Below are 138,627 nucleotides of genomic sequence, written 5' to 3'. Positions count from 1 at the left end.
GTTGGTTAGTGTAGTGGTTAACACCTCTGCCTTCTACGCTGTAGACTGGGGGTTCAATCCCCCACCAATCCCCCTACACTATACCAATAAGAGTCCCTGGGCAAGACTCCTAACACCACCTTCTCCCACCTGTGTAAAATGATCAAATTGTAAGTCGCTCTGGATAAGAGCGTCTGCCAAAATGCAATAAATGTAAATGATGTGTTCACAGCAGCTGGGCCACCGGACTGAAGGCTCTGGCATTTCTGTAAGAATTTGTGTGCTGTTCAGTTGGTTTACAACTTTTTAGAATGACTTCATTAATTTGAACTGTTTTAGTTCAAAGTGTATATATATATATATATATATATATATATATATATATATATATATATATATATAGTTTATATGTATGATTGACTGATCATTCTACTTTATTTAGGCTATTCATTCATTTGTGGGATTTATCTTCATGCATGCTTCAGCCCGCTCCAAGTTTGGCAGTTACGAATATAAACAGCGGCAGCTCTATGCCAGGGCTCTTTACTAAAAGATTTCCTGTAAAAAACAGCTTGAGCCTGAGAGTTTACACGTTCTCTCTTGGTTGGTGTGCACTCATAACTATATTTTATATTGACTGTGCCATTCTTCAAGATTTGTTTCAGTAAGATAAGGCCCAGCCTTGCCTCAGGAATGGAGCTTGTGCATTGGCCTGTGTTCTATTAGATTCATTGCTCTTTGATGCCCCCTCTGGTGCAGTACTGACCACCCACGGTTCTCCTCAGTAACTCCTACCTGTCAAGGATCACCACAGTGTTGGAAATCCCACCAATAAAACATTGATAACCTCTTTAAGGAATCAAAAGGGGTGTAACTTTGAAAAACTAGTTTTTTATTATTGTGAAAAAGAAGCAATGATTAATGCAAGACTTTGTGGACCTAGAATTTTAGACAAATACTATGTAGTGACCTGATAGTACAGGGTGTCCTGTACTATCATTTCAACATCATTTTGTAGTCTAATATCAGAACTAATTCTCCCTCAAATGATCTCAAATTTGAACAAAATGTATAAAAGCTAGCCAAGTATAATTTTTAATGTCTTTTTTCAGGTTGAGGAATGGCATTCACTAGAAATGAAAAGGCATTTTGTGTGTTATGCTCAAACACAGTCAAACAAGAGTGTGCAGCGTGTATTTTTAGGGAAAATTCAATAAAACGCACCAACTGGAAAGCAGATTTGGACATGGCACAAACACAGCGTGTTTGGCAGGAGCTGGACTACCGATGTGTGTCGTGTCACAGGCGGTGCGCATATTGAACATTTGTGAAGCTGTGAAATTGGTTATAAAATTTCTTGTTTGAATTTTGATAAATAAATCTTGTGTTGTTCAACATGAAGGATATTTAATTTCATTTGCTGGACATGTAGCTACTCAGATATTCACATCTCAATTGGTGACACCCTGTATAATGTGTAACACCATGTTGGAAGCAGGGGTTCAAATATCTGCATAGACAGCATTTTTTGTGCTTTTGGCTGCCTTTGCAAAAAAATTCAACAATATGTTTGGTTTTATCTGAAATATGGTTTCACTATCTTTCTGAATAAGATTAACTACAAACCAGAGTAAAAATAATGTTTATTCAATTTAGTGTTGTCCTTTTTTTCCTGAATCCACCCACCCCCCAATATATCTGTGTACTGCAGTCCTAAAATACACCAGGTAAAATACACTTATTATAACCACCTCCTTGTTTCTACACTCACTCTCCATTTTATCAGCTCCATTTACCATGTAGATGCACTTTTTGTATGCACTGTAGTCCATCTGTTTCTCTGATACTTTGTTAGCCCCCTGTTCTTCAATAGTCAGAATCCTCACAGGACCACCAGAGCAGGCATTATTTGGGTTGTGGGTCATTCTGAGTACTGCAGTGGCACTGACATGGTGGAGGTATGTTAGTTTGTGCTGCACTGGTACGAGTGGATCAGAAACAGCTGTGTCCACTCACTCACCAATCTATTAGACACTCCTTCCTTGTTGGTCCTACTTTCTAGATGTCAGAAAGTAGCTCATCTATTCCTGCACATTTTGTGTTGGTCATCCTCTAGTCCTTCACCAGTGGACATAGGACGCTGCCCACAGGACGCTGCTGGCTGGATATTTTTGCTTGGTGGACTGTTCTCAGTCCAGCCGTGACACTGAAGTGTTTAAAAACTCCAGCAGCACCGCTATGCCTGATCCACTCGTACCAGCACAACACACACCAACACACAACCACCACCACATCAGTGTCACTGCAGTGCTCAGAATGATCCACCAACCAAATAATACCAGCTCCGTGGTGGTCCTGTGAGGGTCCTGACCTCTGAACAACAGGCCGAAAGGGGGCCAACAAAATATGCAGAAAACTATAAAGTGCACCTATATGGTAAGTGGAGCTGACGAACTGGACAATGAGCGTAGATTCAGGGAGGTGTCCTCAATAAAGTGCTTGGCGAGTGTATATGTATCATTAATAACTCTAGTTGCTAACATATGATTAGAATCCCATAGGGGTGCTAGTAGAAATTAGCTTTACCATCAAGCTTTGTCCACATTTTCGACTGACTTTTCACATTTTTGACCCAAACTGAAGCCCTAGCTCTAACAATCATGGCTCACCACTGCATTTCTAAATTTATTAAGGAGAAAGGCTTTTACTACTGACAATTATTCTTTATATCATGTCATATGTCAGCATTCATTTTTCATTTCATCACACTGTCTTCTATTTCTTGATCCTCCTTCCAACATACATTATATCCCATCTACCTTTGCCTCAGCATGAGTTAGATGGTGCTTAGAGATACTAGGCAACAGTAGCATTCACTCTTTCTGCACTAACTTTGACCTGCTGTACTGTAATTTCCATTAAAATAAATAACTAATTAATTCTCTTACTGGAAGAGAAAATGGTACATGCTGTACAGCCCATTATTAAACGAGTTTTGCAGGCAGGTCTGCGATGCATACAACTCTGATAAGGTTGCTCTGTAATTTTCCTCACAAAGCAGACAAGGCAATCAAGGAGGTAAATGACAACTTAAATTCCGTTGCATTCACACCTGACATTTACAAATAGATATAATGCAAACGTCCCACTATAGTGTGAAAAGCACAGCAGGTGTTTCTACCTCTTCAGATAACATACTCCCACCTATTTCTCTCTTCTTGCCCGGAAAGAAGAAAAAAAGAGTCACAGAGAATACCAATTTAGGTGCCAACACATCATCAAGAACCCAAAATGGTTTCTAAATGTGCGCCATTAACTCCAAAGAGCCTACTTGCATCACCCTCACTCCTCTTGCAGCCACAGGCTGCTAATTTCAGCTAGCTGCCCTGCAGTGCCAAAATGACGATGGTGCAAAATTATATGCATCAATCCTGCCCGGGTGCTATGTAGCCCATCCATCCACAGGAGGATTCACGCACGTAAACTGAAATGTGGCTTTATGCTGATGTTTGCCATCTGTGACAGAGAAAAAGTAATTAAAATGTGATTAAAGCGGTGAAACGATGACAAACAAGGACACAAAGGTCTAGGCAGAATGCACAGCTGGAAAATAGCAGCATGGCCAAATCAAACATCAGCAGAGAGAGAAGCCCATCAGTGGTATGATATCAGTGGAGTGTATACAGCAGCTCTGTCTTGGCTGGGCCTGCAGCAAAGCAGCTCTGGCCATATGCAACACCAGGATGCTTAGTTCAAATTGAGTGATCCGGTTTGGCAGGAGATGAGATTCAAATGGAGGGAGATTTGTGAGCAGAGTTGAGTGAGAATAGCACAGTGGATCTGCATGAACACATTTAATGAGAGCTGCAAAGCCCTCTCTCTGTATGTGGAGCTAGACTGTCTGCTGTTGTCTGGAGAAAATAGAACAACCAGAAGGTGTTCTCAAACGCAAATCTCGTCATACAGAGCAGGAATGTAGACATTTCACAGTCTTTTGTAAAACTACACTCAGTAGCTGCTATATTATGACCCTGGTTAGAGCCCATCTGTCGTGTTAGCCATCATTAGTGGTCAGTGTATGTCCACAGAAGTGCTCTTGGCTGGATATTTTTAGATGGTGGACCAATGGCGTGTGTAATAAAACCCAGTCACGCTCTCACACTGATACCACCATGTCAGTGTTGAGATCCACCCACATACAATATCTAGTCAACAGCGGTCCTGTGGCCAGAAACTGACCAACGATGAAGGTAGGAGATGTTGGCTGATCACTGGACAACACAATTACAGACTGTAGCCTACAAATAGACTACAGTCTGAAATTGTGCACCTACAGTACTGCGCAGAAGTCAGAGACCCACAGTTCATTTTTTGTTTCTCAGCAAAATTAACATTTTTCAGCATCATGACAAAAAATAAATAAATATTAAATTAAACCTTAAATGTTTCTTTGCACCAAAAAGGGTTCTTCTATTTTTACAAGTTTGACATCGTAACAATAGCAGAGCCCTTTTTTGTGCTGTATAGACCCATACACAACACATTTGTCATCAATCTGCAGAACCATTTCACCCTGCAAAGAGCCATTTAAGTATTCAAATGGTTCTTTGAGTGGTCATGGTTCCGTGTAGAACCATTGTCCTTACTAAAGAATCCTTGAAGAGCCATGTTTTTAAAGAATGTATCAACCTGATGTAAACTCCAAAGTGCTAGATATTTATTTTGGTGAGTTTCAAAACAGTTGAAATACTAAACAGGTTCTAGATATCAGCTGAGGAAGTGACGGGCACAATCTCCAAAGTGCTGTGTAATAATTTGGGGTAAAATGATGACAAATGCCAAGATAGTCTAACTAATGTACACTGTAATGACTCACATGTTCTAGCCATTAACCTCTTAAAATCCCAGGATTATTACATACAAAGGGTTTTTCTTAGCTTAGAGAAGTGTGTAAGAAAACTTTTGGCCTGTCAGCAAGAAGGGTCTGGGTTCGATTCCCCGCCTAGGCAGCCAGGGTCCTTCCTGTATAGAGTTTGCAGCTTCTTCCTGTGTCTGTGTGGGTTTTCGCCCACAGTCCAATGACATTCAGTTAGGCTAATTGTACATGCTTAATTGCCCGTAAGTGTGAGTGTGTGAATATATGTGTTTCCTGCCTTCGGCCTGATGATTGCTGGGAGAGGCTCCAGCACTTTCCGCAACCCAGAAGGAAGGTGGATGGGTGACTTTGACTTTCCCCTCTCATATCTAATCTCCTGTAACATGAATCATTTATACTTAGTGGCTTTCCTTGACAGGAAGTGAAACAAGTGTACAGTGGTCCCTGACTTCTGCACAGTACTGTATATAGCAGACCTACTGGGTAGACAGACCTCATAAAGGGTCTGGTGCATGGAAGCACAAGGTTGGTTTTTCTAATAAAGTGCAGGATGAGGAAATAAGGGAAAGAGGTAGAGAGTGACAGAAAGAGTTAGTTAGGATGAGCTAAGTGATTTCCCACACAGCATAAGCTTTCCCATGGTTTCAGTACTGATTCTACCACGTGCATCCCTGAGGACACCAACAAATTAGCAAGCATATCGAGGGCAACCCTGGCAGGTTATTCAGCTCGGAAGGTCTAAGTGATATTGCGTAAGTGGGTCTAGCTCTATTAGCGCTAATACTGGAGCATTCCAGCTTCCTCATGCTGACACACTAGGCTCCAAATAGCCCAGAGGCTAAATATATGCTATTTGCTCTTAGCGAGGCGAGGTCTGGGGTGACTTTCCCAAAAGCCAAACAGCCTTAAGATCATCCCAATGTTTAGAGACGGCGCTCCAAGTGGTGCTTTCCACCATCTTACGCTGGTCTCTGTGATATGACGCTTAGCATGCATAATACAGCTTGATATCGCTCTTCATTGCCATGAATAGCGGCAGCGTGGGTGAGTGCTTGAGTTCGTATCAAAACTGGTAAAGCTTGAAAGGGAGGAAATCTCCACATAAACATTTGGATGAGGATTATTTTTTAGTGGGTATTCTTGAGGATGTTATAGCATCAAAACCCCCGAACAAAATGCTTTCATCTTATTTTTTTCAGATGGCTGTGCGAGGAATGCTAATTGCTTTGAACGCCCCCTTGGAGTAATGGGACTTGTAATTACAGTTTAGCAGCAGACACACTCCTCATGCTAGCTGTTAATTACTCTTTGCCAAAGATGAAGAGACTTGAGATAAGCATTACAATCACAGGCCGCTGTTTGAAAAAGGGATGTTACGACTTCAGAGTGCATGGAACATCAGTTACCCAAGATGGCTGCCCCCTGGGTTGAAGAGCAATCTCTGTGGATGTTTCAGGGTGACCCCTGCCTTCCAACCACAAACAGCCCAAGCAGACGAGCTCAGCAAGGGACCTGCACAAATTATCCATATCAAATTGCTGTCGCAAATTGCCAGTCACTTACTCAAAGGCATGATAAGCAGGTCTTTGATTTGGCACAACACTGAAAGCAGCTTCATCTTCTTCTTCATTGCTTGTCTTGGAGCTAAAACCGAGAGATTTTTTCTCAATAAATAACAAAATATGTAGACCGACGTGAAAATGTATGCATTTGAAATGTTGGAAGCGACTTCCAACATCATGTGTTTGCAGAGATAAGGTAGGTACAGCAATTATTAGCTTGGGATTTTTATTTATTAACTTTTTTTTAATTTAACAATCACAGCAGGCCTGACAGATGTATGCAAATGATCAGAGTCAGAGCAAAAAGGATGTATGAATATTTATCGTGACTTTGAGATGCATGTTAATTTTGCATTGATAACCCACAGTGCAGAAAGAAGCTCCTCCTCCATAAGTGACCCCGCCTGTCTTAAGAGAAGAGGAGGAGAAGAGGGAGGAGGAGGAGAAGAAGGAGGAGGCAAAGATGAATTGATGTGACACCCAAAAGCTTCAGCAGGGAGTGGAATGCGTGGATGTTCTGGCAGAGTGAGCTAGCTGTATTTCATCTTCTCCTTCTGCCAAAAGCATGAGGCAGAACAGATGATAACTGTCCATAGCTAAATCAGAGCAATTCAGGAAAACGACCACATGTAACAAACAAAACGAGCAAATCCGCTCGCTGTAGCTGCTGCTGTTGCTATTTTTCAAATCATGTGCTGTCCTAATTGATCTCTATCATCATTCAGTCATCTGACAGCAGATAGTGCTACCTGTAAATGTGGTGGGCGATGGTGACAGCTTGTGCGAATCACTGAGTAGGTTCATTATTACTGGCGAGCGCTAGAATAGGCAGACAATCTGATGGTGCGAGCCTGCAATGCTTTCTCTCCCACTCTCTCCCACTCTAGATCTCTCTGCCTGGTGTGGCTAATGGCATTGTCCAGGCAAAATTAATTAACTGATGTACTTCCGTCTGTCAGGGCCTCCACACAATTAATCACCCGGGGAATGAGACAATGCAGGGCGTCTATAAATTCTATTCACAAGTGTCTGCTTCCACAGAGACTCCAGCTTAAGCCCTATGGATTAGATGTCAAGCAGCTCATAACTCAACAGAAGGTGCTGTAAAATCAAGTCCATCTTGGACTAAGATGTGCCTGTTCGTGTCTAGAGGTCACCCGTCTCTGGCTCGACATCAGTGCAATGGGGTGTCCAAAATGAACGATGGGGCCAAGCGTTTGCACTGTGCACATTTTTTCCCCATCCAGGTGATGGCTTGTTTTTGTCATGGAAAGAGGAGTAGACTCTTAGAGTTGATGGGCTGGTTACGAATACAAATGGGCCACATACATACAGTGAAGCCTGTATGTTCCCCACATGTATTCTCACTAGTATATCCATCCATCCATCCATCCATCCATCCATCCATCCATCCATCCATCCATCCATCCATCCATCCATCATCTTCCGCTTCTCCGGGGTTTGGGTCATGGGGGCAGCATCTTAAGCAATGAGGCCCAGACCTCCCTTTCCCCAGCCACTTCCACTAGCTCTCCGGGGGGGATTGCGAGGCGCTCCCAGGCCAGCTGGGCAATATAGTCATGCCAGCGTGTCCTGGGTCTTCCCCGGGGTCTCCTCCCTGGAGGACTTGCCTGTGACACCTCACGAGGGAGGCGTCCAGGAGGCATCCTAACCAGATGCCCGAACCACCTCAACTGGCTCCTCTCAACGTGGAGAAGCAGCGGCTCTACTCCGAGTCCCTCCCAGATGACCGAACTTCTCACCCTATCTCTAAGGGAGAGTCCAGACACCCTGCAGAGGAAACTCGTTTCGGCCGCTTGTATTCGCGATCTCATTCTTTCGGTCATTACCCAAAGCTCATGACCATAGGTGAGGGTGAGATCATAGTAACATACCTGCAAATCTGAAACGTTAAGGAAACTATTTTGTTGTACAGTGCTTTGTACCTCATGCACCTTTTTACCATGAATAGATTTGAACACATCTTACACCAAAATCTCAAAACTGATCTCAGTGAACACAATCATAAGCATTTTTCAGGTAGTAACTTTTTGAATGGGAGCTTTTAGAGTCATTGAACCCTTCTGACATCTGGCTCCAATCTCCACCACGGTGAACTATTCTGATTTAGAAGGTCTCTCTAGAAAGGAGCATTCAAATCAAACCACTCTGAATGGCTGAATACATTTGCTGAAATTTTGAAAGCTGTGGAATTTCGCTTTCATTCAATGACAGTTTTTTCAAGCAAAATAGTGTAAAACGGATGAAGAATGAATTTGTCATGATAGCAATACACTCACTGGCCACTTTATTAGATACACCTACTCAATTGCTTGTTAACACAAATAGCTAATCAGCCAATCACATGGCCGCAACTCAATGCATTTAGGCGTGTAGAGGTGGTCAAGACAGCTTGCTGAAGTGCAGACCGAGCATCAGAATGGGGAAGAAAGGGGATTTAAGTGACTTTGAACGTGGCGTGGTTGTTGGTGCCAGACGGGCTGGTCTGAGTATTTCAGAAACTGCTGATCTACTGGGATTTTCACACACAACCATCTCTAGGGTTTACAGAGAATGGGCCGAAAAAGAGGAAATATCCAGTGAGCGGTCAGTTGAGTGGACGAAAATGCCTTGTTGATGTGAGAGGTCAGAGGAGAATGGGCAGACTGGTTCCAGATGATAGAAAGACAACAGGACAGGAACTCAAATAACCAACCAAAATCTCTGAGGAACGTTTCCAACACCTTGTTGAAAGTACGCCATGAAGAATTAAGGCAGTTCTGAAGGAAAAAGGGGGTCCAACCTTTTACTAGCAAGGTGTACCTAAAAAGTGGCTGGTGAGTGTACATGCACCAATCAGTCATGGCATAAGAAACACATCTGTGCTTCTACACTTATTGTCCATTTTATCAGCTTCACTTACTATATAGGTGCACTTTGAAGTTCTACAACTACAGACTGTAGTCCATCTGTTTCTCTGATACTTTGTTGGCCCCCTTTCACCTTGTTCTTCAGTGGCCAGGACCCCCACAGGACCACCACCGAGCAGGTATTATTTGGGTGGTGGCTCATTCTCAGCACTGCAGTGACACTGACGTGGTGGAGTGTTAGTGTGTGTCGCACTAGTCTGAGTGGATCAGACACAGCAGTGCTGCAGGAGTTTTTAAACACATCAGTGTCACTGCTGGACTGAGAATAGTTCACCAACCAAAAATATCCAGGCAACAGCGTCCTATGGGCAGCGTCCTGGGACCAATAATGAAGGACTAGAGGACCAACACAAACTGTGCAGCAGCAGATGAGCTATCGTCTCTGACTTTACATCTGCAAAGTGGACCAACAAGGTAAATGTGTCTAATAGAGTGGACAATCAGTTGACACAGTGTTTAAAAATAGCTTCTGAAGTCCTAACCAATGGAAGAGCTTACTTGGCTGTACGTACTGGGATACCACTAGGGAAAAAATCCTGATTGGACAGTTTTCCTTCAAATTTAAACTCTTTGTTGCCAACCAAAACTTAACAATGAAAAAAGAATGTTACTACAGTACATGCAAAAAATAAAATAAAATAAAAATAAACCAAACGTTTAACATTCTTGAGGATTCCCCTCTGATAAACATGAAGCTGAGTGTTGAAGCTTGCAAAGATTGGAACATAGCTCTTGCGTGGAAGCTGCTAATTTTTAACGTAACACTATTTTTCTTATTTAATTTTAAAAAACTAACATTTGAAATGAAAGATTTCTTGGAAATCTTTTAAATAGGGCAGGGCGTTTCCAGTCTTTTGATGGGCAGTGTACCTGTGTTACTTTTCACACAGCAGAGTTATTAGCTGTGCATAATAAAAGCTATGGACATATGTCAGGTTTGCAAGAAATTGATGCACTATGACGCCCTTCCCAAAACCATTTACGGTCTTGTCAAGGTCTTCTGGGGGTGTTAATTCACTCTAGCCGCCATTCCTGGAGACATGCGGGCTAAAACGAGCGCATGCAAACAATCAGGGAACAGATGCTGAATGGCTCATACCCCTGGGGTTAATTGCTCCTCAGAATTACCTTGGATTCGCATAAAGAATCATGAGTCATGTTACTATTTGCTTCATAAAGCAGATTATGCGTGCCTCTGCTTAAACTGTCTCATATTCTGATTACACCACCAGTTAATTGGTTCAATTGAATCACAGTGATGAATCACAAATTATGCATCAGATCTTCTTTTTTCCCTTTTTTTTGTAGAACAGTTTTAGAGTGAGTGTGTGCAGGATAACGTATGCTCTCAGATTCTGTCTGAAATATCAGAAGTGCATGAATGACACAATGACTACTATGAGTTTGCACATCTAGGTCATACTTTCTTCTCAGAGCAGTGAGCAACCCCTGGGGGATCCCCTTGAGAGGAAGTCTGAAATATTCACTTTACATAAAATATTACCCTGGCTCTGGAGGAGCTTATTACACACAATGTAAAACACAGTTCAAGGTGGGGTGAGGTTAGCATCTTGCACTCCAGAGATATAAGATATACTACAGAGCACTTTTAGTAGCTGTAGCCCTTTGTTTGCTTGCCAGAATTGTCTGAGATCTGCATTGTGTGGGTGTACATTCAGTATATAAAGTGCATGAAAGCGAGACAAATTTACATTAAGCAGTGAAAAAGGCAGTTACAGTTTAATGAATATTTTCTTTAGACATTGACGCAAACAGGAGAGACTGGGGAGGATTTTACCATGGAGTGATCTGGAACACCCCCAATTTCACCAATCAGAAATACACTGCAGGAGTGATATCACTACTGTCCATCCCCTTCCTGAGGGAAACAGTGGTGTGTTTATGTAACACAATCTGGTAAGACTTTATTTGGATGGTCCACTGTAGATGTTTTGTAGATGTTAAGTTTATCTTTGGCTAACATTCAATGAGATATCGATTAAAAGCAGCTGAACTTGAAGTTGCACGTGAAAGATTCGATTAAATTTGCCCCAAAACCTAAACCTAACCCTAACCTTAACCTCAAAGCAATACCTACACCTATTCCTAAACCTAATCCTAACCATAATGTTGTTGATAAGCTACTTAGTATCACCAGAAAGTTTATTAATAATATAAGTATCTGTAGATCATCTGTAACAGACCGTCCAAATATAGTGTGACCCAAAATCCAAATTTTAGGTCAGAAATTCAAATTTTACATCTGGACTATAGCTTGGTGGGCTGTGTTAATAAAGGTTAAATGTTCTAACTGTACAGTCTAAATGAGCAGGTTCTCCAATTTAATTTGATGTATGACATGGACGGTGGTTTCAAACACACATGCCTAACAGTAGGCGTCCAGCTGCAACTTCGCTGCTGCACAAAAAGGTTCAAAACTCGATACATTTGTGCTACATATAGTTTTAAATGTTGTTGGACCTTCTGAATTACAAGGTCTTTAAGGAGCCAAAATTGAACCTTTCCACATCCAAGCTACTCCTATTGCAATCTATCACTGCCAAAGCAACCTCACTATCACACTGGACAAAGCTTAGTGGTTTGTTTGGGATATTTTGGACAGCTTGCCAGTCTTATGATGTCAATTCTGTGTGCAGCAGTGTACGTGTATCACAGTGAATATTTCAGCTCATGACTGACCTGGACAGGCTGGGTTGTAGGACAACATAATGCAAACTGGCCCAAGAGTGACAGGCCCACTCACAATTCTTGCATAAATGCCAAGTAAGGTGAAATTAAATGGTCAATGAAACTCGACCTAACTTTGTCCTACATCTGCTCAGTGATGCATGTCATGTTTTGGTATAGACCAGTAGGTTCAATATAAGTGTATTTTCTTGTTTGTTTCCTGTTCGGAATTTAAGACAAAATGAAAATAGAACAAATGTGTCCCCATTTCATCTGATGTTTGAGTTCACATCATTTTTTCTCAGGTAAACTCAGATAGCCAGTCAAATCACACACTCTTGCTTTCTCTACCATTCTAAATAACAGTTTCCTGAATGTTGATAATAATAATAATAATAATAATAATAATAATGAAAGTGCTGAGAAAAGAAGTACGTTTTAAGCTGAGCTTTAAAGGAGAAAAGTGAGGGACGGTCACAGATAAACTGTGGCAATGTGTTCCAAAGTTTGGGGGCCAAGATGGTGAAAGATCTGCCTCTAAAAGTCACCAGTCTAAATTTTGGGACAGCTAGATGACCTGTGTCAGAGGACCTAAGTGTTCTAGTATTTGTGCAGGAGATCAGCTAAATAGGTTGGTGCAGGTACAGGTTCGTAAGTTAGCCGAAGACTTTAAACTGGATACAAAGCATAAAAGGTAACCTGTGTAATGGACACATATGAGCTGATATTTTCGAGAGAGAGGATTCTAGCAGCTGAGTCTTGTAGATACTAAAGAGGGCGGACAGTTTTGTAAGTAACACAGATGAGAAGGGAGTTGCAGTAGTCTAAGCAGGATGAAGTGAAAGCATGAACCAGAGATTTAGTGTCTTTCATGGAGAGCAGGGGCCAATACTCCTGCATGATCCACTCGTATTGGAGCCGAGTTGAATGCAGTGTGGATTGGATGCCCGGCGGCACTCAGATAAGATCACAGCACGTACGTATTTGAGAAGATTCATCAGACCTGCCGTGCCTCCACGTTATACCAGTCTCTTATTGCAACATTGCACACAGCAGCATTTTTCTTGTTTGAAAATCTGAAGTGCTCAGACATGTGATTTCTTTCTCGGGAATCTTTGACCTTTTAATTTCAATGGCCCTGTGGGAAGCGCTGGAGTTGGTTGTGCTCTCTGGCGAGGTGACATGATGCCTGGAATGAATTCAAATATGATTTTTTCCCCCACATAATAACAACATCTGTCCTATACAAACGTCCGACAGGTGAAAAATGATGGTAACCACTGTAGTGAACAAATACTTCAGGATTTAAATTATTCATGCAAGCCCTAAAATAAGGCCTTCACAAACATCTCAGTAAATGAATTTGCGCTCCGTCTCCTGTTAGTGGGGCAGGTTGTAAAGACAGATCTCTTGACATTTGTCATAAACTTGGTCATTTTGTGAAGTATCAGTAGAATTTTACACAATTTTCTGTGTAACAGATTAATCTGGGTATCTTATATTAAAATTCGAAAGGTGTAGCACAAACAGACACTGCGTTATGAAGGCCGATATGAAAGGTGATACAACCCTCCCCTCCACATAAGACTTAAATCTTAAGATTATAAATCAATCACCCAAAGCTTTAGAAAAAACAACATTTTATTTACATTTACAGCATGTACTGTATGAACTACAATCTCTGGTATTAATAAATGTTTTTTTTTTCATTTAATGGTTAACCCCCAAATAAGCATATCCCAATAATACCATGAACTGATAAGCATCTGTAGTGTTGGACTCAGAGATGTTATTGTTAATGCTTAACAGTTCGTGTAGAAATCTTCCTCTAGAGAAGCACGTTCTCTCTTTTGAAACAAAAAGAAAAAGGAAAAAAATACCAGGATTCATCACTTCAGTTCGTCATAGAAATCTAAAATGAGTTACCAAGAACAAACAAACCACAACAAGAAAACTAAATAAAAAAAGAAGGTTTTTGCTCGATGCCATAGATACATGGTGAGAGTCATGTATGTATTGGTGGTTCAGCCACAGTAGTTGAGACTGCTGAAGGTCACGTGAGCATTTGGAGCAGATATGAGAGTGAACTAGTCGTTCTCGGCAGCACCTAAGAGCACATAGTCACTCTTTCAAATGGCCCAGCACCGTCTGGCTATAGTTCTGGTTTAGCCCCGCCCACCATTCTGTACAATATCAAGTGTAAGGCCGGCCTATTTAGCCTTAAAAAAGAAGGAAAAGATTGACTGGCAGGTTTACCTCAACATTCAACAGTTAGTGAATCATTGCGAATCCTCTATTTATACTCCAGTGGGACTGAGAGAAATCTCAACAGGGAGCAGATCGTACTTGTTAGCATAGCTCTAAAAATACACTTGAAAAATTCAAGAAATTTGTCAGCACATTGTACATTATTAGGCTTTTGCTGAAGTGAATGCAGTAGTGGTTGCAGACAGAGGCCAAATACTTCATTTTTTAAACCGATGAAAATGACAAAAGGAAAACAAATCTGATTATCCTCATCCCTTTCTGGCCTGCTTAGATGTTGGACCTGCAGTAGATGGCAAATCTTTACAGGAACTAATCAGATGCGTGGTCGGGCTGGGCAATATGATTGATGCAATATTTATTGTTAGTATGATAAATTATATTACAATTTGCTTTCCTAAATACAGTGTGGGCATCATTAATATTTTTAAAAAACTTCCCACCTGTATGTTTGATTAAAAAGACAGAATAATTTGTCCTGCTTATCGGATTTGGTGTAACGAGGAATGTGTGATGTTGAACACAAATCACTGGATTCAGTTTTTGATAGTACTTGTTTAAATGCATCACTTACATTGTCTGTCTAAACTCATCAGGTATCAGAAAAAACCTGATGACGTATCATGTATAGTCAAAACATCTTACATTTCTGCCGTATTGCCCAGCTCCAATGCCTGATCATTATTTTTCATACACTTCATCTGTTTTCTTTATGCTAGGATGCATTGATGGGTTGAGGAGATTGACATTGATCAGTTTTCACAGAGTAGCCATGTAGCTTTCATAAAACCTTCTGTTTATTCACTGTAAAGGTTGAGTATAACAATTCAGTACTTTTATGGTAACAATCAAATGAATGATATTCAATACCAGACTTCAATACCTTGGTGTCCGTGAGACAATAAGCATGCTTGTTCCGAAATCTCGACTGGTGATTGGCTGTCTGTGTTAGTAGTGAGCAGTGAACTAGTTGAAATTCTTTCTCAGGTAAGAGTTTTGTTGTTATATTGTTATGCCACAAGTAAGCCCAGATAATGTGATGTACAAACAGTGCGAACCATGCTAACGTTATGCCATTTAGCTGAGTGGTTGAGTCAGGGATGTTTCAGTCAAGTTTGAAAGGAAAATGGAAATGAAAATGCAGCAGAGCCTCCTGCTGTCTAGTCCGCTACCTCTGAATTGCACAAAAAGGAATGGGCAGTCTTTTGGTATTAGTGAACATAAAGGAATGGGCAGTCTTTTTGTATTAGTGAACATAAAGGAATGGGCAGTCTTTTGGTATTAGTGAACATAAAGGAATGGGCAGTCTTTTTGTATTAGTGAACATAAAGGAATGGGCAGTCTTGTGGTATTAGTGAACATAAAGGAATGGGCAGTCTTTTGGTATTAGTGAACATAAAGGAATGGGCAGTCTTTTGATATTAGTGAACATAAAGGAATGGGCAGTCTTTTGGTATTAGTGAACATAAAGGAATGGGCAGTCTTTTTGTATTAGTGAACATAAAGGAATGGGCAGTCTTGTGGTATTAGTGAACATAAAGGAATGGGCAGTCTTTTGGTATTAGTGAACATAAAGGAATGGGCAGTCTTTTGATATTAGTGAACATAAAGGAATGGGTAGTCTTTTGGTATTAGTGAACATAAAGGAATGGGCAGTCTTTTGATATTAGTGAACATAAAGGAATGGGCAGTCTTTTGATATTAGTGAACATAAAGGAATGGGCAGTCTTTTGGTATTAGTGAACATAAAGGAATGGGCAGTCTTTTTGTATTAGTGAACATAAATGAGTGGGCAGTCTTTTGGTATTAGTGAACATAAATGAGTGGGCAGTCTTTTGGTATTAGTGAACATAAAGGAATGGGTAGTCTTTTGGTCAGTGGTGGACAGTAACTAAGTAAATGTAATTCGTTACTGTACTTAAGTAGTTTTTTCATGTATCTGTACTTTACTTAAGTATTTCCATTTTGGACGACTTTTTACTTTCACTCCACTACATCTCAAAGTCAAATATCTCACTTTTTACTCCACTACATGAGAAATCTGTAGTTTCTTTTGGTTTATGTGTGACCTGTTGGTCATACCGACCCAGTGCAGCACACGGTTCAACATCAGCGCAGCAGCGTAAAACTTTGGGAGCACATACATCACCTAAATGATGAACTAACCTAACTTTGTATAAATAGACCACAATATAGAAATACGTACACATATGCAGTCGTGACTGTCATGTGTCTTTTTTCTGAATTTATTCAAACACTTTCACTCTATACTAAATTAGTTTCAGCTAGTTTATGTTTATGAACAGAGACCTACAGATCAATATAATAAAGCAAAACTAATTTGTGAACCCGTGTTGAAAGCAAGTTTTTATTAAACTTGTAACTAAGTTACAAATAAATCTTAAACTGAAACAACTTTGCTTGCTTGTAAAAAGGCTTTTAGAGCCACTTGGTTCTACCTGATGAAAACTGTTTGCCTTCTGTGTTTTGCAATCACATAATTTTAATAGCGCCAGACTAATTAATGACATTCTATTAAAAGACTGGTTTACCAAGAGAGACACTGGAGGATTTTCACCTAAAATGAGTTCATGAAGTGAGTCTGGTTACAACAACGATAACAGGACATTAGTCATAATTAATCTTTTAGTACTTTTACTTTTGATACTTAAGTACATTTGAAGGCAAATACTTTTGTACTTTGACTCAAGTTGAGGTCTAGAGTAAGGACTTCTACTTTTACAGGAGTGATATTTTACCTTGGGTATCTCTAATTTAGTTAAAGTACATGATTTGTGAACTTCGTCCACCTCTGTTTTTGGTATTAGTGAACATAAAGAAATGTCTTTTGGCCTTACTCTAACATGGACACCTGACCGCATGAAACCTCCTGACTCGGTCTGCTGCATCACCCGACATTGTTAATGGCATCCTTGTTCATAAAACAAGCTGTGGACCAGCTGGTACTGAAGCGTGAATGACTGTAATATTTTCCAAATTCCGAGGGTACTCTTGTAAGACAAATGACTCAAGAAATTCGACAAAACTAAAGTTAGCTTCTTATTTGAATTTCCTGTTCCACCTTACACACTGCAGTTCCATTCAGGTGCCTGTCCAGGTGCCAGAATGTAATTGCTGCTCCATTTAAGGTTAACCAGAAAATTCGTACCACTAGCTGGCAAACAAGAAGCTAACTTCCACCTTATAGAAATTCAGGTGTGAAATTGCATGAAGCACCTGCAAGACTAGTTTGAAAAAGCAATAGTCAGATAGGTTTATCAATATATTCTTCAGTTCTGCATGGTGCACAGTAAAAATATTTCAGATTTAAGGCTGTTGAACATGATTCTTATTAAAAGTGGAGGGATTTCCCAGAATAATAAGTCGCTTATAGGAAAAAAACGTTGAAAAATATTAATATAGATATACCACGATATTTGTCAGAAATTTTAATTACATTTTCAACCATACTGCCCACCACTAGTCTATCTTACATTTCGTAAGCAAGTTATTAAACTTCTTAAATTTTGCACATTGCTCTTCTTAAATTTTGTATACATATACAAATGCATACAAATTAAAGAATCTATACATCTTCATCCAAGACTACTGGGATGCTATACTAATAAATCAGCTAAATATAATCGAAATAAAGTCAAATAAGATGCTTTTGTGCAAAGATAAGTACAAACTGAAACCCATGTAATTTATTTTGTAAATCTTTAATTCCTGTAAAAAAATCTGTAATTTATTTGGATTTTTAAGTTTCAAAAATCCATATTCTTTGAATATATTATATATATTTTTTGCTTACATTTAAATAGAACATTTATTGTAAATCAGTATATGACCTTTACTGTACTTGCATTTGTATTTCAAAGGAGGAACTGATAAAAGGCCGTTCAGGAATTGGTATTGAAGTCAAGGTATTGATATGCGTATCAAACATTTTGAACGATGCCCATTCTGGATCACTTAAGCACTCTCAACCCAGCAAATACCAATGTTCATAACAGCACTGCTTAAATCATCATCTTCAGTTTCAATCTGAATGAAATCGTCACTGAAACATTGTCACTATATCTCACTTTGAGGCTAATAGTAAAATATGAAAAGTGAACAAAGAAATTATGAATATGATGCTGTTTTTCATAACAAGCTGTGGATGATATATTGAGAAAGGACATCACGAAATGGTGGGAAATGCAGCGATGGTGCAAAACACGCACACTATCATCACACTCAGTAACACAGTGTCCCTTAAATCAATCATTCAGACAAAAAGAAATGGCGATGAAACAGCAGAGCTCATGAATTAATATGATGTAGTGCATGATCGAGTGGTGTTAATTAAATGTTAGTTCATTTAGAGTCTTTAAATGATAAATAATTGCACTGCACTTCCTTCCCAGCTACAAACGTGAGCAACACTGATACCTTCCTGGTGTCTTATGCTATATGTAGCACTTATGGTACAGTTCAAGAGCACTGGGCAGCAACCCAGCAGCATATTTGCAAGGTAGAAACATAAAAGGGAACTACATATAAGATTAAAGAGGGAATTGTGCTTTTGCTTGCAGACGATGCCACTGCATTGTGTAATGACACCTGCTCTTTTTTGGGTAACACTGTATTGAATGGTACTGTTCAAAAGGCTACATAACCCACTCATGACAACTCACAAAGACCTACATAAGCCAACAAAGACCCACATTTATACATTTTATTTCTAAAATAAATACCCAGCGTTTGTCATAAAGGCTACATTTACCAGTTTGAATGTCAGGTTGACATAACGGTAGGTTATCATAACATTTTCTGTGGCCTTACAGTGAAGTGAGTTTCATTTGACTATTTATAAGATTTGAGCTGTTACATCATCAGCATTATGTCACTGTGATATACTCTAAGCTACAGAGTCAACTGTGTTGTGTGTTTAATTTATGTAACTTTTCTACAATGTGGAAACAAGCAGATATTTGAACGCAAATTATCAGCTTCTGTGCGTGAAATCAGGCGCCAGCTTACCCATACCTCATTTACATATAATTTACATGAAGCATGACCTCATTCATGCTGATGTTTAGGTAGGGATACAATAACACAACAGTATTCAGCCTCTTGTGAGCCCATGACTGTGCTTTTTTGAGGATGATCAGTGATTGCACTGCTTCCCCATTTTGACCAAACTTTTAGTGTTAAAATTAGGATGATTGGAAAGGCTAAAACATGAAATTAGCTGAAGATGACAGAATTGCGTAATTGTGTGGTGTGATTACTTTCCTAAAATTACATATATAAAAGCTGTATTACTGGACTGTATGCACTAGTTTTGTATTTTTTAGTGGAGTAGGTTTTTCATCTGTATTACAGATGATATTGATAAAAATTGTGGTTAGTTAAGTGCTAATCAGACACTTTGTTTCAGGTTGTTTACAAGCAGATTTGACCAACTTTCATGAATAAGGGCTAGTGTTACCTGACATAAGTTTACTTTATGATAGATGATAGTGGACGGAATAAGGCCTTACAAATGTTTATGTAGGTCTGTGCCATTTGTCATGATGAGCTTAAGTAGGTGTTGTGTAGCCTTATAAACACTACCCTATGTTATTGTGTTGGCATGTTCTATTATATGGTCAGTACTTATATCAATAATCATGACCAAATCTGTTGCACCTTTAAGAACTGGTACCAGTGCTAGACTCCCAGTGACAAACAGCAATCTGGACTAAAATATGACGCATAAGTTTTAGCTTTTAACATTTGGAATGGATTTACGAAGTTCTTATCGTGGCCTCTTGATAGAATTTTTACCTGTAGCTCATCGGAGAAGGCTGTGTTAATCATTTACTTGATGATAGGATTCCTACATAAGCCTTATGATAGAGAAGACAGAGACGCCACATGCTACAGAAAACTCGAAAAAAAAAAAAAGAAGCGGAAAAAGTCTCCATAGCCATCCCATTCAAATAATGCAGAAGGAACAGTCTTAATTTCCGATCAGAACAGCCCATAAATTGACTTGAATATCAAACTATGGTCATCTTCGCACCTCTGTCCAAATATTACAATCATATGTGATATGATTAAGGAATTGGGCACTTCCAAAAATGAACAAAGAAGCTTATCTGCACTATTTGCTGTCATAGCAGCATAATCTAGACCAGGCCACTGAAGCCGTTTCTTTTCCACAGAAGTACAATATTACATCCTTTTATTGGGAATTGTAACTATTGATTCTCATCTCTGAACATTCCGCATCCACCATTTCATTTTATCACATCTACTTACATCACGTTATTTACAGTATTAAGCCCTCTGGCCAGCTTTTTTTGCTTTTGTTTCACTAAAATGTGAAAATACGGAAATGTGAAATGTTGCAGCATGCCCACAGATGCAACAAATATGTCAGTATTCATGAGGAATGTAATGTTTGTGATTTCTTCACATGAGGCTGTCAAAAGCATGTTTTTTTTTTCCACATTAAATTCACAAGCACATTGTTTTGAGTAAACCATTCATAATCTGAAAATAAAATAAAAATGAGTACAGGTGGGAAAAGGATATTAACTTTTTTCTTTTTTTTCTGTTTTCTTCTTTTTTTGTTGATTCAGCCACTACACATATCTTTAAATAAATAATCTTTGCTTGTAAAGACACTTGTTGAAATAATACATACATCCTGGTTCTCAGTGACATCTCTCCATCACTGTCTTCGTCGTCACTACATTGTCCGCAACCGACACCTAGAATGTTGTTAGTACAGATCAAATTTTGTCCTGTTCAAAGCGAGGAATTCAAATTTGTGTCTCTTGCACGTTATCTTTTGAGCTGGCTTGGATTAGTAAAGGTTCATGCGCAGAGCTATGCAGCGAGCTGAGTGTGGAGGCGTGGTTGTAAGCACTCTTGTATGAGTTGTAGTGGTTGTAGTGCTCATGCTCCAGGGGAGGAAGAGTCAGGTGGCTCTCCATCGCTGGAACCCCCGTCAGCTCGTCATCTACATTGATGATTTCAATGGTTCGGGTGGGCCCATCGTGATCCTGCTGGTGGTGCTGCTTTCGCATCTTGTAGAATATGATGAGCATGACAGCGGCCATGAGCGTGATGGCCACGAAGCAGCCGATGATGATCTTGGTGGTCTTCATGACTTCCTCCAAACCATTGAGAGCTCCCTCCACGTCTATATCCGTCACAGGGATGGTGTAGGCCTTTTCTGTAGAGAGGGGTGTTCCCCTCGTGGTCGAGGATGACACCCAGCCAAAGGAAGGCTGCGCTGGGGTCCTACTCTCCCCGTCATTCGGGGATTCTATGGTCTCAACAGTGACCGTGGTGAAGTAACTGAAACCGCTGTTGTCTATGGAGGTCACATTGAGGACAGCAGCAGCCGAAACATTGCCTAGCATGTTGCTGACCTTGCAGGTGTAGGTCCCTGTGTCCTGCATGCTAACACTGGTGAAGTTCAAGGTTCCATCGTTCTGCACCGAGACACGTGCCCTGGACGCCCCATGTGTCATAATGGAGCCATTTGGTGTTAGCCAACTGATCGAGGTCAGCGAATTTGTCCGACATTTTAACTCCGCTGCCATTCCCTCAGTCACATTGAGGTCTACGGGAGGCTCAACAATAACAGGTGCATAACACTGAAAGTAGCTCTGGTCCAGTTCTCCAATGTAGCGCCCCTTAAGGCTTGGGGGAGAGTAACAGCGGGCGCAACAGCTGGTGTTGGTCGGCACAGTGTCCCTAAGCCACCAGCTTAACCACAGGATGTCACAGTTGCAGTTCCAGGGATTATGGTGCAGGTGCACCCGCTGCAGATGGCGCAAAGGGGTAAAAAGGTCATGGGGCACAAAGGTGAGGTTGTTGTGAGCCAAGTTGAGCTCACCCAATGACTGTAGGTCATCGAAAGAGTTCCTCTCAATGGTTTGGATCTGGGCGTGCATCATCCACAGCTTCTGGAGGTGGATGAGGCCCTTGAAGGAACCAGGCCGAATCACTGTCAGCTGGTTCCCAGACATCTCCAGCTCATCCAAGCGAACCAAGGGCTGAATGTTGGGGACCTCCTTGAGGTTACACATGCCCAGGTTCAGATAGCGCAGGTTACTCAAGCCCTCAAATGCTCCATCTGAGATATAGGAGAGCCGCTTGAGCTCGCCCAAGTCCAGCCTCCGCAAGGAGGGTAAGCGGTTGAAAGCATAGGACGGTATGCTCTCAATTGGGTTATTCCTAAGCCACAGCTCTTTGAGCTTAGAGAGATATTCAAAAGCTCCATTTGGGATGGTTGTGAGGCGATTGTCAAAGAGCTCCAGGGTGTTAAGGCTAGTTAGCCCATTGAAGGCCCCAATCTCGATGTTGCGGATGTGGTTTTTGCTAAGCTGGAGGATCTCTAAGTGTCGTAGATGCTTGAAGCTGTCCACTTTGATGACCTGGATAAGATTGTCCTGAAGGTTCAGATAACGAGTGTTGGTTGAGATGCCATCAGGGACTTCCCTCAGCCCTCTGCGGGTACAGATAACCTTGCTAAATTGGTTGCTGCAGGAGCACACCGAGGGACAGGTTTGGGCCCTTACCAGTCCTGCCACTGCAAGCAACTGCAGAGCCAACAGCAGAAGAAAGAAGGGGTCGAACCAAGCCCCTTTCCATCTAGGACCTCTCATCATCTGGTGCTGATGGTAAGAGGTCATCTTGTTCAACATTCATAATTTACCGTCTGCTGGTTCTCTCTCCCCAAAATGTTATAATGAAGTGGCCTGAAAAAGAGGAACACACATATCTGTTAGCCTTAGGGGGACTTCTTAAAGAGCTTCTACAGGTGTCTTTCTTTGAAACAACCATATGTTGTGATTATAGACAATTATGCATAAGAACACAAAAGCCTGACTGTTATTTTCTCTATAATGTAAAGGATTGAGGACATATCACAAATAACCGCAGTGCAAACACACAGGTGCTTAGCTATCTTTACGTGTAGGTATGCCATTATTTCAATCTGTGCATAAATAATTCTTCAATGTTTGAGTGACAACCACCAAATTGGATTTTATCTTGATAATTATGTGTCTAGTTCATAAAAGAGTGGCATGCATATAGTCTTGCAGGTTGCGTGGAAACATGAGCAATATATCTTTCACAAAAGCATAAGAGATACTTCATTTGAAGGTAACCTGCACTGTGAGTTTAAAAGAAATTCTTATTGGAATGTTTTATGAACAGTTTATGTCAGAATCTGCAAGATGCTTTATGAAGTACATGGCATTACGTTGACATGAGGCCCTTCAAGCTAAAGTGGCAGACATTTGTTCATTTATAACACTGTTGTAAGGCTTTATTCCCATGTAATCGAACTTACAACAATACAAATTGCCCAGCTAAGAACACCTTAAAGCAGCCCAGGAAAAGCTTTTGATGCCCTGAAACTATAAAAAGTGGTTATTTTCATTTTTTTTTTTTACTGTAAATTGTCCTGCATTGCCTTACTTTTAGGTTATATTTCATAGAACTGATACAGAACATGGCGATCCTAACTAGACCTTACATTTATTTATATTTATATATAACCTGTCCTGATTTTCATAACAGTCTTATATATAGAACAAGCATCCATCACTTTAATTTAAGCGGACTTGTCAACAGAGTGTCATTTACTTCATACGAATCTAATGTTATCTTGTAAATATTGACATAAGCTGTTCATAAACACTCAAGCATTGCTTTTTTTTTTTTTTAAAGTCAATACTTCTTACGCATGTGTCCAATTGTGAGTATTTGTTAGACTACATGACACCTTCAAAAGTTTTCATGACAGCTGGTATAAAACTATGCAAACATTTATAAAGGCTTATTTAAACAAGCATCAGTTGTCATAAAGGCTGCTTTTGCCCATTTTAATGTAACTATACCTCAGAACGTCTTATGATAACTGTAAATGTCTGCATGGACCATTCAACCTTCAACCTCACAGTAAAAATGAATTACATATGCAGACCTTAGAAATTTACAAGGATTATGTTATGGCCTATTTAAACCAAAGACATTAATAGAGATAGTAATGAGCTAAATATATTCAAAATCATACTTTATAGGGTGCTTCCTATTGGCAGGTGTCTGTCTCCAATCCATCCATCCATCCATCCATTTTCTAAGCCTAACCCCTAAATTTCCAATTGTGCAAATAATACTTAATTTTTTGCATTTTTTCTTTTAAAGTGAATATTAAAATTTATCGTGATTTTAGTTTTTAAATAAAACAACTTTTATAAAAAAAAGTGTTGTCTTATGTTTTCACTTTACTATCAAAACAAAAGAGTTTTAGTCTGTAGGCGTAGTCGTATTTTAGCCACTCCCCTACAGGAGGTTAAACTGCATCCCTGTCCCTCATGGCCACATGGTGAGCAGTTAGATTCCAGTGTTCTACAAATAAATGAATCCCAAAGACGGTGTGTAACCTACAGGACTGTATGTGTTGTGCACATAAGTAAACATTTTTTGTCTTTAAAGGAAAAATATTATGATTGTATATGTGTTCAAAGTTCAGACACTGTTCAAAGCTGTCTAAAGCTAGCGTTTTTGAGTTCTGCTGTCATTACTGAAACAGTCACCACTGAAACAGTCACCACTGAAACATTTCGGTAGTGTTATGATTGTTTTTGGCAAAATGACAAAATGAAACAATCAGTCATTTGTTTTAATAAAATAAACATAATTCAAGTGTCATACAGTCAGTTGAAAGTCCAAAATGTGTTTTCACTTCTGACTTTGAACCAGTTCGGTAGAGTGATCCATACAGGTTGTCATGAAAGGGTCATATGGATGCCATGTAGTCATATGAACACAGGCATTCAGTAAATTGCTACCAAATCAAGTGTTATCAAAAAGGCAACATGTAATAATGCACCAAATACAAAATAGCTACATCAAATTAAAAAGATATTAGTCAAAATCATAAAATCCTCATTGAAGTGCTCTGCAAAATGAGACATATGGTAATCCTGACACCACAGGCTGCCAGAAAAGTGGAAAAGGAAGCAGACAGGCCCCCGAGGGCTGTGCTGGACATTTGCAGGAGATAAGCGACATATGTTCCACTTCTGGGTTGTGGTGTACAGGGGATGCTACAAACATCCATTCAAATATACAAGACATCTGCCAATATTGGAGTATATGTTAAAGACGTCCCCTGTCCAGAGTCCTGCCTTCCACCCAGCGAGTGCTGAGATAGGCCTCAGGACCCCATGCAACCCAGGAGGATAAGCATCTTAGAACATCTGTGTATGTGTGTTTTCTGATCTTAGGAAAGATTAGATTATCACAGATTGTCAGTTTTAATAAAAAGAAGAAAAATAGCTTCATTTATTATAAATTATAAATCAACACATCCTCTACAGAGAACACAATTCTGTAGACTTACTGTTTATTAGCTGAATTTAACATGTTGGGCATGAAACATCGCCTGTACACATTTTATATTTTATGCCCAATTTGTTAAACTCAGCAAATAAACAGAAAATGTTCACTTAGAAAACCAACAAAACATATAATTTTCCAAGGGCCACTTTGCCTGTGACTGTATATAGCATCTTCAGTACATAAAAAGGCAGCTCAAAGTGCTTCAACAATACAAACAGTAATAAAACAGTGAATAGCTTAAAATGAAGAGAACATGTCCGTTGAAATCAGGAAAGCATTACAATGGCGAGACACGGGAATATAAATGAAGCATTCCAACTTAATCCAAAAGAAATGAATAACATGCTAAAATAAACTGAAATCTTTTTAGCTGCTTTTTCAAACTAATAATGGTGCCGGATGAATATTAACAGAGAAGAGTTCTAAATCTTTGGCGCATAATAACTGATTCACCAGTCTTTCTGTGCCTCATTCTCAGAATATTCAAGAAGCCAGCGCCTTGGAATGCTTTGGAACATAATGTCAGGCATTTCGAAATGCATGAAGGTGTTAACCCATTAAGAACTTTAAAAAACAGTAAAATCATTTAAAAATTAATTCTAAATGAAAGAGGCAAGCAGTGCAATGACTAAAATAGGTGTGATATTGAGATGTAACAATATGATGTACATCAATTAGGCATACGATTATCAGCTCTACTTACTATATAGGTGCACTTTGTAGTTCTACAGTTACAGACTGTAGTCCATCTGTTTCTCTGATACTTTTACCCCTTTTACCCTGTTCTTCAGTGGTCAGGACGCCTATTTGGGTGGTGGATCATTTTCAGCACTGCTGTAACCCTGACGTGGTGCCGGTGTGTTAGCGTGTGTTTGTGCTGGTACAAGTGGATCAGACACAGGAGTACTGCTGGAGTTTTTAAACACTCACTGTCCACTCTATTAGACACTCCTCCCTTGTCAGTCCACCTTGTAGGTGTAAAGTCAGAGTCTCAGTCCAGCAGTGACACTGAGGTGTTTAAAAACTCCAGCAGCACTCCAGTGTCTGATCCACTCAGACCAGCGCATCACACACATTAACACACCACCACGTCAGTGTTACAAAGTATCAGAGAAACAGATGGACTACAGTCTGTAATTGTAGAGCTAAAAAGTGCATCTATAGAGTAAGTGGAGCTGATAAAATGGACAATGAGCGTCGAAACGAGGAGGTGGTCATAATGTTATGCCTGATCAGTGCATCACTGCATGCTATCTTTTGTCTAATGTGGTAACTTGTGGCTAACATATTAGCTTGTGGATAAAGCATTAGATTGGCACATCATAAAGCACAGCTTTTGTTTTGAAAATTATACTTTTATAAAGTTTGATGCTTTAATGACTATGGCAACATTAAAGTGCACATATAATGGTAAAATGAACTTTCCTCACATCCGTGAAATAACAGTTGGATGTAAAACGTACACTTTGCTAAAGTTTCACAATATATCTTTCACTTTCCAGTCCATGCAGTCCATATACGGAAATTAAGCTGCAAAATTAGCCTGTTTTGCATTGCATTTTTATGAGGCCATAAAAATCTCATTTACATATATTCGCCTTTTTAGCCTACAGTACTTTAACTCCACCTATTTACACTGGAGTGTTTCAGTCCAGACTGCTTTTTGAGTGAGCCTCAATATAGGGCAGCCAATCAGAGCAAACCTCAATGACATATATCAGTCTTAAAGGCACAATAAAAAATGAATAGTGTCTGTTTTTGGTGCACAGAAACACAGAGATGTTAAAAGTGGACCTCATGGGAAAGCTACAAGACGAATGTAGGATATGTGTCAGTTAATTTATTAGCATTAGGCACATTTGCAGCAACTACTCAGTCTGTCATCTCTCTATTTTTCTCTATTTCTGTGTGTGTTAGTAGTGAACAAGCTGAAGTCTATAGAGATTTTAGGTAATCATATAAACTATACCCACAGAGTAGTACAGTTGTGAAAAAAGCATGGATCAGCTTTTTAGCATCTTGCTGTGTGAGGAAGCATCTAACTTGTGCTAAAAAGGAACTAACGGTGATCCAGTGACATTATCAATGTGAGATTTAAATGCTAATGTGGAGTCACAAGTTGCTGTAAAGGAAAATAACAATTCAAAACAAGAGTAAGAGACAGAGGGAGCGAGAGAGAAGGAGGTGAGACTAGGATGCTCCTGAAAACATTCTGGCTCACTGGTCACTGACCCGGACTCGTTCGGCGGAGCTAAACAAAACCTTTGTGTGAGAAGACTCTGATGTTAATTGCTGGTTGGAATGAAATGTGAAAAACAATAGCGTAATTTGGACAGCATCCTCACTGCACAATTTACTGCATTTATGCATATTAGATCAAACATGTTTTCTCATAATTGTTAGAAATGTACCATTATTGAGAGAGCCTGAGGACAATACAGCATAAACAACGAGCATGTCTACACAAGAAAGCTTTTCAGCGTTCATCTCACCACTATGGCAACAGCTCTAATTCTGACGTCCAGAGTAGTGAACCCAAAAACACTGCACCAGTAACACCAGCCTCAACAATCTGCCTGGATCGGACTGTATGATGTTATGTGTTATCTGCAGAGGCCCATAAGGAGGCTGAAGCCTACAAGCAGCAATTCAAACATAGAACTAGGTGAAAACCTAATTCACACAGGTACTATATTAGCTTTAGTAACAATGCAGTAGAATTGGTGGACATGATGTGTATTTCATGGAGATGGCGTCTCAAAAATGTAATCAGTCGTCGTCGTCAACCAAATTTATCTCGCATACTTTCAAATAGATGGGAAGCATATTCCTCTTAACCCCCATATTTTGCACCAGTGTGTACTTCTATGATGCTTTTAGGGTTTTACTGAGTAAAAACATGTGGAATTCAGTTTGATGTGACAGGAAGTGTCTAGATCAGATTTGCATGAATATCAAATTTAAGTCTGAATTTGACACATACTCACAACACTGAGACTCGACCCAACAGGCCCAAGTGATAACTGCTAAATCTGAAACCCCAATCCAGCCCAAAGTAACAGAGCTGGACAGTCACAGACATTGTTTTACAGCTGATTGACAGAAATCGAATCTGAAAGCTGAGCGTTTGCTGTAGTGACTTCACTAGTGTAGGAAATACTGACATTTGTTTCTTGTTTTCAGCTGCTGCAGTAGCGCTTCATTCGTGCTAAATGTGCTGCTTAAGCTATGTTGTGCCAGTTCCTGCCATCGTAGCTGAAAGTCTCAACACTCTATACCATGGTTTCTCTACCACTAGGCCATGGACTGCAAATTGGGCTGCAGAACACCCTCTGGCGGTCTTTGGGAAGCCAGTGGTCCATGACGGGCTGGTGATGGGACTTTATTGTAAATCAATGAAAAAAACTAGGAAAGAAATATAACATTGAACATTTTTAAATGGTAAACAATATCAATTCAAGCCTTTGCTCCCTCATTTAAAAACCACACATACCCCTCGAAATTTTCAACCATCCACTTGCGGGTAAATGGCGTAAAGACGTGTTGGAGAAGTATTTTTGTGTAATTTGGCACCATTCTGCCTGACTTTCAACATAAAAAAAGTTTATGCTACATTAATCTGTTGATATTTCATGCTCCATGATAAATGATATATGTTGCATATTCTGGCTCCCAGACTCCTGTCACGATGCCTCCCCTCCCCTTGTGGAGACTCCATGTAGGTCCTGCTCCTCCCTGGTTCAACCACTCTGTCGTTACACTCACCTGCAGTTCAGTCATGAACTCATTTGGTAACACATAAACATTCCATTGTGTGGCCTCATTGGTTGCAAAGTCTCAGTTGCATTTAACTGAGTTCCAAGCTGTTTTTCTTTGCGTGTTTCCTGTGCTGTGTTGTGACCTCTGCTTTTCAGAATGCCTGCCTGTTTTTAAACCCCTGCCTGTGAGGATAATGCCTCAAATAAATCTACTGAGCACATGCAGCCTGCAAGCCTCATTTGTTACAACTGTCTTAAAAACTTCCCCAAAAATGAACTTTTCAAGCAAAAAAAAAAAAGAGTTTTGTTTTCCTATGAGCTTTTACACTTTCTGGTGTTAAACAGGTGGACGTTGAGATGGCAAAAATGAGAACTACCTGATCTACACTGTACGTGATGGTTTTGTTGTACACAAACCAGACCATGGATCAAATGAAAGAACACAAAATTTGTGTAGGGCTATTAGCGAACAAACCTGAGCAAACTCAAGTCCGATGTTGTACAAGAACTATCAGTCTGAAATCGAGAGTTTTGTTGGGCCCTGTGGGGTCACAGACCTCTAATGTAGATTCAGTACATTAAAAATGTGCCCTATATTAATAATGTTTCAATTTTCAGTTCAACACTGTAGAAGTACAACAGCTGAGATTTTAGAATGGCACAGTGGAGTTTTTACTGATCCATTTAGACTCATTTTTTTAGAATAACAGAAACTCCAAACAAAGGCTGCATAATGCTGCTGTATATAACATGCTAGCATAGATCTATGAAAACTAATTTCCTGTTGGCTTTAAAAATTGTTAATATATTGACTTATTTCCTGCAAACCTTAGCAAGACACTCATATTCCTCCACATTCACATAATTTGAAACATGTAGAGTGATGCAGTCAATAGTACTACATTTATTTTACCGTGAACAGATGAGAGGTTACAGAAATGTGGCTGTTGAGCTGTGCTGGTTGAACACTGTCTGTGCTGTAGACGAATACCATGCCTACAAAAACCTGCATACAGTATAATGTACACTTTAGGACATCCTCACACCACAGCGTCAGTGTCGGATCTTGGGAAACACTGTCATGTCTCAGCTCTCGTAAATAAGTGTCAGAGGGAACAGTTTGTGTGAGATTTGTAGTTCTCTCTCTTATTACTAGGTTAACTACACTTTCATGGCCATATTAAAGATGACTTTTACTGAACTACACATTTATTTTGTTCTTTCATTTGACAAAGATAAAGCTTCACCTCACATGCTATCACTGTACTTGCTCCCACATTCACTCCCCTGCTGAAAAAAAGCAGCACAGAACAGCATGAATTCCCAAAAATCTATGCTGGTCCAAGATGATTTATGCTGGTTTGGTGCTGGTTGACCAGCATACGAGTATCTGAAACACACTGTCACACAAAACATTTGACTTTTTTACTGTTTTACATACAATTTCATGATGAGTAGACCAATAGAAATGGTCCAAAATTACCTGGAAATGAATGTTTCCACATTAACTTTCATTAAAATTTAAAGGTTTTTTTTCTCTCCTGTAAAGTCACTGTTTTGGGGATACAAGGTTTTTTTCAACAGCAACAATATGCTGGTTTTGTTGGCGCCCAGCTACGCTAGTCCATGCTGTTTTATTTTTTTCTAGCAGGATTAGGAACCATCATAAAAATAACAAAAAAAAAAAAAGATGTTGCTTTTATTATTATTAATATAATAGTAGTAGCGGTAGGGGTAGAAGTATATCTGTAAATCTCCAGCACCACTGTCAGTTAAAAGGTAAAGCAAAAGGAAATCTGAAATCTGGCCCACCCACTTACCGTTGTCACTGTCCATGTGGTTATCCGAATAAGCGGGTTCTGTTACTTACACAGGCCTACACTAGCAACAAGCTACCATATAAGCCCTGTGCTAACACATGAGTCAGCTAGCCAAGGTACAATGATACAATATAAAATTTTGTATTATCAGACCATCTCATAAACACTACTTTCTCTTGATGAATGACCTCCTCAGCATCTCTGTTTTGATACAGACTCTGATCTTTATTGACCAACCATGGCGAGTTAATTTGAGGCTACATCACATTTTCTTTCTGTGTCTGCCTTTGAGAAAGTGCCGATCGCAGATCATCTCCTAAACTGTGAAAACGCTGAAATGTGATTGAATTAGTTGCGGCGAGACTTAGATGATTAAACGCTGCATTCAGCAGTGGATGTTAGTTAGCAGCAGCATAATTGACACTGTGCTGTGAGACGCTGAGAGGTCTTCCAAGGGACACACTCCTAATGGAACGTGCGACGTAATCAGGCCACGTCCTAGCAGGAGCCTGTTTATTTAAACCAAAAATAACCAGCGAAATTTCAGAGTGAATTTAAGTGTTCTTAAAGGCATTGACGGCTTGCTAACTGGCGGCTGTTTACTGTACAGGCCAAGTTTCTGCTCAGAGGTAAATATCCACACATCAAATTCTTACTTGGAACACTGCAAACAAAAATGGTCAAATAAGCCATAAGTAGATTGGAGCTTTGCAAAGCTTCCAAGTACACCCACAGCAGCTTAATATAGACCATATGAGACATCCCTTGCTGTTCATACTCATATATATTGGAGGGAGCTACAACAAACCTGGATAGAGAAAACATGACTGGTGCTTCGCTTATGTAATGGACCAACTAGTTTCATACAGACTAAATGATGCCTTTTAGTTGCCGGTCCAGTGGCTGCAATAGGATTTGTAATATCAAACACTTTTTCTCAGCCCAGCACAGTGCAGTAGAACAATTATTTACATAAATTCACAGGCAATATATCAAGTATTCACATAAATTCACAAGCAGTGCTTACTCATGCGGCCTTTGTCATGAATTAAATACTGATGCAATCATTGCACAGACCATTCAACACTGCTGTACACTTTAAAATGTACCATATGTGAGCTCATTTGTATTCCTTAGTTGACTCATAGTCCAGGTAATAAATAACATATCCCATCTGCCTTATCAGCACTTAAAAAAATACAGTGAAAAAATTTAATTAAGGCAAGAGAGGTGAATGTCATTTTGAGCTGATAAGGTTTTGAAATGCCTCAGCCAAGGAAAAGAAATAAAGCAAGGGTTGGGGTATTTTAAAGTAATGAAAAAGCTTCTAAAGCTACTGAAATATTTTTTTCAAGCATATTTCTCAGTTTTTTTTCCACCAAAAAAAGGCTTTTTTCTCATGTCATGACGATATCCAATGAGACAGAGATGCTGCTGTCTGGTACCGAAGCCTGACTGGTTCATTCATCCAATTACCTAAGAATATCTGACACTTAAAAGCCCCATTGATCCGCTGAAGGAGTGGCTACGGAGGACAGGATCTCTAACAGAATGGCCATAACTCCATATCAATCATCCAGCACATTTTACTTCACAATCGATGACTGACCAGGACTGAGCAATGTGCTCCAAGACATCAGAAACGTGTCACTTTGACTGAAAGGCTAAGGCAGTGGGATTGAACACCGCATTCATACACTCTCACCACCAGAAGCCCTTTCTGGACATGCCTGCCCACACCGTCCAGTCTCCCTCTCTTTAAAGGATAAAGCATAACGTCAGTCCTTTCTGTGTTCAACGCTGATCATTTCAAGTATCATAGAGTTAATTCATAAAACTATTCAAGCTAAAACACAGTCCAAATTATTCTGATGATTAATTGAGACTCCTTCCCTCTGGGAAGATAATCATATACAGAGGTAAATCCTGCATTCAATATCCACAATATCAGACCATTTATCTTTGAAAGCAATTTTATGCTACATTGTGTGCCCCCCAGTTAAGCAATCTGCAATCTCACAGGTGATTGTATCCATCGGTATCCGTGGAGGACATGCAGACAACTTCGCAAGGACAACAGGCAATCTGGTTACAAATGGAGAGGTCAGTAAATTCAAGGTCAGAACTAATCTACTATCTCAGGCACAGTGATACATTAAACATGTACTCCTTTTCTAGGCCAGTTTAGGTGCAGTCTTATGAGAGGAAACGCAACCCGACTCCAGAGAAGTTGCTTTTCCCACACCCCTGATCTCATTCACAAATCAAAGACAAACATTTCAGTCATTTAGACGTAAACCGTCTTTTAGAGTGGTTAGATGCGAAATGGTGCATTATAGAGAATTTCTTAACAGTGGTGGTGATAGAGAAACAATAAGGGTGGTCTTTGCAGCAGGCCCCCTTGAGCTAAGAGCTCTGTGGAAATGCAAAGTAAATATACTGTACATGTTTATGGTAAATCATCTATTCTACAGTATAGATGCGTTTTAAAAATAGCTGTTATTTGTGATTATAGTGTTTTTTTTAGTAATGTCAATGCAGTCCCACACCCTCCCGTCCATACATATAACAGATTATAATATATGTTGTTACACGATGACATAATGTGTAAAGACTGATATGAACAAGGTAATTAAGCGATGACATACATTTTGAATAGGAGGTTCTTCGGTGTGACAAACGCAAAAAGTGGGAGGAAAGCAAAGCAAAAACTTCATTTTTCCTGTCCGAGGAACAGAGAGCTGCGCATGCCTTGTAGATCACACAACATGCTGGCTTTAATGGTAGTATTTGGGGTCATTACTCAAAAAGTAATCCAGTACAAGCTACTAATTACTTCTCTGAGATCATGTTATTTATTGCTTTGTGGAAAAACATTACATACACTACCGCTACTCCCCACAGGAACTAATGGTCTATAACACAATAAGGTCTTCAACACGAATATAGCCATTTTTGTACTACCTAAAATGACCAGTGAACTACACACCACAGCTTTTATGTGTAGAGTAGATAATGATAAAATAATGATGAATTTGAAAAAATAAGCTTTTTTTTTGGGGGGGGGGGGGTTATTTGGTAACACTATCATCAGCAGCACTGCTACAGAAGTTCATCTGAACACATTGAAGTAAATACATGATACATTACTTATATTAAGTAGATGCATTATTAATATGTTACTTCCATTACACAAAACCTAACCTTACCAACCTTACTTAAAACCTAACCCTAACCCTGGGCCTTATCCTAACCTTAACCTCAACCCAAAGCCTAATCTGAACCCTCACATGTTTTTGACATGTTACTGAGAGTCTGTTGAGTGTTGAGTTCCGTCTAAAAGGACCACTTAAAATAAAGTGCCACATTTTGGCATACTACTGTACGTGTATGCACATCTCTGCTATGAATTCATTTTTTAAATGTATTTAGCGTTAAATGGCTTATCACAAACCTATCCTAAAGTAATGTTTTGAAGACTGGGAAATGCAGCATCCGCCACAGGCCACACTGCTGTTTGGAACTTGGCCATGCGGCACAAAATGAGACATTATTTGCTCTTGTTGTTGTTAGTCTAGCTGGTTTATTTGTGTCGAGGATGGAGAGTTACAGAGTGCTAGAAGTGTCTACCCTCTTCGTATGTCCTATCCTCCCGGGTTACCCCTCTCAACATTTCTTGTTGCCAGAGCACTTGCCTATATGTCCTATGTTTTCCGTGTCTTCTTCAAAGCTGATGTTAGAATACGCGCAATAAAGTGTTTCCCCAGGCTAGTCCTGAAGGTCCTGCACAGTTTAGTCCTTTCATTGCTTTAACAAACCCACTTCAACTCAGTAAGGGCTTGTTAAAGAGCTGAGTCGTTGGATCAAGTGTGTTGGGAGCAGAGAACACGCTAAAATGTGCAGGGCAGTGGACCTACAGGACCATGGTCATGAAACACAGCATTGAATGCTTTGGACCTCTGGTTCCTATCACAGCTCCACCAAACCACTCTGAATGACTTTATCTATGTCTTTGCAATGGAATTACATGGCAATTAAAAAAAAATGTTGGAATTCGCCTTTCAGTGCACAGTAGTGCTTTGTGTGGCACTTGTCACAGTCCCTTAAAGCCAGAAGTGATCTCATAACGAGAATGCCTGAAGACAGCCATGAGGAATTTTGGGGTGAATGTGGGTGGGGATAAACTGAGCGTGAAATTTAAACCAATCCAACGCCTTGTGCGGGTGGAGCTTATATTAGGGGGTGATGGTGCGCTCGTCTGATGGACAACAAGCCTGTCATTAGCCTGTAGATGTGACAAAAATCTCCAAAAAACATGTAGATGTGTGTTGTGTGTGCAGAGAAGACGTTACACGTGGTAAAAACAGAACAACAGGTCTGTTACCTAACAACAGCGTTTCGCTGGCTAGCTTGTTTTCCTTGTGTTATCAATTTGACTCTGGATGTTAAAAGAGCATGGATGACTAGAGTTTGGGGGTGGATTCAGAGGGGGTTTGTGCTTGTCTGCATCAGATTTCTCCACAATCCAGAACCAGAAGGTTAATAAGTTGTCTCCAGATGCGCATTCTCATTACAAGATCACATCTGGCCATGCTACTACTTGACACATTGTTTTTTCATGACTTTTCGGATTTCATTTTATTGCACTTTATTCAGTATTCTACAATTCTTTGCACTTTTTATGGATTTGTAAATGTGTGCATATAGATGAGTTGAATCAGGTGTGTTTGAGCAGGAAAAGCACCAAATTGTGCAGGAATCTGGCCCTCCAAGACCAGAGATTTCCACCCCTTGTCTACCGGAATTAATGTTTGCATGGTAGAATTGAGGTTTTTAAATAAACAAATCATAGAATTTCCATCATACGTTACTGTGTATTGTAAGCTAATGTGTACCTGAATCATACTTGGCTAATTAAGCTCGATTCTGCCAAAATTCTGCAACTACGATCATACAAACCACTAAAATCTAGAAAAAAACCCCTGAGATAAGGCAACAGATGAGGAATTAAGCATTCCATGCAGAGATAAAGTATTTATTCATGCAAACGAATAAATGTCACAGACCCTGGAATGAATAAATCTTCTGCAAGCGGATGCTATATTTAGCTAATAAGAGGCAACAGGTAAAAACCTCTAAATTGGAAACTGAGTTTAGCAAGTAAACAGTGCCTTGATGTTAATACGAAGGCCAATTTTGCCAATAATGATGCCATTTTTTGGGGATAATTTATTTGTGCCCTGTTCCCACAGCAGAAGCCTCAAAGCTAATACCATTTCATAAGCAGGTAATGCTTCCCCTAAATCACTCACAAAATACATTCTTCTGGAGCGCGCTCAGCTTATTTGCCCTAGAACTATAAAAGGACAAACAACACACAAAAGCAAGTTCTCAGGAGACGTTCTTTTGGCTCCTCGGGGCCAGGAAACAATGGCTTACAGAGAGGTTTGGCTTATAGGCCGTCTGCCAAGGTCTTTACTTAAATGGGTAGAGTGTACAGCAGCCAAAGGAGAGGCTTTACAAATGGAAGCCCTCATTAGAACTTCCAAAGACTCAAACGCTGTGTAAGTACATGTTATGTTCACCTTGAGTAGACAATAGCATTAAACAAAAGGGCTTAAATGGCCGTATTTGTAGCGGGAAAGGTCTGATTTAGGAGGAACATGATTGGTTTGTAGTGTATCAGTGTCAGCAAGTTGAAATGAATGTGTTAGTTTATGATTCCTGAAATTCCTATTCAATAAATTTTGGTTTTCTTTTTTTTTTAATCGAGAAAAGATTTTAAATCTTATTATTGGCTATAGGCAAAGTATCTTGTAGCTAAACAAGCAGAGAAATTCTGTCAGAAGTGAGGATTTTAAACTTTCAATCAATACCATATTTATAGTTTGTCAGTCAGAGATTTTTTTACTCTAAAATGAATTTTAAAATGATTTTTTTTGCTCTTCTCTATCACTGGCATTGAAACAAATGGAAAGCAGTTGAATCTGTTGATACAGAATGTAAATGATATGTAAATGTGATACATTGCATAAATGAATATATAATTAAGGTAAGGCAGTACAGATGGAAATGACAGTTTTGGTCCTTTCAATCAAACATGTCTCCTAAACTCCAGTTATGAAAATGGCAAAAGAGTAGGATAATATTTATTTCAGTGTGTTATCGTCTGCTTCTGTTTCAATTATTTCAATTAAGGCTTAGCCCCACCCACACGACACAACCACATCGTCTCATTTACCTCTGAAAACCTTGCTTAACATGGAATCTAACTATAGCATCAATATATGTCTGTTTATTCTGCACTAACAACACTCACTCAAATAGTGCATAAGCTCTGAAATCTCACTGTGGAATACAATTCTGAGGCCTAATTTTTAATTTTTATTTTTTTTTGAACATTCAGAACCAAAAATGTTAACTTCAAGAAAACCTGCATTAATACATTTGAGTGTGTTCATTCTTAAACCATATTTGGAAAGTTTTTCCAGAAATATTTACTAATATATTTCTAATAGCAGGATTTGTACTAGTTTCATAGAAAAAAAAATGATCTGAAATATTGTTTCTTTAATAAGAGTGCAAACCGTTTTCTTGATTAAGCAATAAAGCAATGCGATTTCAATAATCTGTTCTGTGAAATCCTCTATCTGAAGTGTCTTCACAATGTAACAGGCATTTTAATTCTAACATCATCCAGAGACATTTTTCTTGTAACATTTGCAAATTTATATAAGAAAATAATCTCATTTGCTTTTCTAAAAGTCTTTTTTTTGTAAAACTCCCAATACGAAAATGACATAAGAATATCAGTAATCAATCAGAAAAAAATTCACTGTGATATTTTTTTATTGAAAAAAATTACCCAATGTATGTAATTACATTTGAATAGTACAGAAAACCAAAAAGTAATAACTCTCGGCTTCTAAGGGTTGAACACATTTGTTCTAGATGTAGCCTCCTGAAATCATTTGTTCTATGAAACTGATAAGCAGTTAGGATTTCTCTCCATCGATCAGCACTAGGCCTGTAACTGACGATCATAATATTTTATTCAGTTTTCTATTTGGAAATATAGAGATATAAACCAAGTAGGAACACAATCTCTGAAGCGAAGAAGACCTTTCTGTGCTGAAACATGCCAAAATCAATAACTTACTTGCTGTTCAGAAGGTCTCTTGAAGCTGTTTAGTTAGAGAAAGTAGGTACAAATCGGAGGAGTAATGCAAATCCCCAATCCTACAGAGACCTACTCGTGCACATCCAGTAGGAGTACTGCTCTGCAAACTGGTTCAGTGTGGTGTCCAAGTGTTCTGTGCCCGAGGCCAGGTATAATCGGTGTAATCATCAGATTGTGCTAAACTAACTTATGCTGCCTCCATTATCATAATGACACTGATAAATAATCAGATGAAATGGCCACAATCAGGCCTCTTTTTTTCACCCTGCTGAGCTTTGGCCGTCTCTGGTGGTGTGGGTGGATTAGGCTGCAGGGAGTGCTGGGCCCACGCTCATAATGTTCCCACTGAATACCCCCTGATGCCCACGCTTATCAATATGCTGTAATTGTGCAGAGTTCCACAGAGCCCCAGGTGAATGCGTAATCCAAACATGGGGCTTACTCATTACGGCAGGTGCAATCTGCACAGACTCGATTGGCAACACATAAATGGGAGACGTTCCCAACACGTTCGCTCGCAGGACTCTGTCTAAAATGGATGGCGATTACGCGGCGCTACAACAGCAGGAGAAAGGTTGGGTGATGCATTCCTTTCTGATGCAATTCTCTCACTGCTCTGGCACAGAAGTCGACTAATATCACCATTTATCACAATGCTGCAATTTATGTGTAAATTCGGAATCACGGAGTAAATCACAAACGCAAATAGTTCACCCTGGTCAATGAAATTCATTGCATCATGTCGTTCTCCACCAGGATACAGACTCATTTCGACGATTATTTAAAATGAATAACACACAAAATCCAGAACTTAATAAGCCTTTGTGCAGAGGTGCATATTTGGTCTGACATTTGGGGCGAACCAATGTAGCTCATGTTTACACGCAGCATTTCAAATGTAAAACTGTGTAAACAAACTGGATCTACAGCTCCACTTATCAGTAATAATCTTAAGCTCTATATATCAATATTAAAACACAAAGAATATAATCAACAGGAATAACATTATACAGGTTGCTTATTACAGTAGCATCATTAGGTTTGCTACACTGGTAAATTCACAACATTTTACAGCACGTTTTTACAGTAAAATTCTGTGAAATTAACTCATCTTAAGATATTTTCTGTAATAAATGTGGCAAGTTACTTTAAATTTAACAAGCTGTTCCGCACAGCATTATGGGATATGGCAGCAGTGCTGCTGGAGTGTTTAAACGCTGTGTCCACTCACTGTCCACTCTATTAGACACTCCTACCTTATAAGTCCACCTTGTAGATGTAAAGTCAGAGATGACAGCTCATCTGCTGCTGCAGTTTATGTCGTTCATTCTCTAGTCCTTCATCACTGCCCACAGGACGCTGTTAGCTGGATATGTTTGGTTGGTGGACTATTCTCAGTCCAGCAGCGACACTGAGGTGTTTAAAAACTCCATCAGCACTGCTGTGTCTGATCCACTCAGACCAGCGCAACACACACTAACACACCACCACCATGTCAGTGTTACTGCAGTGCTGAGAATGATCCACCACCCAAATAGTACCTGCTCTGTGAGGGTGCATGGGGGTCCTGACCACTGAAGAACAGGGTAAAAGGGGCTAACAGAGTATCAGAGAAACAGATGGACTACAGTCTGTAACTGTAGAACTACAAAGTGCAGCTATACAGTAAGTGGAGCTGATAAAATGGACAGTGAGTGCAGAAACAAGGAGGTGGTCATAACGTTATGCCTGATCGGTGTAAATATGATGTTAATTGAGGAGAAAAAGGACTATTAATAACGGTCATGGCAACTGTTAAGTCGACAATCAGTACATTTCTCACCTGGTTTCTAACAGTGGAGTTGATGCTCTCAAGTCCTGTCACTCCACCCACTAGGATCCAACGTCCACCTAAATGTAAACGTTAGACTTCCTACAGTCGTGTGCAAACATCCCTGGTCAAATAAAACGTTTCGTTGATTTTCAAAGGGAAAATAAACGATCACATCCTCTATATAGAACACTTAAACACAGCATTTTCTGCTTACAGCATTTTAGTGCACAGCTTCTATTTATTTGCTGAGTTTAACACATTTGGAAGAAACATAAAAAAAACATAAAAAAACAACTATAAAAGGTACTGTAACTTTTGCACAGGCTACAGTTTATGTTTTTATTCCCCAGTATATTAAATTCAGTAATAGTAGTTGCTTTTCTGTGCTCTCTGTGGAGAATGTGTTCACTTATTTTCACTTAGAAATATTTTTGACAAGTGGCACTCAAACTTTTGTATAAGACTGTACTTGAAATGCTATAATTAAGCTCCACATTTATCTGTGTGACACGCCACTGGCCAAATGAGAATAATAATGAAGAACATATATATTTAATTAAGTATATGTTTTGTAGAGATGCATGATCAGACAAGCTCTGAACATGTAATTAACAGTCTGACACTTTATTTTCTGATCTGTGCTGCAGTTTTATGAGGTAAGTAATGCGAGGCAGGTAGGCACTCATGCTGTATTCGAATGCTGCTGCTACACCTGTACCAAAATAAACATGACTCATAGGCATGACTGCAGCCTACATTATGCTTTCCTCCTGGATTTGTCACTGACAAAGTTCACTGCAATTAAGATCTAACTCTGATTTTATTTTTCAAGCTTCTATGCTGTTTTAGCTGGAACCAATTTTCTTCAAATCGTTTGCAAAACAAATTACATATTAAGTACTTTAATAGTGAACATTTTTTCACTTTTTCACGTAAATATTTAAACTTTAAACCTAATTTTGTCTGAATATTACTGGATTAGATTGCCGCCCCTCAGTAGTTACACCAATAACACATCGCTCACATTTTAGCTAATAACTGATAAATCAATCTTCAGTTGCCAAGAAATGAATACTTTACACATATGTGTCCATGTACAGCTGTATATACACACCACCCAGTGGGCGCTGGGAAAGGTTCCAGCACCACCCACAACCCAGGAGGATAAGCGGTTTAGATGATGAGTGAGTGAGTGAGTGAGTGAGTGAGTGAGTGAGTGAGTGTCCATATAGATAGCCAGGCTGAATGACTTGGAAAGAACATCTAATTGAGATTCATCTGACCAGTACCGTGACTGCGATTTAAATTGTGATTATTTTTTTTAATTATTAATCATTTGCCAAATACCACAAGGCACTTCTTCAAAGCTGGTTGTGGTTGTGACGTCACAGTGTTATTAGGTTACATGTTTGCACTTAAAACCTACAAGACAAGTGCTGGTGATAATATAATCTAGAAGGCTTGGGCAATTTGAGAACTGCACTCTTTCTAAGTAATGCAATGTAAGTCGCTGCTGTCAGACCAAAACCTTGTTTCTCCAAAACGGTAACTTCACAGGAGAAGGAAAAGACCTACTTTACTTTTAATGTAAGTCAACAGAACCAGACATTTTTCCATGCAATTTTAAGAGATTTCTTTTAGACACACAATATAAAGGAAAGACGGTTTTTTATTTCAATTATGACAAAAAACTGAAACACAACAATTATGGAGATACAAGGTTTCGGTCCAACAGCAGTGTTAAGCTTATACCTGTAGTACTTCTTGACAAGATATCTTGAGTTGCTCCCTGGTGATGCCACAACCATCCATAGCCAAAAGTCTAAGAAAGCACAACTGTCCTGTCTCTCTTCTGTCACTCAGCATGACGCTGGCCAATCTTGTCATCTCTTAGCTAACATATCTGCATTGCCATTAAGTGTCTCCTCTGGGCTGTTCAACGACATTGCAATGCCAGCAGTTTAAAAGCTGTGGTGGTGCTTCACATGTCTCAGAGAAAGCTTGTGCTAGTCTTCAGTCTCCCAGCTTGGGAGCTCCGTGTGACTGAGAAAGACCTAACTAACGGGTGGTGGAACTGGACATGACCAAATTGGGGAGAAATTGGGTAAAAATCTAAAATAAGGAAAAAGGAAACATACAGAATGAAGGCTTGTTTCTAATGATAATTAGCTCAGCTTCTGCAGCTATTATACTACAGAGCAGCCCCTGGCATCCAAGAGCTTTTACATCATTTTACTTAATTATATTTTTCTTGAGTTTATTAAATTAAGAAAATAAAGATAGCAGCACTCAGTGGACATGCAGCTAATTAATTTAGTCACCTCTTAATCAGCAAGACAGGTCAAACAAGCTGTGCTTTCAAGTGACCACGACTTATTAGATGAGATAAACATATGGACTGAAACCAAACGAAATGATCTTACGTTAAATCTTTTAGGCACGCTGTGTAAATCATCAGAAAATCTTGCTGAGTGGCAGTTTTATAGGCTCAGAATGGCCTCAGATATAGACACCAGTCACTGAGCCATGACACCCTTCATGCAGCAATCTTCTGTGGGAGCTATTTAGTGGAGTGGGATGTGGAGCGCGGAGCTGCGGCTCCATGTGCTCATCTCAACTCAGGCATATACTGCTGGGACAGATACAGGAGCTGTACGCCAGGGTAATTTATTGGCTGTGGGTTGGTGCACCCCCATGTTTTCGGGACTGTGTGAAACCCTTGTTAGCGAAAATATTGGTGCACTTTTAATCTGTCAGGACCTCTGCCAAAACTGCAGCCCCACAGCACTGCGGCAGGTGAGGATAAAAGTGGATTAGTGAACATCTTCATCTCGCAGCTCCATCCTGTATATACAGAGCGAGAGCTGTAAAGCCATAGGCGACGAAATGAAACACATGCATATGCATTTTAATGTCCCATGTATGCATTCTCCCGCGCTCTTCTGCTACTGTGTATAGCAAGGAGCGCTACTGCTGCATATGCAGTGCCATCAATATAACATCATTTATGCACTGCCCTGTGATCTTATATAAGCAGTAGTTAAATGAAGCCTAGGGCATCTCTCTAGAAGTTAAGGGGAAGACATTCCTCTCTTTTAAAGAAAAGGGTTTGTATTTTTACCATCCACATCATTTCATTCGTGATTAGATGTTGATTTTTAAACATTTTTTGGACTTCACTGCACCCAGAAATGATAACACCTTGAAACGACCTTAAGAAAAATATGAATTGGCTAACATGGGGCTGATTCTGACCTAGCCCAAGCTATGCTTTTATGTCAAGTGTGTCATCACATATTACATGCAGTGAAACACCCCTAGATCGGCTATCCACTTGGGCTACTCTTTTTTCTTAAGCCCCCAAAGCCCAGCTCCACCTTCCTGCAGTCTGCAATCAACACTAACTGGGGTAGGTAAGCCTGGTCCTTAAATCCGATTGCTGAGATATGCTCAGTAGCACTGCAAAATACTGCATACATGTAGTGAACATGAAATTGTCATTTTGTTTATACTATAAGGCAAGATACAGTGAAATTGTATATGTCATTACATGACAGTGTCACTCCAAATACTCATTCATAAGAAGCCTGAATTTATCCATTTCCACCAGTGCAACAACACTAATTTCTTTTAGCACCTCTCTTGGGGGCGGTCGTGGGCTGGAGGTTAGGGAATTGCCGGTTCAATCCCCAGGGACAGCACATGACTGAGGTGTCCTTGAGCAAGACACCTAACCCCCAATTGCTCCCCGGGCGCCGTGGATAGGGCCGCCCACTGCTCTGGGCAAGTGTGCTCACTGCCCCCTAGTGTGTGTGTGTGTCTATTCACTAGTGTGTATGTGGTGTTTCACTTCACGGATGGGTTAAATGCGGAGGTGGAATTTCCCTGTTTGTGGGATCAAAAAAGTATCACTTGACTTAACTTATAGAATTTGCAATGTTATGTTAGTGCTGAGGTAGCGTTACAGCAGTCATACACACACATTTGGAGTTTGTAATTGCTTGTTACTGATATTCAGTTAGGATTTTTTTTTTTACTTCAGTACTTAAATGTTCTCAACTGTCTTCTGCTCACGTTGAAGCTGGTAAGTGCGAAGCTGTGCAGTATAGTGCGATTATTCTGCTAGCTTGCTGTAGTTGTTAGGTAATGGTGCACGTTCAAATTCGAGCACAATTAGCAGGTAGCTTAAATAAGCTTTCATTGTTTGAGAGCTCTCAAATGTGGTGCTATTGATGTCGATGGGGTATAATTTTTCACCCTTCTCATTTTGTTTTATGAAGAGCTGATATATTTAAGTATTATATAATAATGTACAACAATAACAGCAAATAATTCCCTGTGATTTTATGACATTGCACTTGCAGATGGGTCTATATAAGTATATGCATGTAGAGCATATAGCAACATACGTTTATATGCTTTTGTATTGTCCTATGTTATTCTATTACTGTATATACAACTACAAAATATAATAATATGGACATATATATATAGTGGCATGCAAAGGTTTGGTCACCCTGGTCAAAATTTCTATTCCGTGAATATCTAAGCGAGTAAAAGATGATCTGATTTCCAAAAGGGAAAAGTTGACTCATTCTTTAATATTTTTTATCTTTTACAGTTTTAAAATAATAAAAAAGGAATGAGGCCAGAAGCACAAGTTTGGGCACTCTGCATGGTTAGTACTAAGCAACAGCACCTTTGGCAAGTAGCACAGTTTGTAAATGTTCTTTGTAGCCAGCTAAGAGACTTTCACTTTTTGTTTGTCCCCAATTCTTTGCAAAAGGCTTCTAATTCTGTGAGATTCTTGGACTGTCTTGCATGCAGTGCTCTTTTGAGGTCTATCCACAGATGTTTAGATTGGGGGACTATGCCATGCCAAAACCATTAGCTCACCCCTCTTAAGGTAAATTATTGTGGATTTTGAGGAGTGTTCAGAATCATTATCCAGTTAAATGCTGTCCTTTTTTTCAACTTCAGCTTTTTTTACAGATGGTTTCCAAAATTTACTGTTTCTGATTAAATCCATTCATCTATCTACAAGTGAAATATTCCAGGAGCCACTGGCTGCAATGCAAGCCCAAACATGATCGATAAACCTCCTTAACAGTTTGCATATTGAGGCCAAAAGTTCTATTTTAACTTCATCAGTTCACAGGACATGTTTCCAAAATTCACCAGGCTTGTTTAGATGTTCCTTCACAAACTTCTGTTATTGAATTTTGTGATGAGGATGCAGGAAAACGTTTTATCTGAGGAATCTTCCATGAAGGTCATCACTTCACAGTACATCAGGGCACCACCACTCCAGAGTCTTGCCCAAATTTGCCTTTCTAGTAATCCTATGAGCACTTCAGTGGGAAAGGGACTTCCAGACCTCAACTTGACCTCTACTTTTATTATTTATGCTTTACTATCTTCTTGTACCCTTCTCCAGCTTTGTGGGCATCAATTATTTTAATTTTCAAAGTCCTAGGCAGCTGCTTGGAGAGGCCAATGGCTGCTGATTGTTGGGACAATGTTTGAGGAGTCAGAGAATTTGTAAAACTTCGAAATGTGCATCACCTGGCCTTTCCTAACATGAAAAAGTTAATTAAAGTCTGAGACCTTGGTAAAAGTTATCTAAGAGCTCAAATCTCTTCATGCCCAAACTTTTGCATGGTGCTCCTTTACTTTTCTTACACTAAAGTGTACAAAACAAAGACAATACACTAATCTTGCTTAAAATCTTGAAAAGAATGTGTCATCTTTATGACACCTTTATCAGGCTTTATGCCTTTTGAAGATCAGTTCATCATCTACTTACCTAATTATTCACAGTAACAGAAATTTTGACCGGGGTGCCGAACTTTTGCATGCCTCTGTACATATAAATAGCATCCCATTCTTCAATACAGTGCATGCATGTATGTATACATGTTTATATGTATGTATCTATTGATATATTTATCTATGCATAGAAATTTACAGCATAGTATGGGCTCAGTAAACACAGTCATTGAAAGCTTCTCCCTGCAAATTAATGCCGGTGCTGGTGCTTTACTCTGAAATTTCCATCAAGTTATTCTGAGCACAGTACGTGGGGGAATGCATTGACTTCATCAGATTTGCGGCTCATATAATGCTATTAGTCATCTTCATAACAATGGACCTTAACACCATTGTAGCGGATAATCTGTCCATGGGGAAGTGTTCGGCAGACCCATGTGCTGCTCTTCTACCACATCCAAGGGAGAAAATCTATATTGTAATGGGAAAAGGTGTTGAGGAAGAATACAATTACTAGACAAAAGCGCTTCAGTCGCCGCTTTGGCAGCAGCGGCTCTTCTCGCTGAAAATACACAGCTTGAGGGAAGGGAATCTTGCATGTTTCTCATTGTATACTAGCGGAATTTTTAGCAAGGCATTCACACTGCCTGTTATTTGCCGGGCGAGCCAACACAAAAGAGCCGAAAAGCATTATTCTGCGCCACAACAAATCAGCTCTGGAGCAAAAGTAGGGGGAAAACCAGGCGAAAACGGTTAAAACACTTATTGTTTCTCTCCTGTTCTTCTCCCTCCAGAAACAGTCACGAGCCAAGGCACATCTAATCTCCAGGAGTGGCAGAGCGAGATAGGCTCTTCATCTAGACTATCTGAGTAAAGAGTGATCACTCCCTGGCCTGGGCCCTTCACTTCACTTCACCGTTCAGATGGAGAATCGCAGAGGCAGAGCGCTGACCAGGCTAAAACAAGCTACGGCACAGCCATCTTACAGCCCAGCCAGGATTTATTAGAGCTCTGCATGCCACCCAAACCACATCTCCATGAGCAGCTAATCCATAAAAAATGTTGCATAGGGAGACTAGGAATGAAACAATATTAAAAAAAAACCTATCAGCATATCAGTGACCAAATCCATCACCGTTTTTAATATTATTCTTAGAAGTTCCCTTGATTTTCAGGCCCTTGTAGACCTTTAAAGCTACCAGAGCTGTTGTGCAAATGTGATGCCAAAGTAGCATCACTGCGCAGAACTCTATCAAAAATACAGTGAATACACTTTACTTGTGAATACACCAAGGTTTATGCTCCATATACAATAAAATATCTATGAATCTAATGGTGATTGATTAGTTCAATTATTACATCATCGCCAGATTGCAATTATTTAAGATGATCACAATTATTTATTTTCATTTATTTTATGGCATTATTTTCCATACCAGCTTTCACAATCATATATGATCATATATATATATATATATATATATATATATATATATATATATATATATATATATATATATATAAAACATGAATGTAAATTGGGTGTGTTTTCATCACCTGGGTTGAGGCAAATAGACAGAAATACAGATCTAACATTTGACTGGTGCTATTACACGCTCAGAAGGCAGCGGTCAGTATTGTTTGTTTATTTGAGCTCTAGCTGCATCTGCCATCAGTATCAACATCAAGGGAACAATATAGCTAGTCATTTAGGCCATGCTAGGCTTGTACTTTAAGGGTTAAATACAGTGAACAAAGAAGACAACTGCACTGATAAATCACAATTATGTCTAATGCAATTCATTGTCAGCTAAATTTTCCTGATTGTGACAGGCCTGAGCTAATTTATAGTCAGTTAATTTATATCTGAATAATTCATGTTTGACTGAATGCTTTACATGTCATACAGTTTAAGATTCATTTACATATATTTCTAAAGACATGTATAGAAATAATGTCATTGGTTCCTTAAACTGCAAGGGCTGAATGTGAGCCTACACTCTCATAAGCCTGCAGGTTAACAGGTGAAACCGTCACTAAACACTGTTTAGACAGTCAAGGCTATTAGAAAGCCTAAATAGATTTGTTTTGATTTTTAGGAGTTGAAGAATGTGATAGCACATATTTACATTTAAAAACAGGCTGAAAATGTTACTTTAGCCAAAAATAGGTGCATATTACATTCACGATATCTGAATATTAAAATTAAAGCTGGATATTTGCATACTGCAGCCTTCAGCAAACATCGTTGCTATGTCTAATATTGCAAAAGCAATTATCACGCTGTCCAGCCCAAATAAAAGTAAAAATATACCCAGTGTTTATAAATTGTAGCACCAATACACATTGAATTTATTGGTCACAAGTTATCCTACAATCCTACAATATCCTACCATTTTTATATACCCAGACCAGTCAAAATTCATTTTTACATGAGCATTTTCTAACCTTTCTTTATCCATTGGAATTAAACAGACTGCACCTTTAAGACTGATGTATGTGTGAATGACCTCTCTTTTGACTGGCTGTTCTTTTTTGTGCCTTATTCAAAAAACAGTCTAGACTGAAATGCTTCTTATATCTTTAGTGTGACTTGGCAGAGCTGAACTACTGTACTCATAATAGGTAGATTTTTGCAAATGAAATGTTTTAATGACATCACAAAAAAAACTATGAATTCTGAATGGGCCATTTTTTTAGTTTAGGTTGCATTTATAGGCCGTATAGATGGGGGTATGTTTGAAACTATAAGCATGTTTGCATACTATTTAATTTTAAAAAGTGAAAAAGTTTTTCCGTAATATGGGCCATTTAAATTATTAACAAACTGTCTAGTGCAACTGGACTAGTTTGGGATTAGGTTTAGGTTTGGGTTGGCAAAGTTTAGAGTTAATAGAATCTATTACATTTGAAGTACAGTTGCCTTTAATTTGATGTCTAGTTTAATGTTAAACAAAGCATCTACAAAGCATCCAGAGTGGGCAAACCTTTTACTTCTTTATAACATGAGAAACTCTGATTTAAAAAAATATGAAACTACTTGAACCTGTTCAGACTATAATATTCAGTCATGTATATTTGGACAGGTTCCATGCTTTGTTGATTTCCTGAATAAAAATAAGTTGTCACAGCTACAGAAAACAGACTTTTCCACATATTTGAATAGACAATTACTGCTTATTTGCCGGATTTAACACGTTGGAAAAAAAAATAAAACATGAAATGAAGCCTGTGCAAAAGATGTGACTCTATAGATAAATAGAATTGCAAGTAAAACTTGTGCACTAACATGTAAGTTGGTGTCCTTGTAGATGTGTTAACTTATTTTTGCTATTTACACACAGAAAATCAACAAAACATGGAATTTGACCTTTTTCTAGGTGACTGTATGCATTTCTTTTATAAAAGTAACATTCCATCCTTAGAGATAACACTATGTAAACATTATATTCGACATAAAACATTTCATCTTAAAAGTCCTATGACTTCATTTAGCTGCAGAATGCTGTAGAAAACTGTAAGGATTCTCAATGTGCTTTTTACAGCACGCTGAGCCAAAGCACTCATGAATGTTCATTAAATCTGAACCAGAGGAATCTATATTCCTCTACTGAATTCTCAATGGGATCCCCATTGTTGCCTGCAAGGACTGGATCTTTGATCACTGTGAACGCATTTCCCCCCATCCTCTATTTCACTCTCAGTCCTTTCAGTACCTCGGCAAGATGGAGAGGATGAAATATTCTAAAGGTGGTCTGCTAAAAAAACTGCTAAAACATATGGGCAGCTCTGTCATCAGGTCCAGCATCTGCTTGGTGCCCGCTTGACAGGATGATGAGGGACACAGCAAAGTGAGTCCCGCTTAAAGTATTATGGTTATCATAAAAAGTGCCCAGGGCCGCTGCTGTGAAAATGGAGGCCTTTCCCTTTCAAGTTGCTGTGTTTCTAATTCGCCGAATGGACCCCACATTGTGTCCAGACTGTTGCACAGGAGAGGTGACTCAGGGCTCTGTATATACTCACACTAACCACCGCCCCCCCTTACAGACAGCTTGCTTAGGAATAATTCATAGTTTTGCATTAAAGCCACTGCAGTTACTTTTAAATGCTTGCAATAGCAAATTGATACAGTCTATCACAGCATTTATGGGCTCTGCCTTCAAAATATGTCCAATTTTAAGTACTGGCAATGCATGACCAAGTCAGATTCCTCTTTAAATTACTACACAGTGCTTCTTCTAGAACATACAAAGCCAGGCAACCATAGGTTGCTCCGGCAACCACAATGTAGTGTTATAGCGAACCTGCGTCAAGAGTCCTTTCTGACTACATCAAGAGGACTGAGCGTGTTCTAGTATTCTAGTAGGCCCTCCCGCTGCACACATGCTACAGAGAGCACATTTAGCCATCTGACCTCCTGCTGCAATTGTTTCTCGAGGTCAGAGTCAACAGTGTTCTGGTTCACAGATTCTATTTCTACTCTATTTTCAATGTTTCGTCTTCATTCTCAATATCAGACATGCACATCAATACATAAACATCTATAAAATATATTTTTGAATCAATACACGAACATCTATCTACAGAAGAAACTGGCATTAAATCTACCTGTATTTAGCTTATGGAGAATTATGAGGAAATGAAGTGCAGACTTGCTAAAATCAACTAAAGCTGGAATTTTAACTTTTAAGCTTGAAACAGGCATTTTGCGAAAAGCACAGCACCAAAGAACAATATAAAACAGCACAACTGTAGCAATTAACAACTGAAGTACAAAACCAAGGGCTGGGGCTGCTTTTTGGGACGTACAACGCAACGACATTGTGGCTTTTTTGGGGGAAAAAAAACACTCATAAGGGCTGAAACCATAATACTTAAAGCAAGACTCACTTTCCACTTTTAGCTCCTTTTCACTGTTGACTGACAGGATGACTGACAACTATCTTTGTATATAACACGTATTCCTAGAATTACAAATGGTGAAAAATGAATAAAATGCTGCCATTTCAGCACGGCATCACTAGACATGTGCCGGCATTCAGTAATTTAGTATTCTGTAATACTAAACATGCTACATTATCATGGACACTTTAAATGCAGTTTCAGTAGGTAGTTTTAGAGGCGTGGGGCTGCTCTGCTTTCACAAGCTCCCTCTCACAGTCTGATATGGTGATATGGTTCCTCCTCTGAGTGGAGCTCGTGAACAGGTACAAGGATGGTAGCCACAGCACAGCAGGAGGAGCAGTCAAAGAATTTTTTATCCGTCCTATTCACCAAATATACGTACGTTTGCCGTCACAAACTGCATGTGTATGTAGTAAAAAGTACAAAAGAAGAACTTAACCCTTAACACAAGTTTCACAAGCAGCTCAGCAGACTGCTAATGTGCTAACAAACTATTCAGAGCTAGTATTTTGCTGTTGTCGGAAGAAAACCTCTCCGTTTTTGACGTTTTTCTGTTTTTGACATAAAAAACTGTTCTTTTCAAGACAAATGGACTAAAAGAAATGACCCAAAATGTCTGTTTCCTTTGATTTACATAAAAAATAAAGTAGGTTTCTCCTGCAAAGTTACCATTTTGGGAATACAATGTTTTCTGCTGACAACAGCGATATGCTACATGATTCACTTTAAAGCTGGAACATACAAACTAAAACATTGCCGAAATGTGAGAAGCTATGTATGTCCAAAGTCTGTGTGTGAACCCGAGCTGGGTAGCATTGGATTCAGTGTGGAAAAAAATCATCCATGTTAGCTGGATGATAACACATAATGGAAAATCTTAAATTCCTGATAGCAGATATTAGCATTATTCATGTTTTTTTAAATAAACAGGCTACCAATAAAGGTTTCCATATTCAGCATTGGTATATAATGACTGATGCAGCATGTACATTATGATTATATTACACAGCACAGTATGGGCTATTTTTATGTTGGTACTGTACAGGTAGTAATGCAATATTCCATACTGTATTTATGTTTGAGCAGCTTCACAGCTCTTGGTAAAGGGCTCAGTGCTTTATGGCACGTTCTCAAGTCCAGTCCTGACTGGAATATAGTCCTGAATGATAGTGATACACAGTGAACATTTAAATTTTTTGATTTTTAACTACTATTTTATTCAAAATATTGCACGATTGTTGCCATTTTAAAAAGATGACATTCAGAACATAGACATAACAAACTATGTTTAATTTTTACACCATTTTCACAAATTATGATGTGATTATGGGTTAGGTAATTATTATGTTCAATCTTTTTTATAAAGATAAAGATTACAAAGAGAAAATTTCACTTCAGCACTTAACAGATCCGTGCAGTGAAACACCACATACAAACTAGTGAATGCACACACACTAGAGGGAGTGAGCACACTTGCCTGGAGTGGTGGGTAGCCCTATCCACGGCACCCGGGAGCACTTGGGGGTTAGGTGCCTTGCTCAAGGGCACCTCAGTCACATGCCGTCGGCTCAGCAGATCGAACTGGCGAGCTTCTGGTCACAGGGTTGTTTCTCTAACCTCCAACCCATGACTGCCCCCAAGAAAAAGAGAACTTCCCTAGCCACTAGACCACCAGGGACAGCAGTATACGTGTACGTGCCTAAACTTTCAGCTCTTCCAGAGTATAATCTGTGGGACGTTAATCATTTTTAATCCATTATCTGCTGATACTGACACGATTCCTATATCATCGTGCAACCAAACTCAAAATTAAGGGTATATGATGTTACCTAAACACCTTTTTACAATGCATGATACATAGCACGATATGCTAACACAGATAAAATGTGCTAGTAAAGCCATATTTAAAAACCTATTACCAAAAAACACCTGAAGAGATATACATTGGCTAGACATAGGCCGCATTATATTTCACTCAAGGTACTGGGCTAAAGTCGGCTCAGGAAAGAAGAAGAGGACTGGAGGAAGAGTGAGAGCACCGCATTAAAAGTCAGAGCACATAGAGCACGGAGCCACATTCATTATTCATTAGCTAAGTCACCGTGCATAGTAATTAAACACAAAATCTAAAACAGAAATTGCTTTTGTAGATGACTCCTCATTGAACTCCCCTAGTAAATTCTCTCATTAGATTCACAAAGAAGACGTGTGGATTTGCACAAGGAGCCGAGCAGGCGAAAAAATATCCACGAGAAAGTCTAATGAAAGAGAAATTAAGCTGAGCAGTCCTTACAGCAGAAGCGGCTACGGGGAGGTAAAGGTTTGCCATGAAAACTTCATGTTCTGATGTGTAGTTTTGACGGAGATAATGAAGAGCGCAGTGCTAGCAGGCAGGAGGAGAATAGAAAAGGAGAAGAGAGGGATGACTTGACCCTCCTGCATGGGCACAAATGAGGGAGCCACAGCTTGCGTGCTGCTCATCCCCTGCATACAGATTGCATTACACAGCCAATCCTCTGAAAGAGCCTTTGCTGTTCAAACTCACTGACATGCTCCGGTGTGTGGAGGCAGCCAGCCTCGCGCCCAGCCAAGTGGCCCCTTAAGGGCAATTAATACAAGAAAGACTACTTTACTCATCAACCACTGCGTTCAATATTAACGGGGGCTGCATCGGCAAAACGCTATTCGTTGTCATTATCACACCTACTAATGTGTCATGTATCGAACGTTCCTGCAGTGAAGATGTGATCTGGACCAACATTCTGCATATTCAGTCTCTGAAGACCCACCTTGGCTTTTGGTGGAGCTTTCCAACGAGGCTCCCTGGTGGTGACAATCCACCTGATTAATAGACCGACGTATGAAATGCCCTCGTTTGTGCGCATCCCCACTGGCTGGTTGGGGGATTATCCGGCCGGACGATCGTCCTGCATTTGTGGGAATGAGAGGAAGTGCTATCTATCACACAGGTGCCTTACAACCAATAGGAATGCACAATATGGACGGGATTCCATAGTGATGTAAGTTATGGTTAAAGCAGTTTGTTAATCGTTATCGTAATATTGGCATTTGCAGTGCTGATACTGCGAGAGACGGCAACATGCAAATGTGCCCTTTAACAAACAATTAAGCTTTTCATTGAATGCTCTGAGCATCCTGACCAATCTCAGGTGAGTTTCTGTACTAATAAATCCACTTATGTGATCCAACAAACAATGCATTTAGTTAACACAACATAAGCTGATCTTTTATTTTGTCACATCGAGGATCCACTGATGAGTAAATTAATGTACTGGGATGCACATGACAAAAATTGCATTATGTAGTACAGCCTGACTGACATGAACATTATCTACACAGATATTAATGACAATAACTAATTACATTTTATATTGTAATAGTATTAGTAAAACTGAGCTTCCGCTGTTCTTAAGCTCAAATAACCAAATGAAACTCAGTATTAAATAATGTAAATATTGTAGCTTTGTGGGTGGAGCTACACAGAATTCTTTGCATTTTGATTTCTGTTGACCTCTTATATTTCTTACTGTACGTCAGTTCTCTTAATAGAATGTAAATGTGTGCATGTGTGTGTTATTCTCACGCTAAATGTTGATCTTAGATTTTTTTATTATTGTAACCATGATAGTATTTTGTATTTAAATATTCAAAAGTGTACAAATTCAGCCTGCACTGCTGCCACGTCGTTAAACAGGGAAGGTGACTCATGACGGGTTCCCCACTGGCACAACTGTCTAGTAGTCAACAAGTTTTTTTCCTATCACGGGAGATCACAGTGGTACCGTGACTAAGAAAAGATGCTGTTCAGTGGGAACATTTTTTGCCACTTCTGATAAAACTATGGCCAGTGCTGGCCAATATTACCAGACAACTGACATGTCAGCCAGGCTTTAATATGTAGCAGTACAATATATCATTGCATTTTACATAATGTGGCTATGATTTGACAAATATTAACAAATCCTTGACGCAAGAGAATTTAAAAGAGAGTTCTACAGATTTTTAAACATTCCTGTACAATTCAATCACTGAGAGTGGTTTGATGTGAAACCTGTGGAGAAAGTTACAGTATCTGACTTCTTTACAGTGGTGCTGACTGGAACCAGGGGTCACAAGTTATAGAAAGTTATAGAAATTTGATAAATATCTAAAACAAACAGCGAATCTTCATCTCTTTTCTGAGTTTTTATATGTAATGTTGATAATGGTGAAAAAGTGTGTGGAGGTATTTTTCTTTACCATGTGCTGCATGTACCTCTCTGCCTCATGTGTATTTGGAAAATATCCATATCATAAAACAACCATGGAACAGTGTTTTAGGCATCAGGCAATGTATTCATGTAATAGCTTTTAGAGGCATTAAACTCTTCAGACGTCTGGTTCCTATCGCCACCACTGTGAACAATTCTGACTAGTTACTCTGAAATGGAGAAAAACAGTCCCTAAAGAAAGCTTTCATTTTTCCATTCTCAACATTATATATAAAATCTCAAAGGGTGAGTGTAGGTTTTCTGGTCATTTTGGACAGTAAATAAACTGGCTAGATTTGCACAGTGGACAATGTGACCCTTGGTTCCTGTCACCGCCACTGTAAACAAATCAACTCAGTATTTCACTCCAAACCTCTTTGAATTAATTTGTTTACATCTCAGTGACTGAATTATGCAGATTTTTAAAATAACAGTGTAATTCTCTTTAAAGAAGACTCATGTTTACCATAATTTTCTTTTACTTTATGCAAGCACCCACAGTAACTCATCTGGAGCACCTGACATTGGTCGTAATAAAATATTTAGTGATTAGTTAGAGGGCTCAGCCTTCTGTATTATCAATCTGACAACGACCAATATCACATGAATATTAAACATACGATACATTGTGCAGTTTTAGTGTCCCGCATGCAAAAAACATGAATTAGAGTGCTCTGCTCTGCTCTGGTGTTCTTCTGGCACTGAGCGTTTACGCTCGTGTCTAAGCGATGTGCTAAAGGCGCCTGATACTGTCTCGCTTCTCTGCTCTGGTGGGCAGAACAGCAGAAACGCATTCAGCTCTGTTTTCTCTCGCCCACCGCTCCGCAATCCTCCACACCTACATGTTGTTGGGGACTGCCGGTATCTTTCGCAGTTCAAAACAAATACGTCTGAATAGTCATTAGCCTTAATGACTGTATAACACAGACAATGCAGAGAAGAGATGAAAGGAGGCAGGCCAGGGTAACCATTACTTTTCCATGCCTGACATGACAATAGGAGCGGTTGGGGCCTCAGAGCTATAATCTCACTGTGGCCATATAGTCTCCTCAGTCATTAGTATTGACTCCACATGAAGCCAGGCCAATTGAAGCACTCAGCTGCAAGCAGGCCGGCACACATAAATCCAGTGTGTTTGGAGCCTGCGAGTGGCTCTCTGAGGAGCTCCAGTGCATCACATCTTTTCATCATGCTCACTCATATTCTGCATATTCTGCACCACTGGATTTTTGATTCTGGCACCAACAGAAATATCATACACACTTGTTGGGCTGCACAATAGGGACAAAAAAGGCTGCTAGTATTGTGATATGGAAAACATACTGGTGAATCAATCATGTGATATGGTTAAAGACTCATTTGCCTGATTTTTGACCAAAGTACAAAACTCCAAAATTTGGGACAGTAGATAAAATGCAAATGTACAATAAACACAGTTTGTCATGAACCTACAAATGAAAGTTAAGAGCCTATTTTGCAAAGCGGAGGCTCTATATCAACAACATCCACAAATGCCACCGACTGAGCTAAAGGGCTGACGCAGAGTGGTCTGATGAGTCCACCTTTCAAATTGTTTTTGGAAATCATGGATGTTGTATACCCAGGTCAAAAGAGGAAAAGGATCAGCCCAACTATTACCAGCATAAAGTTCAAAAGTCACTGTCTATTGGTATGGGGGTGTGTTAGTGGGTAACCTGCAATCTGTGAAGTCGCTGTTAATATTTAGGGGTGCCTATGCATTTTGAAGCAGCATATGCTGCCATCTAGATGACATCTTTTTCAGTGATATCCCTGCTTGCTTCAACAAGACAATGCCAAGCCATATTCTGCACAGGTTACAACAGCAAAGCTTTATAAGTAAGAGAGTACAGGTGATAGATTGACCTGTCTGCGTTCCAGACCTGCCTCCCTTTGAAAATGTGTGGCAATAGATACCGCGGACTGTTGAGCAGCTGAAGCAGCTGTTATATCAAGCATGCAAGAATGTCAAAAAAATCCAAAAATCCATTTCCTAGGCCACTTATCCTCCTGGGTTGGGGAGGGGTGCTGGAATCAATCCAAGGCCCGTCTTGCTGTGAGGCAACAGCACTACGTGTCGTGCAACCCTATGCACTAAAACTTATAAGCTAAAACATTAACATATTCAAATCAATTCAGGTTACAAACGACTTGCAAATCAATATTGATTGTTTTGGTTACATTTTTTGGAATTTGGTTTGTACTTTAATTTTTCTGGATTACATGAATACACACCTTCAGAACCACTCTTCTGGAACTGTGATTGGTCAGGCTGATCAGAGGAAACAGTAAAAATTATTGTGATGGATTAGCTGCCTATTTAAGTGTTGAAGCTTTAGTGAACAATAAACCAGTTCATTCTGTATACCAGTCGAAATTCTTCTTAAGGTATCAGATTTGTCATAATCATTATACCGTTATGCCACAAGTAATAGCAGATAATGCAATGAACAAACAGTGCAGGACATGATAAGGTTGGCCTGTTTAGTGGAATGACTGAGTCAGGGATGTTTCAGCAGTCCCTCACCTGAACATCAGTCCAGTCTGTTATTGAGAGGGTGGACATTAGAGGGTATAATGAAAAGAACAGCAAATCCCTTATGGTTAGCCTTTAGCCAAGGCTGCTAGTCGTGCTTCTGTTTCCTCTCAGTGTTTGGACCATGTCATACTTCTTCACTTATTTACATTACATGCACAGACTCACAGATCTGTAATGTTGTTTTGGTCTCAAATGCAAAACCAACATTACACTGATGACAATAGTAGATAATTCCCTTCCATCCTCAGAAGACACATCCATCACCAAGTTTTGATAAAGTTCTGTTTGAATACTCTCTCAGTTATCACATTCCTCCACTCAGGGAAGGGGTTTGAAGCACAACTCACGTTACAAAATGTTCTTCTATGCGTACAATTATACGCATTTCCACCACAGATGTCCCCAAAAATACACTATCTTAGTTTGACAGCCCCAACATGAATACACTAAAGCATGATATAAACTAAAACCATTAACATTTTAATTATGATATAGGGTTTGAGCAACACGGCCGACTACTAGAATGACTATTTCAAAAGCGATAAATTTAAACAAGCGATATATTTAGCAGCTGTACCCACTACAACAGGCTGTTAGAGGTCACAGTACTTACTGAAGAGCAGAAAGATATTCATATAAACAAGAGAAAACACAACAGGACGTAATATTTTCAGAAAATAACCACAAGCATGTGCTGGTAGGTGCTCTATTCTATCAACTCACTATATTGGCACACATGACGCTATTTAGTTTTCTGGTTTTCATCTCAGCCCCCCTGTTTGGCAGCTTATTCTGCACTTTTTCAGTTTTTTTGCAAATTTGAAAATGATAAATTGTGACTTTGCAATTGCGTTTTTCCTTGTGAGTATGGATTATTTAAGACATAATTCAAATTTGTATTTGCATTTCTGTGTATAATGGCTGGAAAATGTCAACATGGAAAAGCAAAGTCTTTTTGATCATGATCATTTCTGATCAGTATCGTTTTCATTGTCTTCATGTTCTGACTCTGAAATATTAAAAATGGAACACTCCTCCATTTGCAATCACATTTCCTTGCTGTCGTGCTTCAGCTCTGATAAAATAAAATGCATCTGCAATCCTGTTTGAAATTGCATTTTCACTGTCAACGAGCTCTCCTGTCAATCACATGCCACGGAACATCTGGACGGACTTTTTTATTCCGGTGGTGTGTTTTAAGTGGTGGAGGCAGATGATCCGCTGTGGCGACCCCTAAAGGGAGCAGCCGAAAGAAGAAGAAGGAGGCATGTTTTAAGAGGAAGTGACAAAAAAGCCTAAATTTTGGTCAGTGCTGGTGCATTAGCAACGGCTGCTAATGGCATTTTAACACTCGCCAACCAGGCATCAGGATAATTCTGTCCAACATGATTCCCTGTTGTTTCGTGTGGAAGTGATTGTTGACAGACTATTGGAGCTTGTGGCTGCACAAGCACCGACATTAGTGACATCGTGACTGGCTTCGGGCAGAGGCTTGGAAGACTGTCAGTGAAAATGCAATTCCAAACAAGGCTTCAAACACATAATTTTGTCAGAGCTGAAGTGCAATAATGAGGAAATGCCACTGCAAACGGGCGATTGTTGTTCTGTTTTTAATATGTCAGATCATTAAGACAATGAAACGGAAATGTCAAAAAGACTTTACTTTTCCATTTTAATTGTTTTCCATCCATTATACACAGAAATAAAAATACACATTCTGGATTTGAATTTGATTAATATCTTCAATAATGCACATTCACATGGGAAATGCAATTGTAAAAGTACAATTTAATTAGCTTTTTCAAATTTTAATTTGAATTTGAAGTTTGGAATATGCTGCCACTCCTGAAAATACTATTCCTTCCCAAATAAATTAAAGTAATCAGATTTGGTTACTGCAGTGCTGCAGAACCAACACAAAACTATCCTTCAAGTTCTCCCCTCCTTCTGTGATTTTGTGGTTTGAACTGTATTAAAGATTCTGGTGTGAAGCTGTCAATAACCTTCTAATGCTGAATCTGAATGACTGGTGAGGTGCAATGTGGTATGGTGGCTTTTGCTTATGTACAAAACCGTGATAGCATGTAGTAAGGAATTGAATCTTATGTGGCCATTTATTTGTTAGCTTGGGTAGGTGACATATCTATCTAACCAAACGGAGAGACTAGGCCTTTTCATGCACCAAGCGTTGTATCTCTTGCTTAAAGTCAACCTGAACTCAAAATGGGCATTTTGCTTGGTCATTTATGCACAATCCATTGCGTCATCTCATTAAAAAAACAAACAACATTTTCCCTGTACTCTTTCATCGAAGTGTATTGTCTTTCCAAAGGTTTTCCAAAGGCAGGGAAAAGATTACACTAATCACTAAACTCATTGATCAAGGACACCCGTCATCACCGCCAGCTGCACGTACGTGCCACTTTACTCTGTCACTGATGAGTTATTTCAGGTTGTTTACGCTGACGATACTGTGTTCATGTTACCACGAGTGACGAATGCCGAGAGCAAAACTGCAGACACTCATATTCGATGGTGTTTGCCTTAGATGTTACATCATAAAAGGCAGTTTCACATTTTTCAAGAAACAAGTTTGTTTGTTTGTGTAAACTGCCTGTTATATCACATCAGCCACTCCTACAACAGTTCGACAGCAGAATCTCCAGCATTCCTTTGCTAATTAACCCACTGGAGTCCACAAACATGCCCATATATCAAACTGGATGTTTGTATATGTTTATAATACAGCACTAGAAATACATTTCAAACATTTCCTGACTACGAGAGCCACTCTTCCGATTCCATCGTATGTGACTTTGACATCAGAGACACATGAAATGGCGTGCAAAAAGTTGACAGCCACTGAATTTGCTATAGCAGTTTTGGAAAGTAGCAACAAAGATATTGGAGCATTTTTATATAAAATACGGGGTTCTTGTTAAATGCAAGTGCCTTTGAAGGCACATTTCAGAAGATATGCTAAAATTGAGAACATGCCCTCAGGCCCCAGGGGGTCAACTTTTAATGGCCTTGACAATCAGAGAAAAGTAGTTTCTGAATTCAATTTTGGAGAAAGAAAAACTCTCTTATTAAAATCTAATGGTAGAATCGCCCTTGGGTCCACGGACAGCCATCTCCGCTGGAAAAGTCAGACCAGAGATGTTTCCATCTTTGTTTACATCCTGCATTTTTCAGATGCTGGAAACGATGCCAGCTGGCTCCCATCTTTATTGTGGAACAAATTCAACCCTGATCATTGTCTGCAGCAGCATGTATTCTAGGCACCCTCTGGTATAAGAGCCTCTAAAAACATGGTTCGCTTTGACACACTTCTGTTCGAGAATCCAGGCCAACTTATCCGAGAAGCTTGAAAAAGCCACCTGCCCTCCAGTTTCCTCTCCAATCTGAGAAATATGCTGAGAGAGGAGGAAAAGGCATCCGTGGGGGAAGGGGGGGGGGGGTCAGGTGGTGGAGGGTGGTCGGGGGTGGGCATTGGAGAGGGGTTACAAAATAATGAGCAACCCAGATTTGTACGGCTTGTGATGACAAATACACGGCGCAATAACAGCAAAAATGATCTCCACCGTCCTCAGCTTAGACAGGAACCGCTTGCTCTCTGTCTCCGCTGACTAATCTTGACGAATATTACAATTTACACTGTTTGGGTCATTAGCGGGATTGGTGGTGATTGAGGCTTCCTAAGTTAACAATCAACAGACAGTCCATCATTTGGGAATATCCAGATGATACAGGCTGTGGCTTTGATTAAACTGCAAGAGTAACGTCTTCCAAAACCACAGATACATTTAGAAGGTCTGCGGGGGCAACGCGGCCAACATCCATTTGTCGTTGAAATGAGACGTTCGCTTGATAAGCCACTCGAATGGAGCGCGTCTAAATTCAGCAGCTCTTTAGACAGATGAACTTTCACCCATGTGTGCCTCTGTGCTTGTGCTTGTCTGCGAAACGTTCTGGATCTCCTCCAGTGCACCATATGCCCCTCAGACAGGGTTTTCCAGAGCGTCCACGCATGGCATCAGACATCTGCTGCGGGACTTAAACTCCTGCAGCCTGTTCAGGCTCTCACTCATCTGCTAGCGCTTGGGCTCTGTCCCATTCTGCCAGTGTTCAAAGTCACTGCCTGATCTGTGCAGGTCAACATTTGTTAATACGTTTTACACGAGGTGATCTGCTCTGTGCAATTACATCAAAAAATAAGCGCTCATCGATCCACTACTTAATCTAGGGAGAGATGCACTGGAACACAAGCCTAAGAGAGCCAGCATTAGGACATCAAGTCGTGGAAAGATGCCACATCCTTCCAATTGCTATCAGCGTGCTGGGGACGCTAGACATGTCCTTTGCTTTCATTAGTTAATTACTGGTGAGAGCACTGGTTACATTGTGAGTCATTATATTAAGAGGAGAAATAAAAATGTAAACACAGTCGCAGGGGCCACACAATCTAGCAGCAGCTTCTGGTAATTTGAGAATTAACATCTACACGAACCTACCACGAGAGGCCTTATTAAACATGCGAATCACAGAGATATAAAGTGCGCTTAAATAAAGCAGATGCGCAGTAGAGGGTCTGCGCTATTGTGATTGAATCGTAGCGGGCAGAACATCAGAGTTAAGGATGGCTGAGCATCAGAGGCGAGCCAAAACCAGTAACGTACTGTCTCATGTGTCATCCTACTGCGCTCCCTTGATAAAACATCCCGGCAAATATCATCCATTAGTATGACATATTTTGGCTAAAAAGAGACTCTTTTATGTGCAGATGGTTCACGAGTGATATTTTCAGAAAGCTTTTTTTCATTCAACGCTCCTATTTAAGAAGGTTCACTGTGCAGTCATCACTGTTGAATGAACCCTTACAGCAAAGTTCTTCAGAATGCTGTTAACAGGTAATTCAGCACTGTTGCAAGTACAAGTTGTACGAGCTATGTGGTCTTTTTCATAATCTATGTTGATGTGACAGTGAGAAAGTCATAGTCAAGTGCTGAGCGGTGCTTTAATACATGTTTTGTTGTTGCCATAGCAAACTCTCATCTTTGAAATGGTATCTCTTTTGCTTTTTCTCTACATAGGCTGCTCATTTATGTCATACTATTTATTGTTATGGTGATATTTTATGCCACACTCGGCCTCATTCATCAAAGTTGTATTAAAAAGAGTGCCGATTTGACCACCTTAATGATGGACGAAGTCTTATTCATGCAACTTTCGTACGAAGTGAGGACAACTGATGAATCAGCTTAAGTGCGCGAAATCAAGCCACAGTCTACCAGTACCTCACGTACATATCAACTACATGAACTACGCCTTAATTCATACAGATGTTTCACAGGAAGCCAATAAAACAACAGCATTCAGTGGCTCGTGAACCAGTGGCTGTGCTCATAAGAATTTGAGGCTGGGCACTGATCGCACTGCTCTCCCCACTGTTAAAATGAACAACAACAAGAAAAAAAAACATAAAAAATGAACTAAACGCCTTTTTTTAAGATGGTAGAATGTGATTGTGTAATGTGATTATTTGCTTGTATTTCTGATTGATGCTTCTGCACTAGTTGTATTATGTATTGTTTATTTGGACGGTCTGTATAAATAAGATTCTCTTCTTTAGCACTGGGATCTTTATCCATCCATTCATATTAGCACGGTTAGATGCTTTCATGGAGAGTGAGCCGAGGTTACAGAGCTTACCACAATCATGCTGTGCCGCTAACATTTCCAATTGAAGTTACACAGCACGCTGCCGCAGATAGCACATGCGCCCACAAATTACATACAAAGGCAGGCATGCATAATGTACATAGAGGAAATCTGCGCAGTAACACCAGTGACAACATTCATATTAGTTTGGTCACTAATGTGATCGCAGGTATTTAAACTCAAGTGTTTTACTAAATTTGTTAAAAAAACTAAAAAGTATCCATATCAATCTAATGTGCGACTGCAATGTACTGCATTACCCCCACAAATTCTGGACCACCCCAGACAATCCAAAAGAGTAAAGGGACCCCCCGCCTGCTGAAAAAGGCTGAATCAATCAGAAAGACTTTTAATAATTAACATCATTTACATTTATGCAGATATAAAGTAAAATAATCCTGTCAAGTAATATGATGAAGAAAGCACATGAAGAAAGCACGTGAAATTGGTATCCTGAAATGTATAGGCCACTTCATAGTCACCCCACCAGGGTACTTCCGAAGACCTGTGCTCACAAATTACCCCAACAATTGTGATACATACTGTGTATTGAGAAAATCAACCAGCCCTAGATGCTCATGAAAAACTCCCCCTCAACATGCAAGGATACAGCCGTGCATCAATGCAGCACAAAGACTGTTGTAGTGATTTCACATTGTCTCAAACACAAACTGATCAATAACCACAAGAGTCCAACATCAAGTGTTTTATTATCCTTCAGAATGGCTGACATAAGCATGACTATGTCCAACAAGTGCTGGGCACTGCTGAGGGACATGAGCATCTTTTCCTGCTTAGAATTCTGCCGGCGTGCTGTTGTTGTTTTATATTCTGAAGGGATAGAGGGATATGGAAACTACAAGATTAATAAAAGACCATGACTTTTTTTTTAAATGAAATGAACAGGGAGTGCAGCTGGGCAACTGGCAGACGCTTGAGTCACTGCTGGCTCAGTCTATAACCTCACCTTTACTGAGCTGAGCTGAGGAACATAGGGCTTGAGTGCGTCTGCACTCATAGATTTTAAGAGGAAATAATGCGAGTAATAAGAGGCGATAATGAATTTGCTCAAAACACAATCTACGCCACTGACCTCTTTTACATGCCCAAATAAGCCATTACATGCAATAACTCGGTTCCCTCTTATTAAACTTTTTAATGTCTCTACACGGCATGAGATGAACTCCTACCTGACCCACATTAGAAGCGTGTTCAGTATGGCGTCAGGTTGAGCCGAAGCGTCTCACTGCTCCACTTTCATTTAAATGGCAGGGATTACCGAGGTTAATGGGTGCAATATTGGCTAAATGCTCTCATTCGGAGACACACCCTTGCTTGCTGTGGGGGAACCGAATGGTATCTGGCATTCTTGTTTTTTTTTTCCTTTAGCTGACACATTCAACACATTACCGCTCATCCTCGCTGTGGACCTCCAGTCCCCGGCCTGTGCACTAAACCTTGTTTCTCTGAGCGGCTTGTGAGGATACACCATCAATCAAAAATGTACTGTAGGGGTTTGTAATCTTGCAGCCCAGAAGTGCAGGCTAAATTCAGGTCACCACCCCGCAGAAAAGAGCAAGGATGTTTCCCTGCAATGCTTTAGGGCTTCTGTAAATGAAGCTAAAATAATACACCCATCTTATTAGAATTTCAAAGGCTGTAACAATTACTCGCTGAATAAACTGTACCTTCTCAATGAACTGGTAGCATTGATTTGTTTGCATATTACATGATGATTTTAAACATGTATGTGCATTCTGAGTATTTTTGATATCGCTACTGTCCAATGAAAAACAAGTGTCTCCAAAATAATAACTTTACAGGAGAAGGCAAAAACTCTCTTGGCTTTCAATGTAAGTCGATGTAAAGACATTTTGTTCTAAGTGATTTTAGAGCATTTCTATTGGTCCATGCATCATGAAATTCATACACAATGTAAAGGACAGCTGGTGTGTTGAAACAATGTAGAAAACTAAAAATCAACAAAAATGGAGATACATGGTTTTCTTTGGACAGCGACGATATTCAAGTGTCCATAAGAAAGAACAGATGTCTGGTTAACTGCAGAAGTGGAAAAACAACAACAAAAACAACTTTTTAGGCAAAACACTGGTGTAGCACAAAAATATTGCAGCACACAGAGGACTCAAAAACAGCTGAGGGAAATCGGTAGGTTTTTGGGTTGGATGAGTAACGGAGGCTGCCTCTTTGGATGAGTGTCAAGCTGGATGCTGAAGAGGACTTGTCATCTTCTACACAAGGTATTTTTACCTCACTGCACAATGGGCCATGTTATTTGTCAGAGAAATATATATAATTAACATCTGTTAGAGTAGTTGGCCTAATAAATGATAAAGAGTGCTATTTCTGCCTTCTCAGAGACATCCTTAATAATGTGTCTACAACGAACACCAAAACAGTGTTTCCAGTATTTCAAATTTGGCACCTCGATTGGTTCACTGAGTACTTGAGTACCCATGTGGATCCACTGAGTTCCACAATTCACAAGACTGTGAATATGGACCATGCATGACCAACAGCTGAACGAAATGGTTTTTAAATGAAATGTATTTAAATTTGTTTTATTTATTTGCATGCTTTATTTAATGATTTTATTTTTAACAGGACTGTGAAACTGTATGTGCAGGTAAGTTATACTATACTTCAGTACTCCAAAGCACCAAACGTGCCTTAATGTGGACGTGCTGTTAAGGCCATGTTGTTAAGGCCGTGTTACGTCCATAAGCAGTTAAAATAAAGGCAAATCCTTAAGTAGGTTCCTGTCCACTGAAAAGAAGATGACAAGTCCTCAGAGGTAGAGCTGAACAATTTGGGGAATATAACTAAAAAACTTCAGGCCTTTTTGTTGCTAAGATTTTAGTTTGGACTTGAGGTGTGAAAACTGGATGTGGAGCGCCAGACTCCCCGCTCAGTTATTTGGTTGAATTTCTCCATTTAATACGTATTAAAACAGTTAATAATGTCAGATAGAATTAGTTCCTGCAACGTGAGAACTAAAAGTTGTGATTTTTATATAATTAAATGTTCAGCCCTACTCATCAGCATCCAGCGCTGTACTGGTTAGCTGTAGTTTGAGCTCCTCAGCTCATTAAGTAGTATGTGTTCAAGTCAAGTCAAGTCAGGCTTTATTGTCATTTCAGCTATTTACAAGTACACAGTGAAAAGACACAACATTCCTCCAGGACGATGATGCTGCACAAGAAACACAACTGCAAGACAATACAAGATACACAGTGCAGACAATACAGTACAGTATATCAATACAAAAGACTATACAATAGACAATAAATACAAAACAGACTACAGGCAGTACGGTACATGGTACTAAGAGCTGTGTCACAATTTTCTGTAGCTATTTTTGAATAATTGCATGTTTTGACAATGTCAATGTGATGCTAAATTATGGTGCAACACCAGTGTTGTCCCCTAAAAAGTTAAGCCATGTTAAGCCATACATTATAGAGGCCATATCTTAATTTCTTTTGGTATTTTTATATTTTCCCTCATATTTTTTCACGACTGTCTTCCAAGCTCTCATTATCTCTCAGAATGAAACAGGCTCTTTTTATTTTATTGACTTTAAGACGGGTATATTTAAATGATCTTCTGTGCTTGGCTGCCCTGTAATGTGGCTCTTTTGAAAATTTCTCTGTGAATGAGCTAAACTGCTGTAGTTAAAATAGATTTATTTAGATTTAGTTTTATTGTGACATTCATTAAATGGACTGTATGGATGGTGGAGTGAACATGATGTTATGAATGTTCACATATTACTTTAAACTCTTTTTTCCCTTTGGATATCTGTTCATGAAATCTTACAGATGCTCGAATATCAAAATTAGAATTAAAATCAGAATCAGAATGCATAGATCTAATGGATGCACTAATTTCTATGCATTTTTGTGTCATATAATGCAATATTTTTCTAATTTAGTGTTTTTACAGGCTTTCTGTTTCTTTTTCCAGTAAACTATGCATAGTCTGTTCAGTTCAGATCAAAATATTACCCAACCACTAATATACTGAATACTGAAATCCCTACACTGACTAAAGCTGTTGTCTCTGAAACTGAGACTGTCAATAGAGAATAAACATGCACAGTGTAATTCCAGATCTAAGCAAGATGATGATGTTTTGACTGATGAGAATGTATTAATTAAACTGTGACTAATGACGATCAGCACAACACATTTGGTGATTCTGTAATCCAATAGAGACATCATTTATGAAGTAGCTATGAAGACAGTGATGATGGTATATCACAATATATAATATATATATGTAATGTGTACAAATATAATGTGTTCATCGAGTCATGTTACATTTAGCTCTATTCAGTGATCAGTGTATGCAGTGACTCACTGCTATTGGTTTAACTGTACAGTCTTGGCTTGAGAGAAACCACAACAAACATGACCCTAAGGCAGAAACCAAACTGTAAATGAAGACCCCCACATTCCAATCTGTTGTACAGTACATCACACTGGCTGTAATTTAAATCATCGAGCCCCGTGGCAATGTTCCAAGCACAAAACTGATCTGAGTTGGTAACAGTATTGTCTAAATGTGATTATGCTTTTAATTTTTAGCAGATTTACTTTCCCTTATCGGAATTGGGATATTTGCTCCATTCATTTAAGCTGGATAAGATGATTATGGTGCAGAATGCATTGAACTAAATAGAGCAGCTGTCAAGCAATTTCTATGAAAACCATTAAGAGTTTGGCAGTGTTTTCAGTAAAAAAAAAAAATGCATCTAATCTTTCATATATTTCTGCGTCTGTTTTAGTAACATGTAATATGTTTGTTTGCTTATTCTTGTTTCATTGTGAAGAAGCCATGGAATCCATCCATAAAGTGGACTCTTTCTGCTTCATCTCTAGAGCCAACATGACAACTATAAAGTTGATGAAGTATGAATAAAACCACGAGTCCTATTTGACATTTTCCAACTGCGGTAAATAAAACTTCCCTGTTTTAACGGTGTGTCATTTGAATCAAGCGGCCAACATCTGTATTAACTTGTTTAAGTGAATAAGAACTGTCGCTTCCAGATCATGACAATAACAGATCCTTCTTACGAGACTCACGGCGATGACAACTACATTTACTGCAACACTTCAGGAACTGGAATAGATAGAACAGAACCAATTAAGGCAATTATCTCAGTTGACTCTCTTCCTTTGATATTCCTACAAGCAGGCAACGCATCGAGATGCCACAGCCATGTTCTTGACTCACATGGACTTTCAACGGTGAGAATCCCCGTAAAACAGTGAAATTTAGCCCACGGCTGGGCTTAAAATGTCCCTGGAATACCGCCTAAGCTACTACACTAGTCTAACAAGCAGACGCCGCACTGCTTTTCAGCACCTTTTCAGGAAAAAACAGCCCCTGTCAAAGCGTTCATGCCCAAACAGTATTAGGGAAGCATCAACCCACCACCATGAATCATCTGCTCAAATTACGTAATGTTCCTTAACTGCCAATGTACAACCTAGAGTCTCAGCCAATGTGTGAGGAATGCAAATAGCATTTATAACTCACACCACTGCCTGGCCACTGTGGCCGGGCTTTGGGGGCCTCAGAGAGTTAAATATTAAAGACGCGCGGCACGGCCCTGTGTGAGCTGCCCCCCTCTGCTGTGCTTCCCAGAATTACCATCAAAAGGAAAAAAAAAAAACTGTAGGAGATGGGATAACATGTTCAGAGATGCGACCCACGGTGAGTAACAAACTCCACGCCAGCTGCTCTCAGGATGCCTTTCACATTACCCACCCGCTTTATTAGATAGCAGTAAGGAGTAGATGGCGAAGCGACCACAGACACGGTGCCTCTTTCCTTCTTGCGTCTTTGCAAAAGCCTCCACATGTGAACGGAATATGAATGACCCAACGCCATATTCTAGCAAAAAGTAACGCTAAGTGGAGCAACAGAGGGGGGTGGGAGGTAGGGGGGAGGTGGTGGGATCCAAATTCTACCAGCACACTGTCGCACTAGCGATGCCTACCAACACTAAGCCCTGCAGCCACAGACTGATAGATAGATAGATAGATAGATAGATAGATAGATAGATAGATAGATAGATAGATAGATAGATAGATAAGCACACAAGTACATACATGAATAGATAGACAAATAAGCAGATAAAAGATAGATGCAGACATAAATAGATAGATAGACAGGCAGACACATAGATAGATAGATAGATAGATAGATAGATAGATAGATAGATAGATAGATAGATAGACAGATAAGCACACAAGTACATACATGAATAGATAGACAAATAAGCAGATAAAAGATAGATGCAGACATAAATAGATAGACAGGCAGACACATAGATAGATAGATAGATAGATAGATAGATAGATAGATAGATAGATAGATAGATAGAACAAAGAGCTAAAAAGCATGTTTTTCAATGACACCATTAATGCTTTTGAATGAAACTCGTAATAAACTAAGAAAAGGCATGAGTGCTAACGGCTAGGCTAGTCTGACATTCTGACGGCAGCTACTTACACATTTTCTCTTTTTCTGAAATGTGCTGAGCGACCGACGGCAGTGTGTGATATGGAGGGTCCACTGCAGCCTCAAGTTAATGTAAAATCCATGCACGATTTACCGAGATGTGAGAGCAGACGGGCGCTTTCTTCTTCCAAAAGAAAAAAAAAAAATCCCAAGAATAAACGGAGAATAAATCTGTCAGATTTTCAGCGTCTTGCTGAAAAGGAAACGCAGCGTGCTATCCACATCCAGAGAGATGAAGGAAGAGAGAGGGAGAGAGAGAGAGGGAGGGAGGGAGAGAGAGGGAGAGGGAGAGAGAGGGAGAGAGAGATGGAGGGAGATAGAAAAAGAGGAGTGAGCACTGGGGTTGAAACAGCCTCTCTGGTGCTGTATTCCGATGGGGGGAGAGAGAAAATCCAGCAGTTATTAGAAAGGGTCCCAGTGTATCAGAGACGATAAGAGAGCCTGTGCTGGGAGAGAGCAATCCACATCAAACCCACACGAGTGTGTGTGCTGACTTTACACAGCAGTGCTTCCAGCCCTCTCTCTCCCTCTCTCTCTCTCTTTCACACACTCACACGCACGCTCACACACACACACACACCCACACACACACACACACAGACTGAGACGCACTTCACCTCGTGTCTGAACTGCAGTGTCTCTCTCTGTCCTCCTCCTCAGCCTTTAACTGGGTTAGGATTTGCTCAGATTCGTTAATTAGGCTGAAATATTCCGGATCATTACGCGCGTTTCCTCGCAGCTTCAGTCTGGACGAAGAGCACGACGTCCAACTCAGAACTGTCACTCACTCATTTGCAGTCAGTCAGTGGTTTTATTCAAACTGCAGTTCTCTCTCTCTCTCTCTCTCTCTCTCTCTCTCTGATTCCCCCATTCAGCCTCTCCGCTCCAGCACGCGGAGCCTAAACAGGGCTTGTTTGTTCTTTAATCACTAAAGTAAATGAAGAATGGCTGATCGCGCTGCAGTCGCTTACGAAAAGGAAAGAAAAAAGCATCCCAGACGGAAGGAGCCCTGCTTTCCACCAGCCTGCCTTCACATCTGCTGCAGTTGCTGAAGCTCCCGGGTTTGAGCGGCTTCAGTCTCAGAGAGCTGACAGCCTCTGCGCATGCGCGGCGCTGCCACCGCTACAGAAGTGAAACGTGCGTGTGCTGAGTCTCACGCCATCACCACCACGAGCTCCGAAATGACATAAGTGTAAGATAACTTTTAATAATGTCGGTTGTTTGTGTGTGGTGTGTTGTGAATGTGTGCGTGTGTGTGTGTGTGGGTGTGTGTGGGTGTGTGTGTGTGTGAGGGTTTTGCTAAAGTGGGCACAGTGATGTAGGATTGCCACCTACTGGCATGGCCTCACTCACTCAGTATTCTGCAAGTGAAAGCCTGAATCCCCACCATGAGATTTCTCTCTGGGCACAGAAGTATTGCAGACACTATTGCATAGTAAAGCATGGAAGGTTTTTTGCTGATGTTTATTTATTGAAGTGACCGAGTTAAAAAGTCTCCCCAAAAACAAGTTTATACTCACCTCCTAATTATTCAATGCTTAATATGCTCAGATATCTGTTTCAAACTCCTGTACAAAAAAACTGGGCCAAGCCTAAAATGGCAAAACATTAAGCTTTTAATAGTCTTAACAACACATCAATAAACAAATAGATAAAGTGAGTTACTGTGGTGTAGATTTTCCCCTTTGTTTCTTTAAATGTTGAAGTCTGGTTACTAAACTTGCAGACAGTCTTTTGCAGAAAGAAGAGTCAGTATTGATTCACTCGGCACTGATGGCTTCAAACAGTGGAAGGACATTGCCAAGGTAGTTTTTGTTTAATGTAAGACCAGATATTTTCTAGAGGGTTTTAATCTGGACTGGACTTTGAGCAGGCCATGAGAAGCATATGTCATGTATTATCCATCCATCCATCCATCCATCCATCCATCCATCCATCTATCTATCTATCTATCTATCTATCTATCTATCTATCTATCTATCTATCTATCTATCTATCTATCTATCTATCTATCTATACAACCCCTTTTCCAAAAAAGTTGGGGTGCTGCACAAAATGTAAATAAAAACAAAATTCAATGATGTGCAAATCATTTAAACCCTATATTTAATTGAAAATAGTATAACCCACAAATTAAATGTTGAAACTGAGAAAGTTTATTGTTTTTAAAAAACTACATGCCCATTTTGAATTTGATGCCAACAACATGTTCCAAAAAAGTTGTGACAGGGGCAAATTTACCACTGTGTTTCATCACCTCTTCTTTTAACAGCACTCTGTAAGTGTTTGGGAACTGAGGAGCCTCTGCTGTAGTTTTGAAAGGGAAATGTTTTCCCATTTTTGGTTAACATAGGATTTTAGCTGCTTAACAATTCAGGGTCTCCTTGTGCCAAACTTTTTCAATAGTGGCATGTCCGGACTGCAGACAGGTCAGTTTAGTGCCTGGACTCTTAAAATGGAGCTATGCTGTTGTAATACATGCAGAATGTGGTTTGACGTCATCTGGATGGCAGCATATGCTGCCTAAAATATGTATATATCATTCAGCATTAACGATGCCTCCACAGATGTGCACATCACCCATGCCATGCGCCCTAAGGCATCCCTATACCATCATGAATCCTGGCTTTTGAACTGTGCACTGATAACAAGCTGAGTGGTCTTTAGCCTGGATGACTCGGTGTCCATGATTTCCAAAAATAATTTCAAATGTAGATTCACTGGACTACAGAACACTTTTCCACTTCCCCTCAGTCCATTTTAGAAGAGCTTGGGCCCAGAGAAGGTGGCAGCGTTTCTGGATCCTGTTTATATATGCTTTCTTCATTGTGTTTAAGAGTTTTAATTAACATTTGTAGATGCAGCAATGAACTGTTTTCACAGACAGTGGCATTCAAAGGTGTTTCTGAGCCCATGCAGTGATTTCCATTGCAGTATCTTGTCTGATTTTAATACAGTGTTGCCTGGGGGCCCCAAGATCTTGGCCAGCCAATACTGTTTTTTGGCCTTATCCCATACAGAGATTTCTCCAGATTCTCTGAAACTTTTAATGACATTATGTATCATAGATGGATGAAAAGCAAAAGTTCTTTGCTATTCTTTGTTACGTTGAGAAATGTTATTCCTGAATTGTTGCACTATTTGCCCTTGCAGTCTTTCACAGAGTGGTGAACTCCTCCTCATCTTGACTTCTGAAAGACTTAGCCTCTCTGTTATGCTATTTGTAGACTCAATCATGTTATTGACCTCTTGCCAGTTAACTTTGTTTTTGTGCAAATGTTCTTCTTTAACTTCTTCTCAGTGAGGATTCTTGACAGCTACACATCCTTTCAGACCCATAGCGCTGGGTTGTCTTCTCACAGTGGAAGGATGGACAGAAACACCTGTAGATTTTTTTTAGATCTGAAGCAGCTTGATTTTCTCTCTCTCCAGGAAGAAAGCACTGACTGCTGTTTATCTAATGAAATCTATTTGATTTCTGGGTTTAGTCAAAAACTTGCTCTTCCATGTTTTTAATTTCACTACAAAAACACAGTTTTTACGTGGAGCCTTATTTTAGCCACACCCCTGCATTTTAGAGCAGATAGTGAGACTGCGTCTCTGTCTCTCATGGCCAAATGGTAAGCAGTTAAAGCTCATTGTTTAAGTAAAAGAGTCCCAAAGTTTGAAAATCAACATTAAGAATATTAAGCAATTAAACAAACTTTTTTGTGTCTTGATAAAATATGATACGGCTTTATGTGTGTATATCTGTTCAAAGCTGTGCTTGTTACTTGTGTACTGGCAAGCATTTTGAGTTCTGCTCATTGTCCAGTTTTATCAGCTCCACTTACTGTATAGCTGCACTTTGTAGCTCTACAGTTACAGACTGTAGTCCATCTGTTTCTCTGATACTTTGTTAGCCCCCTTTTACCCTGTTCTTCAGTGGTCAGGACCCCCATGGACCCTCACAGAGCAGGCATTATTGGGTGGAGGATCATTCTCAGCACTGCAGTAATACTGATGTGGTGGTGGTGTGTTAGTGTGTGTTGCGCTGGTCTGAGTGGATCAGACACAGCAGTGCTGATGGAGTTTTTAAACACCTCAGTGTTACTGCTGGACTGAGAATAGACCACCAACCAAAAATATGCAGCCAACAGCGTCCTGTGACCACTGATGAAGTACTAGAGGATGTCCAACACAAACTGTGCTGCAGCAGATGAGCTATCGTCTCTGACTTTACATCTACATGATGGACTGATGGACAAAGAAGGAGTGAGTGCTGTCGGCACTGGGGAGCTGCGGTTCTTTGAGGGAAACATGAATTCCAACATGTACTGTGACATTCTGGAGCAGAGCACGAACCCCTCCCTTCAGAAACTGCGCCGCATAACAGTTTTCCAACTCGATATCGACCCCAAACACACCTGATGACAACTGCCTTGATGAAGGTAAAGGTGATGGACTGGCCAAGTATGTCTCCAGACCTAAACCCAACTGAGCACCTGTGGGGCATCCTCAAGCAGAAGGAGGAGGAGTGCAAGGTGTCTAACATCCACCAGCTCCGTGATGTCATCATGGAGGAGTGGAAGAGGATTCCAGTAGCAACCTGTGCAGCTCTGGTGAATTCCATGCCCAAGAGGGTTAAAGCAGTGCTAGATAATAATGATGGTCACACAAAATATTGACACTTTCACTGTGAGGTGGACTCATTTGTGTTGCCAGCTATTTAGACATTAATGTCTGTGTTGAGTTCTTTTCAGAGGACAGTAAATCTAAACTGCTATACAAGCTGCACACTGACTACTTTAAGTTATATCCAAATTTCATTTCTATAGTGTCGTCCCATTAAAAGATAAAATATTTGCAGAAATGTATATATATATATATAGTACTATGTGAAAGTTTTAGGCATCTAAGCAAGTTTTAAACAATTTACCTCAGCAATGACTTTATCACAATATACATTAGAATAAAGTCGTATTCATAATTCAAATAAACATAAAAACAATAAAAAGTATCAAGAATTTCTTGGGTCCATATTTTTCCTTGGCACCTTCACAGCCACCACAGAGACTTGTTAATATCATCAGTGACATCATGAGCTCAATTTACTGAAGCACTCATTGGTCAAACCAGGAGCTGCTTTTTAACTATCTGTGTGTGTGTGTGTGTGTATGTGTGTGTGTGTGTGTGAATGGACAGATTCTCCAGTGATCTACTTTCCTCGCAGAGGAGCTCTTCAGTCTAGACCTTCCTTTACAACAGCTGTTGTTCATCCTATTATGTTTCTCACTCTTTTCAACAGAAAAAGCATCATGTACTGGTTAGTGGCTGCAGTTTGTCAAGAGCGTGTCTACACATATTCAAAACCCATGTGAGGCTGAGGCACCGTTTTCTACAGTGTGCGTTTCCTTTGCCTGACCCTGTGCTGATGCTTCTCTTGCCTGAGAGCAACCATACCTGAAGTGTTTACAGAACAACAGAGTAACCCTGTTATGTCACTACAAATCATTTCTCTCCAACACTTTAAAAGTAAAAATAGTGCCTTAGACTCACCTCACATGACTCCCTCTCTCTCTCTTCCTTTCTGTCTTCATCTTTTTAAGACGGCTAGATAATTAAATCCATTTGGACAGCAGGTGAGGACTCTGCTCTCTGACTCATGGTGTATTTCTTTATATGCTTTTCTCTTTGACCGTTCTAAGTGACTGAAGATTTCGTCTCCCTTTGGTCTTGAACCAAACTACTAGTTTTAAAGGTATTGCTCAATTCCCCTTGACATCATTTGCTCAGAATTTTTCAGGTTTTTGATGGTAAGCCCAGAGTGAAGTGGCGCTCGCTGACTCAAATTAGTGCAATTTTCTCTTCTCTGCTGAATGGTTTACATCATGAAAAGGTACTGCTGTTAGGTGGGGCCAGGCACCAGAATTCAACTTATAAATCATAGTGAAGACATAAAGTCAGGTAAAGTTTATTTTAACTGCATGTAATTCGATACCAGTAGGCCTCATAGCAGAAAAGTCTCTATATTCATGAAACACAAGGCAGTAGCATCAAATCAAGAATGTTAATACATCATTTCTAGGTTAGTGAAAGTTTTTTGAACAATGTTATGAAAAAGAATTGACCTGACCATGACTCCGATGACCACACCTCTCCACCTCCACACATTCTTCACTCAGCGGATTACAGGACTATATCTCTGATTTTCATGTGACAGCGTTGGTTGGATCACCTGTACCTCCAAAATTACATCAGCCCATCATGACAATGTTAGCTGAACGGTTTTCATGCTGTGCAAAAATCCTAGACCCCCCCCCCCCCCCCCCCCTTATTTATTTATTTCTACACAAATCAGACATTAAGTTCAAGTTATTCACGTTTCACAAGACATTTCTGTGGAGATTTGATATAAGATCTTGCTTAGGATTACACACATAAAGAAATAAGTGAAAAATAGGGAAACTGGACCAACTGATTAAAAGCTACAGAGAAAATGGGACTCCTAACAACCACGCAAGACCTGGCGGACCACCAACACCACCCCCACCAGATAAACAGCACTTAAAGCTTTTGTCGTTGAGAGAGAAGAGAAAGTCAAGCTGCTTCAGATCTGAAAACATCCACAGGTGTTTCTGTCCATCCTCCCACTGTGAGAAGTAGTTATAAAGAAGCCCTTGCTGAGAAAAGATAGAAGCTGCTGGTGTTCTGTGGTCACCCTGGAGTCCAGATATCATTGAATGTGTTTGGGATCGTGAGAAGCAGAAAATACAATCAATTTGTAAGACTGAACTTTGGAGGAGTGGAAAAATACCCCTGCAGATTAAGTCCTTCAAAAGAGTGGAAGTTGTGTATTTAATATAGATTTTTTGCTTTAAAGAAAATTAAATTATATATATAATTTTTTTCTGACATTTTTTGGAAATGACCACTACTGTACCCTGTAGCAGGCTGGACAATATGACACTATAAATCATTATTGTGATAAATTATGTCACAATACAATACAATATGCTTTTCTGAACACATCATACATTTTGTTAGTACTTGTAAAATACTAACGAACTGTATATTTCATTGTAAAGAGAGCAAAATTCGTCTAATTTAGCCAGATGTAGTGCAACACAGTACTTTTGATAGTATTTTTAAACGATAGCACTGCTTGTTCATTTTTCTCTGTTCCAATTGATTACATTCCTGAAAAAATTAATATTGTAACACTGTGTATTGTAACAATTTGTAAAAGTATTGCAAAATTATATATATATTTTTTGCTTTAACTGCTCACCATTTGGCCATGAGGCACAGAGATGCAGCCTTACTGCTCTAAAAAACTGCTGTGTCTGATCCACTTGTACCAGCACAACACACACTAACACACCAAAACCAGTGCTGACAACGATCCACCACCCAAATAGCACCTGCTCTGAGAGGATCCATGGGGGTCCTGACCACTGAAGAACAGGGTAAAGGGGGGGGTTAACAAAGTATCAGAGAAACAGATGGACTACAGTCTGTAACTGTAGAACTACAAAGTGCAGCTATACAGTAAGTGGAGCTGATAAAATGGACAGTGAGCGTAGAAACGAGGTTTTCATAGTGTCAGGGTAAGGAAGTGGTCACAATGTAAAGGATAAATATAAATATATATATGTACATTTTTGATGTTTTTCGATGACGTCTGAAAAAATAAATGTAACATTGTGTATCATGAAAATTTGTAAAGGTACTGCAATATATATATATATATATATATATATATATATATATATGTGTGAAGACAGAGCTCAAAGAAGGGGATGATGGTGTGCTGTGCAACACTGTCTGACAGACAACAAGCCTGTCATTAGCCCATGGATGTAATGTAAGTTAGCATGGCTGAAAAGTCCCCCCAAAAATTGTAATTAAAGCGTGCCAATGTGTATCAAGTGTAGTTAGTATGCTAATTAGCTTGTTTTGCTTGTTTTATCAATTGCCAGTTGTAGACATTAAAACGAATTCGGGGGTTGGTGTTGAAGGGGGCACTGCTTTATCAGCGGTGGATTTGATCACAATCCAGCACTTTAACAGTTGTCTCCAGATGTGTTTTCCCCATATGAGATCACATCTACTGCTGGTTTGCCTAAGGCATTTCTATTCTGCCAATCTTTAATTGTCAATTAAATCACTATCATCCTCAGTCTATTGCATGTTTATAGTGGTTGAAATCAATTAGAAAGCGGAAGGACTCAGACATCTACAGCTGGAATAAAGAAATAATATCCATGCTTTGGTATAAACCACAAGCAGTAGGGAAGACCATTCAGAACTAAAGAAAAAGCTCTCATGCAGAAGGAAATTATCAGTAGGGGTAACGGTTATGTAACTCTGAAATGATAACGCTTTCATCTTCAAACACTGGGGATATATTTTGACAAGTTTTTTTCTGCTCAGCGGTTCGTGCATGCTTGACAAAATGAATGAATTAATATTAAAACAAATTTTATTTCCTGAGCTGAAAGTAAATCAGCAGTCGAGGGGGAAAAAAGGACATAGCAAATAAAAATCTGGACATTCTGGATGGATGGAAGGCTTGCCGGCTGGATGACTGACCTGATGGATGGGTGGACGGTTGATACTTAAAGCCCGTCGCCTGTGCCTGGGGTCTCAGGGGGGACTGATTGAGTTGGATGTGATGTGGATGTGATGTGTGAATCTAGTCTTGATCTCCAGACACATCCAGGCCTCGAGGGAGGAGGCCTGTTGAACATGGCTGGTGTGAATGCGGTGCTATAGTGTTCCATATGCATCTCACTTCAACCAGTCACAACACGCTTCACCTTCTTCGCAAGGCCGAGCCAGGTAGCCTGTCAGCTTTTCTGGGACCAGAAACTTCAAGAAGTGAAAAAGAAAAAGGTTTGAGTTGAGACTCTTCAAAGCTACTAAGACTGGCTCTCTATTATTAATGTGGCTGTGGCACTACTCTTGTTTTTTCCTGTATGCTTAAATATTAAATGCAACCCCTATCCCCCCCCCCCATAAAATCCATATGATAAAGCCCATGCAGAGAGCAAAGGCTGAGCCGCTTTCTCTGAACTCCTCGAGACAGATCCCACTGAGAGCACAGTGCCTTTCTGCACAACCTGAACTGTGAGAATCAGTTCTTTTACAAGGAGGCTAAATTTAGACGTGCAGAAACCTCTGAGTAGATTGTGTTGAATGATCATCCTCTGTAGTTTCTGATGAGCTAGGCCACCTGGCTTCCACAGCCATTTGCTTAATCAGCCAAGGATTGTCCACTTATGCAATTTATTTTTGCTTTTGCATTCTTACCACATGCATATTCAAACTGGTGGAGACGGTTCCTTTAGGAAACAGTGGAGAAAGCATGGTCGGCTTTTCATTTTTCCACTGCAGCTGTTCAGCAGCTTGGCCTACTTTTTGCTGAATGAACCAGTGTGCATTCAACCTAATGGGTGTTCACGAAATGCATTGGCTTGCTGGTGTAAGCAAGCTGACACGCCCTGTTTAGGCTTCACTGCTGTCTGCACCCGCACTGTGATTTGTCAAAAATATCCTTGAAATGTTCAAACTTGGGGAGAGGCCACTGTGCCCCGGTTCTACAAACAGAGACCAAACAGAATATATACTGTAAATGTACAGCATGTACCGTTGTAATCTACTGTATTCTTTAAATATAGCAGAAAGCAGCAAGAAAATGTTGAATTCTGGGAGATATATTTCAAGCGGGTCGAACATATTAAAATCTTGGATCAGGTGTTTTATGGAAAGCTTACTGGGAAAGGAACCAGTAGTTTGCACAGTCTTGAGGAGTCTGTGTCTGAATTTTGTAGTGATAGGGTCAAAACTTCCCTGCATTCCTTTGTTAATATCTGTTAATTGGCGTATATATTGTCATCTACAGTTCTCATCTACTTGAGTTTTTTTTTTTTTATTAACAAAAATAATACTCCTACTTAGGGGTGCTGTATAGGCATGAAAAGCTAGGACAATTATAATGGCCTGTGACTGACAGGGGCCCTTAAAAATGATTATAAAACGGACATTTCTGGTTGTAAAAAACAGCTAACAGCCTAAAGAACCCCATCAAATTCTTATGATATGATTCACTGTAAAAGGACAGTGTAAATGTCAAAAGACAATTCACTTGAATTGCTTACCTGTTTCAAATATTAGTGTTTCAGTCAGAAGTAGCATCAAACCCAGGCTGAATCCCAAACGGCTCTGTATTCCCTACATAGTGTGCTAGCTATGGAAGCGAAGAAATTCTAGCCTGTAGAGCCAAATAGTGCATCATTTATCAAGCATGGATGTTCCAGATGACTATTCTTAGCTATACTATGTACCATTGGACTGCAGAATCCGTTATTTAAATTCTTACATAGTGCACTATTAGGGACCAGGGGGACATTTGAGAAGAGGGGCACCACTGAATCGGTGCTATGAAAGACTCGGTGGTAATTTGGTGTATTGCCCAACCCCTACCCCTTCAATTTACATGAAATTGTTTGCTCCTGCTCACAAAACAGGTGAGAAGTTTACTTGGTAGCAGTGAGCTGCAAATGAAGAGTTGTCTCAGCTTCTTAAAGAAAAATCTGGCTTCCAAAATGAAAAGAATGAAAAGAAAGACAAGTGAAATAGGCTACTTCTGCTCCACTAACATTAGTTACTGCATATCTTCACAGAAGATTCTCAGTGTTTACATTTGACTCCTCTTTTAACAGACATTTAGCCAGCTATTCATACTAAATCAGTTGTCTCTGTCCCTGCCAGGCCCAGCAGATGCAGCTTCAAGCTCACCAGCCCTGTCTCCCCATCCATCCCTATAGCCCTACCAGTGGACCAGCTCTACTCCCACCTGAAGAAAGAGGTGAGCAGCATACCTGCAGTTGGTCCATGGAAATTTCCTTTTTTTATTATTATGGAAAAAGATACACAAATACCATCATATTTAAAATTTAGGTTAGTGAGAGTCCATTTTACAGCTTTCAGTACATCAAGGGATTAACATGCTAACATTGGCTAATTTTGAGCTGTGGGGCTAATGTTGCTAACACATTCATCCAGCCCTCACTAATGTTGCTCAGACTTGTTCATGTGGTTTTGGATGCAGTATGACTTAATGGAGTTATAGTTGACCAGTCTGAAACTCCTTCTTGCTTTCTGCACCCTGTAAATACTCAACCTTTACTCTTCCTTCTTGTGATGAAATTTCTCATCCCACCATCTGCCCTTCACCTCTTTATCCACGCCAGTATAAGATCTCCAATGAACAGTTGGGGTCAGTCTTCTTGCAACCTCAACCTTCTTGGGTTGAATTCTGACTCCCATTATGTGTATGCACATCACGGCTCGTCTTCAACCTTCCTAAGTTCAGTCAGGTTACTTCACTGCTGTGTTCCCTTCACTGGCTTCCTGTAGGTGCATGCATCAGATATCAAACCCTGATGTTTGCCTACAAAGCCCAAAACAGTCAAGCCCCTTCCCACCTGAAGGCAAAGGTCAAAACTCAAACTGTACCTTCAGCCCTTTGAGCTTGGCTTGACCCACCATCCTTCAAGGCGCATGGAAGACAAGCATCAAGACTTTTCTCTGTACCGGCACCCAGGTGGTGGAACAAACTCCCACTGGCTGTCCGAACAGCAGAGTCTCCTGCGGCCTTTACTCACAGACTGAAGACGCTAAAGTGAGCACTAATCTAAGTACTTATAGAAATGTATTGCATTGCACTTCTGCTGAGATTTATCCTATGTCTTTCTTTCTAGGCATCTGCAGTGGCTTTTCTATCTAGTGGTATCTGAGCTTAAGGGTAGTTTGTTTTGGAACCTACTCATACAAGCTAGGATACATTGTTTGAGTGGACAACAAAGCACTTTTGTAAGTCACTCTGGATAAGTGTGTCTGCTAAATGCCGTAAATGAAAATGTAATTGTAAATGTGATGCAGGCATATGAATGCTACAGATTACATTCGCTGTTCCTGTGGTTTTCCTTCAGAAATTATTGTCAAAACTGTATGCCAGCAGGGAAGCTGGAAATAGACACATCTTGTGTGAAATGGCCTCTGCATTCAGATCAACGGTGAAGTTTTGTTTATGTTATGGTTCACAGTAAGTCATACTGGATGTGGTTTGAGAAGGTTGAGGTTTGGAGATGTATTTCCAGAAAAGAACTGGGTATCTCCTGAATTCTAGTGTTTGTTGGCAATGTTAACCTCATAGCTCCAGTGCTATACAAGCAAGATTTGGACACCAAACATGTCTTGGCTGGTCGACTACATCTGGGGTAAGTGAAAAATTGTGTGAAATAGATTTTTCACCAAATCATTCCTTGAACTTTGCAACAGCTCATGTATATCTTTACATGTTGTATATAACGTCACAAAACTGAGGGTTCTCAGGTAGAGTATTAGGGCATGTATGAGCTGTACATTAGAAATGGTGGTTGGTTAGTGTAGTGGTTAACACCTCTGCCTTCTATGCTGTAGACTGGGGTTCAATCCCCCACCCGGGTAAGCACCCTACACTATACCAATAAGGGTCCCTGGGCAAGACTCCTAACACCACCTTGGCCTACCTGCGTAAAAATGATTAAATTGTAAGTCGCTCTGGATAAGAGCGTCAGCCAAATGCTGTAAATGTAAATACAGGGGTGGTAATAAAATGCATTTATAAAAGCAAAATTGTCCTTTTCATTATGCAGTATTGCTGCGAGTAAATGACTAATTACACTGTAAACAATGTTTTACCTAACATAAATAACAACAACCTTGAAAAAAATGTATTTTAATTGTTATAGTAATCTTCACTTAGCTAACATTTAGCTAAATGTTATTCTCTTTTGTTCTTAAAACTCTTAAAAAATAGAGGACTGTCTGTGCTAAACTGAGTCCCTGTCTGAACTTATTTTCTGCTAGAGTGGAACCGTTTAGAATTAATTACATTCCCTCCAAGAACCGGAAGGATTTTGTGTGGAGAGGAAGCCTCTCTTTCCTCTGCTGCTTCATGCTCTTTCTGTTTAAGATCATTTTCTCATTATGTGGCCTTTCACTCCAGCATTAAAGCCAGTCACTGATCCAGCCATTTGTTTTGGGGATTACCCTTCCTTCCCTGTGCTGTGTACTAACAGCATGACCAGCACCACCACAAAGAATAGCCCTCTAGACTGAAATAGAGAATATGAGCTGTATAGTTTTCCTGGTAACACTTTCCTGTCAGTCAGTGTTTATAAGGCTACATAATACCTGCATATGCCCTTCATGACAATTGACAAAAACCTACAGAAACATTTATAAATGCTTATTCCAGTGGCTGTGAATTGCCATAATGACTGCCTTTGTCAGCCTTGTCTGGTGACATCAAATGTGTTTTTAATGGGTTTTTTGGCTTTTTTGGGTTAAATGACATTACACATTATAACAAATAACACACTGGCTTAATGTACACCATATGGCCAAAATATGCAGACACCTGACCGTCATATCTATATGGCCATCTTGGACATCCCATTCCAAAACCAAAGCCATTAATATGGAGTGTTTATAACAGCCTCCACTCTTCTGGAAAGTTTTCCACAAGATTTTGGAGTGTGTCTGTGGAAATTTATGCTTATTTAGTCAAAAGAGCAAGCTTCCTCAAACTATTGCCACAGAGCTGGACTCATAATAGTAATGCATTTTATTTACAATGCACCTTTCATTTAGGTGAAAATCTCCTGGTGCTATAAAGGTTAATTCAATACAATGAAAAAGCATAACATTTAGAACAAGCCAGTACATAACCAAAAAAAGTGAATTGTAATAATAGAAAACCACTATAATATATAATAGAAGGCTGTTCTACCCCCATGCCATGCTCAATATCACACAATAGCATTTAAAAAGGTCTTTTTAAATAAAAATACCTTTAAGCCAGTTTTGAAAGAAGCTTGATCACACATTGTTTGCAGTTTAGTTCTGAGAAGTTGGAGAAGATGATTAGTGTTAGACCTGAGATTGCAACTAGAAATTACACGGAGTAAGAAGTTCCTTGAAATAATCTGGTACGATTCCATGAATAAGGAGAATAGGAGAAATTTATAGTCAATTCTGTGTGAGACAGGAAGCCAAGGTAAAGACTACAAAGTTCAGATGAGAATCATATAATTGTCTAAATGTCTTGGCGTGTTGTAGCATTAAAATTAATTAAGGGGCCAAGCCCAAACTTTAAAAACCAGCACCAGCCCATTATACTACCTCCACCAAACTTTACTGTTGCAGCTATGCATTCCAATAGACAGCATTTTCCTGGCATCCACTGAACCCAGAATTAAATTCCAGAGACCAGTGGTGGTATGCTTTATTCCAATCCAGCTGGCACTTGGCATTGCACATAGTAATCTTAGGCCTGTGTATTGCTGCTCAGCCATGGAAACTCATTTCATGAAGCTCCCGATGCACAGGTATTGTGCTGCAGTTGCTACCAGAGGCAGTTTGAAACTTTGGAGTGATGTAACCAAGGATAGGTGATTTTTATTCATTATATGCTTCAGCACTTGTCAGTTCCACTCTGTGTCTACCACTTTGAGGCTGAGCTGTTGTTGATCCTAGATACTTCCATTGCAAAGTATTAGCACTTACAGTTGACTGATGGCAGATCTAGCAGGGAAGGAACTTCATGTTTTGTGGCAAAGATGGCATCCCATGACAGTACCATATTTAAGGTCGCTGAGCTCTTCAGTATGACTGATTCTACTGCCAGTGTTTGTCTATGGAGACTGCATGGCTGTGTGCTTGATTTCATACAGCTATTAGCAATGGGTGTGACTAAAACACCTGAACTCCATAATTAGCAGACGTGTCCACATACTTTTGGCCACAACCTGTATATCTCAGTGACTTAATGTTGATGGCATGACAAATCATATAAATGTTTTTTAATGGCATTTTCAGAAAAGCTTATTGTTGTTGTACCAGTCTGTCTTGGCAAACTTATATTATCAGCATTATGTCGCTGTGACGTACATTGAGTTTGTGTCATTTTACCTTAGAAAGTGCCTGATGGAAATAAATAAATGCTGTCAGCTTAACAAGTTTGCAAATGCAACCTTTATGTCAAATGAATGGAATAATATATGGTTATGTTGGGCTATGTCAGTTTTCCTTAAGGGCTTATGCAGGCATCATGTAGCCTTATAAACACTAACCTACAGTAAAATGTTACTGTTAACTTTAACTCTAGTCCACAAAACTGATAAAGTCACTGTTTCCCTAGTCACCTGTAATTCACAATACTTTATCAAGTTGGGCCAAATGTCAAGCATGTCATTTTTCCCTCACTGTCAGTAATAGACACAAATAGCAATCGTTCAGTTAGAATTGTCTTCGTTCTCTGTGGTTTGGCCTGCTTAACCAGACCTCAGATGACAGATTTATGGAGATGAAAGATGAAATTACATTTCTATGAAGCGCAAGGTTAAACAGGCAAACACCATGAAGCACATTAAAACAGTGCCCACATCCAACAGATTAGTACGGAGGGATGCAGTAAATCAAAAGAGCCAAACATCTCATCTATAATTCATTTTAAGGGAGAACATATCATCCTCAAGAAGTTCAAGATAAACTTCAATGCTTGAGGGAAAAAAAGCTGCCAAAAACCTGGTGCGTTGCAGCTCTATCGTAACATTGCAAATATTTAGCAGGCTGATTAAAAACCAAAAGAACGTTCAAAGCGAAACCAGTATGGAATATTAAATACAGAGCAGCTTCCTCCAAATATTTCCTTACGGTATACTGGATGAAACAGACTGTGGACCCTAGAGGGCCGTGTTGTGGATGGAGTTCAATTTGCTGAACTGATGTCTTTAAACTTTTGCATATTCGCTACATGCACGGCATAATCAATGCTGTAGTTTAGAGATGTTTTGAAGTTGGATATAATTCCCTTCACAGTTTGTAAGAGATCTTCTAATGATTTTTAATGAAGACTTTATAATGAGAAAAATGAATTTGCCAATAAATAAGGTTGACAGCTAAGCCAGTAAGGCATAAGTTTGTTGTTAGTAAGGTTATCATGCTTGAACACTGAGCAGTAGGCATTATTTATGTGCTGGTAATTGATTATGGAAAAATGAACACTGATTGATGCTTCGATGTGCCACTAGGATATCAGTTCCCTAGTCTCGGTGGATTAGGATAATTTATTCAACCATCTACAGAAATCAACACATCCTAATCCCTGGGATTCCTTTAAAAAAGGATTAGTTTGCAGTAATGCTCCATACTGGCAAACCATCTGCTATCCTCTATTAAAAATACAGGTGTAAGCAATAGTGGGCATGATGGCCAAAAATGTATATCATGGTTTAACCTATTTATATAGGTTTTAACAGTGGCTTATTATTCTGAGATATCCCATAATTTTTAATAAGAATAATTTTTAATGACCAAAGTAAACCTGAAATATTTTTATTGTGCAAAAGTGCTAAACTGTAACGGAGCCAGAATGTATCTGTTGCTCCATTTAAGGTGGAACAAAAATGTAAACAAAAGCTTCTGAATAAGAAGCCACCCTCAGCCTGGTATAAATTCAGACATAAATACAGGTGTCTGATTGTAACTGTTGCATCATTTAAGGTGGAATGGAAATGTCAAATAAGCTCTGTAGAATTAAACTCAAGAATTTTTCAAGTTATTTTCCTCAAACCTACACATCAGGGTCATAGTGAAGCACTTCTGAGTATCTGAAGAACCGTTCATTTGACTGTTTAGAAAATTATGATTAATATGCCTCCCAGCCAATCACAGTCACCTCTAAACGTTCTGTTCTTTGGCAAACAAAGGAAACGATCAGACAGAACTATTCACAACAAACCTGCAGTGAGAATAGCAGTGGCAGTAAATTAGTCCGAATTATTAGATGTGAAAAGGTGTTACTGTAATGCTTGATACATGCTATCTTGATCATCTGTACACTATTTAAGGTGGAAAAGGAAATTCAATAAGAAGCCAACTTAAGCTTTGAAGTAACGCAATTTCAGCCTGTGCTGCTTCGGAAGGTGCTGCTGTTTTTATTTCACTCCTCAAACTGAAATTGTTTCGGGTTAAACTGTGTGCATGGTGCTACCAGGTAGTGTTTGACAGATGTAGGAACAATAATGATTGCTATTGGGACCTTCTCTGTATTTTGCAAATGGTTATTTTAGCGGGTTTAAGTGTGTTTTTATATCTGAAGCATAAACCTGGCCTGTAACTCACTCACTCACTTATATCTAGCAGGTTGAAGATTCTCCACTGGGGGCAGCAGTCAAATGGTTTTGGTGCTTTATAAGAATTGTGCTCCACCTCAATAAGTATCTTATGTACATAATAATCCAGTAACTGCAGAAAATCTGATTTTAAATGCGTTTACATGGACTTCAGCAATCAGATAATGGGAAAACTCCTCCATGCGTACATGAGTAAGGCAGTACTTGGAATTTCTGTTTTTCAACCAGCTAAGAAAATCACAGAAGAAAAGACGAATGGCATCTAGAAGATGAAGAATATTTAAACCCTTCATTCTGTTAAGCATGTTGTCGGTTTCAGTGTTCCCCCAAAAGTGTTTCGCTGTGCCTCACGGCAACACTGCTCGCTTATTTCTGGTACCGTGGTCTTTTTTCGCACATGCACAGACTGAGAAATCCCAAAGAAATCAGAGTAAGAGTTCCCATTCACTGAGAAATCTGATTACTGAGCTAAAATCCAGCCTCTTTATTGAATTTCTTAATTGGATTTCTAGACCTTACTCTGATCCAAGATATCAGAGTAATCTGTTTACATGACCATTTGAATAATCAGATAGCTGCAGAAATCCGGTTATGGTGATATTATTGAGTGCATGTAAATATACTCAGTGACTCTGTGTGAACCACCTGTTAAAAGGTTCTTTAGGGAACTCAAAGTGGTTCTTCTATGACATCAATTCAAAAAACCTTTTTGGCACTTTATGTATTGCCTCTCAACTAGACTATTAATTATTTAGACACATCAATTAATGAATACCCAATAAAAATGAATTATAAATCCAATCATAGTTTCCCTATATTTCCCTGTAATCTTTAAACATTCATATTCATGCACTTTTCGCTCAGAATGGGGCTTTGGAAGTCTACAGCAGGACAAAGGCCCTGCTGGATTTCACAGTGTGCACCATGGAGAACTGCATTATGGGCTATGAATTTCTTTTGAACAATTGAGAGGGCTCTGAACAAAGAAACGTGTGATGAGGAAGAGACAGCTGAAGGGTAAACTGTGGCCCCGCTGTTGGTTTTGTGGCACGGCCGACAGCATCTAGGCAGGTCTCAATCACGCTTGACACTTTCTGAGGCGCAGTCCCTCGGCTGCCCCTTGAGATCTCTCTTTGGCTTGTCTTATCTGTCAGCTTTCATTACTGCCGCCCAGCCCCCTGACCTTTCCCATGTAGCGTGGGGACGAGGGGGATAGAGGCCAAATGAAATCAAGAGGAACCCGTAGAAACAGATGGAATTTGCTTTGTCTTTACTCACTTCACATATTGCTTTTTTTGTACCCAGACTGCACATTTATTTTAAAGAATGACATGGCCCTCTTTGCAAAACTGAAATTATAATAAAGGAAAGTGAAAATGAACCCCTCAGTGAAGGCTAGACTTGATCAGGGGTGTGAGGCACAACATGCACATTAGCATCTCAGTTCACACTATTAGCTGTCATGTATGCATGTAGCGTGGGGAGGAGGGGGACAGAGGCCAAATGAAATCAAGAGAAGCCTGTAGAAGCAGATGGAATATTTTGTTTTTACTCACTTTAGACAGTTTTTTACCTACACTGCACAGTTCTGTGCACAAACTCTTACACTTATTTAAAAAAAAAGTGTTTTTTTTTTGGAGTGATGCCATAGAAGAACAACTGTTGGTTTGTTAACGGAGGATCGTTGTTAGGATCGTTAACGGAGCATTTATGCAAATGAGTTGAGACTTGTAAAAACATGAAAAAGCTATCAATAATGAAAAGAGTCAATAAAGTCTTTTTTTTTACCCTTAGAGCTACATGTTCAAGCCAGCAACTATTTAGGAACCTTTATTTTTGCATCTATGAGAATGAATATCTCTGAGCCACTAACTGACTGACTGACTGACTGACTGATGTCAAACATGCATATGTAAGCGCCACCCAAGATAAGCAGAAGGGGGTGCTATACATCATTACGTCATCCTTTCAGCCTCGCAATGCTGCCAATATAACTAACAAATAATGAAAGAGAGCAGAAATGCATTTTTTGAAGCAAACCATGGGTTTTTACGATAACCAAATAGCAGGTGAAGTACCATGCAGTGAATATTTGTATTTGGGCTCAAGCTGCATGTGACTTAATTGGAAAGATTTCCATGATCTTGATTTATATGCAGCACTTTTTAGCTATTGTTTATTGTCCCGGGTGAGGATAGTCACCCAGCACTAGGGCATGACCAATAAGTGCAACAGAATGTAAACGGTAATAATATTTTGAGCACTATTTTTAGAATAATCATTTTGTAAAGCTATCAATGTTACTTGTTAGTAAGTCCATGTACACACCTGCAGGTATGAGTGGTTCTAAAGGGGCGGGACCAGAGCTGGACTGAGAGACCCCCCCGAAGGCACGGTCCATGTGCAGACAATTTTTTTGCATTAAAACCAATAAGTGAAAGTGAGCCACAATGTAAACCAAGTGGAAATGTAATTTACTACATAACTATGTATTTAGTCATGAAGGCCAGTCAGAGTTTATGGGTCATTAGAAATTCTCTGATCCAGTGCTGGAAAAAGAGCAGTAGCATATAAATCTGTCTTCTCCATGGATTCATTTGAAAACTCATTTCATGATTCTGGTGTGTCTACTGCTGTGATATGAATAAATTCATGAAAACGGATTAAGCTAGCTCTCTAGGTATAAGTTATAATGGACTTTTATTAGCCAGATCTATCAAACCCTAAGAGGATTTGTACTTGAACACATCCTCACATTTGTCCACCGATACTCTAGCATGTGTAGATTCAAACAACATTTTACATTTTCTCCTGAGAGTGTAGAAAAACAAACAAAAAACACTTTTATAGCCGCTAGCATACATAATATCATTGGCATTCTAGCTTCAGATCTAGCTGGTATTAACTTGGCAAACTCTTTACGAAGTCATAACATGAATCTCAGTATCATGTTGCTCAGAATCAAGCAAAAAGTCCAGTTTGTGTGAAAAATAAGAACATAAACAACCTGCTCATTAGCTGCTAGCATATCCCTTAAACAGACAGCTTACACTGGCAAAAAGCTGTAACTTTATGTAACTTTAAGTAATAATTAGATAAGTCAGACAAAGATGCTCTAATCAGTTATTCAGTTAATTCTTAAAACAGTGATCTTAACATCTTAATATTGTTCCAGTTTACATTCTAATGCATGGGTCAGTGCAGGAGTTTCCAAAGTTTTGAAACTCACGGCCCACAAAAATGACTACAAAAGCTTCCGCGGCTGACAGGATTTAACTGATTAGATCACCTTTGTCTGACTAATAAGAGCTAATCTTGTTTGGCAGCTACTGAGTGCTGGAGGTCAGGCTGAAGAGAGGAATGCTACAAATGGAAGTTCTGGCTCAGTTGATCAGATTCACTATGTTTTGTCTCTGAATAAAAGAATAAATTGTTAGGCAAAGCACAGAACTGCCGTTACTTGTTTTCACTCCTCACACATCTGAAGATTAGCGCTACACACCGGTGTATCCTTTCCTCTTGGTTTTCTCAATCTGAAATAAGGTGTCCGCTTCATTTCATATTTTACATTGTCATATTTTACATTATTCTTGGTTAAATGTCTATATTGTAACAACTTTTTGCAGTTAAAAAAAAACAACCGATGACTAACAGCCCCTTAGCAGTACCTTCACAACCCACTGGGGGGCTATGGCCCACAGGTTAAAAGCCACTGTTCTAGTGCTTGGTGGCAATATCCTCCACCTGTGGTCAGACAATTTAATACAAACTCTCACTGCTATGTACTTTCACTAATTTTTAGGTTTCTGTAAGACCCATGAAGTCTTGTAGTAAATGAGTTTCTACTTTCTTCCATAAATTTTTTGCCTTATATTTGTAGTGTTAGGAGTCAATATTTAATAGCAACGTCTGTTGCTTGTCTCAGCCAACACCTGCATTTTTACATCAGTGACTCAGTAAGAGACATGGACTCTCATTATGGTCAAGCAGTAATAAACCTTAAGATGTAATAAACCTGTGATTTTAAGGGGCCGCCTTTCATCTTTAGTGAAATTATAATAATGGAAAGTAAACATCAGCTGCTCTGGAGATGGAGAATGCTAGACTTGTCCTGAGTTGTGAGGTACAGCATAGCCATTAGCAAGCTCTAATTGGCTATTAGTGCTCATGCAGGCTATGCATGATCTATGACTGAAACCTTGTGCCAACCATGCTATCTTGGTCATGCTCGTAAAAAAAAATTAAAAAAATTAAATGAATTAAACCATGTCACGCTTCTAAATGTACTCCCTTCCTAGCATCAGCCAAAATGCTCTTCTATTCTTCACGAGCCAACATTTTCCTATTAAACTCCAAGCCAAAAAACTCTTAGCCTTCAGCTCTCTGTGAGTTTTGCTCTCCCTGATGTTAGATGTTCAAGTGGTGGTCCTGTTAGTGGTCCACTCTAATTACCAACCATCTCAGAATTGTGAAGCAGATGAGTTGATTAGCTTGATTATGGCATTCATTCCCTATTGAGTCATTCTGATGAAGGTGAATGCCCCTGAAGATTGGATTTTCGGGGGGTTTAGAGAGACCTCATTACGTCAACCAGAAGAACCATTTCATTACATTGCAATTAGCAGTTATTTCAAGGATCTGAATGTCGATCCTTATCTGCCGATGATGTCTGTATCTCTTTGTATCAATCAGACCAAGATTAAAGATAGTAAACAGCAACAAGATGTGATCGGCTTCCTGAAGTCCCGTGCGCTAATTATCATTTATATGCAAATGAATGTATCTGTCAATTTGCATAAACACATTTTCTGCATTTAGTTCCTTCACTTGGCACTATGTACTGGTTGAGATGCCGTCTGAGTGAAATATATTAAGACAAAACGTTTGCATGCTTTCAGAAGAATGAGAAGTGAGGTCTATCTTGGAAACAGAAGTCAACAGGATCTCAAGTAATATTTTTTCCCCTGCTACATTCTGGGAAAAAGACAATAATTCAGCCACAACAACAAAAAAAGGCTCACAAAATGTACCAGGCCTCCTTCAACCAACTAAAATAGAGTGCAATAAATCATTCAAATCCTTACTTCAGGGCATGGATCATTCTCCGGACACTTCTTTCTATCTTTTTCTCCTTCTCTTGCTCTCTCTCTCACAACAATCCAGGTACAGTAGCCCATGAAACTTTCATCCGCGATGGTCTGCCTTTTATCAGTCGTATCCCCAGGCAATGGAGGCATACCAGATGGCAGCTACAATCAAAGAATGCTTCCCCCCCAAAAAAAACAGTCCTCCTGTGACTCGGCTTTACAACTGGAGACAACAAGCGCTCCTGTCACTGAGACATACTCTTGTCCTCAGATATTCCCAGTTTGGGCTAAGGCTGAAGAAAAGGAGAGGTAAAGAGAACGTTGTATTCTCCCAATCTGACTCGCTGTACGAAGCATGGCATACTCCTGTCTTTTGGCTCGTGCACCCGAGGAATGTACCACTAAGGATCATCCATTGCTCTCTCCTCAACGATAAATAACATTGTGCGGCAATGCATTCTGCTCTGTCCCATATCCTCTCCCTTCTCATGCACCCCCCCCCCCACTTCCCCCACTCTCTCTGCACCCCCCCCCCCCCCCCCCCCCCCCATTGCTTTTGCACATGTGAGGAGACCAGAGGAGAGTCTAGACTACAAATCAGCTCCACAGCCCATATCTCTTCAAGACAACCACCGCTTTCAGCTTCTTGTCCAAGACTCCGCTGCTCATGTGGAGAATTATGTGCTCCATCCAGGAACAAGCATGTTCTTTTCATATAGGAATATTTCACTGCTGGCTGGTCTCTGTGCTCTGCTTCCCTTTCAGATCCACAACATAAATGGATCTATAGAAAAATCTAAACCTATAAACTGAGATACTTGGAAGTGATTTTTTTTACATTGTCATTCTGTAACTGAAGACTCATATAGGTATCAAAGTGGAATTCTACCAATCTTTATACATTTGGTATAGTTCATAATTCTTTCTAGTGGTGGTCATAGGAGCCGAGGGATGCAGTGTGTTCACAAATAAAGTCATTTTATTGACTATCCAAATATAGACATTTTATTGACTATCCAAATATAGACATTTTCTTGACTATCCAAATATGGACATTTTATTGACTGTCCAAATAAAGACATTTTATTGACTATCCAAATATAGACATTTTATTGACTGTCCAAATATGGACATTTTATTGACTGTCCAAATATAGACATTTTATTGACTATCCAAATATGGACATTTTATTGACTATCCAAATATAGACATTTTATTGACTGTCCAAATATGGACATTTTATTGACTGTCCAAATATGGACATTTTATTGACTATCCAAATATAGACATTTTATTGACTGTCCAAATATAGACATTTTATTGACTGTCCAAATATAGACATTTTATTGACTATCCAAATATGGACATTTTATTGACTGTCCAAATATGGACATTTTATTGACTATCCAAATATAGACATTTTATTGACTGTCCAAATATGGACATTTTATTGACTGTCCAAATATAGACATTTTATTGACTATCCAAATATGGACATTTTATTGACTATCCAAATATAGACATTTTATTGACTGTCCAAATATAGACATTTTATTGACTATCCAAATATGGACATTTTATTGACTGTCCAAATATGGACATTTTATTGACTATCCAAATATAGACATTTTATTGACTGTCCAAATATGGACATTTTATTGACTGTCCAAATATAGACATTTTATTGACTATCCAAATATGGACATTTTATTGACTGTCCAAATATGGACATTTTATTGACTATCCAAATATAGACATTTCATTGACTGTCCAAATATGGACATTTTATTGACTGTCCAAATATAGACATTTTATTGACTGTCCAAATATGGACATTTTATTGACTGTCCAAATATAGACATTTTATTGACTATCCAAATATAGACATTTTATTGACTGTCCAAATATGGACATTTTATTGACTGTCCAAATATAGACATTTTATCGAGTGTCCAAATATGGACATTTTATTGACTATCCAAATATGGCCACTTTATTGACTGTCCAAATATAGACATTTTATTGACTGTCCAAATATAGACATTTTATTGACTATTCAAATATAGACATTTTCTTGACTATCCAAATATAGACATTTTCTTTACTATTCAAATATAGACATTTTATTGACTGTCCAAATATAGACATTTTGTTGACTGTCCAAATATAGACATTTTATTGACTATCCAAATATAGACATTTTATTGACTGTCCAAATATAGACATTTTATTGACTGTCCAAATATAGACATTTTATTGACTATCCAAATATAGACATTTTATTGACTGTCCAAATATAGACATTTTATTGACTGTCCAAATATAGACATTTTATTGACTATCCAAATATAGACATTTTATTGACTGTCCAAATATGGACATTTTATTGACTATCCAAATATAGACATTTTATTGACTGTCCAAATATGGACATTTTATTGACTGTCCAAATATAGACATTTTATTGACTATCCAAATATGGACATTTTATTGACTATCCAAATATAGACATTTTATTGACTGTCCAAATATAGACATTTTATTGACTGTCCAAATATAGACATTTTATTGACTATCCAAATATGGACATTTTATTGACTGTCCAAATATGGACATTTTATTGACTATCCAAATATAGACATTTTATTGACTGTCCAAATATGGACATTTTATTGACTGTCCAAATATAGACATTTTATTGACTATCCAAATATGGACATTTTATTGACTGTCCAAATATGGACATTTTATTGACTATCCAAATATAGACATTTTATTGACTGTCCAAATATGGACATTTTATTGACTGTCCAAATATAGACATTTTATTGACTGTCCAAATATGGACATTTTATTGACTGTCCAAATATAGACATTTTATTGACTATCCAAATATAGACATTTTATTGACTGTCCAAATATGGACATTTTATTGACTATCCAAATATAGACATTTTATCGAGTGTCCAAATATGGACATTTTATTGACTATCCAAATATGGCCACTTTATTGACTGTCCAAATATAGACATTTTATTGACTGTCCAAATATAGACATTTTATTGACTATTCAAATATAGACATTTTCTTGACTATCCAAATATATACATTTTCTTTACTATTCAAATATAGACATTTTATTGACTGTCCAAATATAGACATTTTATTGACTGTCCAAATATAGACATTTTCTTGACTATCCAAATATAGACATTTTCTTGACTATCCAAATATAGACATTTTATTGACTGTCCAAATATAGACATTTTATTGACTATTCAAATATAGACATTTTATTGACTGTCCAAATATAGACATTTTATTGACTGTCCAAATATAGACATTTTATTGACTATTCAAATATAGACATTTTATTGACTGTCCAAATATAGACATTTTCTTTTTTTTTTTCTTTTTTTTTTTTTTATAACCTGTCATGTCTGGCAATTTTTGCAATTGGAATGGTAATCCGAATGTACTGATGTACCAAACATATTTGTTTTCACAAGAAAAGCTCTATAGGTTACTAAAGCCTATTCTTGTTAAAGTTTGTGTTTTATTTGTTTGGCCAGGCCTGACAGGCAATAAAAAAGAGGACAGGAAAGAAAGAGAAGAAGGGAAGAAAGGAAGAAAAAGGAAAAAAAATAAAAAAAATAAATACATAATAATAATGATAATAATAATAATAATCAATAATAATAATAATAATAATAATAATTAAATAAATAAATAAATAAATAAAAATAAAAGAAACAAAAAAGAAAGAAAGAGAAAAAACAAATAAAATAAGTAAATAAACAGACAACTAAATAAAAAAAAAGAAAGGGGAGGAAAAACAATTATATAGATATACATACATACACATATTCACATATCTATACATATGCATATACACATATACACCCACACACCACACACAATTCTACTGTTATATAGACATTTTATTGACTATTCAAATATAGACATTTTATTGACTATCCAAATATAGACATTTTATTGACTATCCAAATATGGACATTTTATTGACTATCCAAATATGGACATTTTATTGACTATCCAAATATAGACATTTTATTGACTGTCCAAATATAGACATTTTATTGACTATCCAAATATGGACATTTTATTGACTGTCCAAATATAGACATTTTATTGACTGTCCAAATATAGACATTTTATTGACTATTCAAATATAGACATTTTATTGACTATCCAAATATAGACATTTTATTGACTATCCAAATATGGACATTTTATTGACTGTCCAAATATAGACATTTTATTGACTGTCCAAATATAGACATTTTATTGACTATCCAAATATGGACATTTTCTTGACTGTCCAAATATAGACATTTTATTGACTATCCAAATATAGACATTTTATTGGCTATTCAAATATAGACATTTTCTTGACTATTCAAATATAGACATTTTATTGACTATTCAAATATAGACATTTTATTGACTGTCCAAATATAGACTTTTTTTGGCTATTCAGAATAACCAGTGAATGTGTCTCCAGAGTTTTTAATATGTAGTGTTGATAGCAAAATAGTGGTAAATCTGAAATAAAAACTTTATGGACTGTTTTCAATGAATGGAATTTTTTTATATTAATTATACTCACCCTGTATATATAAATATATATAAATATATTTGGACAACAGTATCTCAGACATCAGACAGCATATTCATAACCATTTCACATATTAATTTTCTGTGAGGAAGCTTTCAGAGGCATTAAAAGCTTCAGACGTTCCTAACACCACCACTGTAAGTGATTCTAACTTGGTAAGTTTCTCATGATTAAACTCTAGAATGGAGCATGTCACATCAAATCACTCTGAATGACTTTGTATACATCTTAGTCATTTAAAAATTAAAAAAAAAATAATATTCTCCTTTTAATCATTTACGGATGTAGGCTTCACCACTTTCACCATCAAGATTAAGCTAAATTATTCAGCTATGAATTTTTCACTACAAAGACTAAATGTATCTTACATTAGTTCTTACATAAGACTAATGTGTAAAGAATGTACATGCAGTAAGGTACTAAAAACGATGAGCCTCTGCAGTTGATGGGGTTAAATGACTGCGCATATGAGCCGTTCCATATTACAGTATTTGTAATATTCATCCTAAACTGGCTTCTTCCTTCCATTTGAATTTATCTTTTTAAATGCAGTGTATCAGCTTTGTACCTACACTTATTGGACATTAAATCAGAAACACCTACCATATACATACACTTTACAGTTACAGACTGAGCCCATCTGTTGCTGCATAACTTATCAGATCCGCCCCTCCGCTCTCTCACATCTTCTAATGGAAAGCAAGTACCATAAAACCACATCATTTAGGGACAGGGCTGGAGGTTAGGGAACTAACAGGGAGCCCTGTGACCGGAAGGTTGCCGGTTCGATCCCCTCGGCTGATGGTCTTTGTCTTTGAGCAAGGCACTTAACCCCCAATTGCTCCCTGGGTGCCGTGGATAGGGCTGCCCACTGCTCTGGGAAAGTGTGCTCACTTCCCCCTAGTGTGTGTGTTCACTAGTATGGGTGGGGTAAATGCAGAGGTCTGATTTCACAGTGACAAATGGTTCTAAATTCTAATTATTTGGGTGGTGCACCATTCTCAGCACAGCAGAATATGTATTAGTTAATGCTCTAGCTCTTTATCAGTGGTCAGTTTCTGATCATGGACTATTGTTGGTTAGATGTGTTTGGTTTGTTCTCAACCCAGCAGATACATTGAGATGTGGAAAAACCACAGCAACACAGCTGTACCTGATAGACTTTTGCCAATACAGAATGCTAATATACACTGCTGTGCTGAGAGTGGTCCACCATCCAAATAATATCTGTTTAGCGGTGGTCCCATAGATCTCAGAAGTCATGTTGCCATTCTATAGTCCATGTCATGCCCATATTAGGAACTCAGGGTTTAAGCATGAGAAAAATAGTATTTAAAAATGTCTGCTATTACATCCTCTTGTAAAATAGACTAAATATCCTAAAGCCCACACATTTCGCCATGAGGCCTTTCTTCATCCAAATCTTACAGGATGCTCTGAGTAATGAGGTAATTAAGGAGTCAAGATATGAACTATGCTGCACACAAGCTAACTGCTTTTAATTGGTTATGATGTGGTGTGTATGGTACAGCGCGCACTCACCATCAGGGTTGCCAGGTTTGTGATTCTCATGCTAAATTGGGCAACTTTGAAGATGCTGTCGCTAGACAAAATTGGTGGTGCACAGCATTTTAGCAAGCTTTGAGCTGGAGATTTTTGCTGGACCTGGCCACCCTAAAGATCAGTCTTTAAAATGAAAATGGTATGGAAACCAATGTTAGCCAGTGGAAGATGCATGATGTTAATAGAACTGAAAATATTCAGACAAATAAAAACATAGTATCAAAACACACATCTCCAAAACAGAAATTGCTAAAAAGGGTGCTAATATCATGCTTGATGTTGATAATTACAGCGGAGAGATTTGTTAGGCTAAATAAAATGCTGATGAAACAACTAACATGTGGAGAGGCACCTATAAATTATCTCGAATTCTACATAGTGAGCAGTACTGAGCAGCTCATATGGTACTGTGTTATTGAGGATGGAAACTGGCTATGTTAGAAAGCTGAGCCTTTTGCCAGAAACCACTAAATGGCTTAAAGCCTGAATGCAGATGCACATGATGACAGCAGAGCTAACGAAAGGGGTTTGATTCAAAATCTGAGGTTGAAACGTTTTGTGTGTGTCCTCAAATACCCTTAAGACAATTGTAATAAAATGAGTAAATGATCGTTATAAAAGTGCGAGAAGTCATAGTTTCGTATTTGGATCATTTGAATGAATTGGTTCAAAGTGTGAGTTGCAAACACAGTTTGGACTTTTAACTAATATCATTTTGCTTTGAGTGACCCTATAATTATAATGACCTCGATTATATTCATTTTAGCAAAGTAAGTGTTTGAACATTCCATTTTGTCACTACTAAAACAAGCATAACACTGACAAAACTTTAGCGAATGCTTCATGTTTCACAACTGAACATGTTACCCGGTGTTCAATAGTGATAGTGATAGTAACAATTTTAGCTCATTTTGGGCAGAACTCAAAAATGCAACTCAGTACGTGACTAGCAAACACAGCTTTGTACAGTTGTACACACAGAAAATCATTATATTTTTCATTAAAACATTAAAAAAATGTGGCGATGATAATTCTTAATGCTACACAACAGGTTTTGGGACACACTTACTTAAAAACAATGGGATCTAACCGCTGACCATGTGGAGGGGCAGGGATGCAATCCAACTTCCTGCTCCAAAAAGCACGAGTGTGGCTGAAAAAGTTCCGCCTACAGACTAAAACTGTTTCAGTTGTGGTTTGAAACCAATTTTTAGATGGTTTTTTATTTATTTATTTATTTAAAATCGAAACTCATGATGAATCTACATCTTCCAACTTCACTTCATTAAAAAGATTAAAAAGACATTTATTATTATCTCAATTGATGCTTTGGATTTATATAGATCATAACATAATTCTTGCAAAACCTAAATAATTAATAGTTTTCCTTTTTTTCTCTGGGACTGCAGTTTGAACTAATTCAGTAAGGAATTGCAGAAATGCAGACTAATCACAATATACGACGACACATCAGTGAGTGTAGGTACAAGACAAGTATTTCTAATAAACTGGCACCTCAGTCTATTCCGCTTCTCAGTGTTTTGACCCCAGAAACGTTAAGAGTGCTATAAGTCTGCTATGTGGTCGGTCCTGTCTCCGGAGAAACACCTATCGAAACCAAATATCTGCCCTTTCCCGACACTGTAGCAGTGCCACTACAACCACTCTTTAAAATGGATTAGGTTCTGAGAGAAGACATGGATCCACCAGCACAACCGTCCAGCCAGTGTTTGAACTCACTCACTGCTTTCCTTTGGCCTCTTTTGAAATAATAAGAAAGCCATGTGATATGCTCATCCATCACGCGGAGGAGTGGCTGGGGGAGCGACTCCCTGGCTGGGCTTTGAGGCGCGTGATGGATGGCCTCCTCCTCCTTCGGCCTCCTCGAAGCTTACAGCCTCTGTCAGGTCCCCCCTCTGCCATCACGCCTAAATCAAGACACAGGCGTCCTCCTCCACTTCCTCTCAGTCTGGACAGCGAAGGACGGCCCTCGGAGACGGCGAGAGGACATTTTCATCAATTAGATCAATCTCTATTGCGTCAGCATTGTAAATTCAATATGAATAACATTGACATAAACTGCCTAAGAGTAAATTCAAGATTAAATCAAACTGGATTCGGCTGGACCGGGATGAAGTTGCAAAGGAAATGATTTGAACATCTTCACCCTGAGAAGTCAGAGTTGTTGGTCGTGTTAAAAAATGTCTAGTAATTATTTATCACTCATAGCTAATAGTGCTGTAGTCTGGTCTTGAGATGGTTTTCTGTTGTCTCAGGACTCAATCATAAGTCTGGCCAAATTTAGTCTCAACTACCACTTAAAAATATACAGTAAGATCCACCTAGATAGTATCTAACGAAAAGGCAAAAGGAGAGATTTAAGATATCAATAATTTGGAGACAAATATAACATAATGTGGGGACAAATTGACTTATTTTCCGTTATAGCACTCAGCTCATTTTCTATTATGATTAATATGCAATGAGACACGGTCAAGCACTAAAAAGTTGAAGTCTCTCATTCAGATTTTCCTGTTCCATCTTAAATGATGCTGCAGTTACATTCTGGTGTTCAGGCACCATTTAAAGAGGAACAGGAAATTTCAAATAAGAAACTGAAACAAGAAGCTGGTGAATGAGAAGCGACTTTTCCTACTTAAGATGCGAGAACGGTGGCTATAGCTGAGCTATAGCTTAAAGCATAGCATTTACATTTATATTAGATATTTTTAGCCTTTGCTAACACTTTGGCACATACTGAGACATATTTACAATCAAGATGGTAAAATGGGCATAAAATGCTCCCAAGGTGGATTGATTTTTGTTGAAAGGACAAATGACTTTTCTTAAAATTTGGGTTATCGACCCCTGGTGTAGTGGGTAATACCACTGCCCTCCATGTGGTAGAATGGGATTCAGTTTCCTGCCTCAGCAGGGGTATATATACTCACTGAACATGTTTTTAGAAACACCCGTACACCTGCTCATTCTTGCAATTATCTAATTAGACAGAAGTGCAGTTCATAAAATCATGTAGATATGGGCCAGCAGCTTCTGGAACTGTTCATATTAGCCACTTAACCATCTAATGGGGGAAAAATCTGATCTCAGTGATTTTGACTGTGGCATTTTGTTGGTGCCCTGTGGGCTGGTTTGAACATTTCTGTAACTATTGGTCTCCTGGGATTTTCACACACAACAGTCACTAGAATTTACACAGAATAGTACAATAAAGAAAAACATCCAGCAAGTGGCATTTCCACAAAAGGAACCAATGAGAGAGGTCAACAGATAATGGCCAGACTGGTTCAAGCTGACCAAAAAGCTACAGTAACTCAGATAACCACTCTGTACAATAGTAGTGGGCACAAAAGCACCTCAAAATGCACATCACACTGAACCTTGAGGTGGATGGGCTACAACAGCAGAAGACATTGGAGTCCCCCTTCTGTCAGCCAAGAGCAGAAATCTGAGGCTGCAGTGGGCACAGGCTCACCAAATCTGAAAAGTTGATGAAAGAAATCATAGCCTAGTCTGATGAATCCTGATTTCTGCACACAGATGGTTCAGAGTGTGGCACAACAGCATGAATATAACCTGCTGGTGGAGGTGGTGTAACGGTGTGGGAAATGTTTCTGATGAAATTAACTGCATGACTATGGTAAAGCAAAATAACAATAATAAAACTAGACAACCAAATGAAAAATACAATAGAAGAGAGTAAGTAATATTGAGTAATCCAACAGAACCCATAAAGCCTATCCAAGATTAATGTCATCCTTGCATACAGTTTTATTATCTATGCTTTAACGCTTTCTACAAACCTGAATACACTCATGACCCATGTAAATGTAATCTTAAGCAACTGCAGTGACACGACTCCAGAAAAGAAAGCATGAGTGTTTCTCATGAGTTAATCAAATGCGTCTTGGGGAACATTACAGTTGTGGGTATTGAGAAAATGAGGCAGTAATTCAAAATACACAAAGGAACTGTGCTATTTTATTGCATTAAGTGGGCACTTGGAGGCACAGGCTAAAGGAAAAGGCTTGCAAAGTGAACTCCACAAGCAAGAGGAAATTCATGGTTCCATTTAGCCAAGCAATCTCTGCCTCCTCATTATACACCACCCACAAACAGCTCGGTCTATTCCAACGCCTCCTGCGGTTCATACAAACTCAGCACGATGCTACTATTCTCTGCTTTCTATTTGATATTTGATAGGTTGCATCTTCGAACACTTAAATGCTCCCTGTGGTTTAAAAATTTTCAATTTTGCCAAATAAAATGCAATGAACTCCTTTACTTTAAATATAATTTAATGTTTCTTATTGGAATGAAACATGTCTTTCTTACTGCTGCAAAAGGGCAGCACTTCATAGACCTACTACATACAGATATTATATAGAAGTATGGTATGACCAAATGGCAGGGGAAAAGGACAGTCATGGAATATATTTTGATAGAAATGTGCATGATTAAAAAGAAACAGTTGTTATTATTATTATTATTATTATTATAGTTTTGGATGTCTATATACATTTTTCCCTCAACAATATTGATGAAATATATCTCAACGGAAACTTGATTTACAAAAGTAAACTTCTGGTCCTCATAGGTGAGCAGGCTAAACTGTTTTACTGTTAATAGATTGTGGCATTTTACATGATTTTTTTTCATATGAAGAACGCTGCAGTTATTCTGTTCATTTTTTTCTCAGCACAGTCATCTTTGTGGAAAGGTGTGAACTGTTTTCACAGCACGGGGCTTTCACTCCTCATTGCTCACTAGCAGCTCAACACAGAGTCACAGCATTTCACACAAAGAGAGCCAACAGTGTCCCAGTTAATCTGATACCAGGAAAAATATTTCATTTGATTATTTATTTATAATTCTTCATGCCTTTCTTGTTTTTAGTTTTCAAATCAAATCACGTTTATTTATCACAATATACATTATAATAAAGTCACATTCATAATTCAAATAAACATAAAAACTATAAAAAGTAACAAGGATTTCTTGGGTCCATATTTTTCCTTAATACCTTCACAGCCGCCACAGAGACTTGTTAATATCATCAGTTACATCATGAGCTCAATTTACTGAAGCACTGATTGGTCAAACCAGGAGCTGCTTTTTAACTACATATAATACTGGGCTTCCTCGAGGAGAGGCTTGAACAAACACACTAACATCCAGAAAATCACTATTTTATATATATATATATATATATATATATATATATAGTATCTCACTAAAGTGAGTAGACCCTAACATTTCTGCTAATATTTTATTTTATCTTTTCATGGAACAACGCTATAAAAAATAAAACTTGGATATAACAAAGTAGACAGTGTTCAGCTTGTATAGCATTAAGATTTAATGTCCTCTGAAAAGAAAAAAGAACTGAACACACAGCCATTAATGTCTAAAAAGCTGGGACAAATGAATCCACCTCACAGTGAACATGTCCAGGTTGTGCCCAATTCTGTGGTTGTCCCTCCCTGGTGTCATGTGACTTGTTATAAGGTTCCAGGTGTGAATGGGGAGCAGGGCTGTTAAATTTGGTGTTTTGGGTACAATTCACTCATACTGGCCACTGGATATTCAACATGGCACCTCATGGCAAAGAACTCTCTGAGGATGTGAGAAATAGAATAGTTGCTCTCCACAAAGACGGCCTAGGCTATCAGAAGATTGCTAAGACCCTGAAACTGAGCTATAGCACAGTGGCCAAGAGCATACAGTGGTTTTCCAGGTTTCGCTTCAAACAGGCCTTTCCAGGGTCGACCAAAGAAGTTTCCACATGTTCAGCATCATATCCAGAGGTTGGATTAAAAACAGACGCTTGAGTGCTGCCAGCATTGCTGCAGAGGTTGAAGAAGTGGGAGGTCAGCCTGTCAGTGCTCAGACCATACGCTGCACAACGCATCAACTTGGTCTGCATGGCCGTCATCCCAGAACGAAGCCTCGACTGAAACTGATGCACAAGAAAGCCCGCAAACAGTTTGCTGAAGACAAGCAGTCCAAGAAAATGGACTACTGTGGTCTGATGAGACCAAGATAAACTTTTTTGATATATATATATATATATATATATATATATATATATATATATATATATATATATATATATATATAAAAGAACAAAAGAACAAAATAAAAGCAAAGGTTTTGCTTAATTTGACAATTTTCACATTTGTGTCCATTTTTTTCTCAGTCAGAGCTTCTTGACAGCTACACATCCTTTCAGAACCATAGTGCTAAAGTGTCTTCTCACAGTGGAAGGCTGGACAGAAACACCTGTGGATTTTTTCAGACATCAAGCAGCTTGATTTTCTCCTCTCCCTCAAAAATGAAAGCTTGAAGTGCTGTTTATCAGATAGGGTCTACCAGATTTTGCATTGTTGTTAAAGTCTCATTTTCTCTGAAGCTTTTAATCATTATTTGAACTCCAGCTGAAATCTGAACACACACACACACCTTGCCACTTTCTTTTTATGCTATCTTATAGAATTCCCTGTGGCTATTCATTTGGCTTGTGGTGGTCTCTGTGTGCTTTCTGTAGCTCTGAGGCACAGCAGGCAGAAACACCTCGCTCTGCTAATTGACAAACACAGCAGAGAGCTGTTTTAGCCCCAGCAGGAGGGGAGAACCCCGGGCCTGAAAACTGGCTACAGGGGATGAGTGGTTCTCACCACTTTCTCCAGCGCGGTGTCCTCCATGAAAAAGCCTCCTTTCCACATAGCGCAACGTCCATGATTATGGAAATTAGATTTTACATGAGGTTGCCATAGGTTTGCATGAGGTTGCCATAGGAAACAAAACAAGGAAACAAAACAAGCCCAGGATCGCTTGTCAGAAATGAGCAAAATGTTTATGTGGGCTTTTCAAGAGAACATGGAGCCTCGCCAAAGCTGGAGCAGTGATTCAGGTGCATTTGGAGGGTGCAGAATTCGAAACACTGCTTTTGTGAACTGCTGTTTATCCTCTTCTGTCGTTGAAGGATGTAGTTTCGCCCTCAAACATGTGCCTGGGTTACTAAGGCAGGCAAAGTCTAATGACTCCAAACTTAGAGAAATTAGATTCCGCTAAAGCACGCTTTCAAGACAGCTTAATGGAAACAACAACAGCCTGTACTGAGCCATTAAATCATTGTGTCAGCAATTATATTACCAACAAAAATGCCACAATCATAATGTTCAGCGATCTACCCCAATCTGACATCTGTGGACTTCTATAAATCCATTTAGTGTCTTGTCTGCTGTGAGCCATAACTATCTGTCATTGCATCTCCTCCATCCATCTGCCTGGGGAGTGAGCAGCGCCCGGAGCTTATTCATTTTTCACAATGGAGATTCACTGGAAGACTGCAATAAATCTGACAATGCCACGCATTCAACAAAGAGCAAATATAGACAGGCAAATAATGGACCTTGAACCTCTCAGCAGCAAGATTTCACTGTCATGAAGCAAAGGCACAATCCCTAAGCAAAGATCCACATTCATGTAGAGTGGACTGATGCAACCGTAAGACTGGCTGTTTCAAGCTTCATGTTTTTTATTCTGTACGCACATAGACGTTTCATGATAAATAATGATAAAAAACGACTATGATCATGAATGTTGCATGCTTATGCCAACAGAGAGGCTGTAGTGCCTGCCAGCGTGTCATTTTCAAGTGATGGTTAGGCCCAAATCAAAGGTGCACGACTTTCCCCTCACCCCAAACCTAGTTAGTTAGTCTCAAGACACTGTGTAGTTTCTCTAGCTGGCCAATTATTTATGAATACCCTGTTATTTGTTCTGTGTTTAGTATTCAAAAACTGTAGTGTAAACGGCAATTAATTTAATCAGCAAAGGCCATTAAATGTGCTCTTAAACAAGCTGGTTCTTCAAGGGTCCTCTGGAAAAGGTAATGGTTCTGTTTAGAACTATTTCTGTGTAAAACCATTTCATGCTTAAATGGTTCTTTGCACGGTGAAATATGTATATGGTTCTATGCAGAACCTTTGTGTAAGTGGTTTAATAGCAGCAAAATGGGTTCTGCTATTGTTCCAAGCTTGACATCGTAACAATAGAAGAACTGCTTTTGGTGCAGAGCAGTTTTTGATAATGTATGGAAAATGTAAAAAAATGACAAATTATAGCATCATAAATTTTAGTCAGGCATCCATGTCACCTCAGCTCATAATGGTTGCAGCACAGCGATGTGGCCAAATGAACAAAAAGAGACGCATCAAAAGGAGAGCCACATGTAGAGCAACTCACCAAAGAAAACAGCATAAAGAAACAGCACATCCCTGAAATGCAGCCAATTCAAAGGGATGCATGCATATCCTTCTGTTATTCAATGTAGCCTAGTATGGACAGCAAGCAGTGCAGCAGTGCGCACATAAAGTTTAGTTTCAGATTGAGTTGTAAAGTTTAGAAGGTCCACAATTTAGGTTAGTGTGTGTCCATTTTACAGCTTTTGATACACTGAGGAATTAGAATTTAGAACCATTTGTCACTGTGAAATTAGACCTTTAACCCATCTGTGCAGTGAGACACCCACATACACCCACATACACATACACCCACATGAACACACACTAGAGGGCAGTGAGCACACTTGCCCGGAGCGGTGGGCAGCCCTGGCCAAGCTAGCGTTAAGTTTTTATGCTGTTTTTGCCACCACATTGATGTGGCCTGGTGTTGTGCGGCCCAATGTGTTATCCTTTCATGGGGCTGAAGATCCATGTCGGTGTCCCCAATCACTGGCATACTATCAGAAAACCCCTATGGATGCTAGCAGAAGTTTTGGCCTGAACTGAAGACCTAGCTCTGATAGTCATGGTTTGACAGCGGTCTTATCTTTAAAAATGATTATTTTTGGTCATTTTTTATAGATAACAATATGTATTGGAAATTGCGTAATTAAATATGTTAAATATATGATTAGAACTTACCACAGTTTGAGGCTTATGTGTGATAATTTGGGCAGAAAGTTTGTACGATGATAATCTAGCCACTTTAAGCTTCCATTCCTTGCTACCTATATTAGCCTTCAGAGATGCTACTAGAACTAAAGATGCAGACTTCAAAAAAGCACAAGGAGGCCAGCAAAACTGCCCTGGCTGCTTTACAATCAAGGAGAAAATTAATGTTATGTTATTTTATCATAGCCTAACTACAGGCTGTGCTGTCTGGTGAGCAGCACCAAATGTTCAGAGGCAAACTTCAACATGTTACAGTGAGTCAAAACGATTCTCATACTGAAAAGGCATCACTTTCCAAACCAGTCACATTCATTCATTTTAGCATTACAAAGTGAGAAGTAGGCCAGTGAAGAGGGCAAATACTCTCTCCTCCGCCCTGGAATGTGACTGATCCTCTAGGGTTGTTGGAACCGCAGCTGAAAGGAAGTGGCATATGGTCATCATATGGTGGAGGCAGTGAGATGACAGGGCTGTTCAGAACCCAGCACAAGTAAACCAGGTCAAATCACAGGCGTCTGAGCTCAGGCTAAAACTGGAGCCGCGGCTGAGCCGTCACCACTCTTTCAACACACGCTCTAAAAGGCTGCATTTACCCAGGAAAGCCAATCATTGACGTGTTTGACGGTTATTATTTTGAGCAAGGTTGGGCTCGATAAGAAGTTATTGTTGTGAAGTGCTCCAAATGAACCTTTATTGAGGCCAGATTTACAAAAACTTTTCCATTACCGTTTGAAGCACTGGAACATTTTCAGCAAAGCTTTTACTCATGCACTTGCCATTCTTCTCTGTAAATATGCTGACACTGGGCCAAAAACAATTTGTCATGATCTTACCTCCCAGGCCTTGTATCCCAGTGAGTTATACTAGATGGGTGTGTTAAGGAAAGTCAAAGACAGGCTCGAGTCAATGAAAAGAGTCGAAAAAGCCAACTCTCTTGGCCACTCATGAACATTTTCGCACAATTAGAATTTGTCACCAGAGCTGAACGACATCAATTTAACAATATTAGTGCATATTTCTACATATGGGCTGATCTATTCCCATATCTGAGCCTTTTTCGGGAGCAATATTACAACAAAGCAGAAACAGCTCAAGCATTCAGTGGGAAAAAATGAATTATACATCAGTTAAGAGTGTTCAAGATTCTGCTCAAGTCCTCCATTATACCGCTTCTGTTTCCAATGTATGTGAACTGCATACCATTAAAGACAAAATGAATACAGGCAGCGTTGCTCAGGCTTGCTTTTATGATTTATTTATTTATTTATTTATTTATTTATTGAATAAGAACTGAGGGGGGAGATTTAGCATGCCCTTCTCCGGTCCCATTAGGCGGCGTGGCAGGTGAGTGACAGGCCTCGCGAACAGCAAATCCACACGGCGGCTGGGTCCTCCCTTCTCACCCGCCGGCAGCCTGCGTCTAAACAGCTCACAGATGTTCCTGTAGACTCTCAAGAGCCACAGTGAGAAGCCAAGTTGATAAATGTATTAAAATATGAATGCGGCTGCGCATTTTGTGAGGACGTGCCATTAACAGTGGGAGGGACACAAGCATATGCGGGGCCACAGGGAGCGCACAGGCCTCATTTCTTACCAGAGGGAAGTGAACAGCTCTTCTGTAAGTGAACTGCATGTTTTGCAGCAGTTGTCTATGAAGTAAAGCAGCAGAAAAGCAGTAGAATCACTCGTCTGTGAAATAAAGCTTAATATTTACTGTTTGGGATGACTGGTAAAGGAGGACTCTCAGCATTTTTCAATGCTGATCTATATCTGCTGCATCTGTTGATTACCATGAATAAGGGCTTAGAAGAGAACAGATAACCCAGTGACTTGAAACTCTCTAAAAGTCTCTTATATAAAAGCCACTGTGTAGTAGAAGAATTCAGTAAACATACATTTTGAAATTATTAAATGAATGCTTGCCTGCACAGATAGCAAGAGGACAGTGGGCCACTGTTGGCCTGCTGATGGCAAGGTTGGCGGTCCAAAGGCTTTTTGCTCAGTGTTTTCCAGGCAGCCCGCTGGTGGTTAAGCAGAGTGCTAGACAAATTGCCACTTTTCATCACTCATTTTTCACTCACAGTCCAATTTATTCTTTCTTTCTTTCTTTCTTTCTTTCTTTCTTTCTTTCTTTCTTTCTTTCTTTCTTTCTTTCTTTCTTTCTTTCTTTCTTTCTTTCTTTCTTTCTTTCTTTCCCCTTTATAAATTAGTTTAGTAAATAATGTTTACTTGTCACAGTGTCAGCACCAACATTTTCAACAAAATCATTTCATATTAGGCCTAGCTATTCATTGTTTGTGATAATTGTCTTAATTTTCAAAAATAAAAGGCTGTGTGCATTTAAAATCTGTTAGAGGAGATTTAAAACTAGATGAACCTTGCAGACAGGACAATAATCTGGCTGGTCTGGGCATGGACAGGTGGTGGCACATAGTCAGGGGCCTGATATATGCTCGCTATCTGGGTCTGGACATGCCAACATATTCTAAAAAAAATGCAGATATAACAAAATTGCTGATGTGTTTTTAATTGTATGAAGTTACATTTTAGAGTATCTGTTTAAACTTTTGAATTCATGATTAATGTAACCAAATCTGATCCTTTATTTTATAGGGATGTATTCGAATGCATTTATATCTAAGCTTATCACAATGTTCATGTAGTTTACTCTGGGTATCTAAAAATGCCATGTGCAGTTTGGATTCAAAACAAAATAATTACTGAACTGTTTGCTATCCTGTCATTCTGGGACAACCCAGAACTGCAGTGAATGTGCATAACTTATAATTACATGCAAATATCATGCATACACTGTAAAATGTCTGATAACACTTTATTAAAATAACGTATGTAAAATGTGGTATATTTAACTAGCTCTTGGCTGACTAGCGTGGCAGAGACTAACAGGCTAAGAGGCCTTCAGTGAGATTTGAAATTGAAGTTTTCTCTGACAAACTGTGAAACAAGGTAAAGCACGTTACATATCGCTGCTGTCATAAGAAAATCTCCAAAATAGAAACTTTACAGGAGAAGGTAAAAACTTACTTCACTTTTAATGTAAGTCAGTGGAACCAGACTTTTTTCAGAGTAATTTTGGGACACTTCTTTTGGTCCAGTCTTCATGAAATTGCACACAGTATAAAGGGCAACAGGCATTTTCAAATCATGCCAACAAATGCATATTGACAAAAATGAAGATTTTTGAATTTTTGAAGAAGCAACGTATGTCGTACCGGCTTTAAATGTCTATGTAAAGCTGTAAATCATACTAAATCCAGAGTGGAGAGAGAAATTAGCTTGATGCTAACATCTCTATAGCAAGAAATTGTATTATTATAACAGTAGAAATAAAGTCAAAAATCAAAGTGTGTTAAAGTGCGAAGGACTAGATGTTATGCTTTGCAGAAAAATACAAAAATACAGTTGATTGTCGTGCATATCTGAAAGAAAAATCTGTGAAAGTCTATGGGAAACATTTCCTTCCAGGGACTATGCGGCACTGGAGTGGTGGCTTCAGTAGTGCGCCTTCTGTCTGCAGTCTAGATAACATCACTGTTGGAACAAAACTCTGTATCTCCATTTTTGTTGTTTGTGAAAATGCCATCCATTGTTTTTACAATTAATGAAGTGACAGAAATGCTCCAAAAATTGCTTCCATTCAAAGTGCAAAACATTTGTTCCTCCTCCTGTAGAGTTACCATTTTCACCAGCAGAAGCTGTGAAAACGTCACCCACAGCTACCAAATTAGCACAAATTAGCACAAACTTTGCCACCTCTCAATGTACAATTTAAACATTCATTAAAAATTCATAAAAGTGTTCTGCAAAAACAAGAATAACAAACATTTAATGACAGATTTCAGCTACGGGAAACATCTTGAAATATGTGCCAATTGTCTGTACAATGCAGATCTCCAGCTGAAAATACAGATTGGGCTAAAAAACCTTGGGGTGCTTCTTTAAGAACATGACCTTTTGTCTCTTTCAAGATGGTTCTTCTTCTCTCGTCACATCCCTGCAAGGCAAATATAAGAAATATGAGTGGAATTCTCCTTTATGGGTAGGTTCTGGTAGCGCTACATGCTGGAATCACTACTTACCCTCAGTTAACCCGTCAGAATAAGTGTTTCTGGCAGGCGTGTGGTGGCATCCCTCAGGGCAAAAGAAAGCCGCATAATAGGCGGTTGTGGGAGTGGGATATCATGACTTTCAGGGCACATGAGCCGTCCCATCCGCTTGCATGCAGACGTGTCAGAGACGCTCCCTTTGGCCCTGTCCTCTCCGTGCTCAGCTGGCCATAAACACGTGTGCAGCCACGACCTTGGCTCCACCTTGGCAGATGCTTGACGGCGCCCAATGGACAGCATGTCAGAGCGACATCTCAGCTGCCTGCCTCTGACCAAGCACTACACTGTCTTTGCCATCCATCCAATCAGAGCCAGCTCCACTGTAACATTGAGAATTGGGTAGATATGCTGGGCCTTATTTCTTTCTGCACATTGAAACCATCTTTGTAAAGAGAATAACAAATAACAAATCTTACCTTTGCAGTGAATTGGCTTGCTGAAGCGATCTTTTCGCACAATGCCTGGCTCATGAGCAATATGCAATATGTTTGTTCCATCTCAACTCATTTCCCATTACCGGTTCTGTGTATAGAGTAGCAAATGGGTTCAGCTGGAAACTCAGGGCCTGCTGCACACCATTACGGGTGCAGCTATTTTATTTTCTCTATCAATGCTTGGTTTAGCTTATGCACTTAATAAGCATGTGGTGGAAGCCAACTAGGCAGGGTATACTCATATAGCAGATAAGGAACAAGAACTATTTCATCCGTAACATCCACACATTCAAAGCTTTAGTTATATCAAAATAATACCCACCCGGGAAGCTTGCAAACCTGACACAACATCACAGCTTCAAGTACTGCTTTCAAGTACAAGTACAACGAGAATCCTATTTGCAGGGAAACATAATCAAAAAAGAAATCAATTTACACGATGTAAGGACACTGTTATCATGCATGTAGTCTATACCGATATCCGCCAAGGTCTTTTGGAGATGTTTATTAGCTGTACCAGTTGAGGTAGATTAGAGATGTAACCATGAGAGTGGTTGTTGTCCTCTGATGTACTGTAAACAATATACTTCAAGGACAATCTATGCTATAATAACCAGTGTATTTTAATCCATAGATAATATGCAATATGCACTACATTCAAGTGATACACTACACATATAATATGCAGGGCTAATGCAAGGAACAACTTATTTATCCATGCTTCAGTCAAGTTGAACAAGCTCAACTGAAAGTTGGAAAAAATCCCATTCCACCTAATGAGAACCTGTACCACTATTTTGTTTAGAGCCTCTACATGATGTTGAGTTTCCACTTTAACCCTTTTCACAGAAGGCGTAAAGTGTAATTTCCGTCTGTTTTGGAGTCTACTCAGCTGAAGTGCATATGCATTTTTTTTCAACAATAATATTGTTGGAATATATTTTGAAGGAAAATATGTATGATTTACAAAAGCAGAAGCAAACTAGATATTCATCTTTGTAGGTGAGCAAGCAAGTCAACATGTAGAAAGCTTTTTAATTGAATGTAAAGGCTATTTTTCTAAAGTGTGAATTATTTCCAGAGCAAGAGGCTTCCAATCCTCCCATTTTGCTCTTCATTGCTCAACACAGCTCAACACAGAGTGTTCTGGTAAAACTAACAGATAGAGTTATATGGTTATATTAAATAAAAAAAATTAGAGTTGATTTCTATTCCACGAGGAATGGCCACTAGAGAGCCTGCAGAAATGTTGTTTTGACAGTAGTAGCCTTTAGCCCTTGCAGACAAATGCACAGTCGACTTCTAGCCTTTATAACTTCAGAATGGTTTAAGCTAGCACAGACATGATCCACATATTAGAACACTCAGAAGACCTGGCCCTAAGTAATTAATGTGACATTGAGCTGTGACGTCAGCATCAGTGAATAATTTGGCTTGGAAAATTACCCAAAGTCCTAATATTAATGCTATCATTAACCTTAATATTCCAACAATGGGTAAAACCCATGACATGATTCACACATCACAGCACTCAGCAGACTCTGCCCTCACAAACCAGTGATCCACCCGTGACTATCCATCAGCCAGTATTCCAGCTACAAACTCACCCAAACCCACATGCTATTGTTCTGTCTCTATCTGTTATAAAATTACTCAAAATCTTAATAATATTGCTCTGCTTTTAGCCTTCATATTATAAAAAACATGATTCAACAGCATAACCTGCCCCAATGAGTAAGAGAAATCAGCTCTAACATCCCACAACTTAGAAATACATCCCCAAACACAGCCATATCACTGTAAAACTGCTATTAGCTCTCTGCTTTAGCCTTCATATGACAACAAAAGGTTTAAAACAGTGATACAATTCACACATGACAGCTGAGCAGGACTTGTGTGTCCAGAGTGACTTTATGGAGGTTCAGTGATGATTCAGTTAGTAATCCAGTCCAGGACTGGGTTACACCAGGTTTGTGTAGGTTTATACTTATGTTTGGGTGTATGGTCTTTCCTAAGTCCTTAGTTAATAGTAGTTAGTTTCCAACTATCCTTTTACTAAATTTGCTTGCACTGCAAATCCGTAAGTCGTGTCTTATGTAGTAACAACTAACTAATGCGCACATTACTTAAAATAACTAGAACATGCTCAGAACAGTAAACCCGCTGCCATGGAAATGTGACAGCAGCTACTCTCACTTTTTCAATGGAAAAAATCTATAGCATGGAAGAGAACGATATGTACAAGTCAAACTGAATAAAATGTATCTATGGACACCATCTGTTTATTCTTTTATATTTTCCTGAGACAACAAAGTATGCAGCTTTTTAAACATCGGTATCTACCTTTTTTTAGGTGGTCCTGGAGTTTTTACAATATCACAGCAGGTTACAGGACAGCTGCGTTGTACCACAACCTGTGCAACATACACTGTATTGCCAGGACTATTCACTCGTCTGCCTTCATATGTATATGAAATTGAGTGAGATCCATTTCTTAATCCATAGGGTTTAATATTATGTCGGAATACCCTTTGCAGCTATAACAGCTTCAGCTCTTCTGGGAAGGCTTTCCACAAGGTTTAGTGGAATAGAATGTGTTTATGGGAATTTTTCTTTCAGAAGCGCGTTTGTGAGGTGCTCTATTTCATCCCAAAGGTGTTCTTTCGGGTTGAGGTCAGGACTCTCAAGGCCAGTCAAGTTCTTCCACACCGAACTCACTCATTCATGTCTTTATGGACCTTGCATTGTTCACTGATGCGCAGTCATGTTGGAACAGGAAGGGGCCATCCCCAAACTGTTCTCACAAAGTTGGGAGCATGAAATTGTCCAAAATCTCTTGGTGCGGAAGCTTTAAGAGTTCCTTTCATTGGAACTGAGGGGCCGAGTCCAACTTGGGGAAGTCGTGGGCTGGAGGTTAGGGAACTGGCCCTGTAACCGGAAGGTTGCTGGTTCGATCCCCAATACTGACAGTCCATGACTGAGGTGTCCTTGAGCAAGACACCTAACCCCAATTGCTCCCCGGGCTCCGTGGATAGGGCTGCCCACCGCTCCGGGCAAGTGTGCTCACTGCCCCCTAATGTGTGTGTATTCACTAGTGTGTATGTGGTGTTTCACTTCACTTCACAGATGGGTTAAATGTGGAGGCAGAAATTCCCTGTTTGGATTAAAAAAGTATCACTTAACTCCTGAAAAACAACCCCACACCATAATCCCCCCTCCACCAAACTTTACACTTGGCACAATGCAGTCAGACAAGTACCGTTCTCCTGGCAACCACTAAACCCAGACTCATCCATCTGATTGCCAGATAGAGAAGCGTGATTCTTCACTCCAAAGAACACGTCTCCACTGCTCTAGAGTCGAGTGGCGGCGCTTTACATCACTGCATTCAATGCTTTGCATTGCGCAAACCCATTCCATGAAGCTCTGTACTCTGTTCTTGAGCTAATCTGAAGGACACATGAAGTTTGGGGATCTGTAGCGATTGACTCTGCAGAACGTTGGCGACCTCTGCGCACTATGCGCCTCAGCATCTGCTCACACCACTGAAATGCCATTTGAAAATGCCATTCATTTTTTTCCCATAGAGGAGCTTAGTTTCTACTTCCAGAGGTTCCAGTATCAAATGCTACCAGGCTGACCTATATTGCTATACGTAAATAAAATCACGCCTGTTGGAAATGACAGCAATAAATTTGTCACTCTGCTAACATTAGCTTGGTTACACAACAGCAACAACAAAAAATAAAATTTGAAATTAATAACACATCCTGCTACAAAAGAATGCATTTGTAGAGCATGTATAGGATACATTCAGTGCAGATGATGCATGCTGCTATGTGGTGGAGCCAGCTCACGGGAGCCAGAAAGCAATAGTGAAAAACCAGCAGTGCAAAAAAGCCAGTGACAAGTGTATAAGCTAAAGTGCACAATGATGTAGCAGCAAGATTTTTTTCAAGATATTAATAAGAAATAAAGGAGGGATCAATGAGTGCCATGGCTTGGCCTATAGATATCAGGACAGCTCATGACTCCTGCTTGTTAATATTGCGTGCAGCTTGTGGACAAGAACCGCTGGGGAAACTGGTGGTTATCTAACCATTTGTCAAGAGTAACATCAGAGCCATAATACCTCGGGTGTCTTTAAGCACTACTGTCTCATACTTCGGCTGACAAATGGGCCAGAGAACAGATCATATAAGATATTTATGACCTCTAGTTTGACAAGCACAGCAATAAAAAGCAGGGTACAAATGAGTGAATAATGGATAAATACCAGCTTTACATGGACGGGGTGATCCTGTCACAGACCATTATGATATCTGAATAAATCAGCATGAGAAGATTATACTTAATGCATTAATTATATGTGTTTAGGAGCTACATGTAAACAAATGATGGTGCCTCTCAAAGATCCCACACCAACCCATTTTTTGCCAATTTTTCCTACCTATACTTTTAGCATCATTACATAGTGATCAGACACGCGCAGAACCTACATCTAATTTGAATTTATTACATTCTACAAAATAAGCAGCCCTTTCATTTAATGACCTTTTTGCCATAATATGACCTTGAGCATCCTTGAGCAAGATTCATAATTGTGTGTGTGTGTGTGTGTTTAATGAAGGCACACACACTGCACCATTTGGCAGTGATGCTCAGCAACTTCCAGCACTGTTTGATTTCTCTGAGCACCACAGTGCACCCATTCAGCATTTCACTATCTAAACCCTGAATCAAAATACAAAAGCCATAGTAGATCAAATGTGGCTTGAAATTGACAAGGAAAGCACAGGGGCATTGACGGTTTGAGGCTTTTTTTACTTCTTATTTCTTTACGTCATATTTCTTATTTAATTCTTGAATATTTCTGTCGCAATGATCTTTATTGCATATTCAAACCAGTTTGATTATTCTACGTTTGGACTTATTTACCTTTGTTTTAAATCAGGTGACTTATGAAACAGCTACCAAGAACACAAGAAAGGGACAAAAAGAATAGCTGGAGGTGGCCTTACAAAACAAAACAAAGCAAAAGCAAACAAACAAAAAACATTCTTGGCGTAAAAAAACAAAGATTTTAAACATTTTCCTTTTCCTTAAAACACTTTTTTAGCTTTACTTGATTACACTAATTGATGTACTTTAACTTGACTGAGGGATTCTGCACTTCTGCCGCCATCTAATGTAGTCGTGCTATCATACACTGCAAAAAAGGTAAAAGTGTTGGAACGTGAAGCAAGTCGTTACATAGCAACCAGAGCTTTGAGCAATAATACAGTTGTTGTGAAAAAATCAGATGTCGCTGGAACAGGTGTATAAAACACAAAGTAGTGCAGCGCATCCGGTGTGCGGTGGATTTACGAAGAAAACAGCTACTATTATAGTAGAAAAACAGTCTTTTCAGTCAAATCTCGAGAATTCACAGATGAGGTACAAGAAGGTGTTCTATTTGATTGTACTTGAACCTGTTAAATGACATGAAATATCCAGGTTACATTTTAACCTGTGTTAGTTTGTGCCCTGCTCTCCCTTATGTGATGATCAAACATGACAATCAGACATGTATGCTTGGTTTGCAACTCATATGCTGAACAACAGTATCTATAGCTCTTCTGATTTGAATTTAAATAACTAATTTAATTAAATAAACAGCCCTTTTTACCATAATATGCACTTTTATATAAGGCTATATAAAGATACTTAGATGGTTCATGGCTTACATGTACATTTCTAGGAAAAACCCTTCTTTCTAACGTGTTTTTAAACTAAAAAAAAGTATCTTCTCTCTCATTTACATAACCGGTTCACCGTATATTGAAAGGTTCATAAGAGAACAAAAAGTGGCTCTTCTGTAGCATCACTTCAGAACCCTTTTAGTGATTTTATTTTTATGTCCAACTATGCGTTCTACATTATTCCATAATAATCAAACATAAAGATCAAACATGTATGCAGGGTTCACAGTACAGTTCCTGTACTATATCTAATTTGAGTTGAAGCAACTAATTAAATTGGCAGGAAATTAGCAGCCTTTTGATTTAATGACCTTTTGCTATAACGTGCCATTTAGAGTCTGCCAGCTGAAACTCCAGCACACTAAAACTGTACCATGCTATTTGATGAGCTAGTCCAGCACCCGAGCCTCAGTCAAATAGCCATTTGCTTCACTGCCTCGCATATGTCCCAGTGGCGTCAATGCAGAAGCTCAGTGCTCCCTTAACAGAAATGGTCAACTCTCACTTTAAATCAGACACTGAAGGAGCCCTCACTGGGAAGTGGAGTCATGATCCAAATGGAGAAAATGAAATTTCTGACAGTGTTGCTCAGGCCCAGGCCTGGTGGTGACAGATGCCTGGTAGATGAGTGTTGCTGCTGTACTGTACGTCACAGAAAACATCACTGATGTGCAGAACTGGAAGCCTTTCCGTGGCTACTGCTCAGTAGATGTTTTGGGGGCAGAGACTCAATGAAAAAAAGAGCAACCTGCTCATAGGACGCTGCTCATAAGGCTACATGACACCTACATGACAAGCTTGTCATGACAGAAATCTACATAAATATTTATAAACACCCCAATAGGTGTCATTTTTCATAAAGGTTGCATTTGTCAGTTGTCATGTCAAGTTGACATAACATCTGTGTCAGGTGAAACAGATTTTTTTATGGCATTAGATTGTATCATGGCACTCAGGGTGAAATGACAGACATTGTAGCTCAGTGTCACAGTGGCATAATGCTGATAATATGACAGCTTGGCAGGTCAGGTTGGTTGAAAAAAGTGAATATTTTCTGTGGCCCTCTGATAAAGTGTGTTAAGTGTGTTCCATTTATAAGATTTAAGCTATGTCACATCATCGATCAAACCCACATTCATCTTTTAGATTGCCATGATGAAGCGTGATTTATCACTCCAAAGACCCCTTTTCCACTCCTCCAGAGCCATTGGCAGCATGTCTTACACTACTCCAGCTGACACTTGGCATTGCACATAGTGATCTTAAGCCTGTATGCAGCTGCTCAGCCACAGAAACCCACTTCATGAAGCTCCTTAAGCACAGTTCTTGTGCTGATGTTGATTTCTGAGGTAGTCTGGAACTCTGTAGGGATCCAACAGAGGATAACTTCAGAGGATTTTCATGCTCTATGTGCTTCACCACTCAGTGGCCCTGCTTTGTGAGTTTGCGTGGTCTTGAGTTGTTGTTCAGTTTAATTCGTTGTTTCAACTCAAATTAGATATGGTGTAGGTGCTGTACTGTAAACTCTACATACACGTTTGATCTTTATGTTTGATTCCTATAGATTGTTGTAAATTAATAGTTGCCACACTTAAAGATGCTAAAAGGGTTTCTAAATACTTCTATCTCACAATAATAAAACTTACAGTTGACCGGGGCAGATCTAGCATGACTGAAATTTAACAGAATGATTTGTGGCAAATGTGGCAACAAATGAGCTTATTCAATTTCAATATTTGTCTATGGAAACTGCATGGCTAGGAGCCTTATGAATGCTGCCCTACTTTAAAGTGTTTTCCAAGGCAGTCAAAAACCGTTTCCAGCCCACACAAGAAATTTAACCCTTAATCTAACCCTTTAACTTTCAGCATGTAAAACTGCAACGTTTGCAAATACACAATGCAAGTGCCATGAATTAGTGAGCTATAACTGTATTTAGTCCAACAGAGCACGGCATATGGTCTTTACAACAACAAAACTCCATTTATCAAGTTATTAGTGCCCCTTCCTGCCAGTACTATTTGTTTGTTGTTCAAAATAGTGGAATGTGACACTAATGTGACTGGTGCTTTATTGGTGGGATTTCCAGCACTGTGATAATGCCTGTATACATGACAGGTCAGAGTTACTGGGGTGAAATTTCCACATTAGCTCTGTACTGCACTAGAGGGGGCACCCAAGAACAATTACGCTTGTTGAACCCAAACTGACCCACAAGTTCTATTTTTGGAATGAGGTTGAGCCTCACCTCACTGAAACCTGGGAAGAATGGCAATCTAAAATTATACATGCTGACCAAGTGGCCAGTTGCACAGTCTGAGGGCAATAGAGCGAGGGCTCAAACCTAGCTTAGGGTCTATCTGCACTCATGCCTGCTTTTGCTGTTTGCAGAGTGTCTGCCTAATTGACTTTTATATAGTAATAGAACAATCCGTTCTGAAAAGGCAGAACAGTCATCAAATGGCCTACTATGGCTTAATGCTTGTGATACAGTATTTGCCTTGTTCATTGGAAATGCATTTGCTTTATTACATCCTACTTTTCTTTTGAATGGATAATGGTAGATATGTACAAGATAGCACCCTCATTTGCTTGAGCACAAATGTATTACCTTCCCTGTGAATCAGATTAGCAGGTTCAGCTATTACTGCAACACCTAAGGACGAAAGCCGTAGAGAGAATGAAGGAGATGTGGTGGAAAAATGGAGAGAGGAGGGAGGTAAAAGAGAGGGGGAAGGGAAAGGAGAGGAGAAAAAGAGAGAGAAGAGAAAGGAAAGGCAGGGAGTCGGTGAAGTGCTCGCCTCATTCTTTTCAAGGACAAGCGAGGCAGGGCAGGTTGGGGCTCTGGCTGTTGTTCCTCTGTGACTGAATTACAGTGTGACTGCATCTCAGCGCTGTGACAAGCGCCTTTTGTCTTTTAGACGACAATTGTGTTAAGAGGCAGCTTGAAGTCACCGAGCTGCGGCTGCGGCGGTCTGGGGGAGCAGCTCGCTATCAGGCCAACAGGAGCTCCGCAGGATTTGCACCAAATCACACGGCCTCAAAAGAATTAGGTTTGCTGCTGTCCCTCTGGCCTCTCCTCTGTAGGCCAGGCGCTGATAAAGCTCAGAGATAGACACAATAAAGAAAGACTTCCTGTGAGGATGAAGGCGCAGTGAAATGAACAGTAAAGGATTTTGCCTGCTGCCAAAAGCATCCCACATCGCGCTGATGGCTCCAATCTCCTGACTGGCTATGCAGATCAAGGCCTGTTTGGGGAAAAATTAGACACAGGGGAGAGGAGCCGCTTCTTTGGCCAGTTTTCAGCACAACAGTCAACAGCTGCTTGGTTACATAAAGACCGATGCCTGAGTGCACTTAATTAACAGCATTTTGTCATTGTTACATAATGATGCTCTGATATTTATAATCATTTGTTCATTGATCCATCTAGAGCCATCTGTAAATCTACAACGAAATAAATAAGTTTGGTCGTTCATCCAGCATTCATTCATTCATTCATATATTTATTCACCACTTATTTTAATACCTTCATCCTTTTTTCTTTCTTGATTCTTTCATTTCCTTATCCATCCACCATTTATTCTTTAATTCTCCATCCTCTTTATTCCTTCATGATTCATTAGCATATTCATGTATCCACCTCTTTTATTCATTCGTCCATTTTGCTCATACATTTATTCACATACCCTTTTACATCCATCCATCCATTTATTCCTTCATCCATCCATTTATTGTCACTCACCAATTTCTTTTTATTCCTTAATTATGAATGTCTTCATTCACTCATTCACCCACCTCTTTTCAGTCCTTCATCCTTTTTATTCCTTTATTATCCTTTCACTTACATATCTACCTCTTTTATTCATTCATCATTTATTTTTTTCATTATCTCCTCTTTTATATCCATCCATTCATCCATTCATTTATTCATTGTCACTCATCCATTTCTTTTTATTCATTAATTATAAGGATGTTATTCTTTCTTTGACTCACTCACCCGCCAGCCTCTTTTATTGACTTACCTTTGTCGTGAATTAATTTATTCATTCATTCACCCACCTTTAATATGATCTGTTCATCCTTAAACCCTTCATTAATTCAGTCATTCATTTATTACTTCTTTTTATTCCTTTAATTTGTATTGATTCCTTCATCACTCATTCATTCATTCATTCAATCAGCCATCTTCTTTATTCCTTCATTTTGCCATCCATCTATCCATTCACCCACCCATCCATCCATCCATCTATCCATCCATCCATCCATCCATCCATCCATCCATCCATCCATCCATCCATTCACTCACCCATCCACATTTTTATGCCTTCGTCCTATTTATTCCTAAATTATTCAATAATTCATCCACTTATGCATCTATTTTTAATAAATGAATCCATTTTCGTTCATTCATTCATTCATTCATTCATTCATTCATTCATTCATTCATTCACCCACCTTTAATACAATCTGTCCATCCTTAAACCCTTCATTAATTCAGTCATTCATTTATTACTTCTTTTTATTCCTTCAATTTGTATTGATTGATTCCTTCATCACTCATTCATTCATTCATTCATTCATTCATTCAATCAGCCATCTTCTTTATTCCTTCATTTTGCCATCCATCCATTCACCCATCCATCCATCCATCCATCTATCCATTCACCCATCCATCCATCCATCCATCCATTAACTCACCCATCCACCTTTTTTCATCCCATTTATTCCTAAATTATTCAATAATTCATCCACTTATGCATGTTTTTAATAAAAGAATCCATTTTTGTTTATTCATTCATTCATTCATTCATTCACCTTTTTATTCCTTCATTGCGCAGCCTTCATCTTTTATTGCTTATCTCACTTATTGTGTACACACTTAATGTGTGTTTATTTGAATTTTCCTGTTTGTTTGTATTTCTTTTTCTTTACAGTGACACTAAGAATGAACTTTTATTATATAATAAAACAAATTTCTCTGTGCATATAATGATAATTTCATTCTTCCCTGATCATATCAGCAAAACTCCTTTGAGTGACTTTGTTCCTTTAAGCATTGTCATCCTTTTCCGTGCTCCTTCAGTGTTTCAAAGATAGTAATGAATTCACCGCTGGCTGATAGAGTGGACAGAGGACTAATTCTGGGTGCTTGTCTGCTGGCTAATCCATTCATGGATGTGGGCGAGAGGGCAGAGAGGCGCGCAGCCTGTGTGTATTAGGCTAAGCAGGTATCATTCAGTCTGCGATGGTCACTCATGCACCGCGGCCTTCGCCATAATTTGATCCTGAGTAGATCTGACAATGCATTTCTCTCTTTAATTAGTAATTAAAAGAGAGGGCCAACGGAGAGTGTAATGAGGTCTAACTAATGCTTTGATGTATGTCTAGGAGTGACATGCCTTTACCATGATGGATAATGAGAGTGACATTCCCCTGCTGGGAGCATTTTGATGACATCATCTCCATTGATTAAGATCTCTTTATTGGCATTGATGCCATGTGCTGTGTAATGATCTTCTGTAAAAAAAGCATCAGAGGATCATTCCTTACCTTCTTGATCCTCTTTCACCCCCATTCACATTGTAAAAATGCTATTTTGGCTAGTGAAAGCAGTTTAAATCTTGTCCATATATCTAATAATGAGATTGTATATGAAAATTACACAGTAATATGATTACTCAACATATTTCTAAACTTGGTAAAGTATTTTAAGGGTTTTAAGATGATATCTGGAAAATGTGCAGATTGGCTTTTTTCAAGAAAAACAAAAACTGTCAGTGGAAATGATCATTTCGCTACTCTAGATAATATGAGAAAAATGTCTAGAAATAAGTTGAACAATATTAGAACATTTGTCTGTGTTACTGACCTCTTTTGAGGGATGATGGAACTGAACTCCTCAGTAGTGAACATGTTCATTTGTGAACAGTGTAGAACTAGTGTTGTTTGACGTGTGTGTGCATTTTATTATACAATGTTATTAACATGTCATACTCACATTTGCTAGATTTTTTTATTGATATAAGGAAAATTGTTTGCTTACTTCATGAGATGCTGGTCAGATGAGGGAGCAGCAGGGGACTAAAGCAGGTGATGAAAGCCAAAATAATGTTGAGAATTTTGTAACTTCTTTTAAATCGGAAAACTGCAATCAGCAGCAGTTAGGAAGAGTTTTCACCATCTGTCTTATCAATATCTTTTCTATATACATTCAATATATGTATTTTAATGGAATGCATTACTGAATACAGTTAGGGCAGTGCATTCAGTATTCAGCCATCACTACTTTATTTGAAGTACTTTCCAGTCCTGCTTATGGCACTGAGTTGCTCCTTCTTTATGCTAGTGGATTATCCTACATCTAGTCTCCTCAGAAATAATATGGTTAAGGTGCTTCCAATAGCCAAGATGCCTTATTCACAGTGCATATGGAGTAGTGGATGATGCACAGATATACAGTTTTATCCATGTGAATGCAACAAAGGAGCACAGGTAATCTGAGCTCGGGCTGTTCTTTCACTTCGGCTTTCATGCTGATATGAAGATGTCCTGTTCTCTGATGGAAAACCTTAGCTGTCCTTAACACGGTCATTGCAGAGGACTGTTCCTGGCCTTAGATGTATCCTAGGAACATTCTGGGGGGCTTTATGTACTGAACCTTATCATCTGCTTCACTCTCTCGCTGCGGTAGTGACAAGATTGATTCTTCCCCACCAATCACCTGACAAACTGTAACACCATAGGATAAGGTGGATTGAGAAGCTGTTTTTGGTTGTTTACTTGAGGGAAAGTCTCATCTTCCACATGCTGGGCAGGAGATGATACCCTTTATAGATTCGACTTTCGTCTCTTGGAGGTCTATTAATCCAGCATGTACAGTACAGCGAGCCCGGACTAAATCTCGATGACAAAGGATGTTAGTTGGTGGGTTGGTCGTAGTGACAGCTGTATAAATTGCTTTTTCCTTTGATACATGTTCGCAGAACTTAAGGGCACCTAGCTTTTGTGTTTGGCTCTCTAGCATTTGGCTCACGCGGTGTTACTGTTATTTTCTATTACAATGTCACGTCTTCTGTCTCGACAAGCGCTTCCATTAAGATTTGGCTGAAAATAGTGCATGTTGGTCAGGATTAACATGAATATTTATGCCACCATTTGGCCTGTCAAGATGCTTTTACTTGACCACGGAACATAACATACTGAGCGGTTTGTCAATACAATTAAATCTAAAACGTGACATAATTTTCCATTTGGGCGTGGTGATCAAAATGCTCCTTAAGATTTCCTCCTAAGCTGCCATACAGATGAAATAGCACAGGCTGGCAGGAATAGATGGTAAATTATTAAGTCAAGCCAGCCTACATATTCACCATTACTGACACTCTAACTCAATTCATAACTGACAGCACATCAGGAAATGATTATTAATAGCTTATAAAGTAAGGCAGACCAAATTAAAAGCACTCCATTCAGCTGTAATTGAGCATATTTTAACTCAAACGCTTGACCACAAGGCAATTCCATTAAGTACATGTAATTCACAGAAAAGGCACTGTTTTCAAAGATATATGGTTTTTGTCACGTGCAACAGACAGACCCCACAGACGGATTGACCCCATTGCTTTTTGCCAACTTCTACTAGGAAACCTCTTGGTTGACGTATATGGCCTCCGTCATTGTCCATTTTGGCTCAGCTTAGGCCCATCCCTAAAATAGCTAACGGTGGGGGATAATGATAGACAAGAAAATCATGTTTCACCTCCCCCTCCTGATCCCTCTACCCCAATCTATTATCAAGAGAAGAGAGAGAAAGAGGTAGACAGAGGTGAAAAGAAAATGGAAAGAGAGAAAAAAAGAAAAGGAAATGAAAAACAAAGAAATGAGGGAAAAAAGAGAAAAATAGAGAGGGAGAGAAAGGTACATAGGTACAGAAAGAAAGAAAGAAAGAAAGAAAGAAAGAAAGAAAGAAAGAAAGAAAGAAACAGGAGGAGGTTCTGAGAGAGACAGAGATTGAAAGAGAAAGAAAAAAGAAAGAAAGAAAAAAGACGAAAGAAAAACAGGAGGAGGTACTGAGAGAGGGAAAGAGAGAGAGAGAGAGGGACACAGAGATTGAAAGAAAGAAAGAAAGAAAGAAAGAAAGAAAGAAACAGGAGGAGGTTCTGAGAGAGAGAGAAAAAGAGAGAGATAGAGGGACAAAGAGATTGAAAGAAAGAACGAAAGAAAGAAAGAAAGAAAGAAAGAAAGAAAGAAAGAAAGAAAGAAAGAAACAGGAGGAGGTTCTAAGAGAGACAGAGAGATTGAAAGAGAAAGAAAAAAGAAAGAAAGAAAAAGAACGAAAGAAAAACAGGAGGAGGTACTGAGAGAGAAAGAGAGAGAGAGAGAGGGACACAGAGATTGAAAAAAAGAAAGAAAGAAAGAAAGAAAGAAAGAAAGAAAGAAAGAAAGAAAGAAAGAAAGAAAGAAAGAGGAAAAAGTACAGTGAGAGAGAAGAAGAGACGGAGTTAGATATAGAAAGAGAAAGAAAAACAGGAGGCACTGAGAAAGAAATAGAAAAAGAAAGAGACAGAGAGAAATGGAGAGAAAGAAAGAAAGAAGGCAGAATGATAAAAGAAAGATGAAGAAGTACAGTGAGAGAGGAGAGAGAGAGAGTTAGAGATGGAAAGAGACAGAAAAACAGGAGGAGGTAGTGGAAGACTGAAAGTGAGACCAAAATAAAAATGAGAAAGATAACAAGAAAGATACAGGAAGAGGTAGAGATAGAGAGGCGGTGTGGAGGGGGCTGGTTGGCGAGGGGGGCGGGGGGAGGATAGCAGTAACAAATAGTTCCACTCTGATGAAGCTGTCCAAATTCTGCCAGAGCGTATGTTTCTATTGACTCTCACTTGTGCTTTTCTGCACACTAGAGATGCAGCCCTGATGGAGTACTGTTATTTCTCAGTCTTGCCTTGTTCCCATGTCAGCTGCTGTAGCTGTAGATCATGCAAGGCTTTGCCGTTGTTGTTGCACTGCTCGACTGGACTTGGAGATACAACCTTAGAAGAACAACTGGTAGTTTATTACGTGGTAAAGGCAATGAAAATCCACATTAGTTTGGTACTGTAGTCGTGTCTGACCACTAAATTAAAATTATTAATAGCACAAAAGTACTGGTGCTTTGAACTACACGCTTTACAGAATATACACCACTGGATGATACATTACACATAATTACTCTGAGGCTAAGGATATTTGAATATTCATGTGGACTTTCACTTTTTATCTTGTCCATGTCAGTCAGATTTGGTATGATAACAACATGACCATGAATATTCATGTGTGGAGAGTGTGTGGTGGAAATGCATGCGAAATGATGCACAATGTGCCGTATATGACTTGATAAATTATTAGCAGGCCTAACTGAGTTTCACCTCATGCAGGTCTCTAAATGCAGAGGCATCAATAGTAAACGCGGTATATTTGAGCATTGTTGGATCTTGAGGCGAATGTATTTGCATTACTTGTCTAGTGCTTGTCAAAACAAGTTTAGTGTTCCTTCATCTAATGCATGAGTCTAATGCATCCCCACAAGTGGAACTAAGTACAAATGCAGGCAGATTCGACCTCCTTTAGTTATGAAAGCCCTGCCCAGCCTTCAGATTCTCTTCTTTTTTAATTTCAGTCAAGGGCAGCGTTTGCGTATGGCTGAGTGCATATTATTAGAGGCCATAATGAGTTTCAGTTCATGCAGGTGCTCCAAATGCACAGACATCAGGAGTGTGGTGACTGCATAGCATCGAAACAAAAAAGCAGCCAGTTGTCCATTAAAGCTGATGTAGAATAAGATCTCCGAGGCTCAATTTAAATCTATGACATGGGCTACTGCAAATGCCATGTGGGCATGCTGCATTGATGTGAGGCTGGCTGTTTTCTTAAAATCCTAAAACTGAAGAGAAAATAGTCATCTATCGAAAATGCGCTGTAGCATATACATAATGTTAATATTAGAGTGTTAGTTCACTAGCACTTATTCTCCAGCCAGGGTGTGTTCCGTTGGATTAAGTGTCAGTCTATCACTGACAGCCGTGGAGGCAACATGTAATGAGACTTAGGCCCAATCCCATTTCACCCTTTGCCCCTACCACTTAGGCCTTAGCCCTTTTGCATGTTCACGTCTAGGGTTAGGGTGTCCCAATTTTTGTTGAGACAGAGGGGTAGGGTGAAGTGTTATGGCTACAAGGCCCTCCAAAAGGAGGTTTTCCAGAGACACATTCCAAACAGAGTGTTACAAAAAGGAAAAAATGCAGGTTGGCTGCGCGAGCGACCAAAGAAACCCACAAATGTGAGTATTTTCTCTGTTACAAAATTACAGTAGCCATTGTATTATCCATCCATCCATTTTCTTAGCCGCTTCTCCGTCAGGGTCGCGGGGGGGGGGTGCCGGAGCCTATCCCAGCAGTCTTCGGGCGGAAGGCAGGATACACCCTGGACAGGTCGCCAGTCCATCGCAGGGCAGACAGACAGACACAGACAGTCACTCACACATTCACACCCAGGGGTAATTTAGCATGTCCAGTTGACCTGACTGCATGTCTTTGGGAGGAAACCGGAGAACCCGGAGGAAACCCACGCAGACACGTGGAGAACATGCAAACTCCACACAGAGAGGGCCCCGGTCACCCGGACAGGGAATCGAACCCAGGCTCTCCTCGCTGTGAGGCGACAGCGCTACCCACCACGCCACCGTGTCGCCCCCATTGTATTATCTTAGTTTAATATTGTTTCAATGTATTATGGTCATTTTCTTCAGAACAAGCATAAAAAAATCGATAATAGCATACTAATGTCTCGGTAGCTAGCTAGCAAACTTTCCCTTTTCACCTTAAATAGTCCAGCAATATTTAAGCCTGAAGCTCCAGAATGTCACTGTTGTGCCATTTAAGGTGGAACAGGAAAAATCATATAAAAAACCTGGTGAATAGCTGACTTCAGCTTAGTATCACCAAAGAATTGGTGGTGGGTGATAATAAATCCTTTTCTTATTGCCCCTCTTTGAAAGCATATGTTACCCTATGTGTAACTAAAGCCGTGAGGAGCTGAACCTCACCCTCCTCTGCTATCACTGAAGATGGGCCAGGTCGCCTACAGAGCAGCGCTAGTAGTCTGTTAATGAAACGTGTTTTTTTGTCTTTCTATTTTTTGATTTGAGGGTTGTCCCATTTCATAGGGCAAGATTTCAACCACTACCTTTGCGAGTCAGTTACAAGGGGTTAGGGCCTTAGAGTGAATAATGAGAAAAACTGTCTTGTGTTTGAGAGATAGTTGGCTGTGGCTAACTACAGCTACTTAATAAAGCACAAGAACTTGTGCATAAAGCGGGTCTCTTTCTTAGTGGTACTGCTACAGAACTTTCTTTTTTCTAAAACAATAACTCTGGGATGCTGGGATGATGTGGGAGAAATGCCACTAAAAGCTACCCGTTACAGCTCTAAAATCAAGTGGCAAACCAAGATTATTAGAGTTCTACCATAAATGTCAAAACCTGGTTGAAAACAAGGTTTTTTAAAAAAGCTAACAGCATTTTAACAACATTTTTTGTCTGTTTTAAATTAATTGCAGACATTTAAAGCTTGTAAAGGACATTTCCTGTTTTGTTTAAGGCTTGTAACGGATGTTAACATCAATTTTATCTTCTAGCAGTTTTAAAAGGGACTCTTTCAGTAAAGAAACTTGGCATAGAGCCGCTGTTTTCCAGTTCTAACAACTGACTGAAACACATTGGTCAGGGCACCACTCATGTTCAGAGGTTGTGTCTAAAATGTCTAGAAGGCTGGAAGTGATGTTTTTTTCTCACAAAATACATCTTACTCATTGAAAATCCAAACATGATTGACTGATTTCTGTGTCAGTTTCTAATTATGTTAAGAGTATTACTACAAAATAAATTCTTTTACTTCACTGAAATCATTAGGCTTTCTCCGAAGGCCTATAAAGCCCTATAGGTTTCCATAACAACACCCCTTATCCATGGTAACATCACGCCTCGTGGCTTATTGCATTAGTAAATGGAGAAACATATGTATTAATCATCCATTGTAGATGCTGCCATATGTTAGGTTTTGTCTAAAATGCGAACGCTGAATTCAGGCAAGGAGGTTGTTGTAATGCGCTGGTGGTTGCACTGAAGCTCCAGAACGCAGCAGTCTACCTGATTCACTTCAATAGGTCTTCTAAAATCCCCCCAGTTCTGGCCGCAGCTTCCTGGCATGGTTGTAGGTTTGGATGTCAATGCCTGCATCATTAGAGGTGCTCTCTCCCTGTGCCTGAGGCGAAAGAGGACTGCTAAGGGAGAAGGTTAACCCCACATGGCATTGTAACCAAGCTCTGATGCAGCTCGGCATTATCATACTGAAATACCACATGGCATGAGCACTCAAGGACAGGGCTTGGATTTCACTGGAAAACGCAGTTGTTGCTGGTCCCTTGAAGGAAGCACTGTTCATTTATTCATTCACAAGCCTTTTCCTTACATCCTGTCTGCTTTTAAAGCACTTCAGCGAGTGTCCTCGTTTCATTGCAGTCTTTCCTTGAGAAAAAAAAAAAGAAACTCTAAGGTTTTGTTGGTCTGACTTTTAAAAAATGGTAATTGTAGCCATAACAAGTCAGGAATAAACTGGTAAAATCATGGTAACAAGTTGTACTTACCAAAATATTACTTGCGTACTGTCCAGTTCACAATGAATAATAAGCTGGTGTTTGTAGTGATAACAAATTTGTAATAAGATGGTAAAATCAAGGTAACAGGTTGTATTTACCTAAAAAATTACCTAAAAAAAACATGCACATTTGTTAGTCATTAAACATTAAGATGTTAGTCATTGTAGCGGTGGTCAGTAATAAAATAGTAAAATAATGGTAAAAAGTTGAACTTACCAACTCTTAGTAAATAATAAGTCAGTAACTGTAGTGATGACTAGTTAGAAAAAATAAATAAAGTGGAAAAATAACTTTAATTGCCCATCAATCAAAAGGGCAGTAATATAAGGATAATTAGCCCCAATACAAAGCAGTAGTTTTGCTGAAATGATGTGGTTTTAGTGCCGTGAAATACTTCACTTGTTTCTACTTAGTTTCTTAGCTGTCATGTCTTTAAGTGGTCAGGGGCAGGATGATGTTACACGCTAGGATTATAGTGAAACTAAATAGTATCAGAGCTGTAAAATGCAAACTTGCTCGTTTCCCTCTTTTTCTCCACTTACTACATCTCACCTCATGTAATACCATCAGCTCAGCAGAACAGTCTGGGTAACTGCACTGAAACTGCGACTGAATGACTGCATTAGATCTCATGGTTGTTCTACTGCTTTACAAGTGTACTTACACAAGAACAGAGGAGGTAAATGCACTGAGATTACACAGAATCAGGGCTGGAAAACGTAACATCACATGTTCCCTTTGTGATACCTTTTAACAGAATACTGTTCCTCTGTTATAAAGCACAGATTAACCAAATGCTCAGAAATGATTTGTGGAAATGAGGTACATTTGAACAAAGTAAATTCAATGCATCACTTTTTAATAGTATTTGTACTTATATATGCGAGCAAACAGGTTAGACAGCCCCCTAAGTTGTATTTGTTTGTTCACTGTAACATTAATATCTAACATTATAAAACATGAACATACACATGAACACAGTTCACTAGCTGACCATTACAATAATGTCTCTAAAGCCCACTAATAATATTAGTTCTTCTCTGTATTTGTGTTAAATCTATCCGTCCTTAGAGCTGCTGCTCCTCTGCATTTTCACCCGTCGTGCATATAATCCACACAGTTTCGTCTCTGGCAGTAGATTTACTTTCTGAAACCAGTGGACAACGACTGTCCCCCCTCGCCACCTTGTGCATTAATGTTCTTGCAAGAGACACATTTACATTAATTACAAACGCTATTCATTTTTTCAGGAGGTATTTATGATGAGATTAAATATAAGACACTCCTTGTGTATGGAAGGGGAAAGGCAATAGAAGATAAGTGATGAAACAGGAAACTATAAGCTTGACAAATCAACAAGCTGCTGGTGTTCTCAGAGCCATGGACTGACCACAGTCCATACCTCAACATCACTCAATGTGTTTGGGATTGCTTTTTTTGTGAGAAGCAGAAAATGTAGCCAGTTTGTCAGACTGAAGTTTGGAGGTGTGGAAAAACATCCCTGTAGATTTCATTGAAAAACTGAAAACAAGTCTCCTGAAAAGAATAAAAGCTGCAGTAAAAGGAAATGGTGGACACACTAACCACTGAAAATTGTGGTATTAGATTGATAATGTAATAAATAACTAATAATTAATGGCCCATTTGGAAATAAAACTGGAAATAAAATACCTGAAGGGTGGTTTGACTTTTGTGCAGTACTGTACCTTTACAGTACAGTATTGTTGTGACTTTATTGTATGGATATCATTAAATTATGCAACCTGTTTCTAAAATTATATCCTACATAATGATCCCATTGGCAGATCATTATTTCCTGAAACAAGTGAATGATGTGCCAATGACATAAGGTGATTACTATTATTACCTGGTCAAAGACTAAGGCCCAGTCCACTCAGCCCTTATTCCTGTTTTGCTTGTTCACTCCTAGGGGGTAGGATGTCCCGTTTTTTGTTAAGATAGATGGGAAGAGTGCAATATAAGTTGTACATGGCTCTCCAAATGGAGGTTTTTCAAAGGCACACTCCAAACAGAGTGTTAGAAGAAAAAATAAAAACTGGTGAGATGGCTGCGCAAGCGACCAAAGAAACCCACAAAAGTATTTTTTCTGTTAAAAATGATGATACTGTCTTAGTTTAAAGTCATTTCAATGTATTACGGTCTGTGTTTCATAACAAGCATACTAATTTGCCAGCAGTGTGATGATGTCTTGGTAGCTGGCTAGTTACGTTTCCTGTTCCATCTCAAATGGGTCAGCAGTTCTGACACCTGATGTACCAAAAGGTAATAACCATTTAAGGTGTAATGGAAAAATTCAAACAAGAGGCTGGCGAATAGCTGACGTCAGCTTCATATCACCAAAAAACTAGGGGTGGACAATAATAAATAATTATCACCCCCCCCCCCCCCCATCCCCCACCCCTCTCATTGAAAGCATATGATTCCCTAAATGTAACTAAAGCCCAGCCGTGAGGAGCTGAACTGTACCCTCCTCGGCTATCACTGCAGACTGGCAGGGTCGCCTACAGAGCAGCACTAGTAGCTGTTAATGAAGTAATGTCCTTTTATTTGAGGGTTGTTCCATTTCATAGGGGGAGATTTTAACCACTACCCCCTGTAAATCAGTTCCTAGGGGCAAGGTGACACATGGTGAAAACAAGGGGTAGGGGTAAAAATAAGAAATGGGGTTGGCCCTAACATTTCAAATTAAAGCATGAGAGTATAAACATGACATACGTGAAAATGCCATACATTTGCAAAAATGTTCTACTTGTAGGGACATCTTTGGCTTTGATGCTCTTTTGTAGAGGAGCCCATATCAGTGTATCTATTACAATTCACTTGTATTTATGCATTCATCCACGTACTGAGACTCTTTTGGATCCACTCTTTATAAATTGGTACAAACTGTACTCCTTATTTACTGAGGAGAGGCCTAAATCCACAAGCTATGCACGAACTGTTTTCATTCAGTCCTTCAGGTGGAAAGGACACCCTGAGCTGGCCTCGTGATGAGAGGGCCAGTGACCCTGTAGCAGGCCATCAAGGGAGGCTCACCAGTGTCTGATTAATGAGAGCGATTTGTCGACCCCTCTGTTTTAATATTTCCTACCCCCCATCCCTCCTTTGATAATTCAGCAGACTTGCTGAGTGTGCAGTGCTGATTAAATTCCTCATGGGCCTGCTCTGATAATGATAAAGTGTCCTTATTTCCACGCCCTGTGGAGAAAAGCACCCAACCATCGCAAACATACCAAGCAAGAGATGGCAGGTCAGCCCGCAGGGGGACGGAGCACAGGGGGTCTAAACACGAAACAAAGTCGATATGCACACGTGTCAATAATAATAAACCCATCATTAACCAAAAACACTGGCTGTGTGGGAAGCTAATCAGCTGTTGTTTATAATCATTCAGGGTGTTTAACAGGCACCACTGAATGCATATGGAATGGCTCCACTTATTAATTTGACTGAACATTCACTGCTATTGTGCTTGTTTGTGTTGCAAGTCTTTTGCTGCAAGAGTAAGCAGCAACGCTGATGAGTTAACTGAACATTATGTAAGCAAGGTAGGACATGTACTATGTAGGAGGAGAGTGGGGCTGGTTGGCACAGTTTTCATTCTCTGGCATGTGACATGTTAGGATTACCCAGGGGTCGGCAACATTTGGCTCCATACCACACAGCAAAACAGACAACAGTCTCGTCTAGCTAGTAGCTAATGAAACAGCAAAGAGAAAAATTTAAGACAGGCATCCGTAACTTGGAGACTCCACCTGGTTTCCTAATACGATCAATCTGCATTTAGAAACTGTCAAACACTTAAAAGTCGTGCAGCTGAGGTCATCTTAAGAGGTCACCTTAAGGAGAGGCCAGCAGTTCCATTCCGGCACCTCAGGCACTATTTAAGGTGGAACAGGAAAATTCGAATGAGAAGCTAGTGAACGACAAGCTGAATTCAGGCTCATAAAAAGTTGAATGTTTAGAGAAATTTAACAAGAAACTATTGCATTTTGTGGAAAAGTTTCCTGTCAGAGATGTGAAAAAAGTGGCTATATTTGAGCTAAAGCTTAAAGCAGAGCCAAGTAAGTCTGCGTTTTCATTTAAATTGTATTTTTTTGCTTATACAAGTATATTACTACATACTGAGACACATTTACAGTCTAGATGTAAAATGGACATAAAATGTTGTGGCTGTCGGGGTGGTTTGATTTTTGTTGAAAGGACAAAATAGCCCCTGGGATTAAACCCAACCCCCCTATATTGTACAATAATAAGATTATACATATATATATATATATATATATATATATATATATATATATATATATATATGTATAATCTTATTATTGTACAATATATATTTAGATATATATATAAAATACGCTATATGAACAGCATGTAATATATGTGACATCCCAACAGTTGGGCATGCTGACATGCACCACATAACCCTTATCAGTGGCTTTCAAATCACCCTTCAAAATGCTGCTGATTGCCATTTCTGCTGACTACAAGTTATTAGGTTGCATGCAAAAGTTTGGGCTCCCCTGGTCAAATTCCATTTTGTTGTTTACACATCCTCTACAGAGAACACACTTCTGCACATTTTAATGAACAATTACTGTTTTTTTCTGCTGAATTTAACACATTGATAAACAGTACACATAAAATGTTACCGTGCATTTTATGATTTGTATTTTTTTTTCCAAAAATGTTTTTTCCTCCAAAACTCACAAATTTGCATAAAGATGCCATTTTAAAAATTATTTTTCCCCTTTGACCAGTAGTGACCAGTGGTGCTCAAACTTTTGCATACAACCCTATTTTCAATAATCAATCACTTGATTGATTGATAAAAAATGTATCCCCACTTCAACAAACTGTAATGCTCATGCCAAAATGCATGCCAAGAGTGGAGCTGTTTTTATGTTCAGTATTTGTTTTGAGGTCCCCCAACTGACCCAGAAGTTAATACTGTGCAAGCCATCCCCTGTGCTAACCAGCTCCATTCTCCCCTACATATAAAGTAAATTTCACCTCAGACCAGTGCTTACATCCTACAAAATGACTTAAAATAATAATCATCATACCATCCTCCCTAACACCAACCGCACATACTAACATCCACATTCACAGACTCAGGCCTTCAGTAGCTGCTCATGTTTTCCTTAGAAATCTGTGGCAAGAGATCATACAATTCTCTGCTGAAAAAAACGAGCAGAAGAACAGCAGAAGTTGTATATGTTTTTCCCCCACTCCCTGCAAATAAGTGATATTGAAGATCTTTTACCTTGGGAACTGCAAAGCATCTTGGGTACACTTTTAGAGGCGAGATAATGAGCACCAAAGATAATTAAGTGAGGGAAACTGGCGGAAAAGTGCAGCGCTTTCTTGCATTGCACTTGCAATTTATGTGAGAAAGTAAAAAGTATGACTCCCGCGGTGACGAAAAAACTAAAATAACTACACACAAAATGGACGTAACGACAACGTTAAGCACCAAAAACTCTCCTTTATACTGTCAGCAACAGCTGCCTCAGGAGGCTTGCTGGGAGAAATGGCCTGGGTCTGTAATTCATCTCAGGGAGACATGTTTATTTTTGTTTGCAGTCTCTTTTTAGGCTTAAGGAACACATGTAACTGATTGTCCCGAGGGCTGGAGTCAAAGTCAAGGAAGTCATTCCTTCCAGGATGCTTAAGGAGATTCTGGTTCACTTTGAAGTTCTACCTTAAGTTCGATTGACATTAAGCAGCTCCCAGTGGGATCAAAGTGCCATTTCACTGCATCTGCATTTTGCATGATTTTTATGTAAAATATCTTCAATCTTGCTAATCCCAAATAAATAAATAATAAATAAACAAATAAATAAATAACAATTAAGTTATTTACAACACCATCTTAAATGGTTTACTCATACAGCCTGTATGAGGGGCACTGCGCTTGTGGAGCAGCATCATTTCAATGAGGCTGAGCCCTGTAAAATAAAAGCTTATAGTGGCTTTTAAGCTAATATGTAGTGATGTGGTCAAAGGCTAATCGCAGTCAGAGTATATCAATGCCCGTGCGACAACTGCTCTGTGTACTGGATAATTTATAGAGCTGAATGGACGAGCTCCCTGCAGGAGGGCCCATATATGCCCTTTCAAACAATAGAAGGCTAATGACTTCCCTTGGCCTTACTATTTAGTCTGATTAAGTGACACACATAAGACTAACTTGGCAAAGTGTAACATCAGGGACAATCCATTGTCCTGCTCTCTGAGGGGACTGTCCGAAGGAGAGGAGATTCATGGAGCACAAGAGACGGGAGAAATTGGATCACTTTCATTTCTACTGTCAGTTGTGCCACACGCTGTCTGTTCCATAACAAAGAAACAGAATGCGAGGAAAATGTAGTCCACAGCAGCTCTGCAGCTCTATATGATGGTATTCCGATGTCGTCCATGCGTTCATCCGTTAATCAATCCATCCATCCGTGGATGGACTGAACTGGGATCAAACCTTGCTGTTTTTTTACTGTGTTTAACAGTTTAACATATAATTATGTGGTTATGATTATGTAAGAATTATGATAACTATGGCTGTCAAAGTGAATTAATAGTATTCAGGCTGGATTAGTTTTGCATGAGGAGGCGCTGTAATGTAAATCATTACTGTGGGGATCCACGATTTTAATTCAGCGTGCCTCTAAGGTTTATAGTTTGTTAAGTTAAAATTATAGAGTGAAATAACTTGCATAATTTGTAATCCTGTTAACATAAACATGTTAATAACATCAGTAATGCATTTTACCTGTCTTCATCACATAGAATTAAGCGCAGTTTTTATTACTGCGCCTTTACGACTGATATAAGATGCATCCGTCCATCTGTCCATCCATCCACCCACCCATTTCTCTAATCCATTTACCCACCCTTCACTCTGTCCACCCACCCATCCACACTTTCATCCACCCATTTCTCTAATCCATTTACCCACCCTTTACTCTGACCACCCCCCCATCCACACTTTCATCCCCCCATTTCTCCAACCCATCCATCCATTCATCTCTCTATCCATCCAACCATTTCTGCAATCCATCCATCTGACCATCCATCTGTTAATCCATCCCTTCATCCACCCACTCATCCATTTATCCATTTACCTACCCATCCATCCATCCATCCATCCATCCATTAAACCCCTCATTCATTAATTTATCCATCCATTCTCCTATCCATCCATTCATTCCTGTGAATGGAATTCATCCATTCTCCATCCATGATGCTATCCATCCACCCATTCTTCCAATCCATGCACCCATCCATCCATTCATCTGTCCATCCATTTATGACACTGTCCATCCATCCATCCATCCATCCATCCATCCATCCATCCACCTGTTCCTCCAATCCATCCATCCATCCACCTTGTCTTTGCTTTTCTTTGGTTCTGCGTGAAAAATCATTAAAATAAAAAGCCCTGGAGAAAAGCTTCCATTGGGATCACATACTGACATCACACCTCCATCTCTAAAGTGAACTCCACAGCTCCAGATCCTGCTGCTACAGTGTGCCTCAGGCAGCTACTATACTTGGCAAACATTGTCACTACCTGGAATGTCACAAGGCTTTCATCTCATTCATTACAGACTCCCTTTTCTCAGTTCTAGGCTGATTTGTGTGTGGTGCAGGTTTTTTTCAGGCCTTTCCTCTAGGTTCCACGGTTACTTGCTAAAGAGGTCCTGAAGTGAGTGGAATTCAAAACAGCAGGAGTCACTCACCAGATCAATGACTCATTACTAGACCTTTAAAATCTTGAGAGGTAAGAGGGAATAAATATGAATGCGTTTTCCAAAGTGGGGTCAAACATGACATTTTCAAACCACAAACCGCATAGATCTTTGATGGCGTGAAGTCTCCTCTTTGCTAACCCACTGTTATGAACTGTTATGACTTAAATCCTTTCTTTTCTCACCACCTGAGCTTCATGAACCATACACAGGCTTCCAGCAGAGGGTTCTCATGGAACAACATCTGCGAATGGCTCTGGTAGTGCTCTATACGATGCCTATACTGACAGTTATTAATGGA

General features: G+C 39.3%; 1 protein-coding gene and 1 long non-coding RNA gene across 6 annotated transcripts; both read right to left on the bottom strand.

Moving 5' to 3' along the window:
- Positions 1-17,000: 17,000 nt before the first annotated feature.
- lrrc4cb (leucine rich repeat containing 4C, genome duplicate b) lies at positions 17,001-92,734 on the bottom strand. 5 transcript variants are annotated; one of them, XM_037534556.1, is made up of 2 exons: positions 92,368-92,734; positions 17,001-23,050 (listed from the first exon to the last, which is right to left on the bottom strand). In XM_037534556.1, the coding sequence occupies exon 2, from the start codon at positions 22,994-22,996 to the stop codon at positions 21,101-21,103; it is 1,896 nt and encodes a 631-aa protein (XP_037390453.1). In that variant the 5' UTR covers positions 22,997-23,050; positions 92,368-92,734; the 3' UTR covers positions 17,001-21,100. The 5 variants fall into 5 exon arrangements, with proteins under 5 accessions (XP_037390453.1, XP_037390452.1, XP_017578272.1 ...); XM_037534555.1 differs by lacking the exon at positions 92,368-92,734 and adding an exon at positions 70,673-70,998; XM_017722783.2 differs by lacking the exon at positions 92,368-92,734 and adding an exon at positions 70,047-70,486.
- An 18,191-nt stretch (positions 92,735-110,925) lies between these two features.
- Positions 110,926-112,200, bottom strand: LOC119262472. Its single transcript, XR_005129677.1, has 3 exons — positions 112,097-112,200; positions 111,654-112,000; positions 110,926-111,568 (listed from the first exon to the last, which is right to left on the bottom strand). It is a non-coding gene; the product is annotated as an uncharacterized LOC119262472 (long non-coding RNA).
- Positions 112,201-138,627: the final 26,427 nt, after the last annotated feature.

The sequence above is a fragment of the Pygocentrus nattereri genome, chromosome 25, assembly GCF_015220715.1.
Source record: "Pygocentrus nattereri isolate fPygNat1 chromosome 25, fPygNat1.pri, whole genome shotgun sequence".
Taxonomy (NCBI): domain Eukaryota; kingdom Metazoa; phylum Chordata; class Actinopteri; order Characiformes; family Serrasalmidae; genus Pygocentrus; species Pygocentrus nattereri.
The sequence above is the reverse complement of the archived record's forward strand: the minus strand, read 5'-3'. Positions and strand labels throughout refer to the sequence as shown.

Coding starts and splice junctions, on each gene's coding strand:
- lrrc4cb (XM_037534556.1), bottom strand. CDS start 22,996: ATGTTGAACAAGATGACCTCTTACCATCAGCACCAGATGATGAGAGGT.